This window comes from Mesoplodon densirostris, chromosome 1, assembly GCF_025265405.1.
Source record: "Mesoplodon densirostris isolate mMesDen1 chromosome 1, mMesDen1 primary haplotype, whole genome shotgun sequence".
Lineage (NCBI taxonomy): Eukaryota > Metazoa > Chordata > Mammalia > Artiodactyla > Ziphiidae > Mesoplodon > Mesoplodon densirostris.
In genome coordinates, this window is record NC_082661.1 from 63,130,843 (window position 1) to 63,275,021 (window position 144,179).

The 144,179-nt window shown below is 42.6% G+C and overlaps 1 protein-coding gene across 1 annotated transcript; it reads left to right on the forward strand.

Moving 5' to 3' along the window:
- Positions 1-42,533: 42,533 nt before the first annotated feature.
- Positions 42,534-107,275, forward strand: TAPT1 (transmembrane anterior posterior transformation 1). The gene is made up of 14 exons (XM_060103878.1): positions 42,534-43,320; positions 55,802-55,932; positions 69,797-69,915; positions 80,259-80,421; positions 82,812-82,947; positions 84,584-84,681; positions 84,862-84,931; positions 90,643-90,723; positions 93,114-93,223; positions 94,645-94,704; positions 95,091-95,159; positions 98,792-98,868; positions 102,009-102,169; positions 105,078-107,275. Exons 1-14 carry the CDS (start codon positions 42,534-42,536, stop codon positions 105,293-105,295), a joined length of 2,280 nt encoding a protein of 759 aa, XP_059959861.1. The 3' UTR covers positions 105,296-107,275.
- The last annotated feature ends 36,904 nt before the right edge of the window (positions 107,276-144,179 follow it).

A 144,179-nucleotide genomic window follows, 5' to 3' on the forward strand; every position in this document is an offset into this window, starting at 1 on the left:
AAACCAGAGGGCAAGGGAGCCTGGGAAATGTAGCTTCCTGTGTTGCAAAACAGCTTGGAGGAATGAAGGACAATGGGACTGATGACATTTATATACCTAAATAAGAAAAAAAAAAAAAAAGATAATGTACCCCTTCCTAGGGATGCTTAAAATTGAGAAGGCACTCATAAGGTAACTTGAAAGACGGCTTCTTCAGAAAACAAAGAACAGCTGTGTTATTTCCACCTTTCATTCATTTAGTGAATGTTAAAGCTTTATGCAGTTGGAGATAAGGCTTCAGAAGAGCAACTTGTGTGCAATGCTTAAGAGCCTGGAGTTTTTTTCCTTGGGTCCATGTGCCACCAAGTGTGATGCAAGTACCACTTTCATCCTGATGATCTATGCACTTGTAGAAATAGAGATTTCTGAGCTCATCCCAGATCTACTGAGTCAGAATCTATAGGAATGGAATGCAGAATTATGCATGCCCAGGTGATCATGAGGCAAACTGAAGATTGAGAACCAGAGTTTCAGGCAAGATGAAGCCACAGGAAGGATTAGCAGGGAAGTGTCATGATAATATTTAAGTTTCCGAAAATGATAATTCAAATAACCAACACTTATGGACCAAAAGGTCAAACAGTGCCTTAAGTACTTCACGTGTGGATTTATTTAACTACTCTGATGTCTCTGTGGAAGATAGTTGGTTTTTTGGCTCTGGGTACCAAAATGGTAAGTAACAGCTAATTAGTGTTTACTAATTTCAGATATTGAAAATAACCTCTGAAGGGGCTAAATCAGAACTTCATAAAAGAAGCATTATTGGCTCCAGATTTTTTGAAGATATCTGAACACATACCATTGATTGAGAATTCATGTGGTTTATTCAACCACAAATTCGAGCATACGCAAACGCATCTACAAATAATACCCTGTGAGTTTCTGGCAATGTAGTGGTTTCCTTTAGCCCCATTATTAACCCTTCCCATGTGACTTTGAAGTGCCCTCCTACAGGAGCAGGGTGCTCTGCTGTACCCCCTTGACCTTGGGCTTAACCAAGTAATTTCGCCTGTGGATGTTAGCAGCTGTGACACAAGCAGAGGCTTGAAAAGGGGTTGCACACTGGGGCTTGCTCTCTCTTGTGCCTCTGTCATCATCGTGAGAGTGTGCCCAGGCTGGCCTGTTGGAAAAAGAGAGACGTGGAGTAGAGCTACACCCCACCAGCTGCACCAGCCATGGCCAGCTTAGATCAGCCAGTTTACCCCAGATGCATGGAAAACATACTCTTAGTGTAGATTGTACTAAGGATTTATAATTGCTTATTATATGGCGTAATTGGACCATACATAACTCTATCAGCACTGTATTTCAATCCACTTCATTGCACTGTGGACCAAGGATCACATCTGCCACATCAATAAACAGAGGATGTTGCAGCCATCAAGCCGTCTCAGGATGGAAATAGGATGCCTGCCATCAAACCCTCAGCCACTGCAGCTACCCCCAAGGATGCACCCTGAGGAAACTTAGGATGGAAAAAAACAGGATACTGGCCCAGATAGCTGAGGTGCCTATCAAAGGAATGATTTCAATGAGCCCAAACTTTTGCATCTTCCCACACACAGAAAAGCACTAAATTCATTAACTTGCAATGTCTGGTTTTCTTTAATTAACAGTCATCTTTTGATGTTCCGACCACCTGGTTTTTGTTGCAAACTCCTCTATATCCTGGCTCCTCCCTTACATCTTTGGGGCAGTCCCTCAGAGCAATCTGAGAGTCCTGTCTCTGGGGATTGAAGGCTTCAGAAAATCTGCCAAATAAAACATAACTCACAACTTTTATGTTGTGCATTTTTTTTTCAGTCGGCGGCACATTGATAAAACTCTTTGTAAACAGTGCTTGGTGAACAGTGATGGTCTCTCTCCAGCGATTATTTTCTTCTTTAATTGTTCCAACTCTGTATCACTCTATAATCATCTTCCATATTCCATGTTTTTAGAGGTTATGATCCTAAGGAATGTGGAATGATCCTCCATTCCAGAAGTGTCTAGGAAGGAAGTTAGGATTTTTTTTTTTTTTTTTTTTTTTTTTGTGGTATGCGGGCCTCTCACTGTTGTGGCCTCCCCCGTTGCGGAGCACAGGCTCCGGATGCGCAGGCTCCGGATGCGCAGGCCCAGTGGCCACGGCTCACGGGCCCAGCCGCTCCGCGGCATATGGGATCCTCCCAGACCGGGGCACGAACCCGTATCCCCTGCATCGGCAGGCAGACTCTCAACCACTGCGCCACCAGGGAGGCCCGGAAGTTAGGATTCTTGAGGTTAGTGCTAGAGTTGAGTAAGAGTAAGGCATTCCCACCAAGACAACGACAGACTCCAATCTCAGAGGAACTGGTGAAGTCAGAGGCTAAAAGAAAATGAGCCAAGGTCCAGACACAGAGGACAGAGAGAGACAACAGGTTCAAAGAAATAGGATAGTAGTCCAGCTCTCAAAGGAAAGCATTCAGGGATATGGAGCTGATTTTAAAGGGAAGCATACATAGAGAACTCTAAGGATTATTAAAAAACATGCCAAAACTGACAGAACTAATTAAATGGAGTTAGCAAGTTTTTAGAAAAGGCCAGTGTACAATCGTATTTCTTTGTATTAGCAACAAACACACGGAAACTGAAACTTCCAAAATAAGCCATTTATAATAGCATCAAGAAACACAAACTAGTTAATAACAAATTTAAATATATGTATATATAAGATCTATACCTTGAAAAATACAAAATATTGACGGGAGAAATTAAAGGAGAACTAAATTAATGGAGAGCCATATTCACAGATTAGAAGACTCAGTATTGTTAAGATGTCAATTCTACCCAAACAGAATTGCAGCAGGCAGATTTTCTAAAGACTTACAAGCTGATTCTACAGTTTATTTGTAAATCTAAATGACTTAGAATTGCCAAAACCATTTTGAAACAAAAGAACAAAGCTGGAGAACTGATATTACCTAATTTCAAACTTACTCTAAAAGTGTCAGTAACCAAGACAGTGTGATAGTGGTGCAAAGATAGACACAGAAATCAATGGAACAGAATAGAGAGTCAAGAAATAGATGCAAACATATACGGTCCATTGATTTTTGCTGAAAATGCTAAGATAAATAAATAGGAATAGTCTTTTCAATAAATGGTGCTGGACAACTGAATATCCATACACAAAAAATTAACTTCAGGTCTTAGCTCACAGCATACATAAAAACTAGTTCAAAATAGATGAGATGTAAACATAAAAGCTACAACTATAGAAACGTCTATAAGAAAGCATAAAAGAAAATCTTCGCAACTTTGGGGATAGACAAAGATCTCTTAGGTAGAACACAGAAGTATGCATTATAATAGAAAAATCAATAAATTTGACTTTAATAAAATTAAAAACTTGTCTTCAAAAGGCACTATTAAGAAAATGTAAAGACAAGCCACAGATTTGGAGAAAATATTTGAAATGAATGTATCTGACAAAGTACTTGAATTCAGAATATATCAAGAATTCTTACAACTGAATAATAAAAGATGAATAAAATAAAAATGTGCAAAGGTTTAAACAGACACTTCACAAAAGAAAATGATGTATGAATACCCAATAAACGCATGAAAAGACAAGGAACATCATTAATCATTAGGATAATGCAAAAAAATAAAGCCAAAGTAAAATACAACTGTACATCTATTAGAATGGATAAATTTTAAGACTGTCAAGAAGATATGAAGCAATATCGCCAGTGGAAAACAGCTTGTCAATTTCTTATAAAGTTAAACATATACTTGTCTTCTCACTCTTGATTATGTATCCCACCCCAAATATTATTAAAATATATGTCTATACACATGTATGTTCATAGTAGCTTTATTCATAAGAGCCAAACATTGGAAACAACCCAAACGTGTGATCTGATTGGATAAACAAATTTGGGTATATTTATACAATAAAATACCACTAAGGAATAAAAAGGAACAAACTACTGATATGTGTAACAACATAGATGAATCTCAAAAATACTATGTTGAGGAAAAGAAGGCAGACATAAAACAGTAATACTGTATGGCACCATTTATTTAAGCAGTCAAAATAATATGTGATTCCATATTAGAATATGCAACACTAGTCTATACTAAGTGTCTTAATCAGCTCAGGCTCCTGTAACAAAAATACCATAGAAAGGGTGGCTTAAACAACAAACATTATTTCTTATAGTTTTTGAGCCTGGCAAGTCCAAGATCAAGGCACAGGCAGATCTGCTGTCTGGTGAGAGCCCCCTTGCTGGCTTACAGAAACACATTTTCTTACCATCCTCACATGGTAGAGAGAGAAGAGAGCTTGCTAATAAGGGCACTAATTCCATCATGTGGGCCTCACCCTCAAGACCTAATTATCTCCCAGAGGCCCCACCTATTAGGGTTCCAACATACCCATTTTGGGGAGACACAAATATGTAGTCCATAACACTAAGAGAAACCAGATCAGTGGTTTCCTGGGATTGGGAGTAGGCGACATTGAATGCAAAGGGACATGAGGGACTTTTTGGGGTGATGGAATCAAAACTATATCTTGGGGCTTCCCTGGCGGTGCAGTGGTTGAAAGTCCACCTGCCAATGCAGGGGACACGGGTTTGTGCCCCGGTCTGGGAAGATCCCACATGCCACGGAGCGGCTGGGCCCGTGAGCAATGGCCGCTGAGCCTGCGTGTCCGGAGCCTGTGCTCTGCAAAGGGAGAGGCCACAACAGTGAGAGGCCCGTGTACCGCAAAAAAAAAAAAAAAAAAGAAAACAAAAACAAAACTATATTTTGAGTGTGCTAGTGATTACATAACTGTATACATATTTCAAAGCTCCTCAAATTGTGCATTTAAAAGGGGGGTATTCTTCTACATAAGTTATACCTTAAGATAAACAAGATAGCGGGCCCAGCTGTGGGGGTAGGGAGATATGGCAGGGAGGAGGCCTAGTCATTGTGTCAATGTAGCTATTGTCTGCAACTTGCCCTTAATGCATGATAAGTGCATTCTGGTCACCAGACCCCATGCTTTCTGTACTAGAATGCATTGAAGATTCAGTACTAATAGTACTAATAGCAAAGTATTCTCAGGTTCTCCACCTACAAATGCTTCACACTTTATTGTTCTGTATTTTTATACATCTGCTTTTCTTTCTGTCATACTCACTCTCGCACTAGTCCAAACATATAAATATAGATAGATGGGGGAGTTCCCTGGTGTCCTAGTGGTTAGTATTCTGGGCTTTCACTGCTGTTGCCTGGGTTCAATCCGTGGTCAGGGAACTAAGATCCCATAAGCCACGCAGTGCAGTCAAAAAAAAAATGAAATATATATCTGAATCACTTTGCTGTACACCAGAAACTGACAACATTGTAAATCAACTATACTTCAATAAAAATTGTTTGCTTAAAAAAATATAAATAGATAGATAGATAGATAGATAGATAATCTCACTCATCTGGTTTACATATACATTCTGTCAGCCGTAAGCCTAGCATAGCAGACGTTGAGACAAAAAAGCCTACCTGCTACAAAATGTTAAGTGCAGAGCACATCACATATTTATTTCTAAAGAATTGTATGGGGGCTTCCCTGGTGGCTCAGTGGTTGAGAGTCCGCCTGCCAATGCAGGGGACGCGGGTTCATGTCCCTGTCTGGGAGGATCCCGCGTGCCGCGGAGCGGCTGGGCCCGTGAGCCATGGCTGCTGAGCCTGCGCATCCGGAGCCTGTGCTCCGCAGCGGGAGAGGCCACAGCAGTGAGAGGCCTGTGTACTGCAAAAAAAAAAATTGTATATTCACCAAATGAGCAAAGACCTGGAGAAGGTGTAAAGGATAGGGCCAAGCACACAAGCAGGTAAACTGGCCTTGGGAAAAATCCAGGAAACACATTCAATGAGGTATAAATAAAGAAGATCTAAAAATAGGGGTGTTTGAGAAGAATGCTACAGAATTGGTGGCCTTTTGTCTCTGCACTGAGGGAAATAAAATGGACGGGGGTGAGGGAAAAAAAAGAGAAAATTTTGTGACAGCCACTGGGAAGAATTGGAAGTAAGCTCACCACAGAAGGTCAGGAATGAGTGACCAGCTATGATCAGAAGTCATCATTTATTAATGGTTCCAATTAGTCTTGAGTCAAAATTCATCTCCTTTGAGAGTTCTGGTTCTGCTCTTTGCCTTTCACATGCAGGCATTTGAGTATTTTGAAAATGCACAAGGTATATAGGATATATATATCTTATCCACACATTGTATATCTCTGGGTTGTGAGAACACCGATGTGTTACTATCTTTGTATTACTATACATATGTCCCTAAGTCTTCTTCTTTCTGGTTTAACATCTCAACCTGCATCTATTCCTCAGATAGCTCTTGTTTTGCCCTCTTGGCAGCTCTCTCTTACAAATAGATAAATAACAACAAAAAAGTTAATCATTCTTCACAGTACATTATGTGATGGTTAATTTTATGCGTCAACTTAGCTGGGTCACAATTCCCAGATATTTGGTCAAATATTATTTTTGATGTTTCTGAAAAGGTATGTTTTTGGATGACATTAACAGGTAAATTGGTGGACTTGGGGTAAAGCAAATCGCCCTCCATAATGTGGATGGACCTCATCCAATAAGTTGAACATCTTAATAGAAAAAGACTGGTCTCACCCATGAAAGAAGGAGTTCTGCCAGCAGACTGCAATGCTTCCCTGGGTGTCCAGCCTGCTGGTCTACCGCATCAGAATTTAGACTCCTCAAGCCTCCACAGTTGCATAAGCCAATTCCTTAAAATAAATCTCTTAGATAGATGATAGATAGATAGATAATATGTAGATAGATAGATATAAAGTTAGATGTAGAGATTGAGATACAGGCAGAAACATTCTATTTCTCTAGAGAATCCTGCCTAATACACTTTATAAAAACTGCTTTCACATAAGCTCTCCAGTAGGTGAATTATGGAAGTCATTTGTGCTAATCAGCTTATACAGCCTTTTCAAACATCTTTCACTTGGAAAGGAACATAAAGATTTGTGGTCCCTCCTCCATATCTCTCACTAACTATATTTCCCAAACTCCAAAACAGAGGCCACAGACTTTTCATGATGTCTAATATATCAATATAGATCTTAAAAGAGTTATACAGGGCTTCCCTGGTAGCACAGTGGTTAAGAACCCACCTGCCAATGTAGGGGACACGGGTTCGAGCCCTGGTCTGGGAAGATCCCACATGCCTCAGAGCAGCTAAGCCAGTGAGCCACAACTACTGAGCCTGCACTCTAGAGCCCGTGCTCCACAACAAGAGAAGCCACCGCAGTGAGAAGTCTGCACACCACCACAAAGAGTAGCCCCCGCTCACCGCAACTAGAGAATGCCTGAGCACAGCAACAAAGACCCAATGCAACCAAAAATATAATTAATTAATTAATTAATTAATGTTTTAAAAAAGAGCTATACAGAGGAACGTGAAGGCTCAATTCCTTAGTAGCACTTTTAAAAAAATAATTAGTGACTTGAAGTTAGTTTATTCCCCAACCCTTCCCTCTGATCTTCAAATAAGTCGCCTTTCTTCAAATAATGCAGGGTTTCTAACGTACCAGTTATAAATATCATTACTAAAGTGGATTCGAAATTCAACATCAAATCTATAGAGAGTGATGAGGATTTTGTTGGAATAAAGATGACTAATAATGTATTATCAAGAGCATCAACAGCTAGGGATGATGCAACTGGCAGCTCACCCACATGTTACCAAAAACAGACTGCCTTTTACAGATCCCTAACAGAACACTCAAGCCCTTTTCCTGATGCTGAGTTCTCGGAGTCTTTTCTTTGACCCAGCTCTTTAATAGAACATTACTTACAAGCAAACAAACCCTAGTTTAGGATGGGAAGTGAATGGGAGAACAGTATACATAGGATGTATTCTCCCTCCTTTCAACTCCAGTTCACAAAGGGTGTAGTTTAGGGGGCAGAGCTGCATCAGAATGTAGGCACAAATACAGCCGATTTAGATAGTAAATAAGTGAAATTTTTTATTGAAATATAGTTGATTGACATTATATTAGTTTTAGATGTATAGCATAGTGAATCAATATTTTATAGATTATACTCTCTTTAAAATTATGACAAAATAATGGCTATATTTCCCTATGCTGTACAATATATCCTTGTTGCTCATCTATTTTATACATAGTAATTTGTGCCTCTTATTCCCCTACTCCTATTTTACCTCTCCTCCTTCCCTCTCCCCACTTGGTATCCAGAGTCTGTTCTCTATATCTGTGAGTCTGTCTCTGTTTGTCTTATCTTTTGGATTCCACATGTAAGTGATAACATGTAGTATTTTTTTTCCTCTGTCCAACTTACTTCACTAAGCATAATACCCTCTAGGTCCATAACAAAATTGTTTTGTACTTGTTAGAAAATGGCTACTACCCTATGCAAACCTCTCCAACCCAGACCCCTCTTCTTTCCCTCTGGTCCCTCCATGGGGCTCCTCCAAGGCCTTCTCACAGTTTCCAGTTAAAGGGATAGTGCCTGGCAGAGTGGGAACCCTTGGAATCCCACTCTCTGTAGCTACTGCCAGCATCCATTCTGACTGGTCAGCATGCGTGCCCTCCTGACTGCTAAATATTCTAAATATCATACCTAGTTGGATGCGGAAGTTTTGAGCTTCCTTTTTCATAAAAAGGCTTTTAGTTACTCAGTCTATTTTTGTTGAGAAAATAAATAATAAAATAAAAAGCAGAAGCATTTTTATAGCAATCTATACTTCATAGCTTTTCCAATACATTAGCCTCTTCAACAACTATTTATTGAGTCTTACCATGTTCCAAGCACTGTGATAGGTATTCACATACACACACACACACACACACACACACACACACACACACACACACACCATTTACTCCTAATGAAAACCCTGTGACTTAGGTGCTACTGTAATAATTTCCCCCCAAATCATGTTAATATTACCTAACATTACTCTGTGTGCTAGGTGACCGGCACTGTGGTAAGCACTTTACATGGGTTAGCTCATTTAATCTACAACAATATCATAAGATATATGCCTTTTTCATCCCCAATATATAGATGAGTCAACTGAGACTAGAAAAAATTAAGTCACATCCTTAAGGCGAATGAGCTGGCAGGAACAAAGCAAGAACTCTCATCCATGCTTTTCAGTTCCAACTTTTCCACCGCCTTCTCCATTGTTCCTTGTTCCCTTGCATTAGGAGTGGACGTTGGCAGAAGTCTTGAATAATAGGGCGGTTGTAATTTCTAAATGGCTCAAAGTATCTTGAGCTCTAACTTTCAGCTTTAGGACTGACAACTTACAGATTTCATGTTAGAGAAGTATCACGCTCATACCAACTAATCTAACGGATATCTAGATGAAGTTCTGCTCCAGTTTCTCAGTGGTCATTCTTGTCTTTAAAAGGTGGGCATTTTGCTATCCCTTACAGACTCTTTCTGTGTTTTTCTTTTACATTGTATTTGAGATGAAAAAAACTGAGCGTTCAACTTCCTAGGGACATTATAGAGTCAAGGAGTTACTGGAGAGTTGGTCCATTCCTGCCCCTTCACCACTTTTCCCTCCTCTCGGCTATTGTAGGATGCTACACCAGAAGTTTTGGGGGCAGGGACTGTGCCTATGTCATTGTATCCTTGGCCACTAAACTAGTGCTTAGAACATGAGAAAATAATAAATATTGTCTGAACACAGGAATAAGTATAGGTGAGTGGTGGTGCTTTTTCATTGCCTCCAAAAGAGACAATGGTCCTAATCATGATGGCTACATGCTCCCCCAGCATACCTCCCACTCCCACCAGGTCAGAACTCCACCATAGCCAGTATATGGCATCCAATACATGGTTCTCTCTTTATTCTTTCATACAACCAACATTTACTGAAATTTTCATTCCTTTACTTAACTGGCATTTTTTGAGCACCTATTACACATGAGGCGATATGCCAGATTCTGGGAATACAGTGATGAAGAAGAAGGTAAGCAAGGTCCCTTCTTCAGGCGGCTTACTTTCTAGTTGTAGGGAGGAGGTGGAAATGAATGCCTCCAAAAAAAAACTCAAAAAAATAATGCACAAAATAATTACCAATTGTATGGAGGGCTATGAAAAAATAAACAGGGAAGAGAGATGGAGTAACCAGGAATAGCAATGAGTAGCTGACCTTTGAGTTGAGCTCTAAAGAGGAGGATGATCTACCCACACCTAGAGTCTGTCATACAGAGTGAAGTAAGTCAGAAAGAGAAAAACAAATACCGTATGCTAACACATATATATGGAATCTAAGAGAAAAAAAAAAAGGTCATGAAGTACCTAGGGGTAAGATGGGAATAAAGACACAGACCTACTAGAGCATGGACTTGAGGATATGGGGAAGGGGAAGGGTAAGCTGTGACAAAGTGAGAGAGTGGCATGGACATATATACACTACCAAACGTAAAATAGATAGCTAGTGGGAAGCAGCCGCATAGCACAGGGAGATCAGTTTGGTGCTTTGTGACCACCTAGAGGGGTGGGATAGGGAGGGTGGGAGGGAGGGAGATGCAAGAGGGAAGAGATATGGAAACATATGTATATGTATAACTGATTCACTTTGTTATAAAGCAGAAACTAACACACCATTGTAAAGCAATTATACTCCAATAAAGATGTAAAAAAAAAAAGTATATGCTCATCAACACAGTTTTACAATGGTTGCCTTATATAGTTGTCTCTTACATCATTTGGAGAATGAAAGAGTTACAAATAAAAATACATTTTTTACTAAAAAAAAAAGAGTTTTCGTTTCGTGTATATTATTTTCCATTGCCTATTAAATACCCAAATGGGGCTATCACATAAGCAGTTGGATATACAAGCCTTGAGTTCAGGGGAGAGAGAGAGAGAGAGAGAGAGAGAGAGATTAGAGCTGGAAATATTAAATTTAGGTATCAAGAACAGACAGATGGTATCAAAACCAAGTAATATATACAAGGATCTGCTTCTTTGAACACCAATCAGAAACATGTTCATTCTATGATCTTAAGCAAATAACAACTTCTTCGTGCCTCCATTTTCTCATCTATAAAATAGGAGTCAAAGTACCACTTCTTAAGGTTGTTGTGAGAATTAATAAAATAATCCATACCCTGGAACTAGATAAGCACTTCATGAGTGTTAATGTAACTAGCTTATATTTTTCTCATATAATTGCCTTCATAATCACCCTGGGTATGACTGTCTTAAGGCAACTGAATGCCTTCTGTGGGGTTACTCAGACATGCTTCTCTATCAACCTCTTGAAGTCCTGGCCAGTCATCCCTGCCCTCAGTCTTGAGCTGCCGTCTTAGACAGCTCCGGCCAGACTCCCATGCTCAGGAACCCCCCCAGGCAAGGGGAAGGCCCCAGTCTCATGGGGTAGGATGTCGATATTCCCTCCTCAAAGACTTTCCTCTTTTCTAGGTTTACCTTTAGGACCACTCTAACTTGGCTTAAGGGGACAGCTCTCCTTTCTTTTTTTTTTTTTTTTTGCGGTACGCGGGCCTCTCACTGTTGTGGCCTCTCCCATTGTGGAGCACAGGCTCCAGACGCGCAGGCTCAGCGGCCATGGCTCACGGGCCCAGCCGCTCCGCGGCATGTGGGATCCTCCCGGACCAGGGCACGAACCCACGTCCCCTGCATCGGCAGGCGGACTCTCAACCACTGCGCCACCAGGGAAGCAGCTCTCCTTTCTTACCTCAGATTGAAGATCAGGAAAATGCCATGATGCTCTTACACCTATGAATCCCAACTAAAGCATCCTCCAGCTTTTTCTTATACAGTTGAAGGTGGTTGATGGAGTTGACGAAGCTCTGGACAGTTGAAGAATCCATTTCTTCACCTCTCAGTAAGTCCTACAGAAATGTGTCTAGCATTGCTCTTTATAACATTGGGAATTTGTCATACATTTTAACTAGCTTTGAGTTTCAGCCAGAATTCCTGCAGGAAACATTTCATTTCTCATCATATGTATTTTATTTTTAATTTTTTTCTTAGCGTCTGATTTATTAGCCCATTATGACCTCCATACAAATAAATACTGGCCCATGAACCTGAAGTCTAAAGAGATTTAGGAAGAATAACAGTATAGAATATTGCCTCTTCTTTCTATATGCTTATGATCTTGGGTTACAAATCTGAATAAGATTATAAAATCTGTACTATAGAAGAGTGCATAAAAAAGCTCATCTGGATGATGTTTGAGTTTAAGAGAGGATGATAATTAATTGCTCCTTCTCTTCAGAGTCCAGAACCAATTAAGAAATAGAGTCCAATGCACAGAGGCCAAAACATTAAATTTATAATCCAGCAAGGCTAGATTGGAGAATGGAGCTCATCCTGTAGCAAATGGAGGCTTCCGCCCACTGCCAACTCAGAAAGGCAGGCCACTGCATCCCGCAAGATGAAAACCTGTCTTTGAAGTCTACCACATAGAAGCAGGAGCCACGGATGCATGCTGATTGTTGAAAGGCAGATCCCAGAGAGACAGCCACATGACCCATTTGAAAGGGAGCGGGAATCAGAGAAGCTTGGACAAGTGGACGTCCAACTTTCCCTACCTCCCAAATAAGAATGGTGAGAGAAGAGAGAGATACTTAAAGCGTTCCTTGCATCCTTTTCCTTCCTTCCTCCTTTAAGGAAATGTAGTCCAAGAACCCAGGTTGGTAACAGTAACACTCCCCACATTTTAAGTGCTCAGCAGCCACACACTGGCCACTGAACAGCAAAGATAAAGAATCATTCTGTCATTACAGGAAGATTTATCAGCTCTGTTTCACTCGTATAATTACATAACAATGTAAGATAGAATATATTTTTTTCATGTGGGTGTGCCTTGTTTGCTTAGTGAGCTCAAAAGTTTTTCATGGGGAGGACTCTTCTCTTACACTTCTTTTGTATCCCAGATTACTAAGCCAGTGCTGGGCACGTATGGAAATAGTTTATAAGTATTTGTTGAACTGAATTTTTAGTACTAACTTGGCAATGTGCTATGAATTAGAGTAGTAGAAAGAGAAATAATTTGGAAATCAGGAAACCAAATTTCTCGCCCAAGCTCTTCTGCCAGTTAGTGTGTAACTTGGAATATCTCATTTAACCGAAGTAGTTCATAGTTTCCTCAAATGTAAACAGTTGTAGATTAGGCTATATTGGAGGATTTTTCCAGGTTTGGAATTTTGTGATACATGTGGAGTGTTCACTTTTAAATAGAAATGTGCTCATGCGCGCACACAGACACACACACTCAGAATGGAAAACTACCCTGTTAAAAAATATCCTAGCTTGTTTAAAATCTCTGGAAATAAGAGTGCTCCCTCAATAGGAAGAACTAAATGCTATTAACATTCAGAGAGCAGAGAAAAATCACCTAGAAGTGGAAAAACACTGGGAGAGCAGCAGCATGAGGTTCATTTGCTCTGACCCTGCCAGGTGTGAATTTTTCAGGGGAAGGTGTGTAGGAAGAGTTCCTGCCAGAGGGAGACTGTGAGTGAAGAAGAGGGGGAAAGGCAGCTGTCCTCAGGGAGAACTGAGTGGCCTAGATGGACTTGAACATCAGCAGCTTCAATGGGGGAATACAGGGAGAGGGTGAAAAGGCCATCTGGAGCCAGGTTGGGGAGGATCTTGGTTAAAAGCCATGGAGTTTGTATATTATTTGGTCAGAAGTTGGAAGACAGTCAAAGTTTTTGAGTAGGAGAGGAACATAATTATAACAATGCTTTAAGAAAATTAAGTCGACAGCAGAGTTTGGAATATATTTTCTGGGGAGATTTTGGAAGCAGGAAGATCAGTTAGAGGTTCAAGTGGAAGTAATGTTAATTAGTGTCATCGCAGGGGAGCTGGAAGGCAAATGACATGTGTGTGGTGCTTTAGAGTTTACAATGTTCTTTTCCCATCACGTACTTCAGTTGGTGTGGCAATTGTGGGAAGTAAGTCTCTCAATGATAGACACAATGCAAGGCAATCAGTTTGCATCAATAAATCTTAATTGAATTAACATCAGGAAGACTCTAAAAGACTTGGTGACTATACATGGGAAGGAAGGCAGTGGGAAAGCAAAGATGACTCATAGCCTTCAAACTAGAATAACTCGTTCATTCGTCAAACATTTATTGAGCTCTTACTATAATTCCAGGAACTGTTCCAGATGCTGGGCTGCAGCAAAGAACTTGATGGACAAAGACCTTACCCTCAGGGAGCTTACATATTAGGGATAAGAGTTCATCAATAAATATATAAAGAAATATAAAATATCACGGGGTAAAGAGAAAAAAATCAGGGTGAGAGGATGGAGGGTCAGGAGGTTCTTTTTTAGATAGTGTATTCAGAGTCCTCTTTCTGGAAGTGGCCAGGACAGAGGCATCTGGAGGCCAGAGGGATAACAAAAGACCAGATGTAGAAGGGTCTCATAAGCCAGGCTAAGGACCTCTGGTCATTGTGTGGAAGAACAATCATTCATAGAGGAACAAAAGTGGACATTCAGAGACCAGCAAGAGGGTACTACAGGGGTTCAGGCAAGAGATGATGATGCCTTGGACTAATGTGATATTTTTAGAGAATACAAAAACCAGCCAGATTCCCCACATATGATAAGATAAGGCTTACAGGATCTTTTTCTTGGATTTGATGTAGCATGGAAGAAAAAGAGAGAAATCAGGATGCTTCCAAGGTTTTTGATCTGAGTGGTTTGGTAAATAGTTGTGCCCTTCTGAGATGGAGAATAGTGGGCAAAGGAATCAAGAGCTTTGCTTTGAACCTGTTATCTTTGATCAACCTGCTGAACATTCAAGCAGAGATGTTGCAAAGGAAGGATACGATTCTGGAGTTGGGGGAGATGTCAGGGTTAGAGACCTAAATGTCAGATGGCTTCACCATCACCAAAAAGTAGAGAAGCCAGGAGGGGGAAGCTGGTTCTCATACTTATCCAGTATGTATTAAGTACTTAGTATGTGTAAAGGATTTCTCTAGGCCCTGGGGGTGCAGAGACCAAAGACATAGTCCTTGCCTTCAAAGGGCTCACAGGTTGTCAGGAATACAAGCAAAGAAACCAATCACTATAGTATGATAAGTTCTACAGCAGGAGTTTCCAGGGGTGACACAGGAGACTGCAGAGGGGCAGCAGATCCAGAATTCAAGGAAGTCTTCCTAAAGAAGGTGATATTCAAGAGGTGTTTTGAGAATTGAAGAAGTGTTGTCTGGGGGCAAAAATACAGGCCCAGGAAGAAGGGCAATTCAGGTGGAGGGAACATAAGTTATAGCATAGAGGCACAGGATAACATGGAATGGTCATGCATCTGTGGTTATTTCAGTAAGACTGGAAAAGAGGGTGCTTGTAGGAGGGCGGCAAGAGCTGAGACTAGACAGGTGGGAAGGGACAGATCATGAAGACCCCTCTAGGCCATGCTGAGGAGTCTGCCAGATGGAGAAGAGGACAAGTTTAGTCTTAGAATTGCTGAGTTTGAGATGGACATGGGGCATGTCAAGAAGGTAACAAAAAACAGAAGATCAGAACTCCAGTGAACATTGGGGCCAAATTCCTCTTTTTATTTCTAGCTATATTTATAATATTTCAGCTTCTCCCTCACAGAGATCATTGTTGAAGACATGGACGTGAATTAAACATCCAAAAAACAGGAAATGCAGAGAAAAGAGGAGCAGGAAAGGAACAGAGCTGTAGACAATGCCCACAATTGGAGAACTGGTAGAGGAGAGGAGTCAGGATGGAAATCAGGGCCAGAACAGTCAGAGAAGGTTAAGAACTGGAAGGATGCATCGTCACTGTAGCCAAGGACAGAGGAAGATGTGTGAAGGGAACTGTTGGTGGCAATGTCATATACCCAGTGAGGTTAAGGAAGGTGAAATTTGAGGGAATGTCATCCAATGTGGTGACCAAATGGTCCCTTGGTGACCTTTGGAAGGGTAATTTAGAAGCCTGGGGGTGAAACTCAGCAGCCAGGGGTTAGAGTGACTAGGATTGGAGTGAGAAAGTGAAGGCAGAGAAGGGGGACTTCCAAGCCTCCAATGCCAAGCCTGTCCTAGTTTCACACCTGGCATCTGCCATTTGTATTCAACCTTCACTTGACCCTTTTTTCCTGGCTTTCTGTCCTGCCTCTCTTATTCCCACTGTCTACTGTCCCAACAGGACAGCATCTCCTGCCAACAGCAATCCTAGCATTCAGCCAGCCAGCAAGCTATGAACTGAATCATCAAGTAGACTTTATCTGATAACAAAATAGGGCAAGGTTTACCTTGATGAAACATGTGCAGTCATCGATTCTGTAAAATGAATAGAATTTCATTAAGGACATCTTTGACCTGGAAGAATTCACACTAATCTATGAACAGTGGTTACTAACTGGGTCCAGGCAACTAGGAGGTTGTGGGGACAGGGGATGTTTATTCATTTCTACCATATGCACCATTTTATTGTTTTAGGTTGTTGTTGTTTTACAACAAAAATCTGTTGGTTGTCTAGTTTTAAACATTTTGGTTAAAAAGTAAAAAAAACATGACACGCCTCCCCCATCATGCTTCTAAGCTGCAGAAGTACCATTTGGCCAAGACCATCTATATTTCTTCTTTTCTTTTTGTTCTCCTCCCATCAATCTTTGGCAGCTAGAAATAACTCAGTGGAAATGCTGGTAAACTCTCCAGTCAGACATTTGTTCTCTTTAACGTCTGGCCATATCGACATAATTGTTCTTCTATATCCATTGATATCTTGCTTTTAATTAATTGGATCTCTGCATATCCAAAAGCCACTTATGCAAATTAAAACAATGACTCCACTCAAGAAACTGGGAATGATAACTACAGTCATTGTGAAAATGATTGAAGTTAATCAAATCCCCATTGTCATAATTTTCTTCTTAGAGACCAACAGCTGAAACAAGTGAAAAAAGAATAATTGGCCACTTATTCCAAGTCCCACCATTTATAATAGTAACAAACAGCACAAATAGCAAACAAATTGAGTACTGCTCCCATTGAGCTAATCAATTAACAACATGACAGCTTTACCTCCCACTGCTTGAATCTTTCCCTTCTATCTCTGGTTCATTCGGACCCCATTCCACTCCCTGGACCATGACAATAGCCTCCCAGACTCTACTTTTGTTCCGCTTAGGCATAGCCTCTGCATTGGTCACTGGAATGAACTCTCTAATACAAAATCCAGGCCACTGCCTTGCTTAACACCCTTCAACCTGGAATGTTTAAGCTTTTTATCATAGCATCCAAGATGGCTGGTTTCTTGGATCCTACCTGTGGATCTTCTGAACTCAGGCTCGTGGTGTATCAGATGAAGATTTCACCTTGATTTGGGACTATTGTGTGGAGCTCAGATCACTGCCAAACTCCACTTTCTCTTGTGGTGAGCTTCCCTTTGGGGAACCAGAGTGTCCTCTTCTGTCACTGAACAGTGGTCAGGACTGCCACCGTCCCCTGCAGCAGGTTTTCCTAATTTTAAGATTTGGTGGAGAGGGTTGGTACCTCACTTTTTCCTCCTCAAAAGGCTTTTAGGATCCTTATGCAAATACATCCACCTTCTCCCCAAACCTCTGCAAATTGAGGAGAAGTCTTGGCTAAATCAACAGCATTAAAAAAAAAGTTAACGGTATGCCATTTTCCAAAGTCGACATACCTCAATTCTTATATTTATATACAGGATGCAACTCCGATGTGACTTTCTATGTTTGCCTCTAAATAAAAAATTCCACCACACCAGTTGCTCATCATAGGTATAAGCACAGATGTATATCTTAAATCTTTTTATGTCTGCTTAGAAAATTACTTTTCTGAAAACTTCCTTTAATAATATTATTGATATTTTATAGGTGATCTGACAGATCATTTTCTAGAGTCAATAGCACTAAGATTAGAGCCTTCTTGACTTTAACCAGAACCCAAATGAATGAACCATCTCAATCAACTGTTAATTATTTCTTTTCCTCCAGACTTCTAAAGGAAAGAAGGCAAGAAGCTAAAAATGACAGATTTGTCAGAGACCGTTTACAGGAGCTGTTGAGACAGCACCAGCCTCTATAGATCTCCATCACACATTCACACAGAAAAATGCAGTATCTACAGTTCTTAGGATCCAGTGGCTCTTGAGAAGGCAAGGTTTTCAAACTTGACCTGTTACAGCTCTTTCACCAATGATAACCCTGCCTCATGGAAGAGCTTACTCTGGCACCTATCAAACAGTGACTGCAGAGGTAGGAATGTCCACTGAAGACTTGATGGGAAAAACTTTAGAAATACAAGGCTGGACCTTCTGACATCAGTAAATATATCAGCAGGATGCACAGACATACAGTCGACTAGCAAGCTGTGGTCTTTTTAAAGATCCTTAAATATATAAAAATACAGAGTCGGCCACGTGGATATCTTCAAGTCCTCCAGCTTTCTGAGTTCATCCTTTCTTACATGTACAAGTTGAAGCAGACAATGAACTTATTTAAGGACACTAGGCAGCACTAGAACCTCTGGGAGTCACGTTTGGAGTTGTCTGAGCTACCTGGCCAGGAATACGGCTATCCAAGTCATGCAAGAGTCCCACCTATTCGGTTTGAGATGGTTAGGAGAGGTAAATAAAGCTTTGTGTCTTTCTTCACATTATAGTTCCTTGTTTTCCCCAAATAATAGACCCTTATAACCCAACACTTATCCCATTTTTGTCTTAGTTCTCAGAGCTCCCTGTAGTAACTCCTCAACTAAAGGTTTTGGCAGCATCCTCTTCCCTTTCAGAGTCACCTTGTTTATATGGGTTAAACTCTACAAAGCCAGGGTAGAAATTCTAAATAAATTAGTTAAATTAAGTAGAAAGAGTAGCACATCGCCATAGTCAATTGCTGCTAGACCTAGATACAGACATGGCATAGCACTGATCTTTTAAATAGACCATGGATTATCAAAAAATGAATGTCTGTTATTTCACTTTTGCTAAGTCCTTGTATCTTCAGAGGACATCATCCTTTTAATATCTTAATGAAATTGCCTGGGCCCCATACCACATGCCTTGGGAAATCCAGGCACAGACACATGCGTGCAGGAGCCATATGCACACACTTAGCCTATCCCATTTCAGTCTCTCCAAGGCACCCCAGGAGGTTATGTTTCTAGTCATCGGTACATGCTCTGAGCTACCTCTTTCCACTTCTTTGTTCAAAGATTGTTGGCATAGTGGACTCTGTGGGCGCTCAACCAAAAGGAGCTGCCCGGCCTTCAGAGAAGACAGGAGACAATGACTGACCGACACAAGACTTTGAAAAACCATCCCTTTGCCTCAAGAGAGACCAGGTCCGTGGTGGAATTCATGCTCCAGAGCTCGCCGAGGGGTCAGATCCAAGTCAGCCCCTGCTAAGGTCACATCCATGAGGGGCTTTCCTCTCCTTCCCTGCTCTTGTTCTCCCACTCCCCTTCTCCAAACACTGCCTCAAAACATCACTGTCACAACAATCTCTGACCCAGGTTCTGCTTCTGGGGAACCAGACCTAACACAGTTGGATTTATAAGATTTTTTTCCAGAAGGGGACTGAGAACTCAACACAGAACAGCAAGGATTCAGATCTGGGTTCCGTGCTACATTGCTAAACCAAGGAGCCCCAGCGTGAACCGCTGCAGGGTAGAGAATGCTCTTCACTCTACAGAACAACAGGACAAAATCATAACTACTTTCATGGTTTCAAAGGCTTTTATTCTGTCCTCTCTAAACTGCCTCCACAGAAGGAGGTGAGCACAAGAATAAGAGGACAGCAAATCCTTGGCGTAGTTACTTCCCAGAGTTTGACACTTGTATTAAGAAGTTTCTGAGAGCTGTGGAAGCAGACACAAGGCGTGGCAACCAGACTATTTAGCTCTTATAAATCTGCCCTTCCCCAGACTCATTCCTCTCATTTTCTTTTCTTTTGTTTTATACTTCTTGCCATTGCCAGATTATGTTTTTTTTTTATTTTTTAACATATTTATTGGAGTATAATTGCTTTACAAAGTTGTGTTAGTTTCCATGGTATAACAAAGTGAATCAGCTATACGTATACATATATCCCCATATCCCCTCCCTCTTGCATCTCCCTCCCACCTTCCCTATCCCACCCCTCTAGGTGGTCACGAAGCACCAAGCTTATCTCCCTTTGCGATGCAGCTGCTTCTCACTAGCTATCTATTTTACATTTGGTAGTGTCTATATTTCCATGCTACTCTCTCACTTCATCCCAGCTTACCCTTCCCCCTCCCTGTGTCCTCAAGTCCATTCTCTACATCTGCATCTTTATTCCTGTCATGCCGCTAAGTTCTTCAGAACAATTTTTTGTTTTAGATTCCATATATATGTGTTAGCATACGGTATTTGTTTTTCTCTTCCTGACTTACTACACTCTGTATGACAGATTCTAGGTCCATCCACCTCACTACAAATAACAATTTTGTTTCTTTTTATGGCTGAGTAATATTTCATTGTATATATGTGCCACATCTTCTTTATCCATTCCTCTGTTGATGGACACTTAGGTTGTTTCCATGTCCTGACTATTGTAAATAGAGCTGCAATGAACATTGTGGCACATGACACTTTTTGAATTATGGTTTTCTCAGGGTATATGCCCAGTAGTGGGATTGCTGGGTCATATGGTAGTTCTATTTGTAGTATTTTAAGGAACTTCCATACTGTTCTCCAGAGTGGCTGTATCAATTTACATTCCCACCAACAGTGCAAGAGGGTTCCCTTCTCTCCACACCCTCTCCAGCATTTATTGTTTGTAGATTTTTTAATGATGGCCATTCTGACTGGTGTGAGGTGATACCTCACTGCAGTTTTGATTTGCTCATGTTAGTGATTTAGTGATGTTGAGCATCCTTTCAGGTGCTTGTTGGCAATCTGCATATCTTCATTTGGAGAAATGTCTATTTAGGACTTCTGCCCATTTTTGGATTGGGTTGTTTGTTTATCAGTGGAATAGGATAGAAAGCCCAGAGATAAACCTGTGCACATATGGTCACCTTATTTTTGGTAAAGGAGGCAAGAATATACAAAGGAGAAAAGACAGCCTCTTCAATAAGTGGTGCTGGGAAAACTAGACAGCTACATGTAAAAGAACGAAATTAGAACACTCCCTAACACCATACAGAAAAATAAACTCAGAATGGATTAAAGACCGAAATATAAGGCCAGACAGTATAAAACTCTTAGAAGAAAAGATAGGCAGAACACTCTATGACATAAATCACAGCAAGATCCTTTTTGACCCACCTCCTAGAGAAATGGAAATAAAAACAAAAATAAACAAATGGGACTTAATGAAACTTAAAAGTTTTTGCACAGCAAAGAAAAACATAAACAAGATGAAAAGACAACCCACAGAATGGGAGGCAATATTTGCAAATGAAGCAACTGACAAAGGATTAATCTCCAATATTTTTAGTTCTTTAAGGAATCTCCATATTGTTCTCCATAGTGGCTGTTTCAATTTACATTCCCACCCACAGTGGAACAGGGTTCCCTTTTCTCCACAACCTCTCTGGCATTTATTATTTGTAGATTTTTTGATGATGGCCATTCTGACTGGTGTGAGGTGATACCTCATTGTAGTTTTGATTTGCATTTCTCTAACGATTAGTGATGTTGAGTATCTTCTCATATGTTTGTTGGAAATCTGAATATCTTCTTTGAAGAAATGTGTATTTAGGTCTTCTGCCCATTTTTGGACTGAGCTGTTTGATTTTTGATATTGAGCTGCATGTGCTGCTTGTATATTTTGGAGATTAATCCTTTGTCACTTGCTTCATTTGCAAATATTTTCTCCCATTCTGAGGGTTGGTTTTTTGTCTTGTTTTTAGTTTCCTCTGCTGTAGAAAAGCTTTTAAGTTTCATTAGGTTCTGTTGTTTATTTTTGTTTTTATTTCCATTTCTCTAGGAGATGGGTCAAAAAGGATCTTGTGATTTTTGTCATAGAGTGTACTGCCTATGTTTTCCTTTAAGAGTTTTATAGTGTCTGGACTTACATTTAGGTCTTTAATCCACTTTGAGTTTATTTTTGTATATGGTGTTAGGCAGTGTTCTAATTTCATTCTTTTACATGTAGTTGTCCAGTTTTCCCAGTGCCACTTATTGAAGAGGCTGTCTTTTCTCCATTGTATATTCTTGCCTCCTTTAGCAGAGATAGGATGACCATATGTGCATGGGTTTATCTCTGGGCTTTCTATCCTGTTCCATTGATCTATCTTTCTGTTTTTGTGCCAGTACCGTACTGTCTTGATTACTGTAGATTTGCAGTTTAGTCTGAAGTCCAGGAGCCTGATTCCTCCAGCTCCGTTTTTCTTTCTCAAGATTGCTTTGGCTATTCGGGGTCTTTTGTCTTTCCATACAAATTGTGAAAATTTTTGTTCTAGTTCTGTGAAAAATGCCAGTGGTAGTTTGATAAGGATTGCACTGAATCTGTAGATTGCTTTGGGTAGTATAGCCATTTTCACAATGTTGATTCTTCCAGTCTAAGAACATGGTATATCTCTCCATCTGTTTGTATCGTCTTTAATTTCTTTCATCAATGTCTCATAGTTTTCTGCATACAGGTCTTTTGTCTCCCTAGGTAGGTTTATTCCTAGGTATTTTATTCTTTTTGTTGCAGTGGTAAATGGGATTGTTTCCTTAATTTCTCTTTCAGATTTTTCATCATTAATGTATAGGAATGCAAGAGATTTCTGTGCACTACTTTTGTATCCTGCTATTTTACCAGATTCATTGATTAGCTCTAGTAGTTTTCTGATTGCATCTTTAGGATTCTCTATGTATAGTATCATGTCATCTGCAAACAGTGACAGCTTTACTTCTTCTTTTCCGATTTGGATTCCTTTTATTTATTTTTCTTCCTAATTGCTGTGGCTAAAACTTCCATAACTAAGTTAAATAATAGTGGTGAGAGTGAACAACCTTGTCTTGTTTCTGATCTTAGAGGAAATGGTTTCAGTTTTTCACCACTGAGAATGATGTTGGCTGTGGGTTTGTCATATATGGCCTTTATTATATTGAGGTAAGTTCCCTCTGTGCCTACTTTCTGGAGGGTTTTCATCATAAATGGGTGTTGAATTTTGTTGAAAGCTTTTTCTGCATCTATTGAGGTGATTGTATGGTTTTTCTCCTTCAGTTTGTTATTATGGTTTAACACATTGATTGATTTGCGTATATTAAATTCTTGCATTCCTGGGATAAACCCCTTTGATCATGGTGTATAATCCTTTTAATGTGCTGTTGGATTCTGTTTGCTAGTATTTTGTTCAGGATTTTTGCATCTAAGTTCATCAGTGATATTGACCTGTAGTTTTGTTTCTTTGAGACGTCTTTATCTGGTTTTGGTATCAGGGTGATGGTGGCCTCTTAGAATGAGTTGGGGAGTGTTCCTCCCTCCGCTATACTTTGTAAGAGTTTGAGAAGGATAGGTGTTAGCTCGTCTCTAAGTGTTTGATTGAATTCACCTGTGAAGCCATCTGGTCCTGGGCTTTTGTTTGTGGAAGATTTTTAATCAAGTCTCAATTTCAGTGCTTGTGATTGGTCTGTTTATATTTTCTCTCTCTTCCTGGTTCAGTCTTGGAAGGTTGTGCTTTTCTAAGAATTTGTCCATTTCTTCCAGGTTGTCCATTTTATTGGCATAGAGTTGCTTGTAGTAATCTCTCATGATCCTTTGTATTTCTGCAGTGTCAGTTGTTACTTCTCCTTTTTCATTTCTAATTCTGTTGATTTGAGTCTTCTCTCTTATTTTCTTGATAAGTCTGGCTAATGGTTTATCAATTTTGTTTATCTTCTCAAAAAAACAGCTTTTAGTTTTATTGATCTTTGCTGTTGTTTTCTTCATTTCTTTTTCATTTATTTCTGATCTGATTTTTATGACTCCTTTCCTTCTGCTAACTTTGGGTTTTCTTTGTTTTTCTTTCTATAATTGCTTTAGGTGTAAGGTTAGGTTGTTTATTTGAGATTTTTCTTGTTTCCTTAGGTAGGATTGTATTGCTATAAACTTCTCTCTTAGAACTGCTTTTGCTGCATCCCATAGGTTTGGGGTTGTCGTGTTTTCACTGTCATTTGTTTCTAGGTATTTTTTGATTTCCCCTTTGATTTCTTCGGTGATCTCTTGGTTACTTAGTAGTGTATTGTTTAGCCTCCATGTGTTTGTATTTTTTTACAGATTTTTTCCTGTAATTGATATCTAGTCTCATAGCGTTGTGGTCAGAAAAGATACTTGATACGATTTCAATATTCTTAAATTTACCAAGGCTTGATTTGTGACCCAAGATATGATCTATCCTGGAGAATGCTCCATGAACACCTGAGAAGAAAATGTATTCTGTTGTTTTTGGATGAAATGTCCTGTAAATATCAATTAAATCCATCTTGTTTAATGAATCATTTAAAGCTTGTGTTTCCTTATTTATTTTCATTTCAGATTATCTGTCCATTGGTGAAAGTGGGGTGTAAAGTCCCCTACTATGATTGTGTTACTGTTGATTTCCCCTTTTATGGCTGTTAGCATTTGCCTTATGTATTGAGGTGCTCCTATGTTAGGTGCATAAATATTTACAATTGTTATATATTCTTCTTGGATTGATCCCTTGATCATTATGTAGTGTCCTTCTTTGTCTCTAGTAATAGCCTTTATTTTATAGTCTATTTTATCTGATATGAGTATTGCTACTCCAGCTTTATTTTCATCTCCATTTGCATGGAATATCTTTTTCCATCCCCTCACTATCAGTCTGTATGTGTCCCTAGGTCTGAATTGGGTCTCTTGCAGACAGCATATATACAGGTCTTGTTTTTGTGTCCATTCAGCCAGTCTATGTCTTTTGGTGGGAGCATTTATTCCATTTACATTTAAGATAATTATCAATATGTATTTTCCTATTACCATTTTCTTAATTGTTTTGGGTTTGTTATTGTAGGTCTTTTCCTTCTCTTGTGTTTCCTGCTTGGAGAAGTTCCTTTAGTATTTGTTGTAAAGCTGATTTGGTGGTACTGAATTCTCTCAACTTTTGCTTGTCTGTAAAGGTTTTAATTTCTCCATTGAATCTGAATGAGATCTTTTCTGGGTAGAGAAATCTTGGTTGTAGGTTTTTCCCTTTCCTCACTTTAAATATGTCCTGCCACTCCTTTCTGGCTTGCAGAGTTTCTGCTGAAGGATCAGCTGTTAACCTTATGGGGATTCCCCTGTATGTTATTTGTTGATTTTCCCTTGCTGCTTTTAATATCTTTTCTTTGTATTTAATTTTTGATAGTTTGATTAATGTGTGTCTTAGTGTGTTTCTCCTTGGATCTATCCTGCGTGGGACTCTCTGAGCTTCCTGGACTTGATTGACTATTTCTTTTCCCATGTTAGGGAAGTTTTCAACTATAATCTCTTCAAATATTTTCTCAGGCCCTTTCTTTTTCTCTTCTTCTTCTGGGACCCCTATAATTCAAAGGTTGGTGTGTTTAATGTTGTCCCAGTGGTTTTTGAGACTGTCTTCAATTCTTTTCATGTTTTTTTTTCTTTATTCTGCTCTGTGACAGTTATTTCCACTAATTTATCTTCCAGGTCACTTATGCATTCTTCTGCCTTAGTTATTCTGCTATTGATGCCTTCTAGAGAATTTTTAATTTCATTTAATGTGTTGTTCATCATCGTTTGCTCTTTAGTTCTTCTAGATCCTTGTTAAACATTTCTTGTATTTTCTCCATTCTATTTCCAAGATTTTGGATCATCTTTGCTATAATTACTCTGAATTCTTTTTCAGGTGGACTCCCCATTTCCTCTTCATTTGTTTGGTCTGGTGGGGTTTTACTTTGCTCCTTCATCTGCTAGGTATTTCTCTGTCTTCTCATTTTGCTTAACTTACCATGTTGGGGGGTTCCTTTTCACAGGCTGCAGGTTCATAGTTCCCGTTGTTTTGGGTGTCTGCCCCCAGTGGGTGAGGTTGGTTCAGTGGGTTGTGTAGGCTTCCTGGTGGAGGGGACTGGTGCCTGTGTTCTGATGAGTGGTGCTGTATCTTGTCTTTCTGGTGGGCAGGGCCGCATTCGGTGGTGTGTTTTGGGGTGTCTGTGAACTCAGTATGATTTTAGGCAGCCTCTCTGCTAATGGGTGGGGTTGTGTTCCTGTCTTGTTGGTTGTTTTTCATGGGGTGACGAGCACTGGAGCTTGCTGGCCGTTGGGTGGAGCTGGGTCTTAGCGTTGAGATGGAGATCTCTGGGAGAGCTCTCGCCGAATGACATTACGTGGGGCCGGGAGGTCTCTGGTTGTCCAACGTCCTGAACTCGGCTCTGCCACCTCAGAAGCTCAGGCCTGATACCTGGCTGGAGCCCGAAGACCCTGTCAGCCACACGGCTCTTAAGAATAGGGAGAAAAAAAGAAAGAAAAAAGATTAAAAAATAATAATAAGTAAAAATAATTATTAAAATAATAAAATAATAATAATAAAAGAAGAGAGCAACCAAACCAATAAACAAATCCACCAACGATTCAAGCACTAAAAACGAAACTAAGATAAACATAAAAATCGGAAACAAATCAGTCTCAGACAGCAAACCCCAAGTCTACAGCTGCTCCCAAAATCCATTGCCTCAATTTTGGGATGATTCATTGTCTATTCAGGTATTCCACAGACGCAGGGTACATCAAATTGATTGTGGAGATTTAATCTCCTGCTCCTGAGGCTGCTGGGAGAGGTTTCCCTTTCTCTTCTTTGTTCGCACAGCTCCTGGGGCTCAGCTTTGGATTTGGCTCCACCTCTGCGTGTAGGTCGTCTGAGGGCATCTGTTCTTCGCTCAGACAGGATGGGGTTAAAGGAGCAGCTGATTCAGGGACTCTGGCTCACTCAGGCCAGAGGGAGGGAGGGGTACGGAGTGTGGGGCGAGCCTGCGGTGGCAGAGGCAGGCATGACATTACACCAGCCTGAGGCGCGCCGTGCGTCCTCCTGGGGAAGCTGTCCCTGTATCCCGGGACCCTGGTAGTGGCGGGCTGCACAGGCTCTCGGGAGGGGAGGTGTGGATAGTGACCTGTGCTCGCACACAGGCTTCTTGGTGGTGGCAGCAGCAGCCTTAGCATCCCATGCCCATCTCTGGGGTCCACGCTGATAGCCGCGGCTCGCGCCCGTCTCTGGAGCTCCTTTAAGCAGTGCTCTGAATCCCCTCTCCTTGCGCACCAGGAAACAGAGAGTTAAGAAAAAGTCTCTTGCCTCTTTGGCAGCTCCAGACTTTTGGACTCCCTCCCTAGCTAGCTGTGGTGCACTAGCCCCCTTCAGGCCGTGTTCAAGCAGCCAACCCCAGTCCTCTCCCTGCGCTCCGACCGAAGCCCGAGCCTCAGCTCCCAGCCCCGCCCGCCCCGGCGGGTGAGCAGACAAGCCTCTCGGGCTGAGGAGTGCTGGTCGGCACTGATCCTCTGTGCAGGAATCTCTCCACTTTGCCCTCCGCAGCCCTGTTGCTGTGCTCTCCTCCGAGGCTCTGAAGCTTCCCCTCTGCCACCCCCCGCCTCCACGAGTGAAGGGGCTTCCCAGTGTGTGGAAACTTTTCCTCCTTCATGGCTCCCTCTCAGAGGTGCGGGTCTCATCCCCATTCTTTTGTCTCTGTTGTTTATTTTTTCTTTTGCCCTATCCAGGTATGTGGGGAGTTTCTTGCCTTTTGGGAGGTCTGAGGTCTTCTGCCAGCATTCAGTAGGTGTTCTGTAGGAGTTGTTCCACATGTAGATGTATTTCTGATGTATTTGTGGGGAGGAAGGTGATCTCCACGTCTTACTCCTGCGCCATCTTGAAGGTCCCTCATTCCTCTCATTTTCTTTCTCAACCACTTTTATTCACAAAATAAAGCACACTTCCCTCCATTCCTTTAGGGAGTGTGGCAAGTGCTACAATGAGGGATGTGTGACAGTTTGAGGAAAGGTAGAAGGTGATCTGGGCACAAGGAAATCCTGTGGGAACCGAGATGTGCAGGAAGGGCATGGCTTCCCCTTCTATGGAGCAAGGGTAACATGGGGTGCATATGCATTCTCCCTGCTCCAGCAGGTGGGCTAAGTTGGAGGGATAGGCAGATTGCCAGGGGACTGCAGAAAAGAAAACAGTTAACATGACTTGGTGATGAGGAGGTGAAGGTCAGCAAACTTTTGACTGAGCTTAGGACATCTGATCTATGCCTGGAAGGAGAGGAAGTGGATTACCAAGGAGAAAAGGAGAAGGGAGGAAATCCCAGTTGAGAGCCCCGAGCTGCAGAGATGTGAACACAGAGAATCCCGCAGTGGTAGGGCCAGGGAATCCTGCAGGGCTGTGGCAGGAGATGAGACTGGGATGATAGCTTGGAATCAGCTTGAGAAGGTCCAGAGGATCATGGAAGTGATTCCAGTGGGAACCCCTTTGTTCATATGGATGATAAAGACCTGTCTGCCCACCCAGTGGGGAATAGACTAGAGAGACATAGAGAGAGAGAGGTGAGAAGGCAGTGAAACCAGTTAGGAGGCTTTTGAAAGTAAGCTCTAGTGCTTACTGCATACTTATGACATGCCAGGCACTGTTCCAAGCATTTGCCACATTTTATTTCACTTAATCCTCACAAGGGCTGAATGGGACAAATACTATTGTGCATCTCAAATGGCAGGAGGAAGCTGAGATGCAGGAGGCTAAGTAAGTGGTCCAGGGGGTCAGAGCTAGTAAGCACAGAGCAGTGACTTAAACCCGGGAGTCTGGCTCCAGAGTCGGCAGGCTGTTCTGCTCCCCTATTCTGTAATCCTCCAGGGGAGAAATGTTGAAGGTTTGTCTGAGGGCAATCATAGCTGGAATAGAGAAGAGGGGACAAGACGAATGACATTTGCGGGGTGAGTAGGTGAGACAAAGAGATCAGTACAAATAATTGAGGTTTCTAGTTTCAGTGAACGAAGGCATGGGCTTTCGCATTAATAAGATGGAGAATAGCAGCTCCAGGGTTGAAATACCATCTCTGTGTGAGATGTGAAGTTTGCAGGGATTAGGAGATATCCTGGTAAAACATTAAAAAATGTGTCTTACTCCTCCCCTCCCCTTCCTCCCTCTCCCATCTTCCCCAACTCGCATCATCACATTTGCACTGTCCTTTGCTCTATCAAAATGTCTTCTCAAGAAACTGCCTGGGACAGATGCCATTGACACACTAAGGCCAGTAAGTTCTCCCTTCCTAGGCAACTTTAATCATAAATGAGAAGCTTATTCCTATCAAAGGGGTCAGTAAAAATCAAGAGAATATGCTGGAGAGGAGGCTTCCTGGCACCATGGAGAACTTGACCTCCTTAAGAAGAGGACAGTAAGTCCCACCCGCCACGACCAATCCAAACTTCCAAATAGATCAGGGTCTCCCATTAATTCAATGGCTGTGGACAGACTGGGGTAGTTCTCGGGGTTCTCTCACAGGACACAAAAGCCGTTGGGAAGAGAGAACACTTTGGAATCTCAGCTAATTCCCAAGAGCATACAGGCCTTCTTTCAAAAATGTTCTTGTCCAAAGGACCATATTTTTAAAAAAATCAAGCATCTCTCTCTTCTTCTTCATCTCTTCCTCCCTCCCTCACCCTCCTGCCCTCCTTTCCTCCCCCCTAGTTGTTTTTACTTAAAGAAAGTCATCAACAAATGCAAAAGGCTATTCATTGTGTCATAATTTATAATAGCAGAGGATTGGACACAATCTAAATGCCTATCCATATGGGACTTAGAAACTATGATATGTTCCCATAATTCTGTATATTCAGCCTTGAGGAAAAATGAGGAAGATTCCATACGTATCAATATGGATACTGAGATAAATTATGTGCAAAAAGCAAGATGCAAACTGGCAAGTCATATGCCACCTTTTTATTTGCATAAAGAAATATTAGAAGACTATTTTCAGAAACAACATTAGTTACCTGCAGACAGCAGAGGCAAACAGGGTGGAGGGCACAGGATGAAAGCAACAGGGCCCTGGGTATAACCATTTAATGTTGACTTTGGAATCATACAAATCTTATGTTCAAAAAGTAAAATTAAATGTAAAAAAACAAGGAAAATAGCTCATGCAGAAATTAAAAGGAGATATTTTACAGAAGTAATCCAGAGGGACAAGTCAAACCATGGTGTATGGCCCTCTGGACAAACCCTCAAAGTAGGGGGACCTACTAGGCCCTGGGCGGTCCTCTCTAAACGGCTTTCGGTGGATGGGTATAGGATGAGAGGAGGACAATGGCGGGGAAAGACAGGGATGGATGGAGAAAGGGGACAATATGGCTCAGGAGGAGAGTGGTCCAGAGGAAGTGATAGGAGAACAGGAAGGGAGAAGCAGCATGCTCAAGACATCACTTCCCCAAACGGGCTCCTCCCCGAGCCTGAAGAAACTTCTCCCTTAATCTTGCCACAGATCTTCGTCATTCGCCAAAACATTTTAGAAATATTTTTTCTAAATATTTAGGGGAGACCAACTTCCCTATTAGCATTTTTTGCTTGTGGGGCAGGATACTAATTTAAAATACTAAACTGTGTCTTTTTTTCTCTGGGTGTGACCCTTCTTTTCTCTCTGCTGTCCTGCCCCCATCGGAGCAGGGAGGTGTCTGCATGTCTATTGCCTGGGGAGCAGATGTGGAGGGTAGAACACAAAGGCCTGTCTGTGTTCTACATTCACTGCCCCACCCACCAGGAAAGAGGGAAGAAGAAGGAGAGAATGATGTCTGCCGTCCTGAGAATGAGACGGCAGAGACAGGAAGACTCACGTCCATGTGGCCGGGACCCTCCAGGCAGAGCCCGGCCCGAGACCTGTGCTCCAGGCAAGGCAGGGAGACAGAGTGAGACCCACATGGTGTGAAAGGACTATGCAGAGACAAACCTATAAAGATGGACAGTGAACAAAGCCCAGATCCAACCCCACCCATTCTCTGGCCGGGGACAATATCCGGAGCTGTGACACATGTCAGGAAGAGAGCCAGCCCTGGGACAGGGTGAGGATTTCCTCTGCTTTCCTTTTTCCAACAGCCTACTATGATGTGAGTCTAAAGTTAGTATTAAATTGGTCTAGAGATCACTTTCATGCAGTGTTTATTGCACACTTCAATTTGGGGGATGAAATATATGCCCAATGTCTCTGATTCTTTCTCAACCTAATTAGACACACTTATACTCCAAGGGGAATTGTGGCTTGGTGCAGGGAAACAGAAGAAGGGCATCTCTGATTTTCCCTGGGCTCCCCCGGCCCCGTGCTGTCCCACTGCAGTGCCCCACCTACACAGGGTGCCAGTGCTGGAGCCCAGAGGCAATGACATGTCCATGGCATAGGGAAACAGCAACGCAAAGCAAAGACAGAAGCTTGAAGAACTTGTCAGGGAGGAATCATGACTGCTCAATCCACCTTTATTTAATTCATGTGCCCAGAACTAAATTCCACAGAGGACAAACAAATATGCTAGACTCAAGAACAGCCAACAAAAGTGTCCTGCACTTTTTCCTGAAGGCAAAAACAAAAACAACAAAATGAAAAAAGGGTCAGAACAGGGACAGGGTGGAAGGGGATGCTAGCTATAAATGTAAAGCATTCAAAGAGAATGGAGTTTGTTCAACGTCCTGGAGGTTCAGTAGCTGATGTCAGTTGCTACAGAAGGAAAAAGTTTTCTTGAAGGTAATTGCAGTCCTGAAACCTGTCCCACTTCCTAAAACAAAGTTAATCTTTGGAGCTGTGTGAACTGGCAGACTGGCAGGTGAAATGATTACATTAGGATAAGAAGAGTGCATTTCATATGTTCTATTGCCCTCATAAGATTGTTATAGATTTTACTAAAATAAAAAAAAAACAAGAAAACGATAATAATTAAGGCCATCTACCAGTCCCTACTTACCTAGACTAACTGGTTCATTTTTTTCTAATAAATTTATTTTATTTATTTATTTTTGGCTCTGTTGGGTCTTTGTTGCTGCATGTGGGCTTTCTCTAGTTGCGGTGAGCTGGGGCTACTCTTCGTTGCGGTGCGCGGGCTTCTCATTGCGGTGGCTTCTCTTATTGTGGAGCATGGGCTCTAGGTGCATGGGCTTCAGTAGTGGTGGCACGTGGGCTCAGTAGTTGCGGCTCACGGGCTCTAGAGCACAGGCTCAGTAGTTGAGGCTCACGGGCTTAGTTGCTCTGTGGCATGTGGCATCTTCCTGAACCAGGGCTCGAACCCGTGTCCCCTGCATTGGCAGGCGGATTCTTAACCACTGTGCAACCTGGGAAGCCCTGTCTCCATGTCTTTACTTCCTTCTCACTCTTCCTGTTTGTCTCCCCAGCTGAGTGCTTCTCTCCCACTGCTGAGGTGGCTGGCACAGAGGACAGGGATGGTGTCATTGCTGCTAACTCTAAAGGACATGTTTCATGTGTCTCCTACACGCCCTCTGCTGCATCCCTCATCATTGGACACTGCTCTTCCTTGACCTGACTTCCGTGATAATACCCTCCGGTGGGTCTCTTCCTGCCTCTTGCCTCTCTTTCATGGACTCCTCCTCCTCAGGCTATGTCTTTCTGGAATGTTGGTACTCCTCTACTTTTCCTGGGTGCTCTCCTCTCATGCTATATACCCTCCTGGTAGATGTCACCCATCCCCTTGTCCTCAACACCCTGATGCAAATGACACTCATATCTGTATTTGACCCTGATTTCTCTCCAAATCACTATATCTGCATACATATCCTATTTCCTGGACACCTCCCCTTGGCTGTCAGTGGGCTGAAATATGTCATTTTGATTCTCTCATTGGGAGGCAGTTTGATCTTAAGCAACGGTTCCCAACCTTTTGGGCACCAGGGACCCATTTCGTGGAAGACAATTTTTCCACGGACCAGGGTGGGGGTGAGGGATGGTCCAGGCAGTAATGCGAGCGATGGAGAGCAGCAGATGAAGCTTCGCTCGCTCATCCGCCACTCACCTCCTGCTGTGCGGCCCGGTTCCTAACAGGCCGCAGACCCGTATCAGTCCATGGCCTGGGGATTGGGGACCCCTGATATTAAGGACCGAAATGAAACTGGCAGGGGCCAAAATGAGATATAGTAAAATTTGTTACAGATGAAAGGCTGACTTGAGGATCAAATATCATTGCTAAATTTAAAAACTGCAAAAATTATTTCAGAAAATATTGGGTTAGGTTAAAAAAGAAAAGTAAACTACAGTGGACAATAGCCAAAACAGCAAATGGTAAAAAACTTTTATTGCTCACAGATTAATGAAAAATCAGAAAAGATCTGATAAAAGTTTACATGTATAAAATTTGACATGGTAAAAATAGTGGACCTAAAAGGAAACTTGCCATAGTAAAAGCTATAATCTATAAAAATTTGACAAAGATGAAGAAAAAGAAGTTGAACAATCAAGGCTTCCTTGTAAAAGGTACATGGGAAAGATTTTATCCTGATGGAAATAATGTTGGTAAAAAAAAATGAAAGTGAAAACAATTGGAAACAGTTTTAATATGCTATATAGAAAATGGATCAGGGAATTAAATTGTCTCAATGGAGTTCACTCTGGAATAAATCTTTGCCACAGAATTCATCCATGTTGATATCAACCTAGCAGAAATGTTTACATTCCAGAACAAAAGCCAGCAGGGCCAAAATATACAAGTGCTCAAAATGATAACGTCAAAATGTCCCACACTCCCCACGGGTACTTCAAACCCTACAATTTCCAAACAGGACTCACTTTTCCTTCCCTACCTACATCCCAAACCACTTCTCTGTTTCCTCTCCCTGACTCCTCTCCCTGACTCCTCTCCCCTCCTTACTACCTTTTCCCCACCATCACATCTGATCCCATCCTGCCTTTTCTGGCTCCTAAATATCTCTCAATATGTTCTCATCATCCCGTTCCCACTGTGGTTCCTGCTGTGGAGGCCACCATGACCTCTGGGCAACAGCCTCTTAACTGGTCGTGCTGGTTCCCTTGAATATCCCAAACTACCCACACACTGCCAAGGAGGGAGATCTTTCTGAATCTCAAATCTGATCCTACATTCTTCACAGGTTTCCTCTGCCTCATGCCTGATATGCAAGGCCTCTCATGGTACTTACATATCCAGCCTCAACTGCATGGCCACTGCTAGACAATGTCTCTCTCTGCCTCCTGACTTGCTGTCTTCTCTCTGGCTCAAGAGCATCCTATCCCATGTGCTTCCCCTGCCACCCCAAATTCTGCTGCCTTCATCCAACCCCAAGAATCCCTGTGCTATTCCTTCAAGAATTATATTGCAGGGACTTCCCTGGTGGTGTAGTGGTTAAGAATTTGCCTGCCAATGCAGGGGACACAGGTTCGAGCCCTGGTCCGGGAAGATCCCACATGCCGCGGAGCAACTAAGCCCGTGCGCCACAACTACTGAGCCTGCCCTCTAGAGCCCGCGAGCCACAACTACTGAAGCCCACGCTCCACAGCTACTGAAGCCCGCCCGCCTAGAGCCCATGCTCCACAGCAAGAGAAGCCACCGCAGTGAGAAGCCCGTGCACCACAATGAAGAGTAGCCCCCGCTCGCTGCAACTAGAGAAAGCCCGCACGCAGCAACGAAGACCCAATGCAGCCAAAAATAAATAAATTTATTTTTAAAAAAAAGAATTATATTGCAATTTTCTGTTTTCTTATCTGTCTCTCCCAAGAAATTATAAAGTTCTCAGGGAAGGATCATGCCTTATTCACCATTATATTCTTAGTACCAAGCACAGTGGCTGACATGAAATAGGACCTCTCTATGTATTTGTTAAACAGATGGATGGATCGTATTTAATCTTCACAACAATCCTGCACAGCAGGCATTACTACCCTCACTGAAAGAAGCACAAAGAAGTTAGATAACTTGTGCAAGATCCCATAGAAAGTAAGTAGCAGTTAAGATTAACCCTATAACAGTTTAACTATAAGGCGCATGTTCTTTTTATTCCACCATGCAGTGTCTTTTAATTAGATGCAACCCAAATACAGATATGGAGACACAGTTCTTACAAATATGGCATTGAGAGTCAACAGGGAGAATAATGCATTAAAAAATAACAACATAGTGTGGTCATGTAGTTGTAGGTGCATGGACACTGAGTATATACAAAAAAGAGACTAGCCATGGGGGAAAAGGAGGTTAGGGAAGACTGGGAAGGGGGATACTCCAACTAGGGCTTAAAGGATGAGTAAGAGCTTGACTGGCAAAGTTGGGAAGTGAATCCTGGACAGATGTAGAAAATGAGTTTAGTTTTCTCATATACCAGTTCCTGCATCAGAATAAGCTTAAGAAATTAATATTCTCTCTGAGTGTAGTTTAGATGACAAAGCAGCTAATGCCAATATTTTGATATTTCAAAACACTAAAGTGATTAAATATATGAGTGTAAGTGCCAGTGAAGATGATTTCTCAGAAGTATTGGGCATTATGCAGGAAGCGTCTTTCCTGGATGCTGCCAGAGTCCTCAAGCAGGCCATTATGAACACATTTCTTCGTGTCTGGTACCTTGTCAACCTATTCTTCTGTGTTCCAAGTGCTAATTAAAATTGTATGCTGCCTGCCAAAGGAAAAGTGCTTATATTAAAACAATGTGTCTAAATTAAATGGCTCAAAACAGCCTGATTCCAAGCTGAGGTACAGTTCTTACCCCACGCTATAACTGTTGGGGGAGAGGGCTGAAACTCAGACATAAAATTTAACAGTGTATTCCTTCTGATATTTATAATTAATCAAAATAATCTAGAACTTTAAAGTTTCCAAAAAGCAGCTTCCAAGCCATCATCCCATTTTACCCTTTCAATAGACTGAAATGATTTGATTTGGGATTTTGAGGTGAAATATGATATTCTATATGTGAAGAATACATTGCTTATGGTTAAATTGTATCTGTGATTCCTTGTCAAAAACCTAACCCTTTGTCTTATAGCCAAACAAAACAAATTTTTAAAAAATGTTTGTTTTACAAATTTTATACAGAGATAAATTCTCAGATAAAAAGATGTTGGTAAAAGCTCTTAGGGACTTGGACATTGAGAATAAGACTTAATACACAGTAAATGCCCCATAAACACAGACCGACTTCCTAATTGTTCTACTTAACAACTATGGGTAGAAGTGCAAGCAAATCTCACTATATATGAAGCTCAAAAAAACTATGAATTGTTCTTGTCAAGAAGGCCCAGAGGTAGTGTTAGCAACCTTTTAATCCGCTATTTCCTCATTCTACTTCCAGACCATTTTTGCCCATTCTTCTGTCTAGTCGATGCCCTGCCTCTCCCACCATTTTTTCCCTGGGTTTAGCCCTGGAAACAAACCCAGTCTTGAAGCTCTACTCAAACACTCTGCATCTTCCTACCCTGCTCTCTCGGCACACGCTGCTCCACCTGCCTGTGAGGCCTTTTAGCTACCTGTCTCTGCCCCATTTTCTACCTGACAAACACATCTTCCAAGACCTGTTCAAATGCCACTTCCTTCTAAGCTGTCCCGGCTCCCCCTGAACAGAATTACTCGGTCTCCCCTTTGAACTACCATGGTACTTCATTCATTCCTCTACTGTAATACTTATCACACTGCAGTGTAATTTCTTGTGGACAGGAACTACATGTCATTTTTCATTGTTACTCTAGGGCTTTGTGTAGTAACTGACATAAAAAAACATTCAACAAATGTTTGCTGAATAAGAAATACTAAAGTCTGTTAAGTAAAGGTAAGCAATTTAAGGTAAACATTATAATTTAGAATAGGGAACTTGAGTTCATCAGAAGAAAAATAATATTACAAGCTTATGCCAAGTCAACATTAACTTCAGCCTAAATACCCCAAGAGGTACCTAAAATCTCTTAAGTCTAGAACTTAAAGGAAACTTCAAGACAATATAGCCAATCCTCTGCTGTTATGGATCAGGGAACTAAGGCCCAGAGCTCATCCTAAGTATCATGACTAGTAAGTGGCAGCACAGAATCCTAACCCAGGCCTCCTGACTCCGAGTTTATAGCTTTCCCCATTTAATCTGCTATCCCTCTATCTGAAGACATTTTCTAGTCTACTACCATCACTTGATATTAGATTGTAGAGTCTAGCCCCAAACAAATATGCCACACACTTTGGCAAAGAAGCAAAATAATCAGACTGTTTTGAGAAAACCATCCGTTAGCTAGAAATAAATGCTTGCATGGGTGAATCCACCTGTGTGTTTATATAGGTCCCTTAAGAATTAACAGACACTGCCTGTCTGAAAATTTAGTTAAAAAATTACAAACTCAGAAGAAAAAAATCCTTGCTGATATGTTGTTTTTAAAAACACATCCTTACAATCCTTACAAATACAAAGAAAATTATTTTCTTTCAAGGGAGAAGCCAATTATACTACTCTCCATAAAACAGAACACTGGGAACTTCCCTGGTGGTGCAGTGGTTAAGAATCCACGTGCCAATGCAGGGGACACGGGTTCAAGCCCTGGTCCAGGAAGATCCCACATGCCACAGAGCAACTAAGCCTGTGCACCACAACTACTGAGCTTGTGCTCTATAGCCTGCAAGCCACAACTACTGAGCCCACGTGCCACAACTACTGAAGCCAGCGCACCTAGAGCCCATGCTCCACAACAAGAGAAGCCACCACAATGAGAAGCCCGCACACTGCAACGAAGAGTAGCCCCTGCTCACCGCAACTAGAGAAAGCCTGCACAGCAACAAAGACCCAACGCAGCCAAAAATAAATAAATAAATTTATTTTAAAAATAAATAAATAAACGATATTTTTTCTCCTCAAAGAGAGGAAACTGGACTGGAAAGCTTTCTAAGCCATTGCCATGGTCTCTCTCATCAGTATTTTGTAATTTTCCAGAAATTTAAAATTTAATATGAAACAAACCTTATATCTGATCTTGAATAAAGGGTCTCATTAGCCAATAAAGCATGGATTTACGTTCATATATTTTTATTACATAAACAGAACCTACTTTTAGGTCTTCAGAACAGACTATCTTTTATAAAATATCTCTTGTAACAAAATACAGTTTTCAATAGGTCCTGTTTAAAATGTTTTCAGTCCTATATTCTTGTGCCAGAGAAATGCTCTTAGAAAAAAGATTTTGCTCATGACTGTGTTAGTTAAGTTGTAACAGGTACATTAGAATCAAAGGCACATTATTCAATTTGTGCTAGATCTTCCAGAAACAAACTGAGTTGATGTCCTTTAGAAATCCATGGAATAAAGCCCAGACAGGATAAAACATAATAAGTATCAGTCCAAAAATGATTGCCAAAGATAGAAAGGATTATTACTGAAACTCAGAGATTCAATAAACTCACATAAATTTACTGCAAAGCCTTGCTCTGGGGCCCTCAGTATATTTTATTTCTTTAGAACATCAGTTGCAATGCTGTTTGGATTTTCTGAAAACATCAATTCATACTTTTCTCTTGGAAAGACAAGGGTGAATAAATTAAATTCAGTACTACATTTTGTGAATTAGATGTGTGGGATTTACGGTTTAGAGAATAGAAGTCATGTGCTGCTAAAATAAATTTTCAATCGGGAAATACAGAATTATTTTAAACTGTATTCTATTCAGTGGTTGAATCTATACTACCAAAATGAGTGGTACAACAGTAATCATCTCAAATACCTCTTCAGTTGCTGTTAAATGCTACCTTCAAGCGGTGTTCTTAAGAGTTATGCATGTGTCCAGTACAGAAAACTTGTAAAAAGCACAGAAACCCTGAGTCTTGGGGTGAGGAGTGGAAAGGTCAGCGGGAACCACCAGTTCTCCCACACAAAGGGATGAAGAGCTAATGCTTAGCTCATAAAGTAGGGACATTAAAGATGACACACCTTGGATGTGTTATCAATAAAGTTACTGCATTTGAATTCCCTGCATTCAAATTTTAGACCCAATTACAAAGTCACTCTATAATTAAGGATTTCATACTTTTCTACGAATCTTCAGAGTATAGGCAAATATCTAGCTCTTTATAACCCAGGGGCCCAAGAATCTGAAAAGGGTTTGGAAGGGTTTGATCAGAAAATTTTAGAAGAGGCCATCAGGGTAATCTGGTGTAATACTCTACAGTGGAGAAAATGAAACATAGAGAGCTCACATGTGCCACCTTAGATCAAAAGACTCTTTGACTGGACAGCCAGAGGGTCCAGGCCTTCTCTTGATTCAGGGCCCCTTCAAGTCATCAAAGTGCCTGATGTTCCCCTTACTCAGGAAAAGTATATGAAACTAATTACAAACATATTTTAGGGGAAATATACCAGAAATGTTATCAAGAGATAAATTGCTTTGTAGTTGAAAAGTAAAACCTACTCAGTCTAAACAAAAGGAAGCATTCGAAGTTAGCACTGAGGAGGAAGAAAAAGGGAAATCTTATTTTTTTCAGCTCCTACTGTAGTATAGGTATTGCCCCATTTACCAGCGAAAGATACTGAGAACCAGAGATTATAGGCTTCACAAGATAATTTTCTGGAGCTTGAATCCATGGTTCCTACACAATGTGTTCAATGTATTTTGTTTAGTCACAAATCACAATCATTAAATCTTTACTAAAATAGGCGATTTATTGTTTTAATTGTGTACACTACTCACCCAATTTTCATTCTTTTTAAAAACAACATTTTGCGTTTTGCTATTTTCAAAATACAATAGCTACATGGTAGATATTACCACCATTAGGTAAAGAATACAGTTAATTGGGATTGACATATATACACTAATATGTATAAAATGGATAACTAATAAGAACCTGCTGTATAAAAAAAATAAAATTTAAATTTAAAATTAAAAAAGAATACAGTTAAGAATACATGTAGCGGGCTTCCCTGGTGGCGCAGTGGTTGAGAGTCCACCTGCCGATGCAGGGGACATGGGTTCGTGCCCCGGTCCAGGAAGATCCCACATGCCGCGGAGCGGCTGGGCCCATGAGCCATGGCCGCGGAGCCTGCGCGTCCGGAGCCTGTGCTCCGCAACGGGAGAGGCCACAACAGTGAGAGGCCCGCGTACAGCAAAAAAAAAAAAAAAAGAATACATGTAGCAATTTTACAAACTCTTAATTGAATTTATATAATCATAGTTATTATGTGTATATATTAAAATATAATTTGAATATATAAATCCCTTATTATTTAAGAAGTTTCTTCACTCATTGAATTTTTTTCCTTCAGTACTGTTTACATGTAATCCTCTTCTCTGCTTCTCATTCTTTTTTCTTTTTTTTTTTTTTTTTTGTGGTACGCAGGCCTCTCACTGTTGTGGCCTCTCCCGTTGCGGAGCACAGGCTCCGGACATGCAGGCCCAGCGGCCATGGCTCACGGGCCTAGCTGCTCCGCGGCATGTGGGATCTTCCCGGACCGGGGCACAAACCCGTATCACGAACCTGTGTCCCCTGCATCGGCAGGCGGACTCTCAACCACTGCGCCACCAGGGAAGCCCCCACTTCTCATTCTTGCTCATCACTTTCCTCTACTGAAACTATTACCCACCAATGAATTATTTTTCACTAGCAACTAATATAGTGACATGTTAACAGCACACCATCCTACTGTTTGCTGAATTAATGTTTTAAGTTCAATTCCTGTAGCTCATTGTTATCCAAATTCCCCTTTTAACTTATAATTTAACTCAGAATGTTATTTGATGTCTCTTTAATGGCGAGGGTTATCATGTTTTTGAACTACTGCTATTATTTCCTAACGGTGGCATTATAAATCTAAGCTTATATCTTTTGTTCTACAACTGATATAAAGAACATTATGATATTTTAAGTTCTATTTATTGTTCTCAGAGAACTGTTGGTTTTCTATGCTTTGTAACTATTTCTTAAGATTATGTGTAACCTAAGTTTTGATGATTTAGAATACATATTTGATAATACCCCTTTCCTGGATTCTGAAAATTTGCCAGTGGGTTGAATTAAGTCAGAGAAAAATTTTCATATACAGTAAGATATTTGATTATCTAATTATCAATACCTAGGCAAGGAAAGAAGTGTTAATTGAAAAAATTATTTTTATTAATGTTCATTTCAAAAATGCTTTTTAGTATATTTGACTTGTGTTTGAAATTGTGCAGTTTCGCAAAACGTCAGATAAAATAATGCAGCTCCAGTGAAAAGACCCAATTGATGAAAAGCTACAAGAGCTTCCCCTTTCCCATTTCTGCTTTGCTCCTCTGCTATAACACCTTCAGACCTGGCCTGGACACACTGCTCCCTCCCTCTTTGCTGACTACTTTAAAGGACAGAGACAGCCTTTGGAACACCATGTTCTTCCTCAGGCTATTACAGAAAATGAGAGAAATCCATTCCTACAACTGGCTGCCTTAGGAAACAGAATTTTAGATTCCTTCCCTTCCAGCTCCTGTTGAGTTAAAAACAGGGGCCATAAGCCAATAAATGTGGTGAGACAGCACTTGGGAACTGACATAAACAAGCAATAAAAGCCTACTTCCTTCTTCACAATCAGTACATAATAGAATGGGATGGTTTTACACTATAAAAGATCAGAGAATAATAGAATTTGAGCTGTAAAGCAATCTTAGAGGCCATACAATTTTCAGTACCTCTTGATTTTCAAAATGATTCTGAAGATTTGACCAGAGCACTTGTTTTTGATTGATTCATTAAGACTCAGTTTTGACCAAATATAACCAAAACAGAGAATTTCATGGTCACAGGAATGTTTAGAAATGTCATCCTCTGAACTGTTCCGTTTTATGAAGGGGAATAAGGATGCTCCAAAGGCATCAGTTCCTCCTTGCACTGGCGGCCGAGGGTCAGTTCCCAGCTACGGGGACTTTTTGGTCCATCTTGGTTGCTCGCCCGTCTCTTACCCTGCTGTTAAGACTGTTAGACGGCTGCCCTCAGCACCCAAAACAGCCCACTGTGAGTTTGCAACTAAGTAGGTACATAGTGACAACAGAACACACAAGGTCTTTGATGAATCAACACGAGGTCGACTTTGCTCTATTCACACCCGTTTATATCTGGCTCTCAAGTTTAGGTCTAGGGTAATTTCCAGACAGCTTAATGCTAAGGGAAGAATTCCAGTTTTCCGTTTTCTAATCAGAAGCGTACCAGAGGTACAGGTGAAGTTGGCGGAAGAGAAATCGACCTGCCACGGTCCCCCTAAATGGAGTGCCCGGCCCCTTCCCCGAGCCCCGGGCGTCTTCACTTCCAGGAGCCCTGCGGCGGTGGTCTCGGCACCGCCCTCGGTGCGGAGTCACACGCCTGAGCTGCAAAGGACAGTCACCCCAAGTAAAGAGGTCGCCCAGGTGATGGAGCAAGGGCACCACGGCGGCCAAGAGCTGTACCCGAACCCTAATGCCGAAAGACAATCTAGTTTGAAAGCACCCTGCTCCTCGGGCTAAGTCCCTGAGACCATCGCTTCTCCTCCACGCCCCCACCTGTTGGGTAGCATCTCCGGGCTCCTCCTTGCCCAAGTGCTTTGGAAACTGTCAACGAAAACCTAGAGGCCAGGGAATGTGACAGGTGATCATAACTATGCAGAGGAGACTGAGCCCAAATAGCAGACCTATGGGGCCGGGCCTCGCGGGGGTCGGGGATCTGGAGCCGGGCCCTCAGCGCCGCGGCCACGCGAGCTGTGCCAAGACCAGGCGGGCGGCGCCGGCGCACTCCGGGCACCGAGCCTGCAAAACGGGGCCCGGGCGAGCGGCCGGCCACCTCGCAGACAGCGGGCAGCAGGCGCAGCGGCCGCCGCCCCGGGGCGCCTCGGCCGACCCTCCGGCCGCTGCCGCCTCCGCTCTTGCCCCTCTCCCGCCGGGGCCCCGACCCGAGCCCCGGAGGCGCTCGCTCTCCCCGGCCGCGCGACCCGGCGGCATGGAGCCCGTCGCGGGGTCCAAGACGGCCGAGCCCGGCACGGCGCGGGAAGCCAGCGCGCGCTACGGCGACAGCAGGAAGAAGATGGCGGCCGCCGTGACGGCGGCGGCCTCTCACGCGCAGCTGACGCTAATGGCGCGCGCCGGCCGGCGGGCCGCGGATGGTGGTGGCAGCGGCGGCCCGGGCTCCACTGAGGGGCGGGGCGAGGCGGGAAGGGGGCCGGCCGGAGGCGGAGGCCGGGCGGGAGGCTGCAGGGAGGCGGTGGGGAAGGTTTGTTGTGCTCGGAACATGGCGGGCGTCGGCGACGCGACCGCCCAGAGAGAAGGCGGCGGTGGCGGCGCCGACATCCCGGAGAGGGAAGGCCGCGGAGAGGCGGAGCAGCCGGGCGGCGGCGGTCACGGGCCCCCGCCGGCGCCTCAGCTCACGGAGACACTGGGCTTCTACGAGAGCGACCGCCGGCGGGAGCGGCGCCGCAGCCGCGCAGGTGAGAAGGGCGGGCGGGCGGCGCTAGGCCGCGGCGAGGGAGCGGAGGGCGGCGGGGGGCGCCGTGGGACTGCCGGCTGCGAGCTCCGCGGCCGCCGCTGCCTCCGGGGCCGCCGGGGTGTGGACGCGCGGAGCCGCCGCAGCTCCCGAGGCTCCGCGGCCGCTGACAGCTCGTTGGGCGCGTCCGCGCGCAGCGCCGAGGCCCCAGCGGCAAACGCCCAGCCAGGTGCGTCCGAGAGAGAGGGCTGCGGCCCAGGGAGTTCGTCCCCGCTCACTTTCCTGCTTTTGAAAGGTCTTTAAAAACAGAACAGAACGCCTGGTATCCTCCCGCCTCGATAACGTTGGCGAGCATCTCCCCACGTCTCAGGGTGCCCCGAACTGAGAAACGCAAGACTGATTTCATTATCTATGTGCCAAGGTGACTTTTGTTATGTGTTTTAAGAGAACTTGAGTCATCGAAACCTGTTAACTTGCCCTCTAAATTTGTGTTCTTCTGCTGCAGATAACAAGGTGGTAATAATGACCGTAAAGTTCAGTCATTTTGCTCAGGACATAAATATTTAGCACTCCTGCAAATGTTACCTGTGAACTTTTCCTAGACCGAAACTTAAGCCACTTTGAAAAAAAAAGAAAAAGGCTGCGTTAAGATGCCTTGTAGATCCTACTTTCAATGACCGGTTTTAAGCATATTGTCATAATGTTGTTTCTTTAAGCTATAGGAATTTATTCTTGTTTTTAGAGAGTTTTTAAAAGTTGCATTTGTATTCATATTGCAGTTGTGTATTAAGCTTAAAAAGGGGGAAGACTGAGATGTATGTTTCATTGAATTTAGGGTGATAACAGCATTTTAATTCTTAAATAATTCTAAGTTTTGAGCAGGAGCAGACCCATAACTACGTTAATTTCTTCCAACTAAAAAAGTGCTTCTGGTACACAATAGGAGCTGTATTAGCCGTTATTTCCTGCAGTTCATGCAAATAAATGTTTAAGTACTAAGGCTTACTGCACCATTGATTGCACTTGGGTATTGAAGATGTGGGAGTACTTAAATGCTAACTTAAGGCTTATCAGGTAAGATCCTGATTGATTTGCTAATTATCAGAAGTAGCCGTAGGTTAGACTTTGAAGAGGTCTTTATCTTTGAAAAATTAAGTATAGACTGTGCCTTGTTTTGTCTTTTTCAATGAACCACTTAGAAATTCTAAACTCTAAGTTGTCAGTTAAACACTTGCTTGGGAGAGTATTTACTTTCTACATTGGTCAGATCTAAGTAAGACAAAGTATTAAATCTGTCAGCTGTCTGTTTACTTACTTGGACTTGAAAATTAAAAGCACTCTGGTGCAAATAGAAAAAAATGTAGCCAGGTTTCACTCTCATTTCGTTGAAATATTTATTATGAGTTTTAGGAAAGCCAACATTATAAAAGCCTTTGTTATTGTTTGATGCACAAAAAATGAAGTTGTCAGGTGCCTTTTGATGATCACAGATGTTGGGCTCCTGGAGTAACCCTTCACACCCCTTCCGTGGCCCTGCTGGTCAGGGGTCTGGATACCTGGTACTGTGGACTTCTATAGACTTCACGCCGCCTGTGCATTCTTCATCATCATGGGTTACGGAGCGTGGTTTACTTAACATGTTTGAAGCTGGACTTTTAACCCAGAGTTGCAGGAAGTCGTTATCAGGTACACACTTCTGGCTTTAGTCTTTGGGGTAGTCATTGTTTCCCCAATTCTGTCCGTTATGTTGAGGAGAGAGGACCGTGGCAGCTCTTGGGGATGAGGACTTAGGTGAGAATCCCAGGAGTATTTCAGCTGGAGTCACCAGCCAGCGTTGTTGGGTCTGGGCCTGCACGTGGGCCCTTTGTCCTTTCCCCCGGGTGTCTGTCTCTTCTCTGCTAGTTACACAGCTCTTGTCGTTGCCGTTGCCAGTGCCCACTCTCCAACTCTGATGCCGCACTGGTCAGGGCATCCTCACTGGAGATTAGAATTCTTTCAGTCATTCTGAAATGCCCTGGGCTGCTAAGTGGCTTCTGCATTCACCCTAACCCTGCAGCATTGCTCCCTTCCACTGCTCAGCATCCTTTCCTTCCTCTCCTGTCCGGAATTTAGAAAACTCTCACCTAGGGGCTGCCCTGGGCCAGAGGGCCTTGGAGTGGCACCACCTAATGTCATGTGAGAAGAATTTCTTCCCGAATCAAATGCCTTCCAAGCCTAGGTGCTTGCACTTAAGGTGTTACGTGTCCATTTTTTACACTCTGGTGCTGCCTCTGATACTCTAGTCTTCCCCCCCCCCCCCCGTCCCCTGCCAATTCAGGGCAACCTTTGTCTTTCCTTTTGAAAGGCATAATTTTAGTGTCTTGGTGGCGTGAACCATCAGTTAGTTCCAAAGTCCCCTGTATCATTTCTCCCAAGGAATTTAGGACTCTTATAAATTAGACGTTTGTTGGCCTGCCCTAACCCTCTAGGATCCCCTAAATGAATATACAGATTAGGTGATTATCCAAACCCTCTGAATCCAAGTAAAATAATTCAAAACGTAATGTTTGATGCTCCTGTTTTTATTTTATACCTGTTTGTGTTCATTTATAGGTTTTTTTTTTATGTTGGGGGTAGGAGTTTATTAATTAATTTATTTATTTTTGCTGTGTTGGGTCTTCGTTTCTGTGCGAGGGCTTTCTCTAGTTGTGGCAAGCACTGCATCGCGGTGTGGGGGACTCTCACTATCGCAGCCTCTCTTGTTGCGGAGCACAGGCTCCAGACGCACAGGCTCAGTAGTTGTGGCTCACGGGCCTAGTTGCTCCGCGGCATGTGGGATCCTCCCAGATCAGGGCTCGAACCCGTGTCTTCTGCATTAGCAGGCAGATTCTCAACCACTGCGCCACCAGGGAAGCCCATTTATAGGTTTGTAGAATATTTATGTGTATTAGTTTGTATATATAGAGCTACATCAAGGGTAAGCTTTCTTTTTGTTTGTCTTTTCAAACTCTTCTAATCACTTTGTTCACTGAACTCCCTCTGACTTATATGTAGCCTGGCAATGGGCTGAGACTTTTCTCAGGTTCTAGTACTTAAACCTTAACATAGATAGGAATGGATATCCCGCTCATCATTCCTGGTTTCATTTTCTCACTCATAATGGTCACTGTGTATTCCACCGTTGCCTTATGTGGTCACCTGTCTTGAACTCTGGGTATAGTAGTCATCAAGAACCATAGATTCATCTCTTCTGTCTTCTTTTTTTTCTCTTCTTAAAAATATGACCAACTTCTATTGTCCTTTTTGATATAAGACCAGATAATAAGTACATATTACTGGGACCTCCCTGGTGGTCCAGTGGTTAGGACTCCATGCTTTTGCTTTCTCTGTTCAGGTTCGATCCTTGGTCAGGGAACTAAGATCCTGCAAGCTGCATGGCACGACCAAAAAAAAAAAAAAAAAAAAGTACATATTACTATGTTTCCATGCTTGTGCCCCACTTCACAGGTCTGTAGAAGTTCTAAGTGTGAGAGTTTCTGTATAGCCATATTCCCATTTAGGAATCTAGGCCCAGCAAGTCAACTTTTGACTAAGAATTAGGCAATCTGTTCTTGGCTTGGTTCAGTTGTTCAATTGCTTTGTAGACTCTGTGCTTGCCTAATCCATTTGGCTCTGTGTCATAATTCCACTACTAAATAGTTTAGTATCTGAAGTATCTAAGTTGGCTCTAGTGACTGGAGACTTAACAGTAGAAGACTTGGTGTAAAATAAATACAACACCTACTGGTGAGGATGAAACAATACCTATATAATGCAGGTATTGGAGTATGCATAGGGATAGGTATTGCTTGTAAAACAAAAGAACTTGAAGTAAGGTATGGGTGAACAGTATGGTTTTTGACTGTAGTAGTGCCGTGGGCCCATTTTGTTCCTGTTTATGTGGTGACTCGTCACTCTGGAGCTTAAACTTGTTATCCATCCCTTGTGATTCTCTTCTCATTCTTTACATTTTAAACTTCTTGCTTTACCTCCATAAGAAAATGAACAGAGGCAGGAAGAAAGACTAAAACTCAGGCTCCCACAAAAGATTTTGAGGGGGACAAAGGTTTTAACTGTACATATTCACTATGTCCCATTGTGTATTTGAAAATTTAACATTTTGAATATTAAAATACATTCTCATTTAACCAGTCCTGATCCTCTATAATATGTTACATGGTTATCCTTATGGCCCCAAACTTATCCTGATGGATGATTAAAGGCTGTGATTCTGAAAATTATGCTCTAGAGTAAATCAGTTTCTCATTTACAAAGGAAAATAAGAATAATTGTAAAACTGCCTGAGAAATTACTTGGAGTGAACACAACCCTGATGCAGATAAAGTAAAATTAGCTTCTTCTCTTCTGACAGACGATTGCTCTCCCTTTAAAATTCTCACTTGCTTTACTTAACAAGTACTTGTAAACTAAACAAGCAATGAAAAGTTACTTATTTTGATCTTTGACTGGTTCAATATTTTGACCTTTTTAAGATGTTTACCTTCCACCTAGTTTACCCCCCAAAATTCAGTCCTAGAAGCTCATTTGCAGACCACTTTGGGGATGCTTGCAGAAAAGAGGTCTTTGGAAAGACTATCATTGACTGTCAGATTAATGATATTTTGTTCCCATTTTTAGTCCTTTACTTTGTAACCTTATGACCTTGGAAAAAGTCACTACTCTTTTTGTATCTGTTTTCCATCTAAAAATTTATGAATATTCTACCTATTCTTTACCTCCCTAAATGAGATTATTTATAAACAGTTTGAGGACCTTAAAAGTTCTACTGGTACCTTTACTGTATTTGACTTAGGAAAGCAGAATTGCTGTCATCGATTCCTAGTTGGCCTTGTACAAGGGTGTGCCTTTGTATTTGTGTAATAAACTTGTAACTAATATTTTAGTGTAACTTTAGTAAAGCCTATTAAATTTTTGCATTATTTAAGACTGTGGAGATTTGCATGTTTCATAGTATTTTCCTAGCATTTAACCAAATTACTTTACAGTTTTTTTGATGGTCAATGCTATTTTAGGAAAGATATATTTAGACATATTACTGAACATGTAAATATATTTATGATTACTCATTACTTCAAATTAATACTTTTTTATACTGGGTTTTTGTTTCTCAGCTCTCTCAGAAGATAATTAAACATAATATTTCTTCGTTTAGGGATGAGGAAGAAACCATTTATACTGTACTTTTTCTCTGTTTAAGATACTGGATCACAAGGCAATTCTGTGGTAGATGAATATTGATTAAAAATAATCTGGAAAGGGCTTCCCTGGTGGCACAGTTGTTGAGAGTCCTCCTGCCGATGCAGGGGACACGGGTTCGTGCCCCGGTCTGGGAGGATCCCACATGCCGCGGAGTGGCTGGGCCCGTGAGCCATGGCCGCTGAGCCTGCGCGTCCAGAGCCTGTGCTCCACAACGGGGGAGGCCACAACAGTGAGAGGCCCGCATACCACAAAAAAAAAAAAAAAAAAAATCTGGAAGAATTGATCCAGATTTATGATTGGTATTATTTTCCTAGTGTTAAATATTCATAATTGGCAAGACCAACTTATTCAAATGTAGAAGCTCGTTTCTATTATAATTGTTGATAAATAGTAAAATACTTCTACTTTTAAAAGACTTTTACTGAACATTTCTTCTTGGTGAGATCTGGATAAATGAACTAAAATTGGTTGACATCTGAAGAGTTCAAACAGTATTCAGAAAATAAACAATTGGATTATTTTATTTTGGAAAATAATTTGCACTTAAACTATAAAGACAGATGTTTGGCATAGCAAATGAAAGTGACTCTTGCTAAGAAGGAATGAAGTATCACCACGGTATGGAAAAAGTTAAGGTTCACTCAGTGAGCAGAATTCTTGAAGAGTGGCACCCACAGGTCAAAGAACAGTAGTAGCCTTCCTAAATAATTCGCCGGGCACTCTACCCAGTATCACAGGACAAGTGAGTTCAGGTAAGTCTGTAGAATGCTAGAGAACAGTGTTTAAAACAACGGCAGCAACGAACAAAAACACTGAAACACAGCTATACTTCGGAACAGAAGATTGAGTAGCATCCTGCAGAATATATCCATGGCCAGGAAAAGATTGGAGGTGGGGAGACCAGACAGAGCGGCAAGACTACCCTATACCTTAGGAGCTCAGGCCACCGGGCAACAGAATCTTGTCCTTCAGTGTGAATCAGACGGCTCCTTCTGACAGTTTGAAGCCAGATCAGGGCTAGGTCATCTTCTCTAGTACGAGTGTCAGATAGATGGGTGATAATTATGGTCCAGGGGAGAGAGCACGCTGGACTTGGAGTTCAGAGATCCAGGTTCTATTCCCAACTTGCCCCTTAGCTTTTCAGTGACTTTGGACAAGTCTCCTAACCTCTGTGAGCCTCAAATTCTTCATTTGCAAAATGTGAATGCTGTTAACTGTTCTTTAGCTCTCAGAATTGTGAGAATTTCACGAACTAGTGTGAGCAGGACCTTTGTAAACTACCTCAGGCCATCTAGCACGAGGATCCTAATCCCTTAAGTAGGGCCAGTTCTCCAGGAGTGGGGGAGGAGGAGGAGGTAAGAAAGCTTTAAAAATGTTTCACCCCATGAAGCTTGGGGTTTTTTTGTTAGTATTGCTTTAATGTTTCTTTTAAAACCATTCCCCAGCCCATTAGTATGGTGTTAATTGTAGGCAAACACTACCCTTACACTCAGAACTCACTGCTGGCCGGACATGAAGAAGATCTGGATACATGGTGCTTGCTTTCAGAAAGCTCATGGACTGGTAAGGGAGCTGATTAGTAAACAGTGTAACTTCATAGAAGTAAACCCAGGATGCTACAGGAGCACAGAGATGGGAGGTGGGGGGAGACCCAGTTTTCCAGAACACAGTGGCCTGTTTACAAAAGCACTTGAGACAGTGATAGAATAATCTAGTGCCAAAAGGCACACACTCTAGGATAGACTGTTTGATTTGAATGCTGGCTCTACCATTTGGCTTGCTCTGTGACCTCGGAGACCTCCTTAACTTCTCTGTGCCTTGGTTTCATCATCTGTAAATTGGGCATAATTATAAAACCTGTCTCATAGTTATGAGAGATGTCTACTCAAAACATGTTTTATCATTTGATTTTTAAGTGTTTGCTTTTAAATTTTCTATGGAAAATCAAAATTGGTGTTTGTAACTAAAATTCTTACATTTCTAGAGGTAAAATCCTGACACGACACTTTTTCATATTTACTATATAGCTAAAACACTTTCATAGGTTTATATTTTATAACTTGTTTAAGGAAAATTAGTTACTTAAGTTATATAGTTTGTTAAAGATGCTTATTTGATGTGTTACCTTTTATCCATGGAAAGAGGATTGCAGAAATAGCAATAAACATTAGGTAACCACCAAACTCGAATTGGTTAATACTATAGATCATGTGACATTACTAGTCAGTAGTTCAAGCATTGTGTCATGCTTTGCAGTTTTCATATCCTTCCATTCAAATCCTCTCTCAGTCCCTCGAACATCCTTTGTGGATGGCAAGCAGGTAACAGGTGTTGTAAAACTGCTCCAAGCCTTGGTTTCCTCTTCTGTGAAATTGAGATCTATGAGTGGAGCGGGGTCACAGCACTAATGAGTGGCAGAACTGGTGCCAGAACTTCCTTCTAATAATTGCTAATCCTGTGCTCTCTTTGTGCATCATAACAAAACCCTTATTATGGTGGAAGCTCGGTCATCTTGTGGGCACCAGGGAAGGCACCATTATGAAGGATAATTTTCTAAGTAAACAAGGGTACAGTGTTGGGCTGCACCCTGCAGGCCTACAAGCCCTGTGCTTGCCCAGCTTCAAGACTGAAGAAAGAGCCTGGACTCAGCAACAGAGACATCAGTAGTTTAATGGATGGGGGATCTTACACATGTGAAGCAAGGTCCTGGAGTGACACCCCACCATGTGTGGCTGACAGCGGGCAGGACATGGTGGCGGTCTTCGCTCCCAGGGAGAGTGGGAGATTACCAGTTATAGGGGAATTGACCTCAGGTAGGCTCATTAGTTACCAGGGAAACCAGTAGGGGGCATACCCCTCACTACCCCTTTGATAAGAACAGTCACTAGCTGGGGCCTGAGGCAAATATATAGGAAGATCACTCATGTGCCTAAGATGTAGGTGAAGCAGGCACTGGCTGGGCAGGGGAAGTACAGAGACCAAGAGAACAGCCACCTTTAGTGGCCTCACCATACATACAGCTGTCTCAACCTTTTAATTTAATTTGCTTTTTCTAAAAAAAAATGTATTTATTTATTTATTTATTTAGGGCTGCGTTGGGCCCTCGCTGCTGCACGCGGGCTTCCTCTAGTTGCGGCGAGCGGGGGCTACTCTTCGTTGCTGTTCGTGGGCTTCTCATTGTGGTGGCTTCTCGTTGCGGAGCAGGGGCTTAAGTAGTTGTGGCACGTGATCTCAGTAGTTGTGGCGCACGGGCTTAGTTGCTCCACGGCATGTGGGATCTTCCCGGACCAGGGCTCGAACCCTTGTCCCCTGCATTGGCAGGCGGATTCTTAACCACTGAGCCACCAGGGAAGCCCTTAATTTGCTTTTTAAAATTTAAAATTGTACGATAACCTGTTTATCTCCTTCACACACTGAGATACTAGTGAGCTCCCCAACTTCCTGCACTTACTGGTGACGATGCACCCAGCCACTCACCAGCTGTGACTGCATTGCGGTGCCCTGTCCTCCTCGGGGTGGAGGGGCAGGTACCTGTTGGGGGACCTTTTCCATCATTTGGATGCATACGGACTGGAGGCTCCTTAGCTCCGGTGGCTGCTGAGTCCAGTGAGACACCGGGAGCTTTGCGTTCTTGCCCTGCTAAGAACACCCCAGTCTCAGAACACACCTGCCTCAGTCACGGGCTCTCTTCCCGAGAATCTGCTACTCTGCTTTTGCCACTTCTAATTTCTGATTCTGTTTTTCTCTCTGCCACACCCTCCATTGTGATTTCCCTTCCTCTTCTCTGATCCACACATTCTTTCAGCGAGCATTGGTTGAGCACCTCTTACATGCTGTACCCCGAGGATACAAAGGTAGAGGAGAACACCAGACAGGAAAACGCATGTACCGTGGCTCCGGGAAGCACGGAGCTGAGTTGGGGGAGGACTTGTTCTGCCTGGGGAACCTGGGAAATCTTCACGGGGCAGGTGAGTCTGCACGTGTTCACCTGTGGAGGCTGAAGGGAGTTCTCAGGCCAGTGGTCAGTGTGAGCCAACTGACACATTTGCCAGCAGTGAGAAGTGATGTAACTAGAAAATTATAACCTTGAGGTTCAGGGAGGCAGCTGTGCGGCACTGCTGGAAAGATAGCCAGGGGCCAAGTCTGCAGGGCTCTGGTGTCGCCACTGCTGAGGTGTTGACCTCACTTGGAGGTCCCACGAGCCCCGGAGGGTTTCCATGGCCGGCCTGCATGCACACGGACAGGCACCAGGCCAGGTGGGACCGAGGGGACAAAGGATCGGAAGGAGGGCTCCGGTCTGGAATCCTCTGCAGTAACCTGGAGAGAGAGGACGAGGACCAAATGCAGGCTGAGCCCGGAAAGAAGAGGGCACAGTTAATAAACATTTCGAGGAAGAGTCATTAGGGCTTGGGGAGAGGAGGGAGGAGATGGTCAGAATTGGCCCCAAGCCGCCAGCATAGAACCGTCTGTATCATTGGTGAGCCCTAAGCTAACAGCAGGGCTGCAGGAGGTCGGGGGAGGGGGGGAGATTAGTGGAGAAGAGGTGGGGTTTGGATTTGCTGGTTTAAAGGTGCCTTTGGGATTTCCAGGTGGCAGTTAGAAATATTGGCTCAGGCTCAGGAGTCAGAGCTAAAGGTATGGTGACTTTAGGATTTAGATGATGGTTTTGACCTTAGATGGCCCAAATAGAGTATGTGTAGGAAAAAAAAGACAAGAAAAAGAGAAGGTGGCTGATGACACATCAAAGAATATGGCCTTAAAGGATGGCTGGCATTTTACTGTAACCATACTTTGTTCGGATGTAGTGAATAGAGCACCGAACCGAACCAGCAAATGCTTAAGGGTCCGGTGGAGGAGGAGGCACCCCGCAGAGACTTAGGTTAGCAAAGGTGATTCGAGAGCAGAGCGCCACTGGTGGGGGGTGGCAGGCAGGAACGGCAGGCAGGCAGGAACGTGAAGCTGGGGGCAGATGCCGCTCAGCAGTTCTGGTGAAGTGACCTTTGGGGCTCATGACTCAGCTCGCTGGCGCCAGTGAAACTTTGTGTAAGTGCAGTTTCTTCTGCTCTCTGAATGTCCTGTTGCTTCCCAGTTTTCACAGGAAAGAACTGATATTTTAGATATTAGCTAATTAAAACATCCCTTTGTTTCTAATTGGAAAACTGAACTGTGTGCACGTGTAACACTTTGATCTTTCTTTTCCGTTTTAGCTGTTTTGCTTGCAGCTCAAAAGACTCCTTTTCTCTCCTTCAGACGGTAGATCTTGTCCTGGACCTAGCCAGCCAACAGCATATTAAAAAGTTCCTAGCCAGAAATTTTACTCTACACAGATTTGGTTATACTAAGGCCTTTTTTTTTCTTTTTCCTTTTTTCTTTTCATTTATTTATTTATTTTATTTTAGTTATTTATTTTTGCCTGCATTGGGTCTTCGTTGCTGCGTGCAGGCTTTCTGTAGTTGCAGCGAGCGGGGGCTACTCTTCTTAGTGGTGCTCAGGCTTCTCATTGCGGTGGCTTCTCTTGTTGCGGAGCACGGGTTCTATGTGCGCGGGCTTCAGCAGTTGCAGCTTGTGGGCTCAGTAGCTGTGGCTCACGGGCTGTAGAGCGTAGGCTCATTAGTTGTGGTGCACAGGCTTAGTTGCTCCACAGCTTGTGGGATCTTCCCAGACCAGGGCTCGAACCTGTGTCCCCTGCATTGGCAGGTGGATTCTTAACCACTGCGCCTCCAGGGAAGTCCCTATACTAAGGCCTTTTAGTCTGAACATCTATTAATATACACAGTGAACTTTACATCTTGTGTACATGGCTTCAACCATAAATGTACTGAGAGTACCGTGCTCGTGGTGCACTGGATGATTTGGCCTGCCCCTGCGCTGGGCTGCAGTAGGTGGAAGTCGGGTTTTCTCTCCATCTGTTTCAGTCTCCTGTTTCAGACAGCTTTCATGGTATCACTGACTCTCCAAATGGATTATGAATCTTGTATTTTAAAAAAATGTGTGTAACTTTTTGGGGGAAGCTGTAACTTCTATACATAAGCAAGCCACTTCACCTGACGCTCAAAGAACTAGCGATCTGTCCCAGTGTTGGAGGAAGTAAGCTGTTTTTAGGCCCACTGGGAGATAATAAGTCCACTTCTGTGTCTTCCTAAGGGCTTTTCAAGGGTATTTTGGACTATACACTGTTCCCCATCCCTGTAACCTTTAAATCCTTAGCATCACATAAGACGTAACTATGAGGGTCGATAACTCATGAATGAAATCAACCTCCCCTCTTTGTCATTTTTTGGAGGGAACACCAATACTGTATTTGGTAAAAGGACCAGCTCAGAGGCCAGCTCAGAGCAAAGAGGACAGTTTGAAACCTTTGGTATGCTGAGTTCTGGAAGAGAGGATGGCCTCCTAGAGAGTAGAAGTAGGGATGTCTGTGAAGTTGGGGACTGAGAGGTCACCGAGGTGCTGGGCTGTCAGAGAAGTGTCACACAGTGGAAAGATTGGGATCAGGCATTAACACCCTTACTTCTCATCTCAAGTCCTCCAGGTACAGCCAAGTGGAAAGTATTCCACCTCCTTTGGCCTTTCTTTCCTCAGCTGAGATGAGATGACTGTGGGTGAATTTGCCTCAGAGGAACCGAGGAAACAGGTGGACAAATCCAACCTCAGATCGGGTTGAGGTTCTGTTTTGTATGACTTATTATAATTACCATCATGTTGGGAAGCCTTCACCTGGGGAAATGGCATTATTTAGATACTTGCAGGATCTCTGAGGCTGAAGAAGGAAGAATTTGCACCAGTGTCTGTGTACTTCACCCAGGATAGTTCTTGGGCTGAAGCAATGCCTGTTAGGTGACTTGGCTCCCTTTTGATTGTGTGTGTGTGTGTGTGTCTCCATTTTGTATATACTTGGTATCTCCTCTTTTTACCTGCCTTCATCTCTCCATCAGTCCAGGTCCTATCTCACCTGTAAGACCCAGGACTAGACTCTCACAGAACACTTTTCTAACTATTCTGGCTCATAGTAATCGTCCCTTTTATATTCCTGTGACTTTTTCAGTTTATATCACACAGAACAGCAATTTCCTCAACAATCTTTTCTGATGGTTTGTGTGCAGTTCAGTTCTGGGCACAGAAATGTAGATTACTTAGTTTTATTCTCTTGTTGTTTTACATATACATTACCTGTAGCACCAACTAGCATGGAAGTTCCTTGATAAATACTGTTCTTTTTGTTTTGTCTTTTTTTTTTTTTCCTGTAGAGCTTTCATTGTTGAGGTTCCTCAGTGCTGAACTAACCAGAGGGTACTTCCTTGAACATAATGAGGCCAAGTATACAGAAAGAAGAGAAAGAGTATACACTTGTATGCGAATACCAAGAGAATTGGAAAAGGTACTTTTTTTTTTAACTCGTCGTTTTGAAAATTATGTCAATATGTTAATTCTATTTAAAAAATTGTGAACAGCTTGAGTTGCGTTTTTAAAATATTGGAAATAACGTGATCATAAATAATTAAATATATTGGGGGAGTAGGAATTCCCTTTCAGGAAGAGTCTTAAAAAGTGTATTTTTAGTGTAAGATCCAATGATTTGTAACTTTGCTACTTATTAAACTTACCGTATTCCCATTTGTGTCCCCCCAAACAACTTTTTCAAGGAATTGCTCTCTACTTATTCCTTTAGTTCTCTTAAGTTTTGTTTTACTAGAAGCAGTTTTTTTCCCATTCAGCGTAATATAAATTATTTAATTGCACCCTTTTTTTAAGGTTTCAGTTTCTCAGAAAGCCCTCATTTTTAAAAACAGTTTCTTCAAAGCAAAAAGACAGTTTGTTTCACCTTCATCACAGAAAACATCTCAGCATAGGATAAACATAGTAATAGCAGCACTAAATCTTTGCACATCGGGCCCTCCCTTGATTGTGTCCCAGTCCACCAAGACCAGTCAAATACGAGATCAAGGCCACTCTTTCTGTGTACATTGATAGAGTTGACAAGTCTGAGCAAGAAGGAAAGAATTAAGAAATAATTCAGCTTTAGCTATACTGAAACACGTTTTCATACTTTTATAGTAACGTAAAACTTGTAATGTTCCAGTCACTTCTCTAGAATCATACTTTACTATTGGAGTTGGTATCAGAAGAGTTTAGTTGGTTTGCTTTCTCAGTGTATTATAATAACAAGAGGTGTGGTACAGTGAAAAGGAAGGATGCCCGGTTTGAGAGATGTTGCTTTCAGTAGGTTCTTAGTGGCACATCATGTGCTGAAGCTTTGGAAAGTTCTATATTAGGGTGAGATTTAGAGAGCTAGGGAGCTAACAGACATTTGAGACAATGAAACAGCTTGTTGCCTTTGGTCAGGATCATTAAACGTGCGTAGTTATCATTGTGTTGCTGCTTTTCTGGGGAGTTCTGTGGTTCTGTGGAGGAGCCGAGGGCTGGAGGTGGAGGCCTGGGGGGCACCCTCGGCAGCACTCCTCCGCAGGTGCAGCATCACGCTTATTTTATGTATTGGAGTTGCTTTAAGATTTTGTCCTGGAGGGACCTAGCGGGTGATGTTTCTTTTGCTTGAGAAAAAAAAAATTTTTTTTAAGGTAAGTCTTGTGTCTTTCTTAAAACACTTTAATCTGCTTTTCAAAGCTCACTTTTTTCTACCAATGAAAAGCCATGGCTGGAAATGTGAGGACACTGCTGGAGGCGTGGACCTCTGCGGCCTGGACTCTTGTCTGGGACAGTGCCGGCCTCGTCCGCCCACCTGTCTGAGCTGCTCTGGACTCCCATTTTGCTCTGGGAGAGCACAGAGGGATTTGCCTGCAGTCACAGGCAGACTTTATGGACACGCCTGGGAAGCTGGTTCGACACAGAGAGGTGTCCATCTGACCCTTTCTATCATCCCACCTGTGGCAGAAATAGTGCACGATGGCAGCATCCTCTCGTAATTCTGTCACCTCATCAGAGGCAGGTTCAATACACCCATCCTTCTCTCTTTATTAGCAACATTGAAATCACAAACAGGTGTCTGGGTAGATTTCTCACAGAAACTTGTAAGCGTTTCATGTTTGTTATTGTATTAAATTGTCTTCTGGGGGAAATCCCTGCAGGTCTTTCTGGGACTGCAGTATAAACCATTGTTTTTCAAACTGTGGTCTGTTACAGGACCACTGATAGGTTTAGTAACCCATATGGTTACTAATCAGTTAGATTTATTTTTTTTTAATTAAAGAATAGAAAAATATCAGATTGCATTCATTGCCTGTGCTAATCCTGTTTCCCATGAGAGAGGCTTTTAGCTTTAGGCCTATTTAGGAAATTTTCATTTAGTCTCTTAGAACAACACTTTAGCAATTTTACTGCTTAAAATGTAGGAAAGAATGTCTTCTTTTTCAGTTTAGAGCAATTTCTTCTTCTAAGACTAAGTGAAGCACAGAGGAAAGTTAGATTTCAGTTAAATTCCAGGCTTAAATGTCTCTCATAGCAGCATGAATTCACTCTGCTCTCTCTAAGGCCTTTATTTGATATGTGGGGCTCCCACTTCAGACTTTTATTGTGAGAGGTGAGAGGCTATCTAGATATTCACGCTAATCTAATTTATTTTTTATTGGTTTCCTTTGTGTTTGTCTATTCTAATATGTAATACCTTCTTCGTTTTTTTATTGTTCTTGTTTTTTTGGGTAAATGCTAATATATTTTCACCTAACCTTTGCAGGAAGAGAAAGTTGATAATTAAAGAGCACTTTGCGTCTACAGGGATTGCAAATACTATAAAGCATGTAATTACTGCATATTATACTTTAAAGTCAAGAGAAAGGTCAGCTTAGTATCTCTTACCGAACCTGTTCAGTGATTGTAAAAAAAACCCCAAGAAACCCAGGTTTTTTGTGTCAGTGGATAAACACATTATACTTGACATTTAATAAAGGTGAATTGCTTACATATTTAAAATAGTATTTCCAATTATTAGCACTTTTTTACATTTGAACTTTTCAGTCTTAGGTAAGCATATGAAATTTTGGAGCATTTTGTTGGCTTTGGGGCAACATTTCCTCTTTTCCTCCACAATCCCTTTTCCCCTGTGCCCACACACACCCCTTGGGTTCTTGTTCTAGATCTGCCGTTAACTGCGTACGTGGTCCACTTTGGGGGCTGTGTTTTTCTCTTCCATACAAGGAGGAAGCTGAACTGTACTTTCTGTGCATCCTGAACTGAGAGCCAGGATAGCAACGTGGGTTAAGGGCATGAACTCTAAAGTCAGTGTGCCTGGACTTGAATCTTGGCTCCACAGTTTATTCACTGTGGGGCCTTGACTAATTTACTTCTGTCCGTGTGCCTCGGTTTTCTCATCTGTATGTTAATTATGTGGTAAGCCTTCTGTAAGTGTTTTAAAATCTTTACAAGCCTCTCTTCAGCAAATTGGGAATGCCTTGCCCTGGGAGAACAAGAAAAATTTTGAGAGGTTTCTTGTCCCCAGGTTGCATTCCAGTGGAAGTCTCATTTGCAATAGGGGTAGCTGTTATCTTGAGCTGAGTACAGCAGGAAGTGCTTGGGAAAGGACTGATTTTCGAGGTTCTCCTGTGTCCCTCTTTCATCTCCTGCTATACTTTCATCTTCCTTCTTCGCTAGCTAATGAACGACTTTTCTAACCCTGCAAGGGCCATGATTTTCTGACTCTCAGCCCTCTTGGATGCTGACCTCCTGCAGAAAGAGCCTTTAGGGAAAACTGTTTTCTTCCCTCTTTTTAGCCAGACTGTCTGAGGGTAAAGCTTATCTCTTTCATGAGGATTTAGCTAATGGCCATAGAGATAACATACCTTACACCCTGACATTTTCTGCTGAGCCCTCAAGTCTGACCTCTGCAGGCACGAGGCTGGAGCTGACAGTTAGGATAGACAGTGGTCGCTTTAATCAGGTGCTGGTGGAACCAGGGCAGGGGATCACCAGTTTCCCAGAGAGGAAATTCCTCGTGAGTGATTGTCACTGCTTCTTACTCCACTTGGCTTGGCCAGTTACATCCCATCTCTGGCATCCATTTCTGTGTTACTAATAAAATGAATAGCATTTATCAGATAAGGATTAGATGCTTAGCACTGTCCTGAGCACCTGAAATGAATTAGCATTAAATCCCATCAACAGCCTCCTGAGGTATAAGTACCATGAAAGTTCCGTGTCCTCTTCCTGCCACACTCTGCCATCTCACGTAGATGCCCAGAGAGATCTCACCTTCAACCCATGTTTTGGTTGAAACATGTGCTAGTGTGTGATCTGCATTTTGACCCCATAGGAACAGTTTACCGCACACCATATATAAAATCATCCCTTGTCCAAGGGCTAGTTTTGTCATCTGAGTGAATCCAAAACTGCAGGAAGTAGTAAAGAAATGCTCACCATAGTATTGCGTTGGCCAAAAAGTTCGTTCGGGTTTTTCCGGAAGTTGTTCCATGTTTCCTTAACATCTTACAGGAAAACCGGAACGAACTTTTTGGCTAACCCAATATTTTCTAAAATTCCCTAATGTATTTAAATACTAATTTAGAGAGATACAGCTCACTCATGCATTTATTTATTAATTTCCTCAGTCTTTGTTTTGAGTGCTCACTATGTTCCAGGCACTTTTACAGTGTGGGAGTAGAGAGATAAACATAAGACTCGTGAAGGTAATGGCAAGGTGATGAGGAAAAAGAGGTCACTTCTGTACATTTTACGGCGTATGTGGCGGGGACAGGGATGGTTGTACTAGGGAGATCCAGAGGTGGGAAATTGTTAGGAACACACAAGAAAGGACAAGTACACTGGAAGGTTGGGCTGGATCCAGGTTACTTTGGATGGTTAGGCTAAGGAGTTTAGACCGGCTTTGGGAGGAAATTAAAATTTATTTCTCAAGAATACTTTTATAGGTAACAGAATACCTAATGGTGACTTAAACAAAAAGGTTTTTGAGAAAATTTTTAACAAGTGAAGAGGAAGGAGATCTTAATTGTTCCAGCGGATTAATGAGGCCAGCATGGACTCAAGTCCTTTTTACCTTTCTATTTCACCATCGCTGGCAAATTGGCTCTCAGTCCTCATGTTGCTGCCTTTTAATAGAAAGATGACAGCTGCAACCTTGGGCATTACATCTGCATTATAATCAGAAACAAGAGGAGATGGAGAGTGCCACCTTTTCCACTGTCCCTTTTATAAAGAATTAAAAGCTTTCCCAGAGGTGCCCCAGCATGCTTCCTTCCACTATGTCTTATTGGCCACACTGAGTCACACAGCCATCCCTGCTGCACAGGAGACTAGGCCAGTGAACATCACGCTTTTCCAACAAAGCGAGAAACAGATTGAGAATGATAATCGGGTTATCCACCCCTCAGAGCTCTGCTTCTGAAACATAGCAATGTTCAACATGGATTAGAAATAAGAGAAGCAGGGAGAGCTCAAGATCCCTCCATATGTACACTCTTTCTTCAGATTAAAATCAATCGATTAATTTGACTTCTTAAGAAATTTATTCCTCATGTTAAATACATGTCATATGTGGGATGTAATTATTATGAAGCCTTTTATCAAAATTACTTATCTGTAGTTACATATGTTTATGTAACCTTGCCTATATCATAAGAGATAGAACTAAAATGAAAATATATTTTTGACTTTACCTTACAATTCTGTGCTTTTTGACAATCTTTTATTTCATCGTTACCATGCTTTGTATGTTACAGTTATTTAATATATTTTTTTAGAAAATTGATTTCAACTGCTTAGTCTTAAATAGAACTACTTAAGTTCATCAGGTTGAAGATATAAGTATGACAATAGGTATAGAATATTGTGGTTGGGGCATAGACTTTGTTATTATTGGAAGGGAGAGGTTACTGTCACAGAGGGGAGTCATGGGGTCGAGGTGAACAACCTTAGCTTCTCATCTCAGGTCCGCAGGGAAGAGCCCAGTAGCCCGATCATGGTGTTCCTTTGGCTTTGACTTTCTTCGTCTAAGATTAGGCAGTTGGACTAGGTCATCTCAGGAGGGTGGGTAGTCCATGACCGTGTGAATGAGTTTGCTGACGAGGGGCAGAGGAAATGGGAGTAATGGAAACATTCACAGAAGGGAAATTTTACATTTCTAGTGGAGGAACTTAGTTCTGCTTTTTTGAGAGTTGGAAGGGGTAATAACATTTAGGAAAAAATAATTCAAAAAGTTCCTTTCGAAATAATGAACTTAATGAAAATATATAAAGCCTTTTTGTTGTTTCACAGTGTAAGTGTATATTAACAAAATGTAGTTATAGCCAATGTTTCACCTTTATTTCAATAAAACAGTCCTGAGATTTTGTTGTGAAACTAATAGAGAGTACTTAGATCTGTATATGGCAGTGATTTCTTGGGCATCCTGCTCGGTTTCTAATTTTCATGAAAACGTGTGGGGAATCATCCCCCTACATTGTTCTCATGATGCAGCTCTTGTTTGTGACACACCCTGACTCAAGACGTCCCACCACATGACTGCTAAGGCACCGGAAAGCCTAGGGTATCTGCTCATGTCAGCATCTCAGCAGCCTTAGCTGGTGTTCCTCCTGGCCTCTCTGATGCTTGTCGCCCCTGGCTTGCATCAGTGGTGACAGCAGCTTCCACGTGTCTTGTGTGACGGTCTTACCTTTCCTAACGCTTCTTGGCGTGGGGCGGGTGGGAGTGCAGATCCATTTTGGCAGGGGCACCAGTAGCCCACTTCAGAGGCAGGACCTGGAGGTGATGGGGGATGGCCCAGGCATCCAGGGCTTCCTTGTCCTGGTGTCGGCCCTGTACCTCTTAGGCACATAGGACCCATCAGATGGTTCTGGGGCAACCAGCCAAAGACTTCAGGCCTCCATCCCATTCACTGATGTGTTTAAAAGACAATTTGTGATCTTGGCACTGTGGGGCTTTGTTTATCTTTTTGGATCAGTAACTTATTTCTGTCACGTTAGCTTTGGAAACAGTCTAAAATCCTTCCTTTCCTCTCTCTTTCCATCGTGCTGTATCAGGCCACTGTGCTATCTCCCCCGGACAGTATTCTCCTTCGTAACTGTTCCTGCTGCTTCTCTCAGCCTGCTGCAGTGCTGCTGGTCGCTCCCTAAAAATAGCAGATTTGAGCCGAGAAGGTGTGTGACTGTAGCCTGCAGCAGCTGCTAAGACCTCGCAAATGTGCCATAGGGTCCTGAGGGCACACCCAGCCTTGTACATCACAGCCCTGTTGGTCCTTGCAAAATACCAAGTAATGGCCCCTGCCTCAAGCAAGGGTTGTTGTAAGGACTAAGTAAGTTAAATAGGTCAAGTGCTTAGAATATTACAATATTCAACAATGATTAAAAATAAGAGAAGTAGGAAAATCTCAAGATCTTTCCATGTGCAGTCTTTCTACAAATTAAAATCATCAGTATATTTATTTACCTCCGAAGAAATTTATTCCTTGTGTTAAATATGTCAGGCAGGGCTTCCTTGGTGGCGCAGTGGTTGAGAGTCCGCCTGCCGATGCAGGGGACACGGGTTCGTGCCCCGGTCCGGGAAGATCCCACATGCCGCGGAGCGGCTGGGCCCGTGAGCCATGGCCGCTGAGCCTGTGCATCTGGAGCCTGTGCTCTGCAACGGAAGAGGCCACAGCAGTGAGAGGCCTGCGTACCGCCAAAAAAAAAAAAAATGTCAGGCATAAGTTGATTGTTATGAAGCCTTTTATCAAAATTGCCTTGTTTTCGTTACGCACATGCATTTATGTGACTTTGCCTGTCATGAAAGTACTTGGCTCCTTGTAATCCCTTTGTTTACCATCTCCTAGAGTGTAGACTTCCCAGGGGTATGAATTTTTGAATTCAGATGAATAAAAATTATTTTATTATAGGGATGACCTTGAAGCAGTAATTGCTTTCAGAGTCAGTCATTTGTAAACTTCCTTATTGACAACCCATTCTCCTTGACATCCTTTTAATTGATCCCCGCATGTGAGTGTGTTGAGAACTTCCGGAACACAGGATAAAGATTTGTGCCCCTTAGTGGTTAACTGGGCTGATTCCTGACCCTCTCATCTGATGATTACATTCTGGCCACACAGCCTCCCGCTCACGTTGCACCTGAGCACGCTCTTGTCTTTGCTTGAAATGCTGTTCCTCCTTTCTGTGCCTGGCGGCAGCTAGTGCCCATCTTGTCTCCTGGTGGGAGATCTTTGCTAACTCTCTTCCTCCCTCCCCCAGGTGCCCATCCCAAGTTCATCCCCCCACCCCCACCCCAGCTCGCTGCTCAGACCTGATCTCAGCGCATCCAGAGCACATCCTTCATCTGGCCCTTACTCTGCAGTCTGTGTCCCGCTCACTAGATTTGAATTCCCTGGGGAAGATGTCCTTCCTAAATGACCTTTCAACCCCCGTGTAGAATTAAGCAGGACGCGGGTTCTGCTCTTACAGGAGTAGACCCAGAGCTTTATAAACTGAGACCAGGGGAAGGAAAGAAAACACCCTTCCTGCTTTACTACTGCTTCCCAACTCCCACCCCAGAGCAGCCGCCCTCAGCTCTGGACACTACTTGGTGGTCATGGTGGAGGAGATGGATTCAAAATTGCCAGAAGATGGTTTGTGCAACTCAGAGAGGCATATTCCAGAATCACTGTGCTTTAATTTTAGCCGTAACGTTTTATTTACTGAAATTTCAAATGGCATTAAAAGGAAGGCAGGAGATTTTTGTCAAAAAAGGAAACATTTTTAAAAGGTTAAGAAACCTTGCTCCACTCTCCAGAGAGAGAGGCTGGCATTTTATTTGTTTATTTCTTTTGAGGCTAGTATTTTTCATATGATTAAGAACAATAGTATTAGGTTCAAAATGAGTGTGGTAAGAGCTCGTTGTGGAAATTTTCACTAGCGTGTGATGTTTTGTTGACCAGAAGTGTTACAGAATTGTTGTAGTTTTAACATTGATATTCAGTTATTAAAAACTTCTGTTAAATCTTTTTTTTTTTAAAACATATAAAGCCAAATCCAGTGGCGAGGTTGATGCTGAGTGACAGGTGTCTTCAGTAGAAATAGTGCTTCAGTTTCAAAGCCATGTCTTCTGCAGACCTACTGTCCTTGCCTCTACTGCTCAGGAACTGGGCAAGCTCCCGAGTTTCACTGCAGAGTCGGGGCAGGGGCGGTGTGCTCGGGTTGGAGGTGAGGATGCACAGAGGCCCTCAGGCCCTGTGCACAGCACCTGGCCAGTGCCTGGCCGTATTGCCCAGTACCCGTAAAAGGCTTCTGAAGCCCTTCCACACAAGATCTCCCGCCAGCCAGAAAGACCAGGGAACATGAGAGCATGCAATACATGTTTTGTTAAGAGAGAGAAGGAGGAACAAATAAAAGACTGAGCTAGCTCTGGAAAGTTTTCACACAAACTTTTGTCTTCCATCCCCGGGAAAATAACACTGAATGGAAAAGAGGTACAAGCCAAAAACCCCAGTGTGGGGTTTCTTCTTGAAGTTTCTCGATTATGCTTTGGTTTTCTGCATTCTGTTATTCATGTAGTGGCCAGTTCAAAGAGATGACATATTTATAAGGCCTCCCCCACCCCACCCCCCGTCAAGGTGAGATGCAGCTAAAGTAAGATACTGCCTTCTTCAAGATGGATAAAGTGAGGTGGGGCTGGAGCAGCAGTACCAGAGGAGGAGAGAAATGGGGAAATGGGGGGAGAGAGCAACAAGGGTCCAGTGCGCAAGGCATGACTGTCAGCTGATAAGACGGATGTTCACCCGTGATTTAAAGAGGCGTGTTCCAGAAGCATGGTGCTTCTTTGATTTTAGCCACAACATTGTATTTATTTTGAAATTTCAAGTGGCATTTAAAGGAGATTTTTGTGTTTCTCAAAAGGGAAACAGAGGGTGGCATATGACACCAATTTCATGGCTTTATAGTCACACCTTGTATATTTCAGGGCAGATTTCATTATCTGTTATTTAAGACTGCTTGAATGCTTTATGGTTATTTGTTCCAAATGAAGAGGAAATAGCACTTGCCTATTTTATCAAGATGCCATACAAATTAACTGAAGGTCTGAAAGTACACATTATTCTTGTTAGTAATATATACTCAAACCTTTTAATTTTATTAAGATAACATTTTCACAGCTAGCAGTAAATCTATATATGTGAAATGTTTATGCCTTTTGTAAATTTGATTCATTAAATGCCTTTATTTCTGCATTTTTTATGACACTAGGCAAATTGGCAAAAGACAAGTTAGCACAAAGAAAATTACGTTAACTCCTATGCCTCGCAAAAGTAGGGAGTAAGATCTTTTTGCTGTGCTTAAACTGCTTCAAAGAGAACATGTAGGACCTTGAGGCAGACAGACCCAGGCATGAAGGCTAGTTCCTTCACGCTGACCCACAGCCTTGGGCAGGTGTTCAGCCGCCAGAGCTGTGGTTTCCTCATGTGCTGAGCAGGGATGAAAATCAGGAGCTCAAGAGCTGATGGGGGATTAAGTAGTCAGCACTCAGCACTCGCCTGGAGGACGGAAAACACAGGAGTCTGACACATCTCCTTCAGACTCCTGGATCACGAGGTAAATTAAATGAGATGCCCTCCAGCGCCCAGTAGGGTGCCAGGCTCACACTCAGCCCAGCAGGCGTTTCTTTACCTCCCTCAAGGATGAATGTTTTCAGGATTACATCTTGTTTACTTTTTTCAGAAGTTTTCTCATTTTCATTTGTAAAGAATTTAAGAGGGGCTTCCCTGGTGGCGCAGCGGTTAAGAATCCGCCTGCCAATGCAGGGCACACGGGTTCGAGCCCTGGCCCGGGCAGATCCCACATGCCGCGGAGCAACTAAGCCCATGCGCCACAACTACTGAAGCCCGCGCGCCGTGCTCCGCCATAAGAGAAGCCACTGCAATGAGAAGCCCGCGCACCGCAATGAAGACCCAACGCAGCCAAAAATAAAATTAAAAAAAAAAAAATTTAAGAGAATGCTGTGCTTTGTGAAAAAAGTTAACACCTGAACAGTAGATAGAGGAGTTGGGTCACTTTTCCATGTTTCTAAACCCTGAAAGGCATTTCTATTGCTTTATTTGTATATTGCATGTTCTCACATAGATGGATGCCTTCTTTCCACACAGTTGAAGTTTCTTTAGATCACAGACACTTGTTTTCCTTCCATTTTATTTTTTATTTTTAAAATTTTATTTATTTATTTATTTTTGGCTGCGTTGGGTCTTCGTTGCTGCGTGCGGGCTTCCTCTAGTTGCAGCGAGCGGGGGCTACTCTTCATTGTGGTGCGCGGGCTTCTCATTGCGGTGGCTTCTCTTGTTGCGGAGCATGGGCTCTAGGCGCACGGGCTTCAGTAGTTGTGACATGCAGGCTCAGTAGTTGTGGCTCTTGGGCTCTAGAGCGCAGGCTCAGTAGTTATGGCTCACGGGCTTAGTTGCTCCGCGGCATGTGGGATCTTCCCAGATCAGGGCTCGAACCCGTGTCCCCTGCATTGGCAGGCGGATTCTTAAGCCACTGCACCACCAGATAAGTCCCTCCTTCCATTTTAATATTGAGATCTGTCATATCGACAGCTCCAGGTGGTCTTTATGTGGTCAGCATACAGTGGGGGAAGATTTTTCTTGCCCACTGAGTTTACTGGGCTGGTTTAAAATGTGAAGGGGAGGATAAACAACAAGGTCCTGCTGTATAGCACAGGGAACTATACTCAGTATCCTGTGATAAACCGTAATGGAAAAGAATATGAAAAAAATGGGGCTTCCCTGGTGGTGCAGTGGTTAAGAATCCGCCTGCCAATGCAGGGGACACGGGTTCGAGCCCTGGTCCGGGAAGATCCCACATGCCACGGAGCAACTAAGCCTGTGCGCCACAACTACTGAGCCTGCGCTCTAGAGCCCACGAGCCACAACTGCTGAGCCCGCATGATGCAACTACTGAAGCCCACGCGCCTAGAGCCCGTGCTCTGCAACAAGAGAAGCCACCGCAACGAGAAGCCCATGTGCCGCAACGAAGAGGAGCCCCCGCTCGCCGCAACTGGAGAAAGCTGCACACAGCAACGAAGAACCAAAAGCAGCCAAAAATAAATAAATTAATTAATTAACAACAACAAAAAAGAATGTATGTGTATAACTGAGTCACTTTGCTGCACAGCAGAGATTGACACAACATTATACATCAACTCTACTTCAATAAAAATTGAAAATAAAAGTGAAGGGGAAGGCCCGTTAGGCTTTTGTTACTGTTGTTTACCATGATACTAATACACATTCCTCTAAGCCTAAGAAAGGTGACTGTTCTTTAAAAGAAAGTTTGATTCTTTAAGAGACGGTTTTCGTCATGATTACTTTTCTCATCGGTGTTCTTGCTCATGCTTCTTCCTCCCCTGGAAAGCTTCCTTCCCCTGTTCCCACCCCTCCACCCCCACCCAGTCTACCCTCTCCAGGTGTCAGTAGCCCTCATCTCAGATGTCATTAAGAGTCTCCTCTTCTATGGAGGTTTTTCTAAATCTCCCAAAGTTGGGTTGGCCATTCTTTCTCAGGGCTCCCCTGTTCTTTGTATACTTAATTTTGTCATAGCAGCCGTTATCTCTGCATTGACCTCCTTTATCTACATGCTGGTGTCTCTATCTGTGAAAATGCGAATAAGCTTGCTGAGGGCAGGAACCCCATCATGAGGTCCCGCCTGGCTCTGTGCCCTCCAGGCTGAGTGTCTTACTTGGCGCGTATTAACGGCTTAGTAGATGCTGATGAATGAGTGATGTGTTAATCCCCAGTGTAAGGTCACGAGAAAGACAGCCACTTAACTCTGCCCTTCCCAGCTTGCTGTCTGTTTATGCGGACACAGCAAAATACCTTCCGGGAATGTCAGGTTTCTGTCATTTTCTGCCTTTGGAGTGTAAACAACAGATCACCAGCAAACAGGGAAAGGATTCTTGGTGACAGGAGAGTAATAAGTAAGGACCACTAGCTTTAGGTGGACCTTGCTCAGTCTTTTATAGGACTCCTTTGTGTGTGAAACAAGGGGACAGACAGAACTGTGACTGTGCTGACTACAGGGTGACTGACGCAGACCAACTACTAAGAAGCCTGGCACATATATGTATACATACACATACGTGTGTGTATATATATATATATATTTTTTTTTTTTCTTTAGACATTCTTGCAAAAAATTAATAAAATGTGTCCTTTCTTATAAAGGTGTGTTAGTTTGCTAGGGTTGCAGTAACAAAATACCATAAACTGGGTGTCTTAAACAACAGAAATTTGTTTTCTCACACTTCTGGATGCTAAAAGTCCGAGATCAAAGTGTCAGCAGGGTTGGTTTCTTCTGAGGCCTCTCTCCTTGGCTTGTAGGTGGCTGTCTTCTCCCTATGTCTTTGTATTGTCTTCCCTCTGTGTCTTGTCTGTGTCCAAATTTCCTCTTCGTATAAGCATACCAGTCATACTGCATCAGGGCCCACCCTAATGACCTCATTTTAACTTAATTAACTCTCATCTCCAAATACAGTCACATTCTGAGGTACCAGGGGTTAGGCCTTCAACATCTGAATTTGGTGGGGAGGGATGCGATTCTGCCAGTAACAGTGTGGATTTTAACTGCTTAATATATATATGTAGGACAGTTTATTGACTAAGAATACATCAAGTGCTGTGTGTGAGGGTGTATATATCATACCTTGTTTGTGTGTCAGACATACAGAAAGTCCCCACTCTTAAAATAGTGGAGTTTAGTAGCCTGGGTATGGCTCCTTCTCTAAGCCATCAAAAGACTCTGTCCTCCTTATGTGACAAGTATACAAGAAAGGGGGAAACACTACAGATATTAGCAGCTATTCCTCCAATTAAGAATAATGCCTTCCCTGTACAGCAAGTTAAAGTATACATGAAATTTTGTTAAAATTAGTAATCTCTTTACATAAGAGTAAGGTTAGACTTTAGTCTTATCTGAAAGGTTTTCTATAATATCTCTAAAGTTTGAGGAAGTACCCAGAAAGCTACATCAGATGCTGTGGTCAAGGGCAGCTTGTGATTTGAGTAATTGACTTGTGTAGGTGGTAAACCAAGGGCTCTGGAAGAAGAACTACAAACTTGCATTTTGAAAAGGGATTTTTCATTAGAATATGGCTTGTGTATACAAGGAGAAGTACTAACTTGTTATTATTCCCATAGATAAATTAAAAGAAATGAATTTCCTACAAAGTTTAGAAATTCCTTGATTGTTTAAAATTTTCATCTGTAATATTTTAAAGAATATTTATTTTACATTTTGTTTTTTATGTTCTTCTCTGCTTTGAAAATCCAGCTCATGGTTTTTGGAATCTTTCTGTGCCTGGATGCATTTCTGTATGTGTTCACCCTGCTTCCTTTAAGAGTTTTCCTGGCGCTGTTCAGGCTCTTCACACTGCCTTGCTATGGCTTAAGGTAAGTTTAAGATTATGAACTATTTTAAACATTTAAGTTATTTTTACTACTTGTAGTTGAGCTAAATAATCACTTGCATAGATTTTTTAGAATAGGGATAATCATTAAGTTTCTTTCACACTTTGGCCCTTAATGCATAAATGAATGCTGTTTATCTTTTTAATGAATATTATGTAATATGCTTATATAATATTTGTACTTTTTATATGTACTTTTTTTTTTCCAAATGGTTTTGGACCAGAAATTTGCTTTGGCCGGTAAACAAATGTCAATAATGCAGGAGGCTGTGTAGAAGAATAGAAAAGGCCTAGCACTGAGAGTCAAGGACCAACCACATTGCCACTGTGCTAGCTCAGCCTGTACTTCAAGTCCCTTGGCCTCCTGGGCATCATCTGTAAAGTGAGGACCAGGTGCTAGGCTGGCAGGTGGGCGGCGGCTGGCATCAGAATCTCCTAGGGAGCTCTTAGTACAGGGTTCCTCCTCCATCTCATTTGAGAGTCTCTGTCTTCATGGCCTAGCTAGCCTTAGTTACTGCTTACAGGTGAGACCCCCCTCTGATTTGTGAGAGGGGAAAGCTCTTGAAGACCATGGTCCTGGTGGGAAGGATCAGACAGTCTGGCCCAGCATTGATTAACTGATGGGTCATGAGCAACTACTAACTTCTCTAAGCTTGTGTCCCCATCAGTAAAAAGGGGATGTTTAGAGCCAGCATCTTTTACCACAAAGACTGAGAGATGTAAAAAGAATACCTAGTGTAGTGCCTGGTTCGTAGTAGACAGGAATAGATAACTAGTTTCCTTCCTTCCTTCTCTTCCAAAACTGGGAACAGGAAGATGAAAATGTAAAGCTTATGTGAATCTTAATGCGTTTTTGGTCTTGAGGTTAGAAATTCGGATTTTACAGGTTTTTTCTTTGTGGTTACATCAACATGCCTCTGATCTGTGTGGTCACTCTCTGTAACATTATTACAGTGTTCTTAGCATAGTTGCCCAATTTACGTTTCTCACATGCGTCATTTTTCTATATACGTTTCATTCCGAAAAAGTTACAAAATACTGAAATGGACAATAATATGTGAAACTTTATTTAACTATAAAGTAGGTGACTCTTCCATGGTATATTAAATATATGAATAATAACATTATCATCAGTAACCATGGAAACTGAGTTATAAAATTATTGATCAACGTACAGAATTGTGTGTTGATTTTTTTTAAGACTAAAGTCATGGAAGGGTCTCTTTTAAAGTCATAAACGAGCATATACTTGATATTTAGTACGTACTGAATAACACATACAGTCCTTTTAAAAATGGCCTTAATCAGTATTAATAAGGAAGAAATCCCTCCAGTGTAAATTGGAAGAATTTATCGATCATGATGATCATATTGTGATAAGAGTAAAAGCTCTTCTTTGCAAGATGGCATGGGGTAGATTATAAGAATTAAGATCACAGCATTGTTATATGTGATACTTCATATTCTATAATCTTCCTCTCCTTCCAGAATGAAAGAATTATGTTACATATTTTATTAATTTCTTGTTAATCAAATGGGGGGATCTTTTTTAGGAATTTACCGTCAACTTTAAGATATTCAAGTACGTGCTTTATGCCTTTGGGAGAATTTTTAAGAAGACTTTATTGGTATCAGAAAACCTTTTTTTTCAGACATTTGTAGCATGGTACTCCAATATTCAGAAAGCCTAACCTTGTATACTATCACTATTCCTTTATCACTGTTGGGAGCTCAATAGAATCATGGTTATTTCAGTTACCTTTTCAGAAGACCAAGAAAAAAATCTAAGACATTACTAAATGGAAGTCTTCATGTGTGATTGCATAACAAGAATAGACGCATGGAAAGTTGGATAAAGCCCAGGTGAGGCTACCTGACATAAAATAACTCATGTCTACACTACGAGCTAGATTACTTTTTAGTTATTCTTTGATCAGCAATGTGAGGCAAGTTCGTGCTCTAGCTGTCTTTAAGGGAATGGCTTTTAAAGACAGAGCATGTTCTCTGTGGCTGTTGGCACGATGAGATATAGCATGAAAAGGATGTGTAACCTAAAATCAACAAGAGCCGTCTTGTTGTTACACAGGCATCTAAACTGTGTCCCTTGTCACTTGGGGAGCAAGGCACCAAAGTAGCATTAGAGAAGTCTTTCAGTGTTCTAAAAAGTGGGAGAGGTGTTGCAGAGAGCTGGGAAGCCTTCATCACTCTACTCCTTGTTGGCTTTAGTGTGAGTGGTCGATGGTCCCTAGAGCCAACCTTTTCTAGGTATTTTAAGGGGTTTTTTGGGCATAAAAAGTAAAGGTGATAACTTTCGTATATTACTTTAAAATACTTTTTCAATCTAAATTAATTTGAATAACATTTTAAAACAGAATTCAAGTCCGTTCTATTTTCAAGGTTTTATGGCCAAACTGACACTAGAGGGCAGCCCATCACACTACAGTGAAGACTCCACTAAGTTTTTCTGGGCAAACAGTTCTTGCTATTTCTGCAGTTTGGATCAACTGAAAAATTACATTTTATGCCATCACTAATAAATATGTGTATATATAACGTGAAGTGCAGTTAAAATTATATAACAGAACTTCATCACTTTAAATACTCTGTGAGTGTAGGCAGATTATACAGAATATGAAGATACTGCCTTCCTGTCTTAGTGCCTTAAGTATACTTTATCAGAATTAGCAAAACTATTGTTAATATTAAGTCTAAGACCTTTCAAATATTTTAGGAATATAAAAATACATTTTATTTTTACAAAATTATTAATCAGCCAAGTTTTGTCGTCTTATAGCTTTTCTTCCAACATTCTCTACTTCCATTCAAGATTATTTGATTTGTCTTGCATGTAGCTGTATCATGTCCCATCTTTTTAAGCAAACAAAAAGTGCTCTTTCCTTCAGTCTGACTTTATTTTTTCAAAGAGATAAGAAGAAATTAAAGAGACCAGCAAAGATGTTGATTGTATTCTTTTTTCTGTTTTCTTTTTCTCACTCTTCTGTATTTTAGTTTTTTTTCTATTAAAAAAAAACAAAGTTACTATTGATATCTTCCTAGTCTGTTAGTTGTGTGAAATTATTCCCAAAAAGCCGGGTGGGGGATGGGAAGGGATATTTGTCAAAATCAAGATGCTGACATGAAAACAGCAACAGTTTGCAGGCTCTAGTGCTGTGGTTTCAGCATCACATCATAGCAGAATACTATTATCGCCCTCTTTTCAGAAATGGGATTGGTGTTCTCACCTCCTCTACGTGCGGAGTTGTATCTGGTACAGCATTTGTGAGAGGCTTCCGAAAGCTGACAGCCTCCCGGGTTTTCTACTTTAGAATTGATTTTTTTGAACCTGTTTCTAAATCTTCTGCAAACTTGCTGTGGGCTTTGGTTTGCGGGTGTTTGTCAGTACTGACAACTAAATAGACTTTCTGCCTTTCATTAAGCCTGAGGGCCAGGACGAATCTGCAGCCCTTAAGAAACCAGCCCTTATCATGATTGCTCCCCTGGTGGACATTTTGCCAGCTTTTGACCCTGTTAAAATATTTTTCATTTTGAGATGTTGGCAGGGTAATTCTCTTGACTCCATTGTTGTGTGTGTGTTATCTGCAACGGGTGTACTGCTTGCATAAAAAGTTTACACCTGTCCTTAGTAATTCCAAGAATATTTAGGTGAAAACTATTGCTAATGAATTTACAGTCTTGAAAAATCTTTGCCCTTAACTGTTTTGTTGTAGACTAATATAAAGAAATACACCCAGATTCTTTAAAAGCCAACTGATTTATGTATATCTTCCCTCTTTCTCAGGATAGTATAATTTTTAAAAAACATTTGAGAAACTTGTTGAATTAGGATAATTTTTTTAATGATGAGGACATGAAAATCAGAATTAAGTTTTGATTTATTATATGAAGTATCTTTGTTTCTTGGAAGAATGAAAGTATTTTGTTTTTTTAGAAAAGTAGACTGCTCTATATTATGCTAAAGAGGTATCCAACATTATTTTTTCCAAATTTACTTATAGAATAAATAAATAATAACCAGTTGTATGTGTGTTTTTAATTTACCTGGCATTTTTTCTGGATCCTTTTTCCTCCTCCAACCTGTGGCTTCATTTTGTGTTGTAGAAGCCTCAGTCACATTTGAGTTAAAAGTTGAGGGAGATTGTAGAGAAAAGCAATACTATCTGGTGCCAGGAACTGATAATTTTGAAAACTTTGCTAAAATATTTTAGACAGTAATAAGTGTAGAGTAGGTTTAAGTAATAAATGCTAGAGTCTTTTTCTTTTACTATTGGAGCAAATAAAATATGTGCAAGTAAATTTTACTGTTTTCTCACCTCGGTTTTAGGCATAACTCTTACTTGAGGCTTTATGTACTTTTTTGTTTTTAAGAGGCAATGGTATCTTTTTCTTTTGAGAATTTACCCCACAGAAAGCTCTCATCTCCCAAAGAATTATGAATTTCAAGTGCTTGAGAGTTTCTTAACCCATTGGGTTTCTTCTGTATGCCTTACCTCCTCCAAGGTAGTTCCACCTAAAATTAACTGCACACATATGAACACACACACATATACATAATAGATTTTTCTCTTTTTAGATGTAAGCCTTATTTTTGGCCTGAGTGATTCATGCCACCCCTGTCACGCATGTAGGGAGAGCTCTTGGTAACTTCTCTGGGGAAACAAGTACGTCTGTCATTTCCTCTTACCAGGGCTGGTCTACGTGGCTGATTTGTAGAGAGCAATATATTTGTTAGAGAGTCTTCCTAACCTCAGGTTTTATTGTCCCCTGTTTCCTCACCATGACGCTCTAAGTAGCGTAGCAACATTACAACCTTCTCTCTTTCTTTCTCTCTCGTAAATCAGACCGAAGGGAGGAGCACTTTCACTTCCTTTATAGAATGGAATGTGGTGTCACAGGGACTCCTCGTGGTGAGTAAACCCTGATTTTTCCTTCTATACTCTCGGCCAAATTGACATCAGTACAAACGAATACTGATTATAATGAAAAAATATAGACATAACCATTTGGAGATGGACACATACTGAAGAAAATGTGGTTCCCTGTCCTTACTTGGTCATAAAGCTTTGTCCACATTTGTGCAGGATTTCACCATGATCTCATCTAACATAAGAAAATCACTTGATAAAATGATCTTTAATTATACATGTCAGACTAGACCTGACATCAAGTACTTCATTCCCAATGCCACATCAGTCAGCTGATCCCTTCAATGTGAGCAGTTTTTATTTTGCATCCTCCAAGCACCAAACATAGCTTATAAAACCAGTGGTTTTTTCCTAGTATAGTTTGAAATTATTTTCAAAGCCCAAGGAACGCTTTAGTTATTCATTTTAAGCTTTTATAATTATTTTTCTACTGTCTGTCGCAAAACTTAAGATTTAAAATTTTCAGTCTCCTAATTAAGGAAAATATCTTAATACTTTATTCCAGTTTACTCTAAAATTATAAAACGACTTCTCTTTCAAAAATGGAGACCATTTTTAGTATTTCACGTTTTTTTCAATAGTGCTTGTATATCTTCATTTTTCAGTTATACCACAAATAGCTAAACATGTTAAAAGAGAAAGAGAGAAAAAAAGAAAGATCCAATATGCGTATTTTGTAATGAAGTAGCTCATGCTGGTACCTTGGCATGTTTCAACACCAGTTTGAAAATTAACTAGGCAGGGCTTATCCCAGTTCTCTTAGTCATTTGAGTTGCCTCCTCTTCTTTCCTGATCTTTTTCTGTTCACTATCAGTTTTTACTTTAATCTTAGTTGGCATAGTACCTTCTGCTGAACAGGGTGCAGAAAAAGCCTACACCTGATCATCTTGGCTTACTACATCATTCTGTTCCCCAAAAGTGCCCTTGAAACAACTGGGTCACTTTATTCGGTAATTGCAAATCCAGGGAAAGTATTTGAAAGACCAAAAGATAAAATTTAGAAATGTAGACAATTTAATTTCTGTAAGAGTGGCTTACAGTGTCTTGTGATAACTGACAGCCAACTGTAAATTAGATTAGTGGGGTTTTCACTTTGTCCAACAGCTTCCTCCACTTGTTTATGTGTTAGTGTGGGATTTTCAGTGCTTGCAAAGCGAATTGCCAGTAACCACTGTTTAACAGGCATTTATAAGGAAGAGCTTCAGCCTGAAAATATTGTTCATAAACCAATTCAGAGTTGATTGTCAGGGCTGTAGATAAGCTTCTTATGGAGTTGGAAATACTTATCATATATCATATCCAAAAATGTCCTGGCAGAGAAGGAAACAAATGCTGGAGCTGGTTCAAGTTGTTTTAACCAGCTGAACTTATTTTGAGGTTAGATCTTTTCTTACTCAGAGAAGCTGTGATGCCCCCTTAGAAACGATTTTTTAATTTTTGCAACTTTCCTTTTTCACTTACAGGGAAATTTATATGAAAACAAGACCCTTGTTTCTTAAGAGTTATGCTTTTATGTTTTTATTTGAATAAATCCCCTTAATTTTGAAATTAAGGAGAAAATCAGAGTCATCTCTGTAGTACCCAGTTATGATGTAAGCAATGGAAAATTTTCACCAAAGCAGAGAGTGCACAGAAAGCAGTGCACAGATCCAGTGAAAACAGTCCTTTTCCCCCTCTTTTTAGAAATGAAAAATTATAGCTATTTTTGGGTTTTAGCACAATAATTTTTCCATATGAGATGACAGTACAGTGATAAATTATACAGTATTAAATTAGGCTGAAAGATAAAAGATACTGAGTTGCTGATTCCTGTAAGTTTAAAAGTTCTTTTAAAGAAAAGTCTGGGATGGTAGATGGGAGTGAGAACATGCCTTCTGGAGCCAGACGCAGAGGGTCAGATCCCTGGTCCCCCACGTCTAATTCCTGACCATGCAGCTGCAGGCACGTTCTTGGTACTCTTTGCATCATCTGTGAAATTGGGATGGTGATGTACCTTCCTCATAGGATCTCATAGGATTGTCGTGGAAACTAGAACAGCTATGTGCCAAGTGCCTAGAATGGTGCCTGCCTCATAGGACCTGTGGATTGTAGCATAAGGTGCTTCTTCAACTCTTCCACCATTTTTACAGCCTGGTTTAATCCTAAGCAAAAGAAAGCTAAATTAAAGTTGTTTATTTAAAATTTAAAAATTTTAATTATCATCTTGGTTTAAAATGTGTGGTATTACGTTATTTGGGGAGACAGCTTTCCAATGTTTGGTAGCTAATTTCTAACAATGACTTGTATCAAATATAATATTCCTCCTTAGATATACTAACACACTGTTCCTTTGTTGCAAATGTTTATAAAGAAACAAAATTGGACAGATATGTATTAAAAATCCTTTTATCTCTTAAATAAAGTGCTTTGACTGAGATCACTTAACTAAGTAGATGCCAATCTAGTACCAAAAGCTCTAAGTATAGATTTCTACTTTAATTAGTTATCTAAATCTTTTTGGTAATTAATGCAAATTCATTAATACCACCCTACTTTTCGTTCCTGTCGTTTTCTTTAGTTCATAAAACATGACCTCTAGTTTTTTTTTGTTTTTTTTTGTTTTTTTTTTTTTGCGGTACGTGGGCCTCTCACTGTTGTGGCTTCTCCCGTTGCGGAGCACAGGCTCCGGAAGCGCAGGCTCAGCGGCCATGGCTCACGGGCCCAGCCACTCCGCGGCATGTGGGATCCTCCCGGACCGGGGCACGAACCCGCGTCCCCTGCATCGGCAGGCGGACTCTCAACCACTGCGCCACCAGGGAAGCCCGACCTCTAGTTCTTAAACACAAAGGCCTCTGACTATGGGTGATTTGTGCTTTTCAGCATATGCTCTGCTGTGCCAGCACTCCTGAGGGGGAGGTGGGTGTGTGCTCCTGGCTGATGCTTCGGGTTGACCCTGGCCATCCCAGGGGAGACAGGCACACGGGCCAGGATCCCAAGAGTGTTCAGAATGTCTCCTCTTCTCATTGTTTGACTTAAAAATATGTTTACCTCCAGCTCTTGACAAATATAATACCGCTTCCATTTTTTATCTTGGGGTCCAGCAGCGAATTACCTCAATATTTGAACAGCCCTTGGCAGAGTTCTGTGTTCTGGGCTAGGTGTTTGCAGATGGGAGATGCAGCTCACTCTGGATTTCATGAGAAGAAAAGGGCCAGAGTCTGCAGAGAAAGAGAGGAACAGCACTGAGGACAGAAAGGGACAGAAAAATGATGATAGAGATTGATCAACTTTGTCCTTGAGGCAGTTTTTCCCAAGATTTCCACTTCAACTACTAAGAATAACTTCCCTTGGCTTATTGTGCTGTGGTGGTATGACTTGGACACGTGGCGTGACTTGGACTATTCTGACCCGTCTCTCCATCTAGCTCGTTGGTTCAGCCCAGTGTCTTCTCATCCTCTGCTAGCCCTCCCTGGACCCAGTCTTCACAGAATTTGTCTCTTTTCAGGACTTTTGCAGATTTCCATATTCTCTCTGTGAAGAGGTCAAATTCACACCTGACTGAAAACCTCTGCATAGTACAGTGTAGTACGCAATGCAGTATGTATTGTAGAAAACAAGTATGAGGTTCTGTAGCACATCTGGCAGAATTGGCATTGCATGCCTCACTGTTCTCTTATAGAGCAGTGTTCTGGGTAGCAGTTTTGGGTTCCTTGTTGAACCCTACAAGGATCTTTGGAAGAAAAAAGCCCCTGATCTGAATGTGGACAAGGGCTAGAAAGGAGCTCCAGAGAGAATAGGTAGCCAGGAAATACCAAGTAAGTAGAGAGCTCAGGACGCCAATAGCCCACTGGAAAGGGAGCTCACCCCTTAGGTAGGTCCTAAAGTGTTGTCACAACGGGCAGAAATGAAGAGACTCTGCGGCTCCTAATGCCAGTATTCAGGCTTTTTATTGATTGTACGATCCATATGTAAAAGCTGCCAAAGCAGGAGACTGAGCATTTTCTATCTTGAGGAATCAGCCTGCAGTTGACTTAGAGAAAATACCTTTCCCATTCTTGTCACAGGAATTTTACGTTCAGTGAAAGAAGTCTTAAATTTCTTCTCTTCTAATGTATTTTTTTTGCTGTGTCTTAGGAAGACGTTTCCATTCACAATTTAGGTTTAGTTCCCTATACTCTGACCTCAAAAATAAGGAATGATTCTGCTTGTGTTAATTAGGAAAAAACCACAGTTGACACTTGAGCAACTGGGGGTTAGGGCACTGACCCTATGCTCAATAGCCAGCCCTCCGTATACACGATCGCTCCGTGTCCGAGATTCCTCTGTATCCATGGTTCCTCATCCATGGACTCAACCAATTGCAGAGCATGTAGTACTGAAGTACATATTTATTGAAAAAAATCCACGTATAAGTGGACCCGTGCAGTTCAAACCCTGTTGTTTAAGGAGCAACTGTATTTTCGACTCATGTCATAGATGGCTAACTTTTGTAATATAAAAGCTGCCCTACAAACCAGCAAGAGAAAGATGTGACGAGAGAATTCACGCACAGTATAAATAACTTAAATATATAAAGAAGATGTCAGTCTCCTAATGAGAGAAATTAACATTGAAACTACTAGATTCAGTTTTTCACCAGTGGCATTGGCAGAGATCCCAAAGTTGATCAAATGCTAATTGATGCACGTGGGCTTACAGGTGTCTAGTGCAAGTGTAAATTGGTACAACCCTTGCAGAGGACAGCACGGCTGCTATTATCAAAATGTCAAGTGAACATAACCCTGAGATTCCAGTTTTAGGACATTATCCTATAGATGCACTTTCACTGGCATGGCATGACATGTACATTGCATCATGGTTTATAGTAGCAGAAGTCTGGAAATCTGTCAATGATATGTTACATAAATTATGATACATCCACACAGTGGAGCACTGCACTGTCATGTAAATATGAATTCCTTATGAACTGATATGGAAAAATCTGTTACGCTGTTAAATAAAAAGTGCAAAGTGCAGAACACCATGCGTAGAATGCTAGCACTGCATAAGAAGGCCTGAGCCAGTGGGGCTCCAGGGCTTCCCGATGAGGTGGGAGGCTTGTGTCTTCTTTGTGGAAATCCATTGCTTCCGAGCACTCTATTAGCAGCCGCCTGCCTTCGGTGTTCACTTGTTTAGGTTCCCCACTTCTAGCAGTAATTCTGGTTTAATATTTTATATTCTCTCCTTGGGCAGAAAATTTCATACTGTTGAGTAGTCAGCATAACTTTCCTTGTTAGTTTGAAATTTTTGAAAGATCAACCTAAGTCCCATTACCTTTGTTTGCCACTGTATGTCCAGTAAAGATTATTTATTCAAGAACACAGAAGGTAAAACTCATATTCTTATTACTTCTCATACATTTCAGGGACAGACGTTTGCTTCAGCCTGCCCAGGTGTGTGACATGTTGAAGGGTGTCATTTTGGTCATCTGCTATTTTATGATGCACTATGTGGACTACTCCATGATGTATCACTTGATTAGGGGCCAGTCCGTCATCAAGCTCTACATCATCTACAATATGCTCGAGGTGAGTCTGGGCCCTCATTTACCCGCCAGGCAGTCCAGCGCCCCAGCCTGCACAGGCCTGACCGGTGGCACACTGCTCCAAGCCCTCCAATACAGAACACTTTCCTACAGGCTCTGGTAATGGTGCTTCTGGCCTCCAGTGTTCATCCGGTCATTGGCGACCTTGTTAAAATGCACATTCTGATTTAGTAGGTCTGGGCTGGCACTGGAGAATCTGTCTTCCTAACAAGATGGTGCTTGTGCTGCCGGTCCTGGGACACACTGAGGGTAGCAGGTCCTCAGGGCACAATGTGTCCTCAAGTAGGGAAGAGGGGCACCTGCTGTCTAGACATTTCTGAGTCAGTGTTCCCTTGAGAATGTGAACTGTCAAATGGTAGAGAAATTTATTTTGCAAATTCATTGGAAACCTATGTATACTTTTTGCTAGAATTTTTAAATTTATGAAGATACTTCTAGGGTTATGTGTATGTTAGCTGTAGTAGATTTATATTTTAAGTTGCTTTTGAATTTTCACACCAAGCAAGTAAACAATTTCCCAATTTCTCTAAGTACTTAACATTTTGAATACAGTATGTCTTCCAAGTATGCAACACTTTAAAGCAGTCATCGTATGAAAATCTGCATTTATGTAAATTAACAGTTACACAAAGCAAAGAAAAACATGCTTTGCTTTATAGGCAGAAACTTAATAAGTCTTTTAGACAGTAAGCCAACCTGGGTTATATAATTAACCTCTGAGACTCAACTTGCACTTTCCTATACTACTTTTTGGGGACACAAGTAAGGTCTATCTGTCTTTTGAATTAGTCACAGACAGGCTTGTCCTGGCGTAGACACGTGGGGTGGTGTGGAGGCTGCTGGCCTTTCTGCCCTGAAGCTGCCCTGCCCGGGCAGCTGGGGGCTTTCCATCTCTTCGTAGAAGCCGCAGAACTCTAGCCGTCCCGGTTAGTCCTTAATTCATTGACTGGGATGATTTAAAAACCACACCCCAGCTTCCTGGTTGTAGGCTCGTTGCCATACACTTGCTTTGCCCTGTCAAGTGTGGGTGTGGTTTGTGAAGCAGAGTAGCCATCCTGCTCTCGCCTCCCTCCCACAGAAGGAAAAGCCCAGGCCTCCTGTCCTCCCTGGCCGCGTGGGTGGCTCTCCATGCCAGCACCCCACTAATCTCCATGCCTTCCCTCCCGGGGGATTGCAGGTGACCGGGCTTCTCCTTACTCCCAAACTTAAGGCAGATGCCTCCTGATTTACACAGCCCTCTACAAGGTGGTGGTACTACCATTACTAGGAAACAGGGCAAGCAGAAGGATCCATGAATTGCTGATCAAAGTGGCTTAAATACTTATTCACTTTGTAGACTAGAGTTGATGAGTGGTTTCAGCATAGTGTAGAAGAGTCCAGGCTCTAGTACAGAGATAACTACCTCCAATCCTGCTTATCCTGCACATGGCCGCCGGTTGCTGAATGACTCTGACCTTCAGCTTCTCATCTGTGAAGTGGAGATACTAGGGGAGTTACCAGGAGTACATGAGACAGCCTGTAGAGGGGCTTAGCACATGTGGTAGGAGCTCCCTAAATGGTAGCAATTTATCCCTTCATTCGGCAGATATTCAACCAACACTCCCTACATGCCAGGATCCCGAAGATCCAGAGATGAACAAAGCCTAATCCCCTGGAGCTTATATTCTACAGGTGGGAGAGAGGCAGTAAACAAGGAGGTATTTGGAAATAATAAATAACCGTGATGAAGAAGAACACGGTAATAGTTAGAGACCACGGGAACCACAAAAGACTGGATGGTCTGGGAAGGTCCTGTCTTAGAATGTGACTGAAACCTGAATGATAAGCCCTCCTTTTTTCTTTTTTTATGTGCTTCTCTTTATTTATCATACTGTATTCATGGAGATCAGAACTTGAAAATGCCTTTAGGAAGCAAATCTGCTTATTATATTCTTATATGATAAACCTCAAACAAATTACAGCTATTGTTATTTACCGATATTAGGTGTGAGTAGAGTGGGTCAAATGGTGTATTTGTCCTAAAGGATTTAAGTTTGAATCCTGAATTTGAGTTCACAGAGTTTTAAAACCAGAGGAACTGTGATTTTGATGTATCCTCTCCCTTTTATTTTTGCTACTAAAATTTTTCTTGTTACAAACAGAGTTTACTAGACAAAGTCTAATTCGGGTAACACAAAACTTGAGCACTCATTATGTGTCAGAGAATAAGGAAATGTAAGTGAAGAAGTAAATAAAGATCCTGCTCTCTTTTGGAGCCTAGCTTCTAGTAGGATTTAAAAAGTGAGATTTCCAGTATTTGGGTTCACCTCTGAATTTTAGTAACATATTCAAATGGAATATTGAGAAACACCTTAATAAAATTTTTCTCTTTAGGTAGCAGATCGTCTGTTTTCATCATTTGGACAAGATATATTAGATGCTCTCTATTGGACAGCAACAGAGCCCAAAGAAAGAAAAAGAGCCCACATCGGGGTGATTCCTCACTTTTTCATGGCCGTTCTCTATGTCTGTATCCTTTTAGACTTCTCAGAAATTCCAACCATCAATGCATATTTTACATTATTCTATTTGGTTAGCTGTTTCTCAGATTTAAAGATGTGTGTGTGTGTCCGTATCCTGAAGACTAATGTGAACCCTCTGCTTTCTTTTGAGAAATTGCTTATAGTAGTACAGTTGACCCTTGAACAACACAGGGGCTAATTCAAGTATAACTTAAAATTAGCCCTGTGTATCCAAGGATTCAAGCACCCACGGACCATTTAATACTGTAGTATTTACTATTGAAAACTATATGCGTATAAGTGGACTCATGCATTTCAAACCCGTGTTGTTCAAGGGTCAACTGTAATTGTAAATTAATTTAAAGAGTCTCATGTATACATGACCCTTTGAACTGCTAGAAAATAGTTCTGTTCTCAGTGTAACTGATTATAAGGAAGGATTTTAGAATAAAGGGATAGTATGTTTATACATATTTTAGATTTATATAGATCTCTGTAACTTTTTCATACATATATTAGAATTTTTTGAAGTTATATTTAAAGCTATGAATTCTTTGTTTTAACCTTCAGCTTAAAATGTATACAATTCATCTAGAAATAAAATTTGAAATTGGTTAGGGAGGAATTTTTGAGCTTTTTTTTTTTTTTTTTTTTTTGCGGTATGCGGGCCTCTCACTGTTGTGGCCTCTCCCGTTGCGGAGCACAGGCTCCGGAGTTTTTGAGCTTTTATTTCTCCCTCCTTCATCTCCTTCTGAAAGCTTTTCTTTTGGAGAGTAAATGCTTTACTATATAGCACGGTGTGCACGTGTGTGTATGTATATTTACACACACATGCATACCTACACTTAAGGTCCATATGGGATCAGGACTCGTTCAAAGGAATGTGTCGTGTGATTTTTTTTTCTGTACTGTCTCTGAAAGAGCAATGCTTGAAAGAATTGGATTAATATTTGGGAAGTTAAAGGACTATGTGGGAAAAATTTCTGTGGAGAGTAAAAGCTTGTTCCAAGTATAATGAAGTAGAAAGTTACTGTTCTAATTTAAATAAACTATTCCGTATGTAATATGAGTATAATTCTGCAGCTTGTGGATGTCTTCAAAAATGACATCTGAAGAAGAGTCTTAATTATCAGACATTTCTTATTGTCTTATATTCCCCTCCCCCTACAGAACCAGAGAAGAAAATCAGTTCCAGACTAACTTTTACTTTGTGTTCTCTTCTGTTTTAGAATGCAGATTTTCATAATTCACAATGTATATATCTAGGTCTCTTCTTTCAGTATTTACCATAATTTATTCCATTTATTTAATAAACTTTTCTGATATCCTGTTTCCCAAGCATTGTACCAAATGCCAAAGATCCAGAAAGAACAAGACAACTGTTTTCCAGGACTCACAGTCTAAATGACTGGATTCATTTCTGCTTTTGTTTTGTTTCATATGAGTTGCATACATCTTATCCCATCAAATTTATATCAACTATAGCTAATAGGGAAATCACAAAGCTAATAAAATACGTAAAACTTGATTTAGAAAGCATAGTCATCTTTTTTCCCCATTATAAACTTGCAAGATCTTATAGCATTATCTATTAATATAAACTGAAAACAGACAAGTTTTTTCCTTGACATCACTTATTGCTAGTTCTTCATGCGATCCTTATAATGGTTCAGGCAACAACTCTCAATGTGGCTTTTAACTCACACAACAAGTCCCTGCTTACTATTATGATGTCTAATAATGTAAGTATGAGATTTTATTTTACATTTTTGAGGTTATATGATACTTTAACAGCAGTATTCTGAATGGGAAAAAATTATTTTTTCTAAATGTTATTTATCCCCTAAGAAGTTTTATATGTAGCATGTCCATTTTTAAAACTGTGTTAATGATGAAGATGATATTTGTGTTTACTGTTTCAGTTTGTTGAAATTAAAGGAAGTGTTTTCAAGAAGTTTGAAAAGAACAATCTTTTTCAAATATCAAATAGCGGTATGTACTATCAGATTCTACTTGCAGCTTTATGCAGTATTATTTTGTAACTCATTCTGAAACTCTAATGTCACATTTCCTATGGGCCACTGTTTTCTTTGACTTAAGCTGTGCTTTCTTTTATTCTCTCAACATCTTTACTAAGTATTTTTTTTAGTATTTTGGTTATTGTAATCTCAGGGTGTTTAAGATAGTAAAAAATTACAGGTATTTGTATCACACCTTACCATACTTTCAGAAGCTTCTCATTGATCCAGAAATTTCTTAGGAGCAGCTGATATTATTCCATTTTACAGATGTGAAAGTTGAAACAGAGAGTAATTTGACTTCCCTAAGGTCACTCACTTAGCTACTAACTCTAATTCTGATGATAAACCTCAGATTGGCTCTTAGTTCTAGGCTTTTTCAGTTGTGCCTTACCACCTCCTTTCTAATTCTAAGATGTGTGAGGGCACAAAGTTTATCCCCAGAAACCTTATCTTACATAGTTAGGATAATCATAGCAGCACAGTGTCTTGGTTCTCAAGGTGTGGCCCATGGAACCCTGGAGGGGGAGTCCCAAGACCCTTCCAGCGAGTCTGCAAAGTCAAAACTGTTTTCATAAGAATATGAAGACATTACTTATCTCTTTCACCATGTTGCCATTTGCACTATGGTGGAAAACAGGGGTGAAAAAGCCAGTGAGAGATCACCACGCGCCCACTGGAATGGCTGGTCCTGTGGCTGCCAGTGTGTGTCAGTGACGCTGGGGAGTGCCCCGCACTGATGGTGGATGTGAAATGCTGCAGCTGCCCTGGGAAACCTTTTGGCGGTTTCTTACACAGTTACACATTGACCTACCCTATCACTCACCAGCGGGAACACAGTTTCACAAAAGGACTTGTACTTGTAAAGAATTGTAATGGCAGCTTTATTCATAGCCCGAAACTGGGGACAACCCAAATCCTCCCATTAAGAAGAAAGCAGATAAATGAATTTTGGTATATCTACACTGTGGGACACTATTCAACAGTTAGAGAGAACTACTTGTATTCAGCTACATGGATGAATCTCAAAAGCCTTATACTGAGTGAAAAGAGGCCAGACACAAATAAGTACCTACTGTGTGATTTCATACTTATGAGGTTTATGATCAGATAAAATTAATTTATGATAATAGAAATACAAGTGTGATTACTGGGGGTGGGGTTGACTGGGAGGGGTGCAAGGAAACTTACTGTAGTGATGGAGCTGTTCATATTTTAGTTATGGGGATGGTGGCATAGCTTATGCATTCATCAAAACTCAATCAAATTGTACACTTAAAAGTAAAATTTCACTGTACATAAATTTTGCTGTACGTATATTAGACAAGGAAAATAATGGCATATGAATATATTAAAGCAAAGGAGTGTTTAGAATTATAGGAGATTTGATAACTAGGCAAGGAACAGAAAGAACTAATGAAAAACTTTAGATAATTCTGTGGAGCAGTGATAGACCTTAAATCTCAGAGCTCTGAAGGGCAGTTGGCACAGTGTCGTTCTGTGCAGTAATATTCTTTCAAACGTGTGCTGCCAAGCTCTTTACATTTGAAATGAAAGAGGAGGGGAGGGATAGGAGGGAAGGGGCATGCTCTTCTCAGCTTCAGGAGTTAACTCTAGAATATATTGCTTCGACTGTAAGAATTTCACTTGTAGCAGAAATCATATTATTTCTATTTAAATTAATAACCTGGTTTGAGTAGGCACTCTTTGTAGAGCTTTAAACAAGACATGCAGATCTTTAAGTTATAAGTGTTTTCAGTCTTTATATATCGTGAGGAGGAGATTGTGAACGATTTTCAACCTTATCGCCAGTATGGTGATATAATTAATATCCCTTTTTCCTTTCTTTTATAAACAAGCCCCCCAAATTTTAATCTCTTAGCTTAGAAAGATAAGGAATTCAATATTTCCGTTCTAAGAAAACTCTGAAACAGTAGCATATCAATAAAGCAATGCATGTGAGTCTATAAGGAATTCAGAAGTATATTTTGGCTTAAAATGGTTAGTAATCAGCATGAAAAGTTTTGCTTTTTGTTAGAGATAAAATAATTCACGTTACAATGCAGGGTGATCTGCATTGTACCCCTTTCTGTCTCCCTTCAAGTTTTATAAGAAATTAATTTTACCTAAGGTAGCTTTTTAAAACCTGTTCCCAAGTAAGAAAAAGAAAAATCTGTCGTAGACAATTTCGCTGGTGTTGCAGGTGGTGCTCAGATATTAAAGGAATAGGTAAGGAGTCACTAATGCCTGCCTTTCACATGGTGACTGAGTTTATTGCCTCCTCCACATGCATTAGCAGCTGTGAAATGAGAGCCAGTCCACAGGATGCTGCCGGTCACACACCAGCTATTTCTTTCCCTGGGAATTTCCCTGGGAAACTGAGCTGCCGTGTACATGGGATCAAATTTAGTACCTCATGCTAGTTTAATGTTGAAAACTTGGTTTGGAAATTTTAGAGTGACTTTATCCCTTTCAGTTTCTTGCCTGACTGTACGTTGTCTTTAGGGGAATTACCTGAGGACACACAAAATAGAGTTTAGTTAATAAAACCCAACTTTTAACATTTTGTCCTTTCTTCCACATCATGTCATTGTGTGCCCCAGCTGAGTATGGAACCTAGACCTTTCTGACCTGTGTTCTTAAAATGAAATGTTTTACATAGCTGTTAACCCACTGACAATGTGAACTGTACGTTCAGAAAGATCCTGCAGGAGTTAACATTGGTCTGAAGTAAGGTTCCAGCTCAGGGTGATTCTGTTTAACTCTCTTAACATAAGGCTGAGTACCTGCATTAATTTGAATGACTGTTGGAAATAAAAGAGTCACTCATTGCACATTTAAATTGTGACTGTAAATATGTTAAAGTATATCCCTGTTAGTGGTGACTTAGAAGAGGAAAAAGGAGCTTAATAATTTGAATATCAGAAATATTTTTAAAGCATTAATCACCCGTGTTTTTAAGCTCATTAATAAAGATTAAGAGAAAACATTCCCATTTTGGTAGGAGTTTCACTTTTTGATTAATGCGAGTTCAATCCAAGTCAAAACTGTGTTCTGAAGATGAGATATGATGTAAATACGTTGTGGATTGCATTATTAATATTGTAAATAGATAAATCATTCAATCAACATATTTACATCTTATCATTATCAGAATCTATTATTCTAAAAAATGTTACTTCTTTATGTAAGATTTTATTTTATTGCAGATGAACTGTGTCAGAATTTCGGTATACTTTTTTTTTTTTTTTTTTTTTTTCTTTTTGCGGTATGTGGGCCTCTCACTGTTGTGGCCTCTCCCGTTGCGGAGCACAGGCTCCGGATGCGCAGGCCCAGCGGCCATGGCTCACGGGCCCAGCCGCTCCGCGGCATATGGGATCCTCCCAGACCGGGGCACGAACCCGTATCCCCTGCATCGGCAGGCGGACTCTTAACCACTTGCGCCACCAGGGAGGCCCTCGGTATACTTTAGTGATGCTCAAATTTTAAAAAAATCTCTGTAAATTATTTAAATGTACAAAAAATAAAGTTGTGAAAGTACAAGAATGAAACATAGTGAGATTTTTTAATAGCCACATAGCAGCCTCATTTTCAGAGTTAGATTGATAAATGAGTGCTTTTTTTATTGTTTTTAATCTTCAAACTTACCACCTTTCACGTCCCTCATAGTGTAAAATTGCATTTATCCACCAGAATTTATCAATTTTTATTAACCTCTACAGTATTTTGAAATAGTCTGCTTTTCTAAAATCTATTTGACCTTAAATATCCCCCTAATAAAATGGAGTTTTTCCCCTTTTATCAGTATTCTTAGAATTGAAATGATTATAGGTTTCCTCTATGCCGGCAGCTACCATGTGTCCAAGAATCAGATATGATTAATTTAAACACTGCTCTTGTTTTTGTTTTATTATATAAGACTTCATAAAAATTATGTTGGCTTATCTCAAATACTGTTTTAAATTTCACAAGGCAGTTTCTTTCCAGATAATTCCGCAGTGCACCAAGTCAGTATCATGGAAAGTGGAAAGGTCAGAAATAAGTACATTTCTTCGCTAAATTTGGTAAGGGAAATTAGAAATCCAAAGGGCTTAGCACACATATAGATGCAGCTCTGTGAATAACTGCACAGAATTCCAACTGGAAGTACATGGACAAATTTAATTAGTCCCATGAATTAAGTCCCACAGTTAACTATACATAAGTAGCAGAGAATACATTTTATTTAGATTATGATGGAAATTATTCTAGGACAGGCTTTTCTCAGCTTCTTTTAACCTATACTCCCATTTGAAATCACAGAATAAGTTGAAAATGTGATCTAGAACTAGTCACAACGTGTGTGCTTTGCACTCCACAGTGAGCTTCCTTGCAATTCTGCAGTGCCCTTCGAGGGGGCATGCCTGTGCTCTTCACCTGGAGACTCACTGTGCTGTGAGCTTATACCCCAAAACATGGCATTTCATAAGAAATAACACTATGGATTCATAATAGAACAGCAAATTGTGCCCCCTGGCCTTTGAAGAAGTAAAGGTACAGCTCAGACTCCTCACAAATAGGGGCTAGGAGCCGAGCTACCCTAGAAAAGAGGTACTGCTACTAACTAGAGAGAGTTCAGGAATTTAGGGAAGAAGACACATGGAAAACACCAGCTCACTTACAGAGGCCAAGGTTTAGCTGTAGACTAAAAGTCCACATCATTTGCTCTAGAGTGACAGGGAAAGGTGGAAACCAGAAAGAAAGAACAAAGCTGTCCCAGGAAGGACTTCAGAGTGAAACTGAAATGCAGAGGGCTATAGGGGGTCCCACAGTTGAATTCCTGAGATATTAGATTTATTAGGGAAATGACAGATGTGTACAGGCTTTTGAGATGGGCACTATATGCATGATGGCTTCTAGCCACAGCCCTACCACTGCATAGACCCAACATGTGGATGTACCAGACTTAGAGCAGGCATAGATTGATTTCATTCCATTTTTTGGTTACATAGTATCTTAGACTCTGATAAGAAGGTAACAGCTTCAAAAGTGAAATGTGTAAACTAGCCTTTATCAGGAATTTACTTGTTTGCTTTTATTAAATTCATTCAGACTAAAGCTCAGAATACTTAGTAACTTACGGTAAATATCATGAAACCTAATTTTTTGCTTGTTTTATTCCCCTAAGTTCCACATATATCCTTAGTAATGCTGTTGTAATACTAGCATTTTCTTAGCTGAAGGATTCATCAGGTCAGTACTTGTGTGCTTACTATTTACCAGATCAGAAATAGTCTGGGAAGCAGGGGTTTTATGTTACCCAAAGTCTTATATTTTACACTCTTCTATTATTTCTTCTTCTATAAAATGAAAACAGTCTTCTTACATTCCCAAAGACCACTGGAGCAGTCTGACTCAATATGAGCAGATTGATGGCTTGAATATTTTTTGAAGTCTGTAGAAAACTGGAATTTCCATACTAGAATTATGTTGGTGAAAGAAGTAGATGGCTTGCCAACATAGCACCACCCTATATATAATTTTACAGACATTTTATATGTATTTTATAATATATTAATTTTACACACATTTACATATATAATTTCATCATGCTCTGACTAAAAGAAAGTTATTTTAGATATACTATATAATTGTTATTTATATACAATTTGTTATATATCTACTATTTGTTAAATTTTTTTTCAGATATTAAAGAACGATTCACAAATTATGTGCTTTTGCTAATAGTGTGTCTAAGAAACATGGAACAATTTTCTTGGAATCCAGGTAAGTAACTCTTAACAAATACGGTGCCTTCCAATTTTACTCTTGAACCAAAAATCATTCTCTTCCATGAAATAAAATGAATATTGCAGAAAACTTCAAAATTTTTAGCTGTTCAACTCTTTGGGTGTTGGAAATAACCGTTCCAGTAGGACAGATTGAGTGTGCTCTCTGTGGTATGGTGGGAGGCAGACCACGTGCCGTGGTGTTTGGCCCGTCATTTCCTGTGAGCCACACAGCATCTCTGTAGAGCTGTGTACCCAGTGGGTGAGTGGACCCTGTCGAGCACTGCAGCTTCCAAGCCTCTTTGCTGATTTTTCTAACTGTAGTGTGCTGTGGTTATCTAAATGCAGTCAGATCTTTTTCATTTTACGGGTCACCAGAAGAACTTTGACTGTTTCCTAAAATTTATCTTTTACTCATTCACTGCCTATGAATTAGCATTTTGAATAAAGATAAATTAAAGAAATATAATGTAAAGCAGTAAACTTTGTTACTTACACTCTCTGAATCAAGGCTGGCAAGGAAGTTGTTGAGATTCCATGAATTTTCATCAGTCATTCAGCTAGCAGACATTCACTAAGTATATGTTATGTGCTGGGCACTGGCACAGGTAAGAAGGACTAAGATGTGCGTAGGAATCACAAGCTAATAGAGGAAATAGATAGGTAATTACAACACAGTCTGGTGGTGCTGAAGTCAGCTTGGTGGGAAATGATCACGTGTCTCAAGTAATTTAGAATTTTTTACGACTGACATTTCTGTATAACCTTGTTCTTAAGCATCGAGGTCATGTTTTGCAGTTTAGTACCACCAATGCCGTGCATGTTATAGGTATTTAATGACTTCTTGTTCGTTTTCAGGTGTGTGTGAAACATCAGAAACATGTAAAATGAGATACGTGATCTTGGAAATATATTTCCAGAAGTTATTTTCTTGTAGAAAGGATACAATCAAATGGTATATCTTAACAGTGGCTTGACGTCTCATCTGAATAGATCCAAAGGCTACTTGACCTGTGGTAGCAAGGCCCCTCCTCCACACACACACACCTAGATTCTCTGCATAGCTGGATTCTTGCTTTATAACTAAGTCAGCTAACAGGATGTTCATGAGAGGCAGTAACGGGCGAGTGTGGCTGGTCCCAGCAGAGCCCGCGTGGGATCAGCAGTCCTGAAACAGCGGTATTGTTGCGCCCCAGGACAGTAATCCCTAAACCTGCTGACAACTGGATGTTTAAAGTCGTGTGCTCATTTGTACTTGACTTTCAACAAGTTATCTTAGTTTTCTTTGCGAGTATGATAAGAGGAACACTTCTTTGTTGGTAAATTCATCATTCTTTCACTCTTTGTTTTTGTTTTTTTTAGGTTTAAAAAAAATTTTGTTTAAACCAAATACCACTTACGGAAGCTTACCCTAAATTCCCAAGATGATGAATAACATAAAAATAGTACAAGTTTTCCTGTATGCCGGGCCCATTGCTATGCACTTTACATCATTGTCTCATTTAATTCTCATAATGGTGAAGTGTAGATACTTTTATCTTGTAGATGAGGAAACTGGAACTTAATTGCCAGTAATTGCCAGCATCATCTAGCCAGTCAGTGGCAGAGTTTATTATTGAAAGAGGTTCCCTGATTCCCCAAACCTCAACAGGATGTGAAACTCCCTAAGACTGCCTTGTCTTGTCAGCAGGCAGAGCCCCAGCTGTGCTCTCTCCACCCCACCTTCCAGCTGCCCAGGTGCTGGATTGCTACAGGTCCCTGCCAACAATTCTGATCCTTTTCCTGCTCTGTCCCACTCATATCTTTCTTCAAGGTCTAAGGAGGTTATCTGTTGGCATTTTTTTGTCAGGTACTTGGTACTGAATTGACATTCTAATAAATAAGGTAAAGGTGAACAAATCTGACGAATTACATCTGTATGACAGTGAAATAAATGATTGATCAGTATCTTTAAGTCTTAGTGATCAAGGAGGGAAAAAAATTTGTTCAGTTGACTTCAGCACATGTTCCTAGTAGTTATTCACCATCACATTAAGGCAGCCAGAGAGTTTTACAAGGAGCCTGCTTAGTTATCCGTCCCACCAGTCCTCCCGTGCTGGTCCGGAAGGAAGCCAGGGGCTCTGCTCACCACTGTGCCCCCTTCAGTAGGGGTTGGCACAGAGGAAGCACAGAATAAATACTTGTTGAATGACTTATCCTTTATCTGGATAAAATAGGGCTCTTCTGATAATTAATTGAATGCTGGTTCTCTCTCTATTATCACTTATTGAAAACATTATAGTTTTGCCCTGTGGAGATTGCAGGTTTCTGTGGTAGCCTGTGATAGGATATTATGGATTCTGTTCATATTAAGAGATTTAATTGTCTCTCTTCTCCCCTACTTTATAGATCATCTCTGGGTGTTGTTTCCAGATGTCTGTATGGTGGTTATATCAGAAATTGCTGTGGATATTATAAAACATGCCTTTATCACAAAGTTCAATGACATTACTGCAGATGTATGTATTTTAATAAGCAATTTAGTGTTTGGTGTTGACTTCTGGTTAATATTATAAAGTTGTAGAAGAGCAAGTTTAAGTTTACTGCATTTATGAAGAAAAATAGAAAAGTACTACTACTTTAAAGTTAGAATTATAATTTTAAATTTCTAAAAATAATTGTACTACTGAAAGTACATTATTTCAATATTAAACAGTTCTGGTTCCATACATTTGTGTAGAGGTATAGATTGACCAGTAGTTGAGATCAGGGTGTCACTAACTCAAAACCATTATAAACTGTTAATAACCATCATAATCTGTCTAGTTAAACTGTTTAAAAATCACGTTGTTTCTATTTAAAACATTAGATATCAAAACTTCTCTCTCTGCCTAGATTGTTTAATATTTTATATTTAAAAATTGATTCTTTTTCTGTGATTATGAATAGGTTTCTGATAAGTCCTAGAAGACAAGAGCCTTATATTTTTCTAGTGAAAGCATTTGCTGGAACTTTGAGAGATTTGTTTTATATTATAACCAGGTATTCCATAGAATTTCCAGAAATAGAAATGGGGCTTTAGGCTTGTTGTAAACAAAACGTAGGCAAGTTTTCTAGTGCAGTCCTCATTCCTACCTCAGGCCCAAAACGAATAGTAGTTTCACCAGTTATTTAGATTTGGTTTGGTTATGCTTTGTCTTACTCTGATGCTTATTGTTTTATTTCAAAAGGCAAAGACTTAAAATGTAATGCAGTTGCAGCTGCTACAATGTGATGCTTGGATTATGGGGTTTCTGAATGTTTTAATATACTTGAATAAAATATAATTTTGCACTTTTTTGCATAAACGGTGATAAAGTAATTTTACCCTTTACTCTCTTGGCTTCCTCAAAACAAGAATCCCTTTTCATGGGATCATTTTCTCAGCAACGTAAGTCAAAACTAATAGGCTTGATTCTAATACTTAGTGCAGTTTTTAGTGGAATACAAGTGCCTTCATAGCTATGTTCTCTAACTCAGCTTTATATCATGTTTAGCATTCATTTTTCTAAGAAGGCATCATTATCATTAGATATACAGTAATAATAATTTTAAAGTGTTGGTTTAATTTAAATTTTCAGAATTATTTTCTGTGCCTTACACTACTTAAAATATAACCACTCCTCCCCAAATTCTAAACTCTCAGGATCATAATCGTTGAATATTTATCCCTCTTTAAGAGAAACCTTTACAAAGCCTGTGAACTTACCAGTTTGGGGAATTGAGGCTATGTTTTACCCTTATTGTAGGAAAACGAATAAGAGAAAAACTACCCAGATGTCGCTTAGTTAGTAGCACCTTCTTTCTGGCTAGTTATTGAACATCTTATCTACAAGGTAAATCTTTTCACGTTGTATGTTTGCACTATATTACTTAATATTTCATTCTTACTTGTCTTTAGGTCTACAGTGAATATAGAGCCAGCCTTGCTTTTGACCTTGTTAGCAGTCGACAGAAAAATGTGAGTATTATATTGAAGACATAGTCTGAAGTTAACTGAACAATGGTTTAATTCAGCATGGGATATTAATTAAGGGAAAGCTAAGTAAACTTCCTACTTATCTCTGTTCTTGACACTAAATGTTTACAAAATAATAAAAATAATACTAATATGTAACATTACATAGGCTATGATTTCTGCAGTGTTGTAACAGTTATGCAACTTTGTATTTTAAACTTCTTATGAACATTTAGATTGCCACATCATTTTACTAAATTACATTATAGGTGCTAGGTTCTCTTCTTGCTCACAGCCTCACCTGTTGATAAAATTTGCTGGTGATGAGTGAATTGTACTTTTTAAGTGATATTTAATCCCATAAATCCTTTTCTCCTTTCTCTGTCTAGGCATATACTGATTACAGTGATTCCGTGGCACGGAGGATGGGGTTTATTCCTCTCCCACTAGCTGTTTTAGTAAGTTCATACTTCTTTTCCCTTTTTTATGACGAGATGACTGTCATTACAGAATATTAATAAAAGGATTATCAATAAGTTTGTTTTAAAAGGACTTGATATAAAAATTAAAGGTACATGACTTAGAAGGAAATTTTGTTTTATAGTATCTTCCTTTTGGATTTTGAGCCATCCAATAGGTGAATGATATTAAGGCTCTATTTTATGTAATGGCTTTCCTGACAAGGAGAATATTCATTTTGGCTTATTCATTTGGCAACGATTTTTCTTTTAGAGTGGAAATACCTAGTGGTAGGCATTGATGTGGCCACTGTAACACATATTGGTGGAAGTATAAGTTGATCCAGCGTTTCTAAAGGGCACTGTGACGGTATTATGCTTTGATGAAGTAATTCCAGTTCTAGGAATTTATCCTAAGAAAATAGTTATAGGGCCTCCCTGGTGGCGCAGTGGTTAAGAGTCCGCCTGCCGATGCAGGGGATACGGGTTCGTGCCCCGGTCTGGGAGGATCCCATATGCCGCGGAGCGGCTGGGCCCGTGAGCCATGGCCGCTGGGCCTGCGCATCCGGAGCCTGTGCTCCGCAACGGGAGAGGCCACAACAGTGAGAGGCCCGCATACCGCAAAAAAAAAGAAAAAAAAAAAAAAAGAAAAGGAAAAAAAAAAAAAAGAAAATAGTTATAAAAGGCACATGATGATTTATAGGCAAGGTTATGCATTGCGGTGGCATTTATAGTAGTAAAAATTTGGCAACAGATGAAATAGATTAAATAAATATGGTGTGCACAAATGAAGAAATATTCTGTGTTCATTATAAGCACTACTTCTTAAATTTTTTCCAAAGTTTTTACAAGGAGATTTTCTACTGTTATACACAGGAAATATCATATATACTTTTAAATAATAGCACTGAAATTTACTAGATCAACCAAAAAAATTAGTCATCAACTTCTGATATTTTAATGAATTGCTCAGAACAGCCTTGCATATAGCTACTATAATATTTAATTAAGGCTGTAATAATGTTAATTAAGAAGATTTGCTGGCTGCACTTATATATGATTCTATTCTTTTTTGGGTGGTTTTTTTTGGGGGGGTTGGGGTTTTTTTGGCTGTGTTGGGTCTTTGTTGCTGCATGCGGGCTTCCTCTAGTTGCGGCAAGCAGGGGCTCTACTCTTAGTTGGGGTGCATGGGCTTCTCACTGCAGTGGCTTCTCTTGTTGCAGAGCATGGGCTCTAGGTGCGTGGGCTTCGGTAGTTATGGCACGTGGTCTTCTGTAGTTGTGGCACACAGGCTTCAGTAGCTGTGGCTTGTGGGCTCTAGAGCGCAGGCTCAGTAGTTGTGGCGCACAGGCTTAGATGCTCTGCGGCATGTGGGATCTTCCCAGACCAGGGCTCGAACCCGAGTCCCCTGCGCTGGCAGGCGGATTCTTAACCACCGTGCCACTAGGGAAGTCCCTATATTCCTTTTTGGCTACCTATTCTCATATCAAAACAAATGCAACCATCTTTTTGTCAAAGTACATCTGAAGTTTTCTTATAATGCAGAGTCCCATAGAAATTGACTAAGAGAGGTATAAAGAAGTTGTAGATTATACTAACTGTAGTTTTGACCAGCTTGCCTAACTTTTTTTTAGAGGATGGATGATTAATAGATTTAACGTTATTTAAACTTCAACAGGACTCTTCTAATAACCACATCCTAAATGTTTTCAGTTATATTAGGAGCTTGTTTTTATTATGTACTAACTAATTCGGCTTTCTTTTGCTTGGGAAAAGGAGCTCCTAGAATTTTGGAAAAACAGGAAATTTTTCAAGAGTGAAGTTATTTGTTAAAGGTTTAAGAGATTGATGAAATAGAATTTAAAATTTTTCTACATTTGTTTTCTACAACTGGAAAAGGGATACAACAGTGTGAGAGTAAACCTAGGTTGCCTGACTATTTTTTTTTTAAGGATTGGTTAAGTGGTTGGATTTAAGTGTGTCCCTGCTTTGCCAAATAATAATTATTTATCTAGTAACTTATTTGCCAGAAAACTCGATTCATAATTAGTATGAATTTTTAAAATTAGTACATTTTTTAGATTTTTCTTCAGTCTTTGTTTTAATCTTTAAATAAGTTTTTATGGTTGTTATACGAAAAGATTTAAGTTTAATTAATAATCGATTAACAGAACACTTCTGGGAAACCTCCTGTAGTTTCAAAGGGGATTATGTAGTTATGCGAGGATCCAGCAGGTTTTCTTTTGCAGCGCTTTTCTCACAGAGCGCCAGAGCGACACCCTAGCTTTGGCAGAAATCTAGGGGCCCTGAAGAATAAGCTGAGGCCTCAGTAACTAAGATAATTCTTTAATTAAGGCCAAGAGTGGCAGTGGTTCCTTGTAAATGTTACCGTTGGTCCTAGAATGAATTCATATCCAAGAAAAGTAAAATAAATCATATGTTAAGGTCTCAAGGAAATTGGACTTGGGACACGTGTATCTTAAAGTTACCTAATAATATACTGGGTAAAAATGAAGTCGTTTAAGCCTTGAATGTGATCATTGGTTTGCCTTTCATATTAATGAATAAAATTCTAGAACCACGTTACTTTCCATCACAAATGTTTGTACGACAGGTCATTTCCCCATTAGAGACTGTGACAGAGATGAGGACTTCCATATCTTTCCTCATCTTGAAATTTTATTGAATATATGGCAGTCCATTCTGTCTGTCTCCTCCCAATTGCTCTTTTATTAAAAGCATTTTTAAAATGTCATTTAAAATGTATCTTATGATATTTATTTAGAGACCCTTCCATTTGATGATAACATTACTAGATAAGGTCAGTTATTTTCCCTGATTTTCTATTTTCACATAGCAGTCCCCCTATACCCTAATATGTGGGCTCATTATTAAGCTGAACCTATAATGTGTAAACATTTTCCAGCGACAGATCCCACCAGATTTATTCAGCAAACTTCCAAGGATAGTGCTGTTACTCCTATGTTTCTGTGAGATAAGTAAGAAAATAGATGTTTAATCAGAACTATCCAAAGGACGCAGAACGTTTCTGGCCTTTAAGTAATAAATTTTGTAATGGTATTTAGTTTTTTTAAACAGTACAAACCCCCTAAGGTTCCCTTTTCTCTCTCCCCCTGCAACTCATTGGGGGTTCTTAGAGAGTCAAAGAAAAAAGGACAGAAAAAGCAGGAGCAAGGGCAATGCCCACTAGATGCTTCTAGCTCTGGTAGGGACACATGCAGCAAGATGAATTCATTTGTATCTTCCAGAATAATTTTTATTTTAAAAGTCAGCTGATTTGCATCTCTGTTAATAAGTACAGGTAAACATGTCATTCATGAACTAGGTATAGTGTCTGACTTTAGAGTCAGCAGTTGAACGTGGCATTAGCCACAGCCATCCTGGATTTGTCTAAAGAATCCAAATCTACCACAGAAGCTTTCACAAGCAGCCAGATTCTGTTATGAATCAACAAAACTAGAACTGCTTTCTTGAGTTTAGACAAAGGCCACAGGTATGTGCCCAAAGTGTTAAAATCTGCATGGAGAAATCTTTATTTAAATATTAACTAATAACTCTGTGTTTGTATGTTTTGTTTATGTGTTTTGTTGTTTTCGTTTGTTTCTGGCTAGCTCATCAGAGTTGTAACAAGCTCAATTAAAGTGCAAGGAATCCTGTCTTATGCCTGTGTCATACTCTTCTATTTTGGGTAAGATTAACCATTCTTGAATATGTTTTTGGTTATACAGTAAAGTATAAGTGCAAGATGTGATAGAAGTTAATAGCAGCTAAATCATAACAATATGCCCATCCCAACTGTCTTGGGGGTCTCCCTTGACAGCATGTATCTCCAAATGTATTTGTGACTCAGTTAAATTCTAGTTAAATTAAATATGCTGTTTGGTAGTAGTATTAATAGCACTTTAGATTTAATTTTAATCTTTTAGTGAAATCACTTAAAGTCCTTTCTGCCTAGGACTTAAGTTTCACCCGTGTTTTATGATAAAATCTGCCATTGTAATCAGATATTGTTCTATGTTTTAAAAAAATCTTTGTTTCTACTATGTTTGCCATACTGATTATTTAGCATGCTCTAGGCCTATGTCATATAAACCCAAAGGAGATGCAGAAATATATCATTTCTCTGCCTGTGACTGGTTAAACTTATCTGCAGATTTGTTGGTCTCATGCGGCTTATATCTTGTTGGGAAAGACAAAGGGTAACATATTAACAACTAAAATACTTTAAGATAGTAATAAGCGGTATGAAGAAAATAATATAAAAAGGCATTTTTGCCACTGCTAGTTTTTTCATGACGTGAATTTATGATAAAGTAGCCCTGCCTAGCTTTAGGTTTACTTACTTTAGAAGAAAGGGACCCCATCCCTGGTCCCTGTGCTCACGTGCAGTGGCGCATCAGGTGGCGCATCAGGAGCCGTGCTCTGGGCAGCAGTCAGAACTGAGTATCTTGAGAAAGTGAGGAGAGGATAAGCATAGCGGTAGTGACCTCAGCCAGAGATTCACCCAGAATCTGCCCCTGGGACGAGGTCCACTTTCCAGAGACATCTGGGTATTTCCAGTTCCACGTTTTGAGTGTGTTTTCTACACTGCTGTCTGCCTGCTAACTGACTCAGCAGGTGCTCCAGAGGTGTCTGACACAGGAGCCCAGGAGCAGTCAGTTTTCACCGTCTCCACTGAGTATGTGAGTTACAAATAAACTTTCTGCGCCCTCAGCGCCGCATTCAGGCTACGCGGCCAATGTCAGTGATGCCCAAAGCAAGCTGTGGTTCTGATCAGATTGCATACCATTTACTTTTGAATGAGCATAGAAATGCTTTACTGTATTAAGGTAACTTTCGTCAGTTACTGCCATTAAAAAACATGAGATCCTCCTTCCCTGGCACAAATGCTCACACTGCCCTCCAAAGCTCTTTGTATCATTCCTTGTTTATCTCCACCCTGCCAGGCAGAGAGCGTGGGCAAGGATGGCCGGCAGTCCGGCAGTCCCCGGGAAGGGCCTGGGCTTCAGCTCTGAGGGAGGCGAACCACTGGAGTCTTGTGAGCATAAGAGGGCTAGATCCATCTGGCTTTTTGCAAGGGCCACTCTGGCTGTTGTGCAGAGAATGGACTGGAGTGTAGCAAGGAGAGAAGCACAAGTCAGGCCAGGTCAGGAAGCTGTTCCAGTCGTTCCCAGGAAAGGTGACCACAGCTGGAATTGAATGGTGGCAACGAGTGCTAAAAATCTGTCAACTAGGGATACATTGAAGGTGGAGATGTACAGGACTTGCTGACGCATTGACTGAATGTGAGGCGAGAGGGAACACGAAGCATCAAGTGTCATCACAGAGTGTGGGGCTCGGGCAGTTAGGGTGATGGGCTGGCCGTCCACTGTGATGGGGAAGCCGGTGAAGACAGACAAGTGGGGCTGGTTCGCCTTGGTTTTTTTGGAGGGTTGGGGCTGGAATCGAGAGTCCTGTTTGGGTTTTGTAAGCTTGAGATCCTACTAGACATCCCCTAGTGGTGTCAAGGAAGCAGTGGAAGGGCTGAGTAAAGCGGGCGGGGGAAGTTGGGGCTGGCAGTAAACCTGGAAGAGTGGCGCATGCACGCGGAAGGTCCTTGCAGCCTTGGGTCCATGTGAGGCCCTCGGTGCTCCGGAGTAGGGAGTGGGGAGGCCGGGGAGAGTGAAGGAAGCCTGTTTGCTTCTTGTTTAACCTCCTTCCACACCCCTCTTCGGACTTCCCCTCACTGACGCGTAGTTGCGTGTCACTGCCAGGATTTCCTATCAGGCCTAAGAAATAGCCACCCGCGCCTTCACTCACTGTAGAACTGACTGTGAGGTCCTTGGTGTTGTGCCATTTAAGGGCCCCTATTTGTGTGACAATACCAGTGTGAAGAGTTTTTTTCAGAATTTTTGCCAGATTCGTTTCAAATGCCTAAAAAGGTTATACACCTTTTGGCCCAGAAATCCCACTTCTGTAATTATGTATTTTGGAATTTATCTTAAGGAAACACAGATTTAACGTAAGTTTTCCTAACCAGCAACTTTTTAATAGAAGGAAAATATTAGAAATAGCCTAAGTAACCAGAATTAAGGGCTTTGAGGGGCTTTGTTATATGATAACCAATATAGTGAAGCATTGTGAGACCATTAAGATAATGTCATTGAGGAACACAAGCGGTTCTGGAGAATATTCATGACATATTGTCATGTCAACAACAACGATGGTAATAAAATAACAAAATTTGTTGGCATTTCTATGTGCTCAGCACTGTCCTGAGCACCTTACTGAAATCACCTCCTTTATGGATTAACCTGTTAGGAAATTCACTCAGATCCACACAGGTCTTGAGCAGTGGAGTCAGGATTCGAACTCAAACACTTGGACCCTGGAGTCTCTGCACTCGCTCTGAACTCCAATCCCCTACTGCCTTCTGAAGAGACCCCATTACTGGACAGTGAGAAATATGAATAGATGTACATTCAGAGCAAAAATGACTGAAGGATAATATACCAAATGTCACAGTGATTTGCACTGGAGTGTGGCATTATAAGTTTTTCTTGTTGTTTTTCATCTGCATTTGCTAAATGTATTTATTTTGTAATAAAAGAATAAATGTCAAACAATTTAGAACCAGGTGAGACTTCTAAGCATAGTTTCTTCTTATAGAGAGAACTAAGGAGTTTTTCAAAAATGTTCCCCCGTAGTAAAAAAACCTCCAGAAACTCGGGTTTTGCATAAGGAACTGGGCCCTGCGGCGCCTGGGTGATCCTCTCTCCCCCTCCCCTCTGCCTGCCCAGTGACTGAGAGGGACTCCAACAGTAGTTGGTCGTTTCTTTCCGGTTTTAGGTTGATATCTCTGAAAGTACTGAACAACATTGTCCTGTTGGGAAAATCATGCCAGTACGTGAAGGAAGCCAAAATGGAAGAAAAGTTGTTTAACCCTCCCCCAACCAGCGCTCCCAGCAAACCATCCAATAAATCACAGAATAAATGTAAACCCTCTCAAGGTAGGTTTGGTTCTTTTTATCACTTCTATGAATCATTCTATAATGAATTAATTGTCTGAACTCTACTTAATAAAAAAATCACTGTTCGGTCGATGTTTAGCAACACTTTCAAGATTGGATTTCACTTTGCTTAGCTGTTGATTTTTAATGTTTATGCTGTGGATCTCATCACAGGTTCCCCTAACACAGTGCTCCGAGCTTTTTCACTCCTTCGTTGGTTGTTCGGTAGATGATTATTGGGCACCTGTTACCTGACAGGCCCAGGGATACAGCAGTGGGGCAGGCAGAGCTGGATCATGGGGGAGAGAGAGGGAGTGGATGTGCACTATGGCAGGTGGCTGTAAGTGCTGTGGAGAAAACTAAAGCAGACTCAGGAGAGGGACTGTGGTGGGAGTTGGGGGCACTCCCCAGCCGTGAGGAGCTGGCATCCGGGCAGAGACCGAGCCTTCCAGGGAGGAGCCTCCCAGGCACAGGCCATGCGTCCAGAGGCCCCAGGCAGGAACATGCTTGGCGTGTCAAGGGACAGCCTCTCCCCCAGGATCGGGAGGGACTGGAAGGGGGTCCAAGAGGCTTCCCAGGGCTCCGGGTCACCCAGCGCCCTGTGGGCTCTCGTGAGGATCTCAGCTTTTCCTGTGTGAAGGGGTTGTTGCACGGCTTGGAGCGGAGGAGTGACACGATCCAGCAGACATTTTAAAAGGGCTATTTTCAGTCTTTGTGGAAATTAGCCTCAAGAAGTGTGAGCCCAGAGGTTCCCTGGTGGCACAGTGGTTAAGAATCTACCTGCCAATGCAGGGGACACGGGTTCGAGCCCTGGTCTGGGAAGATCCCACATGCTGTGGAGCAACTAAGCCCGTGCACCACAACTACTGAGCCTGCACTCTAGAGCCCGCGAGCCACAGCTACTGAGCCCACACACCTAGAGCCCGTGCTCCGCAACAAGAGAGGCCACTGCAGTGAGAAGCCCACGCACCGCAAGGAAGAGTAGCCCCCGCTCACCGCAACTAGAGAAAGCTCGCGTGCGGCAACGAAGACCCGACGCAACCAAAAATAAAATAAATAAAATAAATAAAATAAATTTATTTAAAAAAAAGAAAAGAAGGGTGAGCCCAGAGGTGGAGGCCAGTGGGGAGCTGCCTGGCTCAGTGCATGGGTCAGCATGTGAGCGGGCAGGCTGACCAGATTCTGGGTGGGTTAGGAGGGGCCCAGGGCTTGCCAGTGAGGTTGTGCCATGGGAGAGGAGTTGAGGATGATTCCAGGGCTTCTGGCCTGGAAGATTTGGAGGAAGAACTGGGGCAATGTGTGTGACAGGTAGTATATGAGATGCTGGAGATACAAAGGTAAATAAATCATGCTTTAGCGCCTCTCAGACTGACAGGGGAGACAACAAAAGTGGATAATCCAAATTGGTGAGTGAGGTTATAGACAGGGGCGTGGAGGGCACAGGAGAGGGACCCTTCCTGGAGGTGGTGACGCCTGAACTAAATCCTGAAGGGTGAGAAGAAATAGGCCCAGGTGAAGATTGGGACACGTCAGGAAAGGGACCAGGGTGGGCTGAATCGTGGAGGCCTGAAAAAGAAGAGAACTAATGGGTCAGTATTCCAAGCGTCAAGTTTGTTCTGGAAGGAATAAGAGACGAGACTAGAGCTGGGCCGGAAGCCAGTCTGAAGAGAGAGCCATGCTCGTCACGTATACTTTATTTTAAAGTAGAACAGAAACTTGTGATTAACTTGAAAATAATTTTTAATTTTCAAGAACATGTAAGTACCATTGGTAATATGGGATTGCATTTGTTTCAGCTACCTGGATAGTTCATAATGGGTCCATATGTGTTCTGTTAGGCTAGGCTCCTTCAACACATTAAGAAGCTAATAACCATCAGTCTTGCTTTCAAGAAGCCTCCAGTTGAAGAGGGGATAAAACCTGTAGCACGCACTGCAGTTCAAGTTCACTGGATCCAGAGCCCTGTAATAAGCAGTGCATTTGGGGCGAGTGCCTTTGTGTCTGGTCAGGATGTTTTGGAGGTCAGGAGACTACCGGCCAGCGACCATTCAGGAAGATATTGCAAGTCGGGCAGCTCAGGCCCACTTTGCATATGAAAAGAGGGGCTGGCTGTCAAGACAGCATGGAGTCCATCATGTTCCAAAAGAAGCAGAGGACAGCAGGAGGGAGGGACAACCAAGAGAGATGAATGTATTCATTGTCTCTACCGTGGCAACGGTTTCAACAGGTGTATATATGTGTCAACACTCATCAGATTATCCATTTTAAATATGTACCATTTGTGGTATGTCATCCTTACCTTGATGAAGCTGCTCTTATAAGGACTGAATGTATGATTCAGAGATTGGTGGGTCCGGGCCCCTAGACCACTGCTCCTCAGGCCAGGCTCAGGATCCCCATGGCCCAAAATACACATTAGAGGTTTTGTCCATTGATTTGTTTTTACTTCTGATTTGGACTTCCTGGACATGAAATGCTGACTATGTCTAATGTGACTACACATAAGAGGTGGAATGGATTAGAGTCTACTTAGCCCTGATGTCCTGAGTTTAGGAATCAATGTTAATTTTTCAGCTCTGGCAACAATCTTATTATTGGTTTTGTAGGAGGAGGGTTGTTACATAGGAGTTCTGATCTTTCCAGAATCAGGTAACAGTGTTATTTGTGTGACATGATTCACATAATAGCTTTTATATAAAATTTTGGATGAGGAAACAGAAATAGTGCAGCCTCTAAGTTTCATTATAAACTCTGGGGCTTATACAACATGCTATTTGGCTATTATTCGCTTTATCCAAAAGCATGGATAATCAACATTTTTTTTCAGTACCACTATATTGTTAAGCTTGTGGTTATTATAAGTTGGGGGGAAACCCTTTTCTAATTAAATGAATCTGTTTTTCCACAGAAGAAAACCTGTCTGCTTCGGTCACCAGCCAGCCTCTTCATCCAAAGGAAAATGTCATACCACTACTTGTGACAAGCAATTCTGATCAGTTTCTGACAACGCCAGATGGTGACGAGAAGGACATAACGCAAGAAAACTCTGAATTAAAACACAGATCCTCAAAGAAAGATTTGTTAGAGATAGACAGGTTCACAATTTGTGGAAACCGAATTGACTGATTTCTGTAGCTGCGTGTGCCAAAGATACACAGAGTCCCGGGGCAGCAGATGCTGTGCTACCAGGATGGACAGATGCTGAAAATGGCACTTAAATATTTATTTAAGAACTTAAATTATTAATGGAAAGCAAATCTTAGTGTCCTTCTTCCAGTGATGTGCTCTGGCTGAAGGTCAGGTCACATGAGTCCTCCAACAGTGACCTCTAGCCTTGACTCCTTGGAAAACTTGACGGATTAGGAAAAGTTCCTCCTGCTTGGCAAAGCAGCAGAATCTCTCTGGGCCCGACAGGAGCAACACAGACATCACTTTTGCTTTGTCAATCTGTGCTTCCAGAAGATCGGATTTTGACGTGAGTCCTCTTCAGTATAAGGATATACCTGGAAAACTGTGAAGCTCTTAGCACGATGCTCCCTTTCCAGCCTCACTCTGTTTCCACAGTTTTCAAACGTCACCATCTGCCAAACCATTAAAAATAATAATAATAATTAAACTTAAGTCAAGTTTCTTACCACCAGAATAATCTTTGAAGATGTACCTGAATTAATCAGAATAAAAAGCTACCTTAAATAAGACATGATGAATAGTAGCACTTTATAGAGAAAAAAAAAAGGCCCTAAGCCAGCTTATTTAAGAAATATTAATTAATGAAGGTTATGCATCACTGAGAAAATGTTTCATAATTTTTCAGTTTACTCTTTACAGCAAAACGTGAGCCGTGTATTGTTTCACTGCAGTGGATAAAATAGGAATTCCCTTACAGAAAGGCACTTTTTATACTGAGAAAGCAGAGCAGTGTTAACTTTAATGTATAAGTTAACTGGTATCACTTTAAACTAATTAATTGCTTCCTAAACTGTAACAGTTAAAAGGATTTGGTGTTGAACAGGCTGAAGAACTGTCAGTATACAAAATTCAAAGGTGTCGACTTCAAGTGGGTTTTCCAAGCAACAGTTTTGAAGTCCATCTTCTAGCGGATGGGGCAGCATCTTGCTCCGGCTTCTGGAGTACATGGGTGGGTCTGTCTGTGTGCCTGCGCCTGGGCGGGCCTGTGTTGTGTGGGGAGGTGTGGCTGTCACGTGCGCCTGTGCTGGGCTGGGCAGGCTGTGTCGGGGAAGGGAAATGGGGGTGTTCGGGGCGTTCAGGTGGCTGCCTGGGTGTGGACAGGTGTTTGTGCGGGGATGTTGGGAACAGCAGCCAAAAGGTGCTTTTTGGTTTTGTTTGAGATCAGTATTCCATTTCTGCTTAATTACCAGTTTGTGGCCCACGTCATAGGACAGGTTATTTTCCACCACATTTTACCTTGAGGAACCTTTCTGCACTTTTATAAAAATTTTACAGGGTCTAATTTCAGAATGTCCAGGTGTTAACCGTTAACTGTTAACTTCCTTTGATGTTTTCATTTTAAAGTTCAGCTCTTGTGCTGATACTTCCATCATGTGACATGCAGAAGGTAAATTTTAGCTAATTTGTCTGTTTCCTGGGTGAAATGTGAAAAAGCAAGCTTTAATGCTTTGGCTTGTTCCTCTGAAAAACAAAAGTGGATTTTAATGTTTTACATTAAAGCTAAAGAAATCGAAATTAACGTTCACATAGGGTAAAAAAGAAAATTGTACAGAAACACTTTTGTGAAACCAGGAATTATTTTAACTTAAAAATGAAAGACTTTAAATTGTTTTGTGTATGCTTCAGTGAAGGCCCGTTTTAAGATTATTATTCTTTTTTCCATCTTCTCTTCACCAACATAAGGAACAGTGTCCATGAGGAATGGGAATAGTTTGGGGATAACTTTGCCAAACATAGCCCTGATCAGAGCAAAAATATGATTTGGGTGTATCTTTCTGTTCAGCTTGAATTACTCTGTTACTGTGCTGTCATTTTTGAAAGATCTTTTTTTGGCAGAATATATTGGGAGTTTGGAATGATGTTCATTTCTTCTGTTAAAATGGCATTCAGTACTAATTTTATAAGTGCATCTTGTGTGAAACTCAATAAATTCAATTTTATAATCTTTTTTAAAAAGGTCACTGAATTTATTTTAATAATATTTTCTACTATATTCAGTGGAGTGAATTTCCCACTCTATAATAAGAATTTACTTCCAATTCACAAGTGACAGGACTGTCTAATTTGAATTATTCTTTTGGTTTTAATGGGAGAAAAACGTTTGATTTTTGTCTTTGGAGGAAAAAAATAGGCTGGGTCTTGATCATAGACCATTTAATATCTCTCAGCAAATTAAGGTACTTCGTTTTGCAGCTATTTGAATGTCACACCATGTGCTTTTCACATCTGGGAGTCAAGTTTAAGACAGTATTTTGGTTTAAAAAAAAATCTGAGGCACAAGGTAAGTCAGACTCATAGCTTTCTCTTTGCGATAGAAGTATAAACACCAAGAGTCATTCAGAGCTTGTCCAAATTTTCTTTGTACTTTTGTACTTTGGCTAGCAGTAAGACTTTATACTCTTTATACATATACATGGAAGAAACTTGTTAGAACCTCAGAAATTTTCCTCCCATCCCTGGTAACTCAGCAGAGATGGATATAAAGTCACAAAATAATTTAAAATCACTGCATTTTGGACTGTTTCAGTTCCATCTATTTATTCTTCCAACAAAGATTTATTAACACTTTCTATATGTCAGGAACTGCTCTAGCTGCTGGGATCAGCAATGAACAAAAGTCTCTGCCCTCCTGGGGAGGACTGATAGTAAACAAGTCAGTGAAATAACAGCTGCTGTGGGCAAGTTGTCTAATAACCAAATGATCTCTCAGGTCTATTTCAGTTTTAAAATAAATATAGTTCTTTAACATTTTAATGTAAATCTGATTTTTTTTTCCTATTGGATTTGCTTCAAATAAAATAATTGTATAGCAGTTTCACAGTGCTTCCATAAAATAGAAAAAAATAAGAGGGACTTCCCTGGTGAAGCAGTGGTTAAGAATCTGCCTGCCAATGCAGGGTGCGCGGGTTCGAGCCCTGGTCTGGGAAGATCCCACATGCCGCAGAGCAACTAAGCCTGCGAGCCACAACTACTGAGCCCGCATGCTGCAACTGCTGAAGCCCACGCGCCTAGAGCCCATGCTCCGCAACAAGAGAAGCCACTGCAATGAGAAGCCTGTGCACCGCAACGAAGAGTAGCCCCCGCTCACTACAACTAGAGAAAGCCCACGCGCAGCAGCGAAGACCCAACGCAGCCAAAAATAAATTAATTTTAAAAAAAGAAAATATTTTTTTTGAATTAAATACTGCTAGTTGTCCACCAGCATCTTCTGTGGCATAAGCATAGAGCTGTGGCTGGGCACCTAGCTGCCTCGCTGGGGACTACATTCCCAAGCCCCTCTTGCTGTTACATGTGGCCAAGTGACTTAATTCTCACCAAGAGATGGAAACCAAAGGGTGTATACCATCACGGGTGCCCTACACCTCTCAGTTTCCCACCAGGTGGAACCCAGAGAAGGTGTGGCCCCTCCCCAGCCATGCAGGTAAATGCACAGGGCTCACTGGATGGCAGAGCCTCAGCGGGGAAGGAACCCAGGTCCCTGAATGCCTCTGCAGAGTGGAGTTGCCCATCAACCTGGGACACTCAGCTTAGACTATACATGAGAGAGATGTAAGTGGTTTTGGTTCTAAGCCACTGAATCTGGAGGGTCTGGATTACAGCCCACATTCATAACACTTGGAAATCTGAAAGGGCCTATTTAGAGATCTTTACATAAAAGGAGTGGATGTTAGACCTAACTTCCTAAAACGTGTGCTTCTAAAAATACTCGTTAGATATTTACTATTTGTTGTTTGTAAAGGAAGAGATAAAACGACTATGCCCCACTTATTCAGCAGTCAGACTCCAACACCCTGGGTCATCACGACATTAAGTGTTTATAAGTGGCAAAGTCCTATTTGTTCATATACTCTACAGAAAAGATGTGCCTTGCCCCTTGTCTCTCAGGAAATTGTACAGGAAGAATAGATTCTGAGTACAGTCTAACAGCACAGAGAATTGGAAAGAAAAGGAGTTAATATGTCAAAAGAGCAGCAGAATCATGATCATCTGGGACCAGTTTGAAGCAAATGGTACCATGTACGTGATGGCTGAAAATATCCAATGTGTACAGTTGAGAGGGGAAGTTGTTAAGAAAGAAATTGGCGTTCCAAGAGAGTTTCTGTTATCTGAGGAGTTTCCATAGTAACAGGCAATGCTCAGCAAGTGCAAGCTTGGCCTTGCTGTTGTAAATTTCAGTAAGAAAAGAAAAGCAACACACACTGGCAAGTTAATGAAAGGCACGTTTTGGCACAGCATAGTAAAGTTTATTTGGAGTCGTTTGATATTTAAAGTGATGAAAAAGAAGGGAATGTATCTGCACGATGTATCTTGCTTTTCACTTACAACTTTCTTTTTGGCAGGTGAGGAAATGAAGTGAGGGTCTTGAGAGTACAGTTGGCACCTTTTCTTTTTTTGCAGTTCGCGGGCATTTCACTGTTGTGGCCTCTCCCATTGTGGAGCACAGTCTCCGGACGCGCAGGCTCAGCAGCCATGGCTCATGGGCCCAGCCGCTCCGCGGCCTGTGGGATCTTCCCGGACCGGAGCACGAACCCGTGTCCCCTGCATCGGCAGATGGACCCCTCAACCACTGCGCCACCAGGGAAGCCCGCTGGCACCTTTTTGAGGGAATTAGATCAGGGATTACAGAGTGTTTAAGCTCTTGAGGGGTGAATCACCTCCAAAGTGGGTACTTTCAAAACTGCAATTACTTTCAACAAGCTTATTTTCATTTCATTTTAGATATGTCTACATAAAAATGTAAATACTCGGGAAGGAGGCAGCTATCATGTCAGGGTTAATCAGATAAGTGAAATACAACAAAAATGCATAAATAATTTGTCGGGCTTGATGTAAAATATTCATGGCACAGTCAGTCGCTGTGCACAGCACAGAACTAAATAAGCTGTGCTCTCTGTTCACAGAGTTTATCTGCAGCCTGACAGGGGACCACTAACTGAGGTAAGTGCTACCATAAACATGGTGCTGGTTGCGACAGGACATCTGATTCACATGGGTTTCACCATGTTCACTGTAGCCCTGACATTTTGTACAGTTCCTGGCACATGGGTGCAGCCAATAAATGCTTATTGGATGAATAAACCTGGGAGTCATTGTGGAGGATGTGCAATTAGGCTGCTTTGAAAAAAGTAGGAATTAAATAGATTAAAAAAAAAAAGGAAGGACAAGTCAGAAGTGAATGAATGAAGGAAACCCCTTAAGGAGGTGACTGTGGTCATTCATGCCAGAGTAACAGGACTTCAGGGGTGTAGGGCATGGTGACCTTGTGGACGTTGGATGTCTAGAATGTTTACCCCTCTAGGAAGTCCAGGGAGGGCTGGCTGGCTGGCTGTGTGGTGTTGAGTCAGGGACCTCCTCTGTGTGCAACTGCAAACCTCAGTCTGCTCATTTGTAAACTGGGCTTGATAATACTGTCAGGGTTGTTGGGAGGAGCGAATAAGATAATGCATCTAAAACTCGGCTTGTAAATGATAAAGCACTGTACAAATCTGAGTTGTGCTGACCATCGTTACCTGATGCCTCACAGCTTAGGTTAGTGGTTCTCAAAGCGTCGTCCCGGAGCAGCAGCATCCCATCACCTGGGAAGATGTTAGAACTGCAGATTCTTGGCCCCTGCCCAGCCATGTTGAATCCGAAGCTCTGGAAGTGGTGCCCAACGATCGAGGTGATTCACGTGTATGTTCAAGTTTCAGAACCCCTGGCCTAGCGCCATCACTGTCTAGGATCTGGACCTCAAATTATGGGGCCAGAAACAACTCCAGCTGCTCTTCCCAAAGTAAAGACCGAAGAGACTAAAATAGAATTGGGGAGCCAAAGTTCTCTAGCATATGCCTACATTTTATTTAAAATCCACACTTCACTGATGTTGCTTGCTCAAGACAGGGCAGTTAGATGAGGCACAGCAGGGCTGAACCGGTGTCTTCCAGATGTTCAAGCCTCAGTGCTCCGCCTACTGCACCCTCAAGGCTCCACCCCCAACCCCTGGCAGTAGAACTTTTCAGATAAATCATGCAGAAATCATAGAGCACTGGGTCAAGATATCACATGACACTCTAAAGTTTTAATCACCAAAGTCGAGGAAGAGAGAAAGGACACAGAGTCCACTAAGTTGTGGATTGGGCACCAAAACCCATTGCGGGAGATTCATCCCCTCTGGGAGCAGCCTCCTGTTCTGAGAACTAGTGACACAGCAGACAAGGTAGCAGGGTCCTTCACTTGGAAGCTTACTTTCCAGTGAGGAAACCAGACCATAACCTTGGGAACAGCTGAGTAGTGTGGAGGGTGATGGGTGCCATAGAGAAAACAAGATAATGTGATAGGGTTGGTCAGGGAAGCCCTCTGAAAGGTGGCATGTAAGATGTGGCCTGAGGTAGAAGGAACTTCTTTCAGGCAGAGACCAGCAAGTTCAAGGTTGCTGAGATGAGAGTGAGAAGGGTGTATTCTTCCCACAGAAGGAAGTCAGCAGAGCTGAAGGGATGTGGGGTTAAGGACAGGATGCAGCTTGAAATGCAGTAAGAGGTGGGCTATGGCAGGGCGTCCAGCTTATCCAAGCCCAGGGACCAGGAGGGGCCAGGATATTCCTGGTTTGGGGACCAGATAAGGAGTTAGCATGTTGCTTTTTCCTGCTGTGTGAAGAATGGGTTGTAGGGCAGCTAGCATGGAATCAGGGACATGTGTGTGTGGGGGGGGTGCTTTTATGGAATAAACCAGGCGAGGGAGGCCTGGAGTCGGGGCAGGGCCAGGAGCCCCCCAGGCTGACTTGGTTTTGTCTCCACCTCAGAAGGAAAAAGCAGCACCTCTGCAGGAACCTTTAAACCTCCACTGACCATACAGCCACATAACAAAGGTTTCGATTTAGATTTCATCCTTGTGTTTTTTCAATACTGACACTGCACGTAGGCAAAATCAATCTTTGTCTGATTTTCTGTTTCTCACTGGATGATGTAGTGATGAGCAGCCTCCTGAAATGATGGTTACCCCTGAAATGATTGCCCAGACAGGCTGGGACCCGGTCACCAGCTCAGGATGGAAATCACATTTGCATAACAGGCAACGGAAGGAAGCACCCTGAGAGCCCCTGGCTGAATAGCAGGAAACTGGGCTCAGCTCCCTCATTGTCCGGACTGGACTGAGAACTGGAAACAAACGTAAAATAGATGCCTAGTGGGAAGCAGCTGCATGGCACGGGGAGATCAGCTCGGTGCTTTGTGACCACCTGGAGGGGTGGGAGGGAGGGAGACGCAAGAGGGAAGAGATATGGGAACATATGTATATGTATAACAGTCACTTTGTTATAAAGCAGGAAGCAGAAACTAACACACCATTGTAAAGCAATTATACTCCAATAAAGATGTAAAAAAAAAAAAAGAAGCGGGTGACGGGGTGACATAAAGCCATGCGGTTTCAGATCCTACCCATCTTTAATTAGAAAACACCGCATGAAAGAATATGACTTTTCCTTGTAAATGTAATGGATGTTCATTTCTCCTTCAAAGATAACATGTTTAAAGATGATGTAGGTCCTAGAAAGATGGAATTTTAGCCTTGAAGGGACTCTAACAGGCACCCAACCTCTGTCCCAGGACAAGCTACTTTTCTCCTGTACCCCAGTGTCATCTAGCTTTGGCTTGAAGCAAGAGCTGTAGTAGTAATAAGAGTAATAATGATTTTTAGAGCAGTACTTATTAGACATCTACTGCAAACCATCATACAAGGCCCTTTTAATTCATACTTCATCTAATATGTACAATATGCCTGCAGAGTCCCCATTTTATGGATGTGGAAACTGAGGCTAGGAGGCTTTTCTCAACAGTCATCCAGCTAGGGAAGAATAGGGCCAAGATTTAAAGGCTGGTTCATCTAATGGCAGAGCACTGGTCCTTCACAACTGTGCAGCGCTCAGACCCCAGGACAGCCCTGCACCAGAGCTCTTACCAATACGCACAAGACTTTTTTCTTAAATCAAGTGGTTTTCCAACAAAAGCTTGAGAATTTAACAAATTTTCCATTCCTCCTGACCTCTTTTCAGTTCACATTTTCCAGACTCTCATATGATTCCAATTCTCCATAGGTTGGCTTTGCTGAGTGCTATTTTTAGAATTTGGACTATGAATGGATTATTCTGGTTCTACTGCTTATTGTTGAATCACCTTTTTTTTCTCCCTAAGGAGCCTAGACGGTGTGAGGCATGACAACATGGATTTATGTGATGCTTAGCACTTGGTTTCTCATTTACTCCTGCGTGGTGGGTCCTGATGTCCATGTACCAACAGGGAGACCAAGACCTTGGTTTTCCAAGAATTTGGGTGTGGTGCCAGGAACTCGGAGCAGGGCTTCCGACCATGGGTGGGGCACTTGCTTGCTAAACACGTGGGCATAACATGCCCCCCATCGCTGATCACGTGCTAAGAAAGGAGGGTGGGGACCACCTTCCTGGCTTGAGCAATGGTAAATAGTGCATAATTTAAAAGCTTTTGTCAATCCTCAGGTAACAGACATTTGTTACAGAAAAGTCAGAAGACTATTAAGAAAAAGGTAGAGATGTGGAGAGGAATATCTATAATTTTACCATCTAATTTGTTGCACTTTCTTTCAAACTGTTTCTGATAATATATACACAGATATAGGTTTCTACATGTAAATATATTTCCATGAGACTCTACATACTGGTTTATAACATGCTTCCTTTCCTTTACACGTGGTGGGCATTTTTCCAAGTCAATGATTTAAAATATTTTTAATGGCTGCCTAGAATTCCATTTGCGGCCGTATCATAATTTGTTTAATCAATTCCTTTTTGTTGGGCATTTGATTTTCTCCTTAGCATAAATTCCTAGAGCTGGAATTCCTTGGACAAAGTCTCCAAACGACTTTTGTTGTAGTTATGAAATTACCTTCTAGATGCACATATGAGCATACCTGGAACCCCGCACTTCCACCAGCCCTGATCTAATCCTTGCCAACTTTACAGATGTTTAAAAAGGGTACCTAGTTTTAAGAGTGTGATTAAATATTTTAAAAATATTTATTAGTTATTTTTCATCTTAGTGGCACGTGTATTTATATCTTTAATTTTTCTTTTTGGTGTTAGCTGCAAGTGGGGCTGGGAGATGGGGACTTGAGAGCCTCCTGATTCGCCTAGACCAGTGATTTTGGAAATTTCTGATGGAGACCCATAATAAGTAATAAAGCTGACCCTTGAACAACAGGAGGGTTAGGGGTGCCGACCTCTTTGCAGTCAAAAATCCAAAATCCGTGTACAACTTTAGAGTGGGCCCTTCCAATCCATGCTTCCGCATCCTCGGATTCAGCCGACCATGGATTGTGTAGTACTGTAGTAGTATTTATTGAAAAAAATCCATGTATAAATGGACTCAGTTCAAACCCGTGTTGTTCAAGGGTCAACTATACATGGCACATTGAAACCAGCGTACACACACATATATAACTGAAAAGTAAACTTTCACCAAACAATACTTACCTTCACTCCGATTTATTCAAAAATTTTCAGTTTATAATTTTTAAATGCTGGTCACACTATACTAAATTGATTTCATAATCTTGTGATGGATTGTGTCCGTAGTTTGAAAAACACTGGCTTACACCGAGCATAATCAACTACCTGGAACATACTGGCTCCAAACAAAATCAGGGTTTCATTAGCACAGGATAAAAGGGAGGGAGACTTCAGGTAGACATGTAACAGAGCCGACATCAGACCTTGAAGGATGGGCCCGTGTGAACACGTGAACCCTGGCAGAGCAGCAGTGTGAGTGAACAAGCACGTGTCCAGCACCAGACGGGCTGTTTGTTTGAGCCCCGCCTGCCCCGGAGAGCCTTGACTGCCAGGCTGCAGGAGAGCCCCTTCAGGGAGTGTCTTAGCTAGTCATGCTGCTGTAACAAATTACCAAAGACGGGGGTGGCTTAAACAACAAAGCTTTCTCAGTTCTGGAGGCTGGAAGTCCAAGGTCAGGGTGCTGGCAGATCTGGTCTGATGAGGAGCCTCTTCCTGGCTTGCAGGCGGCTGTCGTCTCTTTGTAGCCTCACCTGGCAGAAAGCAGAGAGGGAAGCTCTCTCCTGTTTCTTCTCCTGTCTCTGTCTCTTCTTCTTTTTTTCTTTTTTTTTTTTGCGGTACACGGGCCTCTCACTGTTGTGGCCTCTCCCGTCGCAGAGCACAGGCTCCGGACGCGCAGGCTCAGCGGCCATGGCTCACGGGCCCAGCTGCTCCGCGGCATGTGGGATCTTCCCGGACCGGGGCACAAACCTGAGTCCCCTGCATCGGCAGGCGGACTCTCAACCACTGCACCACCAGGGAAACCCTCCTATCTCTTCTTATAAGGACACCATGATGGTTAATTTTATGTATCAAGTTGACTAAAGGATGCCCAGATAGCTGGTAAAACATTATTTCTTGGTGTGTCTGTGAGGGCGTTTCCAGAAGAGGCTAGTGTTTGATTCAGAAGAAGAATGAAGAGATCCGCCCTCACCAATATGGGCAGCGCCATCTAATCTGTTGAGGGCCGGAATGGAACAAAAAGGTGAAAGGAGGGTGAATTCTCTCTCTCCTCCAGCTGGGATGTCCATCTTCTCCTGCCCTCGGACATCAGAGTTCCTTGTTCTCAGGCCGTTGGGCTGAGGGGCTTAAAACCAGCAGCCTCCCCAGTTCTCAGGCCTTCAGCCTCGGACTGAATTATACCCTCAGCTTTCCTGATTCTCCAGGTTGTAAACAGCAGACTGTGGAACTTCTTGGCCTCCATAAGCTTGTGAACCAATTCCCAGAATAAATCTCCTCTTGTATATAACTATATATATCCTATTGGTTCTGTTTCTCTGGAGAACCCTGACTAACAAGGCACTAATCCCATCCCGAGGGCTTCAGTTTCATGACCTAATCACCTCCTAAAGACCCCACTTCCTAATACCATCACATTGGGGGTTAGGGTTTTTTTTTTTGTTGTTGTTGTTGTTGTTTTGTTTGTTTTTTTGTTTGTTTACATCTTTATTGGAGTATAATTGTTTTACAATGGTGTATTAGTTTCTGCTTTATAATAAAGTGAATCAGTTATACATATGTTCCCATATCTCTTCCCTCTTGCATCTCCCTCCCTCCCACCCTCCCTATCCCACCCCTCCAGGAGGTCACAAAGCACCAAGCTGATCTCCCTGTGCTATGCGGCTGCTTCCCACTAGCTATCTACCTTATGTTTGGTAGTGTACATATGTCCATGCCTCTCTCTCGCTTTGTCACAGAACCTAGGGGTAAGACAGGAACAAAGACACAGACCCACCAGAGAATGGACTTGAGGACATGGGGAGGGGGAAGAGTCTGAGTTTTTCACAGCCCAGCAGGCCTTCTCACCCTCTGCCCTCCCCAATGGCTCCAGGCTGAGAGGCATAGCCTCTGGCCTCTAAATTCTTGCGGGTGTATTGACTCCAGGCCAGTGTCCCCACAGCTGCAGTATCGCATACCAAGCCTTCCTGGGGTGCTGTTGAAGCCCCGCCCCCACCAGAAGTGGGTGGTGGGGTCAGCACCCTTCACCTCTCCGCCTTGAGGAGGGGTGTGCGCAGCCCAGCTCACTCTGCATAAACACTCCCTCCTTATCTCCTGCACTATTTCTTGGAAACAGTGAAGGAGAGCGCACCAGGTGACCAGAAGCCTGATGGGTCTCTGATCACTGGGTCTGAGCGGACTCCTCTCTCTGCCTTCCCTCCACCATGGCTCTCTCCCTGGTCACCTTGTCCAGAGGCAAGATGGTACTCAGCCTGTCGGCCACAACACAGCTCCTGATGATGCCAGCAGATTGAAAAGAGATCCGCCTGCACCCCACCTGGCAGCATCCAACCCACACTGAGAGACTGAGGCCCCGGCACCAGCCCAGGCCAGACTCTTCCAAAACAGCTGCCCCCTGAGAGATGAGGGCTGGGCTGAAGGGAGGGAGAGTGACGTCCTGTCTGAACCACCGGAGTCCAATTCAGCAGCTGACTCTCTGAGCGAGGACACAGTGACCCAGCCAGGGCCTGAGAAGGAGTAAGCGAAACCAGCACTGGATGCTGTAGATCCTACAATGCTGGAGGCTCCGCCGCCTGCCTGTGAAGTTGGTACCAGCTGTTCTGGGCTGGTCAGTACAACCTACCAGCATCCAGCTGCCTTGATTTCTCAAGCTCCCCACCGGGAAGCAGTTGGGTGATGAGCAGCTAGAGGGGTGGAGGGAGTGTTCTGGGAAGTTCTCCCATTTGAGCTGACCAAGAAGGGAGATGGAATCAGCCCAAGGACAGTGTCTCTCTCTGGCTGTTAGAAATGTGCTCACTGAAGAGCGTCTTGGAGCTGCCGCTGGGGGTTTCCATCCGAGGCAGACCCAGAGCTCCAGGTTATATGGAGTGGTGATGGAAAAATGAGCAGAAATCAAGGAGTGGAGCCAAGGAGGGCTTCACTCCCAGTTCAGCCACTCCCCAGCTGTGTGACCTTGGGCAAGTCACTTCCTCTCTCTGGTCCTGCCTTGGGTACTTCACCCTGTACGTCCCCATTCTTGTGACACTCATCTCAACTGAAGTTGTGGGTGTAGCATCTGTCTTCCCAGCCACACTGCAAGCTCCCTGAGCACACAAACCAGTCTGTGTGATTCAGCTCTACGTGGGCCTGGCCCATGGCAGTGCTCAAGGAGAAAAGAGAAACCTCAATGAACAATATGGGCAGCAACCCTTCTATACTATAAACTCACAGATACTGTCCTTAGTGGAAGAACGTCTGCAGTACCACCATCATCCCTAGACTGGGGCAAGAGGGGCCCCTGCCCTGGGCCTGACTTTTAAAAGACCCTGCATGCACAAGCTCCAAAATACAAGACTTTTTTTTTTCCTTTTGGTCTTTTAAGAAACTTTTTGAAAAATTCAATAACCAATTGAGTGAAAAAGAATTAGGGAAGAGGAACATGCCATCTAACTGGGGCTCTCAGGCCACAGGATGCTGGAGGGAGGGGCTGTGGAGGATCATGGTCTCTGCCCTGGGAAACTAGAGAAGGGGGTGCTGCTTAGTTGAAATCACATACCCCAGATCACCCCAAGTGAGTGTCCAGACAGACAGACCGCTGTACCCCTTCCCTTGCTTCTCTTTGGGTGGGGTAGTTTTGGAAGGCCCTGGCTCCCTAAGGATTCTGACCAGTCAGTCTCCACCCTAGGCTCAGGTGGGTTCCAGTGGGTCCAGATAACCTGGGCTCCTGGGCCTCACTTATCTAATTAATCCTCATAATGAGTTGTCTCCCTTAATCCTCATAATAAACTTATGAGGTCTGGTTATGGTTCTCATTTTGTAGATGAGGAAATTAGCTCAGAGAGGTTAAGTAATTTGCCTGAAGTCACATAGCTAGTGGGATTTGAACCCAAGTCTGTCAGATTCCAGAACTTATGCCTTTAACCGCCATCACTTCTAATAAGCAACAACTGTGCATCTTCTATGTGCCCGGCACTCTTCTGGGTCATGCATGCCAAAGGATCTTCCTGGCATTCATTATTCTGAAAAGGAGAGCCCTACACGTACCACAGACTTCTCAGCTACTAAGAAATGTCCATTTCAACAGCAGTAGGGGTATATTTGTGATAAATTAAGTGAAGAGCCCCTCTCAGAAAAGGAAATATAAAATCTCAAGGTGCAGGACTGGTTGGAGGCTGCTCTAGGAGGAGGGATGTAGGCCATCAGGTCTGCTCAGTGTGGAATAGTGAAGAAAGGGCGGGGCACAGGGAGAGGGGAGTGGAATCTATAAAACAGTGCAAAGCCAAGATGAGGTGATCTTCAGCAGAACCGTCTCTCCATCTCCCACAGGACACAGATAAATCCAAACAGTATTTTCCATGCCCAACTTATCTCTCCCCTTAGCAGAATTCAACAGTGGTGACCATTGCTTCTTTCTCCAAAAAATTCTTCTGGCTTTCATGATATGACTCTCTCCTGATTCACGTTATTCCTCTCTGGCCAGCAGGGAAGGGACTAAGTGGAGGCAAGTGAAACGTCTGCTAGTGTTGGAGGGTCTCCTGCAGAGGTGGGGGGCAGCGGTGGCTCACCGTGAGGACAAAGACACTGGCAGCAGAAGTTATGGGGGGTTAGGGTTTTGACAATGAATTTTGGTGGGACACAAACATTCAGCCCATAATGGAGAGAGTTATCCCTGGGCAGGAGTTCTCAGATCCCCAGTGGCCTTTCTTCAAGGTTCATTTTAGGATAGCAGGATCACCCTCCTCCGGACTATTCACCAAGCCCAGTGCTGTTTCTTCAGGTGTGTTCAGATTGCAACTACTTCCCTGCACTCTTTTCCTCATGTAGGACAAGTTTTCCTAGTGTCTTTTCAAGCACGCATCGTAACAAATCCTCCCCCAAAGTTTTATTTAAACTCTTCATTGGATGTTTCTCCAGTGGCTAAGGACAACTATGCAATGCAGATCAGCAGTTACATTCAATGGGGCCCACATCACCTTGAGTCACAATGTATAGAGCATCCAATGAACTGGGCCCTGTCTCTGGGACACAGCACTCAGCATCCTCTCATTCCCCTCCATCATTGTTGCCCCAAAAGACTGGGGACACGGCAATTGATCCCCATTCTGTCTAGGCCAGGCACAAAATTCCCCCCAAAAGGAGGGTTTTGCTCAGTTCCTTAGTGTCCAGAAATAAAGCATCTGTGTTTTTACCAGTGTATCATTTCAATGCCACTGGAGGAGTGCTTCACCAAATCTTTGATCACACCATGTCCTGCACCCTGAGTCCTGTCAGTTTGGGGCCTCTTTGTCATAAAGTTGATGGTCAGTGATGATGGAGAGAAAATCGATCTTCTGTGACTGGATTATGCTTGTAAGGGAGAGATCATCTAACAGGTTATCGTGGACATTGCAAAAGTATGTACTCCCTGTACATGTACAAAGGAATATTACTTAAAGGGAATCTCAATTCATTATCTTCCATTCAGTCATTCATTCACTCAACAAACCAAGAAGAAGAATCCCAAAGAATCACTTTTACTGTACTGTGTTGCTTATAAGAAATAGCCTTCTGGAACTCACTGTGGTATTCACTGGAATGCTACTGGACTCTGTATGTTTCTACATGCTACTTCAAATCCTTGTTCTTAAATGATGGTCAGTAAAGAATTAATGAACAAAGAAACAAAAATCTCCATTCTCTGGTGAACTTGGGCCCCTGGACTGAGAGATGAGAGAAAGGATCTGATGTGATGATGATGAAACCTTGCATTTGTGTAGAACCTAATACTTTCTGGACTGTTCTCATTAATTATCTTTAATAGATGAAATAGGTTTGACTATACTCATTTTTCAGAGTAGGAACACAAGACCTGGGAAGGTTAGATAACCTGCCCTATAGGTGACACATCTGGCTAGTGATGGAGGTATGACTCATCCAGATGCAGCCCTGTGACTCCCAGCTCCGATTTACCCCACCCCACCCCCTGAGCAGGGCACCCTACTGCCACTGCAAATTAAATTCCTACGATTTCCTAATTAAAATGGTATTAGTTAGCTCTGCCATTTTAACACAGATGACTGATATGGATGCTGTCTTTCCTCTACTTAGCAGAAGTCCTTTTACTTACAACTACGTAGTTAAGCCACAAGATAACCCCCCTAGCAAGCTGCTGACCGGGTTTGAAAAGCCGAAGCTATAACTCAGTGCAGACACAGTATCCTACCCAGGAATTAGAATCTCTCTGTGTGTTCCTGAACTTGGTCTAGACTCACAAGGGCAGCCTCCCAACCCCTGGGTTTCATCCTAGAGTGGGCCATTTTCCCTTTTTGCTGTTTTGATCAAATGACAAAAAACTTTTATTTTCAAAAAGCCATTTACAACTCACCAAGAGCCCACATACCATGATTTCATTGGATGTTCAGGGCAGTCCCGTGAGGTTAAAACACATAACAATAGCTTGTGTTGATGTGGTGCTCCTTCCCACGTCTGGACTCTGTGCTCACGTACGGTGGGTGCTTTAGGTCATTCATTCTGCATGTACTCTTTCTGAGCTGGGTACTCTCACAGTCTACTCCTTTTAATAGATAAGACTCTGACTTAAGATAAAAGCTGCAAGTTCAAAGGAACACAGGAAGTGGCGGAGGCAGGATTCAAACCCAAGGTGTCTGGCTTCAGACCCTACTGAACCACCATGCTGTTCGCTCCATCTGCAGCCTTTCTGAAGCCCTGGGGCCATGTTTGCCACTTTGATCATGGTCCTGTCCAGAGAGCAGGTGGGACTGGCAGACAGCAGAGCGTCATATAATCATCCTCTCCTTTCGGCCCCTCCAGAAGGCATGGACACCAGCTGGCTCAACCCAGGAAGCCAAGAGACGCAAAGAAAGAAACTCGCTTCTGTTGCTGGCCTGCTTGATGCCAGCAAGAGGGCTGGGTCCTTGCCACACACTGTTTGAGTCTTCACTGCAAGGAGAGAGTCTTTTTTCTTTTTTTTACTGCTTTTATTTATTTTTTTAAATTGAAGAATAGTTGATTTACAATGTTGTCTTAATTTCTGCTGTACAGCAAATCGATTCACTTATACATATATATATTTTTATATTCTTTCCCATTGTGGTTTAATCACAAGATGTTGAATATAGTTCTCCATGCTATACAGTAGGACCTTGTTGTTTATCCATTCTATATGTGACAGTTTGCAACTGCTAACCCTAACCTCCCACTCCAGCCCTCCCCGTCCCCCACCTTGGCAACCACCAGTCTGTTCTCTATGTCTGAGTCTGTTTCTGTTCTGTAGATAAGTTCATTTGAGTCATATTTTAGATTCCACATATATGTGATATCATATGGCATTTGTCTTTCTCTGACTTACTTCACTTAGTATGATCATCTCTGGTTCGGTCTGTGTTGCTGCAAATGTCATTATTTCATTCTTTTTTATGGCTAATATTCCATAAGGAGGACAGTCTTATCTCAGGTTTATAACTGAGGAGCCTGAGGTCCAGGAAGGCCAAGTGAACCCCCTAAGATCACACAACAGTTGGTGGAGACGAGAATTGAACCCAGTTTGCTGACAACCAACACCACGCCCTTGGGGGCGACGGTAAAGTGACGTTATCATCCCCATCCAGGATCAGAGAAACAATCCCCGGGGGCACTGGTGCCAATCATGAAAGACAAGACGGTAGGGAGCCTGTTGCGTGTTGACTTGATTCTCAGTAAAAACCAGGCTCAAGCAGGACTCAGAAGCCCCTCACCAAAAACCTCAGTAACTTTCGTATCTCAAGGATCAGGTCCCAGACACATCACAGCCTGAATATGCTTTCTTTATGGGAGACCAGATGTGGTGGTTTCCAAGAAAAACCAGCGCTCCTGCGGAGAGACTGGACCCACTCAGGATCCATCTATGAGACCTGGGCATCCAGCAAAGCTAGACTACAAAACACACGAAGGAGGGTGGCATTAACAGAAGGGACACTGGGGAAAGCTGGGGGCCCAGGGGAGACCCTTCCTCCAGATGCAGTCCCGCGGGGTTGAGGAAACAAAGGCGGCAGATTCGAGCCCCACCGCCGCCCTCAGCCAGCCCCGCCCTGGACCCGCGACCCGTCTGCGTTCAGAGGAGGAACCCCCTGTGAGGCTGGTCCTCCGGAAGGGGTGGCCGCCGCCGCCCCCAGTGCCTGCAGGGGTGGGTGGAGGAGAGACCCCGGGAGCCCCGCCCACCCCAGCGGAGAACCGAGCCCCTCAGGGAGCCGGGGATGGGGCGGGGAGGGCAGGGCTCCACGGGCTCAGAGAATGGACCCCCAAGGATCAAGTCTGGGAAGCCCTAGCGTGGGCTACACTCTTCATCCTGTAGCAGGAAGTTTGTTTTGTTTTGTTTATTATTTATTTATTATTTTTTATTTTTTTAACATCTTTATTGGAGTATAATTGCTTTACAATGGTGTTAGTTTCTGCTTTATAACAAAGTGAATCAGTTATGCATATACATATGTTCCCATATCTCCTCCCTATCCCACCCCTCTAGGTGGTCACAAAGCACCGAGCTGATCTCCCTGTGCTATGTGGCTGCTTCCCACTAGCTATATGTTTTACGTTTGGTAGTGTATATATGTCCATGCCACTCTCTCACTTTGTTACAGCTTACCCTTCCCCCTCCCCGTGTCCTCAAGTCCATTCTCTAGTAGGTCTGTGTCTTTATTCCCGTCTTACCCCTAGGTTCTTCATGACTTTTTCTTTCTTTTTTTTTTCTTAGATTCCATATATATGTGTTAGCTAGCATACGGTATTTGTTTTTCTCTTTCTGACTTACTTCGCTGTGTATGACAGACTCTAGGTCCATCCACCTCACTACAAATATCTCAATTTCGTTTCTTTTTATGGCTGAGTAATATTCCATTGTATATATGTGCCACATCTTTATCCATTCATCTGATGATGGACACTTAGGTTGCTTCCCTGTCCTGACTATTGTAAATAGTGCTGCAATGAACACTGAGGTACTTGACTCTTTTTGAATTATGGTTTTCTCTGGGTATATGCCCAGTAGTGGGATTGCTGGGTCGTATGGTAATTCTATTTTTAGTTTTTTAAGTAACCTCCATACTGTTCTCCATAGTGTCTGTATCCATTTACATTCCCACCAACAGTGCAAGATCATCAAAAAATCTAGAAACAATAAATGCTGGAGAGGGTGTGGAGAAAAGGGAACCCTCTAGCAGGAAGTTTTAAACTCCTCTGCTGAGCTCAGGGCTCCCCGAGGTACTTTAAGGGCTGCTGCGGGAGGGGTGGAAGGTGCAGGGGTGCAGGGGGTCCAGGAACAGCGGAGTCCAGGTACCAGGACCCGGGGGGCACACGGGGGTGGGGGCGGTCCGGAGCATGGAGTGGGGAGGGGAGAAGCAAGGGATGAAGGGGAGCAGGGGAGGGGCAGTGGGGTCCGCAGCACAGGAGTGTGGGCGCAGGGTGTGGGATCAGAGGGAGTCCGGATTGCAGAGGGTCTGGGCCACCGCGGGGATCAGCGCACACGTCCTCCTTTTCCACCCCCACTTGAAAGGAAGCTCCGCTTTCATCCTTTCTTCTCTGCGGGCTGCTCCGGGAGGGTCCCTCTCCTGGACACCCTTCCGTCTCCCCACAATCCGGCCATTCAAAGGGCAACACCTGGCACAGCTAAAGTTGTGTCTGTTCTGATGGGCCGGTGCTAAGCCTTTGGGTTGTGAAATATTTTCCATATCACCCTTGCTTCTGAATAAAATGCTATCTGACAAAAATTTTCTACTACTTTAAAACAATTGAAAACCATTCCATTCTGCCAAGCCACCTCTCTCTGTGTCCAAGGTTCCTAACTGGGGCCCGCAGTTGATTTTGACCCACAGGTGTTTTCAATTGGGACCAACAAAAGGTGTTTTAAAAATCAGGCAATTTTGCATAAAAATATAATTTCTGTTTTTTAACTTGCTCTAGTCCCATCCCTCATTTTCCAGCTCAACAGTAGCCTTGAAAAATAACAGTCTGCATTCCCCGTACTGGATGGAGCAGAACAAAGCTGGAGTTCTTTCAAAACATCATTCACAAAGAACAATCATCATTTGACCTGTCTGGTAGTTCCCTGCAAAACCCACACTCAGAAAGCTTGTCTTTATTTTAACAGACTCAAAGTTCACCCAGTGTAAAAGTCTCTCCCTCTAGGATGGCCATAATAAAAATAAATACATTTTAAAATAACAGGGGTTGGCAGGGATGTGGAGAAATTGGAACCCTCACACACTGCTGGTGGGAATGAAAAATAGTGTAGACTCTATGGAAAAGTTTAGCAGTTTTCCAAAATGTTAAACATTGTTACCATATGATACAGCCATTCTCCCGGATATATGCCCAAGGGAAATGAAAACTTACCTCCACATGAAAATTTGTAGCAATGAATTTTTATAGCAGCATTATTCATAATAGCCAAAAAGTAGAAACAACCAAATGTCCATCAACATCAAACAGAGGAACAAAATTCCATACAATGGAATATTATTTGACCACAAAAAGAAAAGCACTGACTCAAACTACGGCATGGATGAAACTTAAAAACATTCTAGGGCTTCCCTGGTGGCGCAGTGGTTAAGAATCCACCTGCCAATGCAGGGGACACGGGTTCAAGCCCTGGTCCAGGAAGATCCCACATGCCATGGACCAACTAAGCCCGTGAGCCACAACTACTGAGCCCGTGTGCCACAACTACTGAAGCCCGCACCCCTAGAGCCCATGCTCAGCAACAAGAGAAGCCACCACAATGAGAAGCCCATGCACCACAGCAAAGAGTAGCCCCTGCTCACAACTAGAGGAAGCCCGCGCACGGCAATGAAGACCCAACGCAGACAAAAGAAAAAAGAAAAGTCATTTAAAAAAAAAAAACATGCAAAGTGAAAGAAACTAGATACAGACTACATGTTGTAGGATTCCATTTATAGGAAATGGGCAAATCCATAGAGACAGAAAGTATATTATTGGATCCCAGGGCTGGCGGGAGGGGAAATGGGGATTGACTGCTTAATGGGTATGGAGTGTCATTTTGATGTGTGATGAAAACATTCTGAAATTAAGTAGTAGTGATTGTTGTACAACCTTGTGAATATAATAGAAGCCATTAAATTTTGTACTTTTAAGTGATGAATTTCATGGTATATGAATTATATCTTAAAATTTTTCATCAATTAGCAAAAGTATGGAGGAATTTGCTGTAATTTTTGCTGTCTTATGGACCAAATGTCAGCTCCAAATTGCACTTTTGATACTGGCCTTCTACATCTGATGTGTATTCTGACTTGTCCAGGCAGAAAGCAAAGAATATGGATATTTATTCTGGATTTAATTGGAGAGAAAATCAGAGCAGAGACTGGTTTTAAACCATTTCAGGAGCTGGCTCCCTGACTAGCTGCTGTCAGCTTGCTCATTTTGGAACTTCATTGCTACTGTACTCGTGTCTAGAGGAGTTGGTAAGGGAACACTTTTAAAGTCTAAAAATAAAAGTAAGAAAAATAATGGAAATTGTCAAGTTACAATGCAAAAGAATGAAGTGTGAAAATATTTGAAAATTATATAACAACAAGACTATTGCTAAACAAATAATAAGAAAAAAGCCCAGTGGAAGAGAAAAAAAGCAGGTACAAAGTTGATTCTTGAGAAAATAAATGAATACAGCCAATAAACATAAAAATATACAATCTCTCAAGTAACTTAAAAGTTACAAATTGAAAATGAGCAGAAGATCTAAATAGGCACTTCTCCAAAGAAGACATACATATGGCCAACAGGAATGTGAAAAAAATACTTTACATCACTAATTTTTAGAGAAATGCAAATCAAAACTACAATGAGGTATCACCTCACACTGGTCAGAATGACCATCATCAAAAAGTCTACAAACAATAAATGATGGACAGGGTGTGGGGAAAAGGGAACCCTTCTATGTCTTGGTTGGTAAGTAAACTGGTACAGCCACTATGGATAACAGTATGGAAGTTCCTTAAAAAACTAAAAATAGAGTTACCATATGATCTAGCATTCCGACCCCTGGGCATATACTTGGAGGAAACTATAATTCGAAAAGATACATGCACCCTGGTGTTCATTGCAGCAATATGTACAATAGCCAAGACATAGAAGCAACCTAAATGTCCATCAACAAACAGATGAATGGATAAAGAAGATGTGGTATATTTATACAATGGAATATTACTCAGCCATAAAAAAGAATGAAATAATACCATTTGCAACAACATGGATGAACCTAGAGATTCTCATACTGAGTGAAGTAAGCCAGACAAAGACAAATATCATATGATATCTCTTATATGTGGAATCTTAAAAAAAAAGAGAGAGATACAAATGAACTTATTTACAAAACAGGAATAGACCCACAGACATAGAAAACAAACTTATGGTTACCCAGAGGGAAAGAGTGGGGGAGGGATAAACTAGGAGTTTGGGATTGACATATACAAACTACTATTTATAAAATAGATAACCAGCAAGGACCTACTGTATAGCACAGGGAACTGTACTCAATATTTTGTAATAACCTATAAGGGAAAAGAATCTGAAATATATACATATAACTGAATCACTTTACTGTACACCTGAAACTAACACATTGTAAATCAACTATACTTCAATTAAAAAAGAAAAAGAACAAAAAAGAAAACATGTCTACATCCTCAGAGATGACAACTCTGCCCCTTAAAAAAAATTACAAATTGAAACAGTAACAGGAAATCATTTTTTGACTATCAAATTAGCACAAAGATTACATAGAACTATAAAACCAGTGTTGGTGAGAGTCATTAGTACTTTTCTGCATTTTTGATGGGGACTATAATTTATTGTGAATTTTCTGGGGGGTTATTTGACAAAAGGTATCAAAAGAATGAAAATTTACAGAAACTAATTCCATATGTTTAGGAGTCAGAAACAATTAATAGCTCAAAGTTCTAGAATCAGATGAACCTAAGTGTGATTGCAGCCTTCGTCATTTACTAGTTGTTTAACCTAGGGCAAGTCATTTAATATTTCCAAACCTCAGTCACTTCATCTGTAAAATGGGGTCAATTATAGTACCTGCTTCCTAAGTTTCTCTGAGCATTTGTTAATCGAGACAAATTGTACAGCATTTGACCATTAACTGGTCCCTATAAGCACTCAACAAATATTCACTATTTATTATCATTAAGAATTTATTCCAAGAGCATGTGATGTTTACCACTGTGTTCTTTATACTAACACAAATTAAAAGGATGTCTAAAAATGTGGAATGTTTAAATAAATTATAGCTCATCTACATAACGGATTTCCATGCAGATATTTTAAAGTGTAATAAAACCTTTATTGGCATAGAAAAATGTTTACATTATATTGCTAAGTGAAGAAAAACGGGCTAAAATACTATAACGTGAAACTATATAAAAAAGTCTTTACAAAGACTCCAAGCACACGATTAAAATGTTTGAGTTATCATGTGTGTATGTGATCAGACTCTTAAGTGATTTTTTAAATTTTAAGTGATTTTTTTAAAAAAGGCCTTATTTTTTAAGACCAATTTTGGGTTCACATCAAAACTGAGTAGAAAAGTACAGAGTGTTCCCATATGCACCCTGGTCTCTGACATTCACCACCTCCACTCCCACCATCAACATCCCCCAGGGAGTGGTACACTTGTTACAATGGATGATCCCATGTGGAAACATCATGATCACCCAAAGTCCACAGTTTACAGGAGGGTTGACTCTTGGTGTTGTACCTTCTATGGGTTTTGACAAATATGTAATGATATGTATCTACTGTTATGGTATCATACAGAATAGTTTCACTGCCCTAAAAATCCTCTATGTTCTACTTATTCATCCCTCCCTCCATTCCCCCAACCCCTGGCAACCACTGATCTTTTTACTGCCTGCATAATTTAGCCTTTTCCAGAAAATCAGATTATTGGACTCATACAGTATGTAGCCTTCTCAGATTGGCTTCTTCCACTTAGTAGTATGCATTTAAGTTTCCTTCATGTCTTTCCATGGCTTGATAGCTCACTTCTTTTTAGCACTGAATAATATTCCATTGTCTGGATGTACTGTAGCATCCATTCACTTACTAAAGGGCATCTTGGTTGCTTCCATGTTTTGGCAATTATGAATAAAGCTGCTATAAACATCCGTATGCAGGTCTTTGTGTGGATATAAGTTTTCATAACTAATTTTTATAACAGCTTCATTGAGATTTAATTCATGTACCATAAAATCCACCCATTTAAGGAGTATAATTCAGTGATTTCTAGTATATTCATAGAGTTGTGCAACCATTACCACCACCATAAATTTTAGAACATTCTTGTAATCACAAAAGAAACCCCGTACCCATTAGTAGTCACTCCCCATCTCATCCACCCCAGGCTTAAGCAACCACTAATATACTTTCTGTCTATAATTTGCCTTTTCTGGACATTCCTTACAATATGTGATCTTTTGTGAGTTATTTCACTTAGCCTAGTATTTTCAAGATTCATCCATGTTGTAGCCTGTATCAGTACTTCATTCCTTTTTTTTTTTAAAACATCTTTATTGGAGTATAATTGCTTTACAGTGGTGTGTTAGTTTCTGCTTTATAACAAAGTGAATCAGCTATACATATACATATGTCCCCATATCTCCTCCCTCTTGCGTCTCCCTCCCACACTCCCTATCCCACCCCTCTCGGTGGTCACAAAGCACTGAGCTGATCTCCCTGTGCTATGCAGCTGCTTCCTACTATCTATCTGTTTTACATTTGGTAGTGTATATATGTCCATGCCACTCTCTCACTTCGTCCCATCTTACCCTTCTCCCTCCCTGACTTCGTTCCTTTTTATTGCTGAATTATATTCATTGTGTGGATAGATGACATTTTCTTTATCTCTTCATCAGTTGATGGACATTTGGGTTGATTCCACTTTTTGGCTATTATGAACAATTCTTCCATGAACATTCACGGGCAAGCTCTTATGTGGACATATGTTTTCATGTCTCTTGTGTATATCCCTACGAGTGGAATTGCTGGGTCATGGGATAATTCTGTTTAACATTTTGAGGAACTGCCAGACTGTTCTGCAGAGCAGCTGTGCTAAACATCAGCTGTATCTGAGGGCTCGAATCACTGCACATCCTTACAACACCTGCTGTTATCCTTTGCAGTATAGCCATCCTTGTCAGTGTGGTGATTTATCTTTATACAGTATGCATGTCTCTGTCTTACAGTGAGTGTCTATTACTTTTGTAATTGTGAGGGATGTGTTATTAATACAACCCATAAGGGACTTCCCTGGGGGTGCAGTGGTTAAGAATCCACCTGCCAATGCAGGGGACACAGGTTCGATCCCTGGTCCAGGAAGATCCCACATGCCATGGAGCAAGTAACCCTGCATGCCGCAGCTACTGAAGCCCATGCGCCTAGAGCCCGTGCTCCACAAGAGAAGCCACCGCAATGAGAAGCCGGTGCACTGCAAAGTAGAGTAGCCCCCGCTCACCGCAACTGGAAAAAGCCCGGGTGCAGCAAGGAAGACCAATGCAGCCAAAATAAATTTAAAAATAAATAAAAAAGAGTTATTTCATTAAAAAAAATGCAACCCATAAAAGTTGTGAGTGAAAGTGCAGAGAAATGCAATTTCAGTCAGGGAAACTGGGCGGGACAAGCCAGGCTGAAGGAGACAACATTGGCCTGTGTTGACTTGGGGGGGCTTTGTGGTCTGCCCCACCCCTGCTGTCCCTGAGGCTCCACCCACTGAACCGTTCCCTCGTTTTGTTTCCCCAACTCCAGGAAATGGATTCAGAGGTTGGCCCTCCTTGGCTGGATTTAGGGTTTGGTTCTTCATTACCCTGCTGCTTACCTGGTGGGCAGCAGAAAACATTACATGTATGGAAAAGCTCTTGGGATATTTCAGGAAGGTGCTGGAAACAATTTTTGCTAGGTCGTCTCATAGGCAATTTTACCCCCAACAATGCTCAAGCCCTCATGGAAAGATGAGGTTCAGAACTATCCCTTATCCCCAATACACTGCGGTTCAATTTAACTTGGTGCATCTGAAAGCTGACAAGTACGCACATGCGATCAGACCTGCGTCCCTGGGAGTACTGTATTAATGGATAATCAAATGACAGGGACATTTTCCCTTTTTAACTTCAAGCCTAATGATCATTGTCTGTGCTGCCCAAGTTACAGAATTCAAAACAATAATAAGAATGACAGCACGGGCTTCCCTTGTGGCATAGTGGTTGAGAGTCCGTCTGCCGAGGCAGGGGACGCGGGTTCGTGCCCCGGTCCGGGAAGATCCCACATGCCGTGGAGCGGCTGGGCCCGTGAGCCATGGCCACTAAGCCTGCGCGTCTGGAGCCTGTGCTCCGCAACGGGAGAGGCCACAACAGTGAGAGGCCCACGTACCGCAAAAAAAAAAAAAAAAAGAATGATAGCAGTCACTGTGAAGACTTGATGCCTTTAGCTCTGCTAGCAGTTTATATACATGTCTTTATCCTCTTACACTCAGCAGCTTCCTTGTGGTCTGTTTCCTCACTTTCCATAAGGTTGCAGAAACCATTCCACATCCTATTGGTCAATTCTACAGTAGTAAAGAAATCATTCTTGTATTAATCGAGTCTTTTTATTCTGTATTTTTGATGCTTTGACATCTTGGGGCTTTGCTGACCCTGGAGGGACTGTCCCTTCCATAGTAGCTAATTCCTAGAGACAGCCAATGGCTGGTCTGTACACATGTGTTTCCTATGCAAACCGGCCAATAACCCAGAGCCCATAACCCCAGCCACCTCCTCCAAGGCTCTCACCATCTGAGCCGCTATTCACCTGCCCTAATCACCCCAAGGCCAGGTACCAGACAACTAAGGACAGCACCTATGCCCCACAGTCTGCTGAGGTTATTCACACCAGCCAATCCCAAGCCTGCCTACCCTGCAGCAAGTTCCTTCCCCTGGAAACCGTGATAAAGGCTCTTTCTTGTTCATGTTTTACCCTTGCTCCCACTGCCCCCAGCAGACCATGGTGCTTCCCCATGTGGCCCTACATAACATGCTATGCCTCCTGTTTCTAGGGATCTGTGAGGATAACACACTTCTTCCTTGACAACAGTCACTGACATGTCGGTATCTTATACCAATGAAAACAAATCCTATCTACTCTTTAAATACTCCTGGAGACCGAGTCTAGAGCCCCCGACTCCCTTCAGCCTTCAGGTGACTTTGTAAGCACCTAATTCCCTGTACTAATTCTCTTTTTGCCTAGAAACTACTAGAGGCTTTTGTTTCCTGCAGTTGACCCTGATGATAAAGCCACTTAGCCAACTGCACAGATGGCTAGAACAAAGACCCACGCTGTTTGCCTCGATCACCCATGCCCTCAACCAGGAAACCCTGCTCTATTTACTCTGGCATTTGTATCACCATCTCCAGTCTCAAAGGTTTTCCCCTCTCGGAAAGCACTCCTTCAACTACAGAATATTGGCCTGGCCACTAGGTGACTTTCGTTGGCCAGCCTCCAGGTAAAGCTGTTGCCTGAGTACATGTTTTACAATTCCTTGAAGTCTGGATCATTTCCCTGCAGTGACCTGGGCTCCAGGTTAGGTTTCAGTTCCTGGAGAAGACTTCTGTGAAGCTGAATTGAGGGTTCTTTCCATTTTGGAAAAGCACAAAGGAAGGCAAGGATTCTGAGATAACCTCCTGCCTCCACCCTCGTCTTTAGAGAGGCACTCTGGCTCCTGCTGAGGCTTAGGGGGAAGTTTCATATCAGAGCCCATCAGATATTTCTACCTGCATGTTTCCTTTGAATTATTTCCCAGTCTTGGCTCTTGGAGGCAATTTCCCACATTATATAGGTGGATCCCGTACCCCGTTCTGGTCATTTTCAGATAGTATAAAGATTCCAGTCTAGGGCTTCCCTGGTGGTGCAGTGGTTAAGAATCCACCTGCCAAAGCAGGGGACATGGGTTTGATCCCTGGTCCGGGAAGATCCCACATGCCACGGAGCAACTAAGCCTGTGCACCACAACTACTGAGTCGGTGCTCTAAAGCCCACGAACCACAACTACTGAGCCTGCGCACCTAGAGCCTGTGCTCTGCAACAAGAGAAGCCACCGCAATGAGAAGCCTGTGCATCGCAACGAAGAGTAACCCCCGCGCACCGCAACTAGAGAAAGCCTGGGCACAGCAGTGAAGATCCAATGCAGCCAAAAATAAATAAATTGATTTTAAAAAAAAGATTCCTGTCTAATCTAAGGCAGGTATTTTTTTTTCCTTTTTCTTTTTTTGTCTCACATCCCATTTGAAGCAGTACCCTTCCCCCAGTTCAGGCAGAGCAACAGCAGGAATGAGGGCACTGTGTGTCCTTCGGCTCAGATTTTTCCTCCCCTCTCCCCGATAGGCTTTTCTGTGTCTGGCTCCTCCAGAGATGGAGGAGAAGGGTGAGCAAAGGGAGAGGAGATGTGAAGGCAAGGCAGTTCTGTTGAATTCCTGTCGGAATATCTGGCTACTGGTACCTGCTATGTGGTGGATGCTCAAAGGTTGGTCCCCTTGTTAATTTCCTAGGGCTGCCATAACAAAGAGCCACAATATGGGGCACTTCAATCAACAGAGATCTGTTCTCTCACAATCTGGAGCCCAGAAATCCAAAATCATGGTTTTGGCAGAGCCACGCTCCCTCTGAAGTCTCCAGGGGAGGATCCTCGCTTGCTTCTTCCAGCTTCTATTGGCTCTAAGCGTTCCTTAGCTGTGGAAGCATCACTCCAGTCTCTGCCTCTGTCTTCACACGGCCTTCTCCTCTCTGTGCCTGAGCCCAGTTTTCCCTCTTCTTGTGAGGACCCCAGTCACAGTGGCTTAAGAGCCCCTCCTACTGCGGTGTGACCTCATCTTCACCAATGACATTAGTCACAGCCCCATTTGCAAATAAGGTCACATTCACAGGTATTGGGTGTTAGGACTTCAACATATTTGGTGGGTGGGGGTGAACAACTCACCCATAATGGCCCTCTTTCTCCTCTCACTTTCATGGGGTGTTTTGTGTGCTCTTCAGGGATATCCCCTTCCCCTGATACCCACCCTTGTCACCACCTGGGACTCTTGGCATGGGAGGTACACTCTCTGTCTGACCTCTCCCAGATTCTGCCCATCACATCTCCGACCCTAGGGTTCACCCTGGAGGTCCCCTTGCCCAGCAAGCAGCCTCTTGGGCAGAATTTTGTCCAGGAAGTCTCTAGTCTGGTTCCTTCCTTGGATTCCCTTGGCCTGTCCAGCCCCTGGGGTTGCAGATTGCTTCCCTTGCTGTTACGCCTCGCTGTGCATCCAGGCCAGCTCCAGGAAAGGTGTGCCACTTGCCTGTGGACCCTGGAATTCAAAAGCCAAGTCTTCATGCCATGGTGTCACCACACTCTGCTCTGGTCTCAAGGTGCCCGGGCCTGCACTTCAGCAGCTCAGGACACATTCAGGAGGCAGACTTCGGAGTGATGCAGCCACCAGCCGAGGAATGCCTGGAGCCACCAGAAGCTGGAAGAGGTAAGGAAGGATTCACCCCTACGTCCTTCGGAGGGAGCACTGCCCTGCCAACACCTTGACTTTGGACTTCTTGCTTCCAGAACTGTACAAGAATAACGTCCTGTTATTTCAGGTCACCAAATTTGTGGTAATTTGTTATGGTAACCCTGGGAAACTAATATAGTAGACATCTGGTATGCCTACTGAGTGAATGAATGAATGAATGAATGCCATCCATGGCAGCAATTTTCAGCCCCTCTCTATGGGATCCTGGGGAGCCCACTGAATCAAGACATCACCCTAAAGAAGGAGCAGGTATCAGGACCACTGAGGGTAAGTACCAGCTCTGCTGCTAAGTGTCAGTTCCACTCCTGGCCTCAGTCTCCCCAGGTGGAGATGGTCCCTGGGGTCTCCATGATCCAACAGGAGTGTGAAGAGACCAAGAAGACTCTCACCAAGCAGCTCTCTCCAGGCAGGCCTGCAGGAGTCGGGTCTGAGGCCTCAGCTGGCCAAAGGCCCTCGGGAGTCCCCCCAGAGCAGGGCGTAGGCTGCGTGCCCAGCAGTGGCAGCTGCTGTGTGTCTGTGTCTGCCCGCCCCCGGGGCCTTGGGTTACCTTAGTGATCATCTCTCTCCCAGGCTCCCCACAGTAGATGGAACCAGCTGGCGGTAGGGCTGTGGGCGGACCATCCCCTGGCTGGGAGACAGCGTCACAAAGGACTTAACCTCTTGGTCAGGGTGGAGAACTAGTAGTTTAGGGAATTCACAGCAGTGCTAAAGGCTTGTTTTCCATTTAGTGGATGCAGGGAAGCCTCTGGTATCGTCATGTCTCCTGGGAAGTCTGGCCGGTTTCCCCAACACAGAGAAGAAAGACTATTTTGGAAACTTGTAATGATATACAGAAATTTATCCACAAACTCTGCCTCCTGAGAGGACAGTTGGATGGTGAAGTTGGATGGTTAATTTCAGCAGGCTTGTATGGGTTTTAAAAAAGATTCAGATCTCAACGTGTTTGAGTTGCAGTTCAGCTGACCTTTCCAGTGACCGATTCTTCCTGCACAGCTGCTGTCCGTTGGAGTGATCACTGTCCCTGGCAGCTGGATGGAGCCAAAAGGACACTGGCCAAGGTCCCAGGACACATAAGCATTAGAATAACCTGTGTGACTTTGAAGAATTTCCTACAGTTCTCTGGTCCTCAGCAGACTCATTTGGGAGCTAGAGATCACAGGATCACAGTGTCTGCTGTGCCCACCTCCAGAGGCAGGGAGAGGGTCCAGGCAGGCAGACACTCACCTATGCCACTCGCCTGCTCTGCTGTTGTCAGTCCCACTTGACTTTGCCCTCTTGGTGCTTTCACTGCATTTCTCCTTCCCTCCAGAAATGCTCCTGCCTGGACTCAGCCATCTTGCACTGCCCTTTCTCCGGATACTGCTTCTTTGTCTCTTCCATTTGCATTTGCTCTGCTTTCTCCCTGCCCTTCAACCCTGGTTGTAACCCAGGGTGAGTTCCCTTTTGTGTCTGTTCTCCTCTCTAGACGCCCCAGTTTTATCCCAAGTCTTCAAGCAGAACTTCTCTGCAGAGGCTTCCAAGATGGCTGCTCTGCCTGGCTGATGGGCATCACCACATAGATGGGCATCATCACTGCAATAATGGGCATCACCACGTAGATGGATCACTGCATGAATGGGCATGGCCACATGAATGGGCATCACCATGTGGATGGGCATCACCGCGTGGAAGCCCACATCTAATTAGGTCCAAATCTAATATCAGCCCAAACCACCCCAACTGTGATTTCCTTGTCTTTCTGTGAACCAGAGATGGATGAACTTACACAGCCGCCAAAAGTACTGGGGCATCTTTGCAAGGGAATTGAAGAGAGAAGTGGAATTTTGGCAAAACAAGTCAGATTCAAGACTTCAGGTCCAGAGGGCAGTACAGGAGATCTGAAGATCATCTGGAAGCTGATATTTAAGATCCATTCTGACCCAGCTAATATGCTTTTTGGGACGGAAAAGGCTGAGAATATAAACAAAAGAACTACTTGCCAACCATAGGGATTATGGTTAATGTGATCATAACTCCAGCTTGGCGAGGCTTGGAGATATTGGGATAACGAGGCGTGTGTGTGTGTGTGCGTGCGCGCGTGTGTGCGTGCACACATTCTGGGGGTCACTAAATGTGCCTTTGACCAAATTCTAAATTGGCAGATGGTAAAATCAGTCTTTATTCAAAGCCAAGACAAAGCTGAATATTACAATCACAGAATGAAATTTGAGGAGAGTGTGATGAAGTGGTTCTTTGTACTACAGGAGGGGCACAAAGATGCACCTCCTGGATGCCTGGTCCACAGGGAGCCCGACTATCCATATGCCACGTCCTCACTGGGACGGACACAGCATTATCAGCGCCATTCCTCGAGCTGGGCACACAGCAGGGCCCACAAATATTTGTTGAGGAAATGAATGAATGACGTGTTTTCTGCTCTCAGGGCCCCATAACTCATGGAGGAGGTAATAATTAACATCTCCAAGCTGGAGGGTCAGATAAAAACTACAAACACAGGGAGTCACATTTTCAGGACCAAGCCCTGCAACAGGAATTCTGGTAAAGTATTTTTGTCTGATTTTTAAATATATTGACATGAAAATCTTACAAAGGTATTTGAATTTAAACACACTGACTGCTTTTCACAACCTTCATGCCTCCCAGCCTGATATGAGCCATGTCATCTCATGCCTGGCAATTTGGGTCACTTCCTAACCATTCTCACTGTTTCCAATTTTTCCTCCTGGGGATTGGTCCAGGGGTTTCATATGTGGACACTGGGCAAGAGAAACACTCCACTCTAGAGTCTTAATCCAGTGTGATGGGATGGGAGCCTTGGGTTGCTAGTGGTCAGATTCTCTGCTATTTGAAGAAAGGTGGTCAAAGATCAGAAAGAATAAAACAAAATGAAGCCCTGGCAACATCATATGAATCACTGGATCCAGCCGTGCCTGGATTTTCCCCTATTCTTTCTGGACACCTAAGTCAACAGCTTTCCCTTTGTGCTTAAACTCCTTTGGAGCCATGTTTCTGTCCCTTGCAAACAAAAGGCTTCTGGCAAATGAAATTTTCTAAGTCTCAGTTTCCTCTTCCACAAAGCAAGCCACCTCCTAAGCCGGTGGTGAGGATCAAATGAACTAGTGTTGCATCAGAGCTTTGTGAATATGAAGTAAACTTCGTTGTCACGTACCAGCCCAAAGCACTTATCAGCTAGGATGCTTTGGGTTATGAAAAATAGAGCACACAACTAAAATGGCTTTCAGCCATGGCTACTCAAGTGCGGTCCCTGGATCAGCATCAGCATCATCTGGGAGTTTGCTGAAAATGCAAATTAGGGAGCCTCACTCCAGCCCCAGTGCGCATCCCTGTTTTAACAAGCTCCCTGAGTGATCCTCATACACACACTAAAGGTTGGAAATCAATGGTTTCAGCACCTAAGGATTTATTATCTCGTCTATAAGTCGTACAAAGGCAGCTGGGAGCAGGCTGTTTAATTTTATCAAGGGCCTGGGTGCTTTCTACACTGCTTCTTGGTTTACTGGCTTTTGTCCTCAGGTTTGCCTCATGGTTGCAAGATGGCAGCCTCAGTCTCTGATCGCCTGTCTTCACAGAATCATGTCCAGGAACAAGAGGGGCAATTTCTCCTCACATATCCTTTCCATCAGGGAAGATCCTTTCCCAAATCCCCAAAGGACCCTCTCCTTTTGTGTCAGGAGCTAGGGTTACATCCCAAGCCCACACCTAAGCAATCATGGATATGGGGAATGAGGGACCACACATGGCTCAAACTGAGCCACATTCATTGCCTGTGGCCACAGAGACACTAGCTCCCTTGAGCAGGTGGGAGAGGTGGGTGCCCAGATCTGGTCTGGGCTTTGGCAGCAGGGGAAGAGAGTCAGGCCAGCAGAGGAACCCCCCTGGAGGGTCTGCCACACGTATAACAGGAGTGTGGTCTAGAGGTTAGAGTGATTGGGTTGCTTTGTCCTCTGATCCTTCGATTGAAGTCCAAGTGTGGGAACCTTCTCTATTGATTGGGAGCCTTCTCCATGGGTCATGGACGATAGGATTTTTCCAGGTGTATTAAGTGAGTTTTCATTAGTTCAGAAAGGCCAACGAGAGAGCTTAGGTAGGCAGAGGCCCCTGGAGGCATCACCTGCCCCACAGGTCTATTCCGTGTGGACGTTCTAAGTCTTCCCCAGTGTCCAAGCCACACCCAAACACTGACAGCATCCCCATCCATGCAGCATAGCACAATGGTGCTACCCGTGCTCGTGCATCTCATCACTTAGCAGGTGCTTGACATCCTCAAGGGACAGAGTCCAAGGCATTTGCCATTTCTAAATTCACAAATAAGTCTTCACCTGTGGATGCTCTGGGAACTCAGGAACAGAAGGTCTACCCAACTCCCACCAAGCCCCAAGCTGGAGGACTTTGGGAAACTTCACTGAAGGGAGGTGTGTCCAGTTTCCAGACTCACCTCCCATTTGACAAGCCAGGCAGGCTCATCTACTGCCCAGCCAGGCAGCAGACCAGATGGGGTTCAGTGGGGCTGCCAGGACCAAGGCAGCCGTGCGGGCCTCTAGTCCCAGTGACTAGGGAGCAGTTCCTGCTGAGAATTACTCCCATCTCGGGAGATCTCCAGACAGACAGAGGACGGCAGGAACAAGCATGCCCTGGAGGCATTCAGGCAGCAGCATGAACCCTGCGTCCCTGTGGTCCTCCAACTTGAATAATTTATGACGCTGTATTGGTTGGGTTGTGCTTCTAATTAGCATCCTAGGAAAAGGCTGCAGCCTCGAAGCCCTCCTGTGGAATCTCAGGGAAAGCTCTACGGCCCAATGAATTGTTTCGGTAACAACATCCAGTGCTGACCATGGTGAGCTGGCAGAGCTATGGGCTCCAGCCTGAGACGTCTTCCTTGCTTCACCGGGCTTGAGGCGTTTCTCGGTGTTTCGCAGGGCTTACCCTGCTCCAGGGCAGAGGTGGGAGGCTTCAGTGGATGGCATCTGTGAAGGGAGGCCTGGTGCCTGGCTCTGAGCTCGCAGCAGATATTGTAACCTGGAGGTGCCTTGCTCAAAGGCCCTGGACTGTCTCTGAGCAGCACCCGAGGGGCTCCGGCAGTAGAAACCAGGGCACTGACAAGCCTGCTTCCACAGGGTGTTTGACTCCGCTCGGAGAGACACTGGAGACGCTGCAGGAGTGTCTCCAGTTACAGCCCAGAGATGACCAGAGCAAGCAGCCAGGGAGGAAGCTGACAGCAGCCCTGGGAAACCAGGAAGGCAGAACCGGATGCTTGGAACCACACAGAGGTGAGGCGCCCTGGCCACGTGATTGTAAATCCCAGATTAGGGGCCCTCGTTACATGGAAGAAGGCAGTGGGGCAGGATGGAGGAAGACCCCAGGACTGCTAGTAACCAGCTCTGCCCCGAACTTGCCGTGTGACCTTGGACACACTAACCTCTCAGCACCTCAATTTCCTTCTCTGTAAAATGAGGCAATGATAATGACCTAGCACATAGAGGTACTCAAAAAAGAATAATTGCTTCCTTTTGCCTTTTGGCAAATTACTTGACCTCTCTGACCCTCGGTTTCTTCCTCTGCAGATATAATAATCCTCATGACCTTGAGTTGTGGGAAAAAGTATGATAATAGCTGACGTGGATGCATTGGCTGAGCATTTATTCTGTGGCTCGCCCCGTTTTCAGTGCTTCACATGTATTATTCACTTATTTATCCCCTCAATAGACACATGAAGTAGGTACTATTATCATCTCCATTGTACAGGTGAGGAAAGGAGATACAGAGAGGTCAAGAAACCAACCCAAGGCACAGAGCCGGGTAGAGCAGCCTAGATGCTCACTGATATTTGCTTGGGGGGAAAAAGTGGAATATTTATCTCTGAAATATTAGTGTAGTTATTCTGAGGAATGGGACAAGGAGCAATTTTAAGTTTCTTCTTTGGGATTTTCTCAGTTTCTAGGTTTTCTACCATGAAATGTGTGACTTTCTTTATCACACACAAAAAAAGTCTCAACAAAGGTTAAAATATATCAGAATGAAATCTACAGTTCAGACCTTCTCGACCTGATGCTCTGCAGGCTGTTGATAGGAAGAGAGGGTCGTACAGTTCCATTTGTGGGAAATATCCAGAAGAGGTGACTCCAACAAGACAGATGCAGAAGGGGGCTTGCCAGGGGCTGGGAGGCGAGGAAAGGGAGCACCTGCTTCATGGGATCGGGGCTTTCTTGGTGGTGATGAAAGTGTGTTGGTACTAGACAGAGACAGTATTTGTCCAACCCTGTGAATGTACTAAATACCAATGAACTGTACACTTTAAAATGGCTAATTTTATATTATGTGAATCTACCTCAATTTTTAAAAAAGGAGAATAGGGCTGTGCCTGTAGCTTATGCCTGCCCAGTGGCTGGATCTGCTGGACTGACCCTCCCGCCCTCTTCCTACTCAAGGAAGGAGCTGCAGTGGAGAAATCCTCCTCTGGAGCTTTTGCCTGATGCTCCAGGAGAGGCCAGCACCTCTCACACAGCGCCCTGTGTCTCAGGGCACCCTACCACCCTCTGAGGGCGAGGGGCCACTTAGGCCCCTTGGAACCTTGAGGCCCTTTTCTGGATGAGGAGCCAGTCCCCCCATTTCCTGTGCAGGCTCAGCCCAGTGCAGCCCTCAGGGCCCGGCGAGGGGGTGGGGAGTGGCATGTGGAGGGTCAGTGGATGTTGTACCCTTTGCTGGACTTAATCGTTGTTCTTTACCTCTGATGTGCTCGTTCAAGGTGAGTCACTTCCCCCTTAAGCCCCCTCCATCCTTCGAGCCTGACCCCCTAGCTCTCCCTGAGCCCCAGGCTGGAAAGCCGGTGTCACAGGATGAACGGGATGGAAGTGAGGTCGCAGTTGCACCTGCTTTGTGGCCTCAGGGCCTCGGTCACAGGACCAACCTGGTTGCCAGTTTCAACAGCGCTTTTAGGAGACCGAGTGGGTGAGGCAGCTCGTAGCAGGACAGGGCTCCGAGGCCTCCAGACAGTCTAGAGAGGCGGCCCCTGTTTTCATTCTTCCCCTCCTTCCCTCCGACAGACAACAAGTGCTCAGCAACGGTCTCCAGAGGAGTTCTATGGTGAGACAATAAAAGGCTGTGTATGACTCTCAGCTCTGCCACTCACTGGCCGGGTGGATTTGGGCTCGTTTTCCTTCTTCCTTGATCTTGGGTTTCCTTCTCTGTCCAAGGGAGAAATAAGAGCAGCCCCTGCCCCGCAAGGTGTGGAGAGGCTGGGATGGGCGAAGGGGTGAAGGCCAGAAGACCCCTGGGAGGGAGTCAGTAAACCCTGAGCTGTGATGGGATGACACCAGCACGGGAAAGGGGACTGCCACCGAGGGCCACATACTTTCACTTTCAAACATTTCCTGCAAACACCTTACTTACTTTCCCAGGCTTCAGTGCCCCCACTCCCTCCCCCGGGGGTGTAAAGAGCTGGGATTTCCAACAAGGTTTTCATTAGCTTTACTGTGTAAATAAGGAAACTTTCTTCCTCCTGGCTGCCAGGAATTGGATCCCCTCCTGCCTCCAGGAAGGAGGTGCCCTAGTCCCATGTGAGTACCCGGGAGATCATTGGAACGGTTGCTACCTAACCACAGAAGGGAACAAATGATCATAATTAGAGTCAGGGCCTCCTCTGCTGCAGCACGAGGGTGCAGCCTGGCCCGTGTGTGGGAAACCTCAGGGCTCCCCAACCCCCTGGCCCCTGCCCGCCGCAGGAGCAGCTCCAGGCAGTGGGAAAAGGCTTGGCAGCCCAAATCTCAGCCTCCTACTGGATGCAAGGACCCTTGAGGGGGAACATGAAATCTCTCTGAGCTTCTGTTTCCTCATTTGTAAAGTAGAGACAATAACTCTTCCCACATGGGGTGTCGATTCATTCACTAGGGCTGCTGTAACCAAGTTCCACAAACTGGTGGCCTAGACGACAGACAGGCACTGTCTCACAGCGAGCGAAGGATGTGTCCCTGGCCTCCCTCCTTGGCTTGTAGACGTCCGTCTTCTCTCTGTTTCTCTGCACAGCATCTTCCGTCTATGTCTGCCTTTGTCCAAATGTCCCCTTTTTATAAGGACACCAGCCATTTTGAATTAGGGCCCACCCTAATGAACTTAGCTTAACTAATTACCTCTGTAAAGACCCTGTCTCCAAAGGTAACATTGTGAGGTACTAGGGGCAAGGACTTCAACATGAATTTTGGGGGATGCAATTCAATCCATAACAGGGTGGCTGCCATGATGATAGGAAATCAGGGGTGAGGAAGTATTCATAAATGTGTTCAATTTTCTCTCCTAGAGGCTTGGCAGCCTTTGTCTTGGGGACACTACTATGGTCCTCTCCTTGCCTTGGCAGCTGGGTGGTTCCCTACTGTATTCTAGATGATTCCACTGTACACTCTATGATGGACAAGGGCCATGAGCTCAGCACAACATGTCATGATGGCCCAGAAGCCTGCTTCAGTGGATTCTTCCTGACTTTGTTTTCTCCTCCCCAAACTTCAGGCATCTTTGCTTAAGAAGCAGTGTGGTGTGGTAGCTAAAATCCCAGGCCCGGAGTCAGGCCAATCTGCACCCAGTCCCCCAACTCCATTCCTCAGCAATGGAACTTTACCAAGTCTCTTCACCTTGGGAATCAAGAAAATGGATCACACCTAGATGGGTGGGATAGGGAGGGTGGGAAGGAGACACAAGAGGGAGGGGATATGGGGATATATGTATATGTATAGTTGATTGACTTTATTTTGTTTTTTTTAATAAATTTATTTATTTTATTTATTTATTTTTGGCTGCGATGAGTCTTCGTTCCTGTGTGCGGGCTTCTCATTGTAGTGGCTTCTCTTGTTGCGGAGCGTGGGCTCTAGGCGTATGGGCTTCAGTAGTTGTGGCACGTGGGCTCACTAGTTGTGGCTCACAGGCTCTAGAGCACAGGCTCAGCAGTTGCGGCACACGGGCTTTGTTGCTCTGCGGCATGTGGGATCTTCCTGGACCAGGGCTCGATCTCGTGTCCCCTGCATTGGCAGGCAGATTCTTAACCACTGCGCCACCAGGGAAGCCCCCTCAGTTTGTTATAAAGCAGAAACTAACACACTATTGTAAAGAAATTATACTCCAATAAAGATGTTGAAAAAAAAAGGATCACATGCATTGTGTCTGGGATATAATATGATCCTGAGTCAAATCTATCAAGTTTACACGTATTCACTCTCAGTATAAACCGCTACGTTACATGGCGTGTCCCTCTTGGTCTCTGTCCTCCAATCTCATCCAGGCTCTGCTCCTTCTGTGTCCCATTGGAATCTGGAGAACTACTCTGCTCCATTTGCTTCGGTGTCTAACTTGTAAACAGGGTGACAGGTCTTCAGCTCAAGGCATGATGGGTAGAAGGAGCCACGTACCGTACGCTGAGACTAGCCAGACTTCAGGACACCCCCAGTGAGCCCACCAGCCCCTTGAGCCAGAGACTCAGCAGCACAGGCAGCGTGCAGGACAGGAGGCCAGCCCCCTCCAGGCTACCCCCCGCTCCCTCCCCACCATGCTGGGGCTGCTGAGCAGAGATGAGCTTCAAGAAGCCAGGCCAGGTGGGAATTCCTGCCCCAAGCAGCTCAGGGCAAGGGCGAACTGAGTCCAGGGGCACCGGTCGAGCTGCGAGGAATCCTCCCATAGGAGAATCTGTGACCTCTGAATGACACTGAGAGCGCAATGCTCTGGTTACCGAGCAAGGGCTCGTGTGCACAAGGCACCA

Coding starts and splice junctions, on each gene's coding strand:
- TAPT1 (XM_060103878.1), top strand. CDS start 42,534: ATGGGGCCGGGCCTCGCGGGGGTCGGGGATCTGGAGCCGGGCCCTCAG. Junction 80,422..82,811: donor TCATCTACAATATGCTCGAG/GTGAGTCTGGGC, acceptor TTTTCTCTTTAG/GTAGCAGATCGTCTGTTTTC. Junction 84,932..90,642: donor TTTTCAAATATCAAATAGCG/GTATGTACTATC, acceptor ATTTTTTTTCAG/ATATTAAAGAACGATTCACA.